General features: G+C 39.9%; 5 protein-coding genes and 4 long non-coding RNA genes across 17 annotated transcripts in view; 4 read left to right on the forward strand and 5 right to left on the reverse strand.

The window, feature by feature from the left end:
- The window catches only part of LOC145449452 (uncharacterized), a 4,933-nt gene extending 3,389 nt beyond the window's left edge, over window positions 1-1,544 (forward strand). Inside the window, exon 2 of the long non-coding RNA XR_013918263.1 lies at window positions 785-1,544. This is a non-coding gene — a long non-coding RNA (uncharacterized LOC145449452). The remainder of the gene's footprint in view (window positions 1-784) is intronic.
- Window positions 1,545-16,644: 15,100 nt separating this feature from the next.
- On the reverse strand, window positions 16,645-23,475 carry LOC145451053 (uncharacterized). Of its 2 annotated transcripts, XR_013918682.1 has the most exons (7): window positions 22,284-23,475; window positions 20,774-21,160; window positions 20,232-20,424; window positions 19,733-19,853; window positions 18,987-19,177; window positions 18,325-18,423; window positions 16,645-17,964 (listed from the first exon to the last, which is right to left on the reverse strand). It is a non-coding gene; the product is annotated as an uncharacterized LOC145451053 (long non-coding RNA). The 2 variants fall into 2 exon arrangements; XR_013918681.1 differs by lacking the exon at window positions 20,774-21,160 and having other exon boundaries at window positions 16,648-17,964; window positions 20,232-20,728; window positions 22,186-23,475.
- A 16,660-nt stretch (window positions 23,476-40,135) lies between these two features.
- On the reverse strand, window positions 40,136-57,646 carry LOC145450152 (uncharacterized). The gene is made up of 9 exons (XM_080328648.1): window positions 57,487-57,646; window positions 56,440-56,459; window positions 55,287-55,322; window positions 53,062-53,098; window positions 52,011-52,160; window positions 49,255-49,326; window positions 43,642-43,757; window positions 41,450-41,580; window positions 40,136-40,435 (listed from the first exon to the last, which is right to left on the reverse strand). Exons 1-9 carry the CDS (start codon window positions 57,543-57,545, stop codon window positions 40,256-40,258), a joined length of 801 nt encoding a protein of 266 aa, XP_080184774.1. The 5' UTR covers window positions 57,546-57,646; the 3' UTR covers window positions 40,136-40,255.
- A 4,671-nt stretch (window positions 57,647-62,317) lies between these two features.
- LOC145450153 (uncharacterized) lies at window positions 62,318-80,401 on the reverse strand. The gene is made up of 9 exons (XM_080328649.1): window positions 80,179-80,401; window positions 78,944-78,963; window positions 77,284-77,316; window positions 75,607-75,643; window positions 72,760-72,909; window positions 70,428-70,496; window positions 69,889-70,004; window positions 64,499-64,629; window positions 62,318-62,885 (listed from the first exon to the last, which is right to left on the reverse strand). The coding sequence occupies exons 1-9, from the start codon at window positions 80,235-80,237 to the stop codon at window positions 62,712-62,714; spliced, it is 789 nt and encodes a 262-aa protein (XP_080184775.1). The 5' UTR covers window positions 80,238-80,401; the 3' UTR covers window positions 62,318-62,711.
- Window positions 80,402-83,913: 3,512 nt separating this feature from the next.
- LOC145450630 (uncharacterized) lies at window positions 83,914-90,822 on the forward strand. 6 transcript variants are annotated; one of them, XR_013918551.1, is made up of 5 exons: window positions 84,643-84,856; window positions 85,380-85,507; window positions 88,037-88,153; window positions 88,689-88,795; window positions 90,587-90,822. It is a non-coding gene; the product is annotated as an uncharacterized LOC145450630 (long non-coding RNA). The 6 variants fall into 6 exon arrangements; XR_013918547.1 differs by lacking the exon at window positions 88,689-88,795 and having other exon boundaries at window positions 83,914-84,856; XR_013918550.1 differs by lacking the exon at window positions 90,587-90,822 and having other exon boundaries at window positions 88,689-89,137.
- Window positions 90,823-110,852: 20,030 nt separating this feature from the next.
- On the forward strand, window positions 110,853-114,103 carry LOC145449551 (prolyl 3-hydroxylase 2-like). Its single transcript, XM_080327937.1, has one exon. The coding sequence runs from the start codon at window positions 110,914-110,916 to the stop codon at window positions 113,113-113,115; it is 2,202 nt and encodes a 733-aa protein (XP_080184063.1). The 5' UTR covers window positions 110,853-110,913; the 3' UTR covers window positions 113,116-114,103.
- A 15-nt stretch (window positions 114,104-114,118) lies between these two features.
- On the forward strand, window positions 114,119-130,812 carry LOC145449552 (dihydrolipoyllysine-residue succinyltransferase component of 2-oxoglutarate dehydrogenase complex, mitochondrial-like). The gene is made up of 12 exons (XM_080327938.1): window positions 114,119-114,261; window positions 115,350-115,387; window positions 116,145-116,224; window positions 116,978-117,049; window positions 117,705-117,760; window positions 117,836-117,941; window positions 119,637-119,884; window positions 120,153-120,250; window positions 127,179-127,309; window positions 129,447-129,604; window positions 130,113-130,280; window positions 130,474-130,812. Exons 1-12 carry the CDS (start codon window positions 114,169-114,171, stop codon window positions 130,606-130,608), a joined length of 1,383 nt encoding a protein of 460 aa, XP_080184064.1. The 5' UTR covers window positions 114,119-114,168; the 3' UTR covers window positions 130,609-130,812.
- On the reverse strand, window positions 128,263-129,538 carry LOC145449553 (uncharacterized). Its single transcript, XR_013918286.1, has 2 exons — window positions 129,416-129,538; window positions 128,263-128,351 (listed from the first exon to the last, which is right to left on the reverse strand). It is a non-coding gene; the product is annotated as an uncharacterized LOC145449553 (long non-coding RNA).
- Window positions 130,813-139,127: 8,315 nt separating the features above from the next.
- The window catches only part of LOC145450588 (uncharacterized), a 5,934-nt gene continuing 882 nt past the window's right edge, over window positions 139,128-144,179 (reverse strand). Inside the window, exons 2-10 of one of the 3 annotated variants that reach the window (XM_080329106.1) lie at window positions 143,808-143,911; window positions 143,615-143,722; window positions 143,473-143,553; window positions 143,140-143,406; window positions 142,990-143,080; window positions 142,848-142,924; window positions 141,793-141,906; window positions 140,709-140,816; window positions 139,128-140,300 (exon numbers count right to left, since the gene is read on the reverse strand). In XM_080329106.1, the coding sequence (XP_080185232.1) occupies window positions 140,214-140,300; window positions 140,709-140,816; window positions 141,793-141,906; window positions 142,848-142,924; window positions 142,990-143,080; window positions 143,140-143,406; window positions 143,473-143,553; window positions 143,615-143,722; window positions 143,808-143,855 (981 nt within the window). In that variant the 5' untranslated portion in view covers window positions 143,856-143,911 and the 3' untranslated portion in view covers window positions 139,128-140,213. Of the gene's footprint in view, window positions 140,301-140,708; window positions 140,817-141,792; window positions 141,907-142,730; window positions 142,925-142,989; window positions 143,081-143,139; window positions 143,407-143,472; window positions 143,554-143,614; window positions 143,723-143,807; window positions 143,912-144,179 lie in introns of all 3 variants that reach the window. The other 2 variants (XM_080329104.1, XM_080329105.1) reach the window with 2 other exon arrangements.

Raw genomic sequence — 144,179 nt, forward strand, 5'->3', positions numbered from 1 at the left:
TGAAAAATGGCATGCTGTTACTCTTTTATATTACTCCACTTTAACAAAGTCTCGTTAGTGGGTTTTAAAGCAATTCCTTCCCCAAGAGCTAAAAACAGAGTGCGTTCAATGTACTATTTTAAGATGGTACACGAACTCCTTCTGTAGAAAAAGCTTGAGCTGATGTATTTTGATAAAATTCGACAGCAGCAGTTCATGTACCATCTTAAAATACTACATTGAACGCTCTCTTATTTGATATTTCATTCCATGCTGGTGACGTGACATTTTGTGATAAGATTGTTGATGTACCATGTTCCTTAAAATTCTCTACTATAGTTCTTGACGATTACACCTGACGAGTGTCAGCCGAAAATATTCGGGCTCATTTCAATACGAATATACTAATAAATGAACACGTATGGTTGAATACACTTCAACATTTGAGCATAGATCATCTTCTCCATTTTGCTCAAACGACCTCACCAGATGCGTTGCGGCCAATTAAATTAGCCTCTAAATCGAGCAATTAAACCAGATATAGTATACATTCATCCCCAATGGACTATCATCAGACGTAGACAACTAGAATTATCTAGTTGTCTAATTAAACACATTAGCATGAGATTCCGTTAATATAATTCTACTTTAATTTATAAAATGTTCACATGCTTAAATATTATTTATAATATAATTTATGGTGATCGAAAAATTCTATGAGAACTGTATAGTGCGAATCGAGCCAAGCTTGGTTTAGTTTGGACCAAACGTCTCTGTCGTAATCAAGCACGCAATTTCCGTCTAGAATGCCGTCGAGCTAAACCAAAATTGAAGATGGAATTCGGAGCCAACAATATCATCGATTTGACGAGAGATTTCAATGCAGATACTCTCTACTGGCCAAGCATGCCATCAGGATTCAAGTTGACAAATCTTTTCAGGGGTATGCTACAGCCTTTGTCTGTTTCTAATGTATGACTCAAACGGTCATTTTAGCGTTAGGATCAGGGTTCGGCATGTCGCTGTAGCATTAACTATTAGGAATGGGCAAAGACGATTCGATTCTGAATCGAGTATTAGGCGTTAAGTTCAAACACGTATTATGACTAGAGCCCGACCGATTATCGATTCGATATTGTAGTGGTCTTTTGTCTATGCTAGTTGTGGCGTTTTAGGTTTAATCCAACCAACCAACCTTACAGACAAAAATTTTTTTTCTCTAACTTACAATTTTTTCATTAGTGCGTGTTGTTTCGTGTGTGTAACTGTTTATTTACAAATTGCGCTGCTACTATAGTATAGGCTTACCATACGTCCTCTTTTAAGAGGATTTGTCCTCTTTTTTGGCTTTTTTGAAAGTGTCCTCGGAGGACGCCCTTTTGTCGTCTTTTTTGAGATTTTGTCCTCTTTTTTGAAAATTTAGGCAGATTTAGAGCAAATTGCGAGTGATATGCCGCATATTAGCACAGAAGTTAAGCTCCGGCGGGTGTTTCGGAGTCAAAAACGGTGATTTTAGCTCTGAGCGAAAAGATGACCTTTTTTTTTTTTTTTTTTAGTCATCCACCTGGCAATGTGGAGTAAAAAACGTTATTTTGAGCTCTGAGCAGACGTGATGACCTTTTTTTTTTTAGTCAACCGATCACAAAGTGGGAAAAATTAACCGGTTTTTGAAAATTTTACTCCGGTTTTGCAAGTTGAAAATTTCTGAAAAAGTGTCCTCTTTTTTGATTTCCAAAATATGGTAAGCCTACTATAGTACCGTATGTCCGTATACTTCAAAGTTTGTTGTTGTTGTCATTGTTACAATGCGAATATCATGGTTTGTGATTTTGATTGTTGCGTCATACTTTGCCGTTTTGATTTTGCTTCTAAATCTATTTGAATCCCTTAGGTGTGCAGTTAACTCTTGAAGAGAGGCACCCAAAAATTATCCGAGTTCAATAAATATTATATTACAATGGCTGTTGTATTGAAAGCTATATTCTTACAGATCATGGAACTAGCCCTTCACAGGTGATACCAGTACTGATGTGTTCCTGTGGTATTACTGGTGTTGTACCACATTGCCGCACATTTTGCTTTTATGCCTTATCATGCAACAAAATCTTCTTTGTAGCAAAAAGATAGGCCCAATCCAGCACCTGGCTGAAACCTTGACGTGGTGTGCTGGCTTATTACTAATGTCAGCCGACAGCTTTCTGGATTTATGTGGTATATTTGGCGCGCAGTTGCCTTGTTTAACTATTATGTCATGCTACATCCCATAATTCTTCCACATAGGTGGGTCTGGACACGCACTGTAGTTCACTTGACTCACTTGTTTTCGAATATGCCAAGTCGTTTATTGTACTGTGGCATGACATTATAATTATTTTATATGCTGAAAGTTTCAGTTTCAACATGATGTACAGACAAAGCACTACCGGAACAGTGTATACGTGGTGTAGAACAATAAAAGGTATCGTTAAGCGCTAGTGAGGGGGGTCTGGGGGCGTAGCCCCCCAGAAGTTGCGATAATATAGATAAGGAGCCCCCCCCGGAAGTTTCGCCTAGGGCCCCCCAATCGTAAGGCCACCACTGCGCCCACCGTACAGGTTATTATATACTCGGATTGCCGTATATATTGATTTGAGTGGCTCGTGCTAGCAGGCATGTACTGTACAGTATACAATGATAAAGTTATGTGAAATGTGGGGTTTATCTAACAACGCAGTAGCACATGTCTACATCGAATTCTCGGAACACTTACACTGCCACTGCTACACGGACAGGGGTCGTATTATTATCTTCCCTACCAGCTTAGTGGGTTACCCACATCGTACCCCATAAAATACCTCCGTAATATAGGGCCAAAAAGGTACGGGACCCGATTGGTTTCTCCACTTGGTTACCACATTTCATCCCGCGGTACCCAAGTAGTCGTGCTACCTGGGAATTAATCAGAGAGAAGCAGACGCGGTGGGGCCTGTATGATAATGCTGTTCTCAAATCCTCATTGTTTTAGTCATTATAAATAAATAAATAAATAAATAAATAAATAAACCAATGATGATGATTATCGGCGAGAAATAGCATTGAAGTAACATTGCTGTCGTTAAAATACATTCATTAAAAACGATTTATTCACTGTATACGTGGATAAATGGGCGAATAACGTATCGATTCAGCAATCCGGCCCGCCAAGTACTAAATTTTCCTATATCCGGCCCGTCGACTGCAGAAGTTGCCCGCCCCTGCTCTATATATTGCAATCGACATCAGTTATCAAAATACTGCAATGGTTACCAACTGCCACTACACTACAACTATGGTATAGTATACTATCCACACCTAACTTAAAGCTGCAATAAATATCAAGCAGTCGATCACGTGCAATGTCGAATTTTGTGTCATAAAATCATAATTGACTACCAACTAACAGCTACAAAATTGATCATTTTGACGCAAGGAGTTTACATAGTTCTTGAAGCAAAGATATCCAACACATTTGAAGCCTTGCGATTTTCCTTGACACTATTATGGAACGTTTACAACCCTAAAACGATATTATACAATATTAGAAATACTGCTACCCAGGAATTTCTGCGTTATATTGACGAAATCATTCTAAATCTACTCTGGAGGAGTGACATCTATCACAGGTAAATCTCCGATCACTTTGACGACAAATTTCCGAAACGTTTACAACCAGAAATCAGCAGTACACTATACGATATTTCGCACTGAAGCAGGTGGGCGAGAAAGTAGCTTGCTAAGGAATTTGTAGTTGCTATGCGCTACAGGTCACGTGATCCGTGTCCTGCAAAAGGCCAGGGATATCCCTGCAAAAGGCCTATTACGCATTATTGCACGAGGTTGCTCCCTCGTTCGAAAGACTGCAAAACTATCGCGTCCGTCTCGAATAAATTCAGATCATCTTATGCTTCCTACGAAAGCAACTACGAATAAATCTTGTATTGAGCAATCCCTTGGTTCAAGGACTTACAAGAAGAGTTGACGTTCAAGATAAGTATAGCACAGCATTGCCTACAATCTACCAGGTTACGCTACTTCGCTACTTCAGAACTCAATCAACTGCAATGCGATAGCTCTTTAAACGTCTTTGTACACAAGTTTGCGGGTAAAGTAGTCGAGGAGTAATATTGGACTTCTTGCGATTTGTGCTTGGGTGTTATCAGTTATGTTGATGTTACTGAAATTATATGGGCATGTGATCTTCTCGCACAAAAGTAATGTCGAAAGATCTATCACGCGATGTACGCCCTTCATGAGTTTGACGGTTGTCTGCAGGAATTCTCTCTTCGGTTTTTAGAAGCGGCATAGAGCGGCTCAGACATAACTAATACCCGTAATATTTGCATTTATATACAAAAATTGACAAAAGTATTTATATAGAAGCAAACAAAAATGTCTATATTTTAGCGGAATTTTCTGGGGTCGATGAGATCTAGCCACATGAATGCTAGTATGGAGCAGCGATTGGGAATCACTGTCGTGCATCGCACTCTGCTCTAATTGTTTTGATCAGGTAGATTTTCTACCCGACATATGCATGTGTGTTTAATGCATGCAACCAATCCACAGGATTTCGTTTGGGGTTATCCTCGCAACCTTTATACAGCGCACGAAGCAACAAAGTTGACTGTCACTATCATTATTTTGCAGCAAATTTTGTGAAACGTTTCAAAACTAGAATCTCGTAGAGACTGTAACCATCTTATCTCTATTGTTATTGAACGAACCCACAACGGTTATCATATTCACCGTCTCTGCATAATCTTTTCCGATCAGGTTCCAGGTATGGTGGGAGATGACAAAGATATCCGAAATACTTCTCTTTGCCTCTGCACAGTGTAGCATTATCATCATCCAGCATCACGTATTGCGGCTCGTCAGACCCGTCCCTGTAAAAATAGCCTGCGCGTTATACTAAATTGAAGTAGGGAAGGAAATATATATATATATATCAAAATTTGTCAAATATATAATCATAATTATTTAACTCGATGTCAAACTTCACTAACTACATCAGAACACACCAACAGGCTACTCTAGTGCCGTGAAATGGCTGAGATTGGGAGCACTTGAAATACGCTGGGGTTGGAACTGTAGTCACACAGCGAGGCCTAGTGGGCAGGATAACAAAGTGTTTAAAAGCTGATTGAACCGTGTAGGGACATTTTAATAGCGAGCTAAATTATAGTGGAATATTGTATCTATGTGATGATTGAACTAAATAAACCTTGAGACGTTCACAGTGGTTGCATGATGTAAGCCTAACCAAATGAAAGAGCGTCTCTGGTTAATAACTGTTAGCACACCGTCCCCTTGGAGTCCAATTCTGTACTTCTACTCGAGTAGAAGTAGAACTAAAGGCCGTTAATTTCTATTCAATTCTACTAGCAGAAGTATAGTGATATCTAACACGTGTCAAAATTACTCCGAGGGAGTGTAGAACAGGGCTGGCCCACCTTTTCAGCCAAAGGGTCACATTCGATTGACAAAATACTGTGCGGACCACTAGCAGCGCGAAGTGCGAAAAATTTTCGAAGTTCAAAGCTCAATAATATTGTCACTTAAGTATATTGCGGGTCTACAGTATATCGCTGGCCTCAGTTTGAAAGGACCGGACTATTCAGCGCCTGGACGTGTCAATTTCGAAAGCTACGACCAACATGCGTCAATCATTTTGTGCCTAGGTTTCATAGTCGGCGGTCTTTCTGCGAGCGCAAACGCAATGCCGCGTATGTTGAACGACACTTTGTCTCGTAATAGAGAATATAGTTAGACTCAATCGGATATATTAGGCGTTCTTTCATTTTCATAAAGGAGTAAGAATATCAAAAGCAAGAAATCGAGCGACAACATGTTGCGCGAAGCGTGTAGAAGATATTTACTTTTGATAAATTTATCGCAAATTATTCTGCTTTATCGCAGTGTACCAACGTGTGACTAGCTCCTGGAAATGCCAATGCGTCGGAACTGATATTTTATTCATTACATCTCAAGTGTTGCTTCCAGACTAATCAAATTTTTGGTTGGCCTTCCCAGTTCACAATCTGTGCAATTCAATTTTGATAACATTATCAATTTGGGAAATTATCCCCCCCCCCGGCCCACTCAAAATCTTCTCGCGGGCCATATGTTGCCCGCGGGCCACGGGGTGGCCGGCCCTAGTTTAGAATATGAAAGGTCATCATAGTAGTCAATTTATCAATGGGAACAAGTCATTACTCGCGAGTCACAAGTCATCTCGAGTCATTGCATATTTTGACTCGAGTCATGTTAAATTATTCGATTTCCGAATGTGACTCTAGGCAAGTCAACTCAAGTCAAGTCATGAGTCAGGTCACGTTTATTCGACATCTCGATTAGGTGATGACTTAAAATTGACTCTTAAATTTCGCTCTACGTCCCGAGTCAATCCACATTTATGAAACTTCGCGTCAAGTCAAGTCATACAACTCGAGTCATCTCCACACTGCAACCAAATAGTTTCCTAAAGTAGATTTGTCGAGGGGTCGCATAAGTTTGGCAGTTGATCGGTGGTGCCATACCTACAACAGTAACACTTGCTGCCACGTTACTCACCACCGGATAGTATGAGCAGCAATTAGATCGAAAGCAAACACTTCCACGTAAATTCTCTACTGCAGCACATTCACATTTCTATTGATTTGCGTTTCGTGGAGAAACCAACGATTACCGGAATTCGAAAAACGTTTTCACATAGAAAAACTACGGTAGGTCAAAAATCACTCGAAAAGTAGAACGACACAGATTACTTAATTTGTATGCGAGACGTTTTAATTCGTAACTGACAATAACAAGTAACGAGTATAGCCGCTTTATGATGTCATCTCTAGGGCTGGGCATAATGATTCGAGTACTCAAAATCAGAATCGAGTATTAATTGTAATGATTCGAGTCGCGTAGTAGAAGAAGATTTTTTCGAGTACTGGAATTAGACGCTCCTCGCAACCGGAAGTTAATTTATCAACGAGAAGTATAGTTTCGACAGTAATTTTCATTGTTGAAGCCTTAAAACAGTGGTTCCTAACCTTGCCACCAGCAAGGCGATTTTGAAGGGAGCGGTAACGCTCAGGGGGCGATATGGGGGGCGCTGGGCTCAGGGGGGCGATATGGGGGGGGGGCTGAAGAAAAACGGTTTCGCAGTAGATGATATGGTAGTAGGACATACCCTTAATGAGTATTCAGAGCAAATTACCATTCCACAGAACATGTCAAATTCCGAAATTTTTAGTCGCACTACGCGCCGATGCTTGCTACATATGTTTTCATAAATGCAGTTGGTTATTATCATTCATGTAAAACGAATTGCGCGTACTTTAGATCGCCAATTTCCCGTTGAAACACTGCCGTCACGCTTGCTAGGGTTATTTTCAACAAAATGTTTCGAATTAGGTATTATATCCCGCAGCGCACAGCGTGTGAAAATCGAAGAAGGAGGCACTGTATATCAGTTTTGAGAGTGGAAGCCCCCTTGTACATAAAATAAGTTTTGAAGCTTTGTGCACGAAGTGAATAACTAAATACATATGTATTTGAGAGATACAAAATTAAATCGTCAGAATATTTCTTCATCGTATCATAAAGGATGACACTATCTAGTGTTGTGGTTCACAACCTCACGTGAACGTTACAATATATAATATGAGTGCTTTGTTAGGAATACATTCATGTTAAAATTAATAACTGGGTACAGTACTAAATTCAATGTGAGCAGATATATGCATCCGACTTGACTTGACTTGACTTAGTGCTTCAGAAATGTGCATTGACTCGTGACTCGGAGCCAATGTTTCGAGTCAATTTCAAGTCATTAAGTAAACGGTGTCGATTAAATCACTGTACCTTGTACATGTTCGGATTGTTCACGATACGCCGGTGTCGCTTGTGAGAGCAACCAATCATTCACTGATTGTACGGTACACAGATCCTCCATTGCTATATTACAAATAAATTGACCGCAAACGAAACGATCTCAGTTTACGTGGTCGTAGTAGTAGTAGTAGTAGTAGTAGTAGTAGTTGAAGTAGTAGATGGATCTAATCGTAATGTGTCTCTGTTTCTTAGGTGGCTCAATGCTTACGTTACGCAGTGCTCGCCTTTACCAACCCTCAGGTATGACTTAAATCGAACAAATATAGTTTGTGCGGTGATATTCTCACGGATGTGTGTGAGTAGTGCAAGCTATTGTACCTTATAAATTTGTTTCAACTTGTCGAGGCTTCGTATTCGGTTCTATATTTTGGCCTATAATAACTGACTGTAGCATGTAACTGTAAAGCTACTCACGTATTTGACTTGCAGTTCTACGCGTGCATGAGTGATACAACATCTTTTTGCATGCATATTTAACTTTATATTCGTAATTTGATTCAAGAGAAATGGCCAAATTATCTGTTTTTCATACCGCTGGAAAAATGTAATGACTTTGAATCATCACTCATACTTCAAAAATTCAATATGACTTGAATTGTGACTTGACTCGTGACTAGGGCTGGGCACAATGATTCGAGTACTCAAATCTGAATCGAGTTTTAATTTTAATGATTCGAGTCGAGTAGTAAAAGACGATTTTTTCGAGTACTGAAATAATACGCTTTTCGCAAGTGAAAGTTAATTTACTAACCTGAATTATAGTTTTGATACTATTTTCCACTGAGGAAACCTTGATTAATCGTGTCGCAGCATACGAGACATACTACAAAGCTACGAAGGTCACTGGAAACAACACATTTCCGAAATCATGATCCTTCCACAACATTGTCAAGAAGCGCAGTGAAATCGGTATGGTCAAAAAAATACCAATGTATCTTTAATGTGACGGAGACCAGGCATTTTGTTCTTTGTGGTGGCATAAAAGGTACATATTTGAACTTTGACATAGTACATTCTGTTGTGACGTCATAATGAGTGATACTCGAATACTCGACTCGACTCGAAGCATAATACGTGATTCAGAATCGAATCACTCAGGTACTCGATTTTGCCCAGCCCTACTCGTGACTTGACTCGACTTGACTTGACTCAAGTCACCTTTAAAAAAACGAGTGACTTGACTTGATTCGAGTCACCTTCGAAAATCGATTGACTTGACTTGACTCGAGTCAAAACGTGCAATGACTCGAAATGACTCGTGACTCGAAGGTAGTGACTTGATCCCAACACGGAATCATGACACTGATGAACGCAACTTTGTTGACTTTCAACAGACAATTGATATTGACTAACTTTCGGATGCTGAATTGAAAAATGACTTCTATTTATCTTCATATTGAAATAAACCCGAATATTTTCGGCTGACACCCGTCTGGGGTAATCGTCAGCAACTAGTAGAGAATTGGAAAGAACATGGTATATCAACAATTGTATCATAAAAAATGACGTCACCAGCATGAAGTTTCGAATGAGAGAGCGTTCAATGTACTTTGTTTAGTTTTTTTCAGTACATTGAACGCTCTCTCATTGCTGGTGACGTCATATTTTGTGATGCGATTGTTGATATACAATGTTCTTTCGAATTCTCTGTTAGTTGCTGACGATTACCCCTGACGAGTGTCAGCAGAAAGTATTCGGGTTCATTTCAATATGAATATACTATTCAATTGTATATTGAAGTTCTGTACCTCCAAGAAGCTCTGCCATTTATCTCTATCACGTAAAGTTTTTGGGTTAGGCACCCACCACATTGTCTCATAGCCCACATAAAAGTACCACTTTATTATTTTGTTTTAATGATATATAACGCTTCAAAAACTACAAGCAGTCGAAAGTAAATCAATAGAATTCAAATCAACAATTGCACTGCTTTATTTCGTTGATTTAAAGGGCTAGTTTCAGGGTCCAAATTTACGCCAATAACTCATAATTCTGGGGGTTGTCTCGTTTGATACTCGAGAAATAGTCAGCTAACATATGTAAACTCCAATCTAATCTGGTATATTACCCCCATCCTCTTCAGATGTCGGTGGACACTTTCTCCATGCTCATCGCTGACTATACGCCAAGGTTTTCCGGGAAATTATTTAGATATTTTAGCTTTTATGATGTTTGCTGTCCGACATAAACATATGGTAATGGCAAATGTGTATCGGGGTTACATGAGCATACTCATTGTCTGACCACTAAAAAAATACAATATTTCCAAGCTGATACATATGATCCAATCGTGCTTTTGATATTGCAACAATTCAATGTTTTGGCATTATTCTCAAAGTTTCTGTATTATTCACGAAGACCAACTGAGTGTGCAATTGTTACTGCACCTAATACGTTGCCATTTGGAGCATGCCACACTTTAGAATCCTTTTTTGAGCTACTACCGTAATTTTCCATGTATAGTGCGCAAAATTTTACCGATATTTCGTCCTAAAATCGGGGGGGGGAGGGTGCGTATTACGCATGGGTACAACAAGCCTTGAAAAAAATCTGCCACGAAATATAACTTGAAACCTCACCTTTTTTCTTGTTTGTTTTCAATCGTGCATCACATTCAGTCATCATGCCCAGTAATTCGTATTATCAGTGTTACGGGCTGCCAAATAGCGTGAAGCGTGTTGCCAATTAGCGTCTGCGCTGCACGTGCACAAAAGCAAGCGATCTCCTGCTGAGTTGGTTTGCCGTTTGTACGAGAGCGAAATTTGGTCATTGATTGCTGCACGCGCGCGCGGCAATCCTCGTCAATCAATCAGTTTAATTAATGTTTTCATCGTTTCAAAACCTCGCAAGACTGCGATACAATGAAAAGACAGAAAGGTATCGAAACAACTTGGAGTAGCCTTGAAGAGCAGACACCCACCTCAGCCTAGCCCTAGACGAAGTAAAGAAGAGGCATGCTCACTGAATGAAAAGTAATGCAGAGAATATAAGACGCAAGCGACAAAATGAGATGGCATGTGGCGAAGGGCGGGGTCGATGTTCGGTCGTTGTCCGGTAATCCTGAAGGCTGGCTAGTATTCATTTAGAAGAAATTGCTTGTATTTCGACTTGAATGCGGACATGCTCGACGACTGCCGGATAGCCGGCGAGATGCCGTTTCACAATTGGGGTCCGGCATACTTGATAGAGCAGTGCGTTTTCTTGTATTCAGTCCTGATCATATGGTAGTTGTTCTTCGTTGACGTTGACGGTAGTAGGTGCGTGAGAAAGGAGGTGAGTATATCGTCAGCGAACAGTGTGGTATTCAATGATGAGGTTTCAAAGATATCATTGACATATAAAGTAAAAAGGACCGGCCCAAGAACAGAGCCTTGCGCAACACCACAGGTAACAAGATGGGGGGAGGACGAAGTGTTGGATATCGAACCATTTGATATCTCCCAGTCAGGTAGCTTTTCATGAGCTCTAGTTGTGGACCCTCGCTATTTCATCGCGTCAACAACAGGCCTGAGCAATCGCACATACAACAGAGCATGTGCGCAAGATATTATTTCATGATAGTTCAGGAGTGACATCGCAAAACAGAATGACATCGAATACTAAAACATTACTATTCATGTACTGCAAATGCAGGGTGCGTAGGCTACTATACATAAGTACATGCTTTTTCCCAGAATTTACACGCCAATTTAAGGGTGCTTATGCTACATGGGGGCGTACTATATTTGATAAGGGCGTACTTTATTTGGTAAAATTACGGTAAGAAACATTCGCCATTTACTTGAGTTGTAAATCGAGATTCCCAGCTCCTCCTCCAGCAACCCATGGTAACAGTATCATGCCAATGCCAGTATCACGGCAATAGACAAAGCTACCGATCGAACGTGAGATATCTTCTCTCTTTCGCCAAATAATCTTTTGTCAATTCGCAAGGATGCTAGAAGTTCCGAATATTTCTATTCCAAGTCCTAAAGCTTATATCTGTTCATTCATTTCAAAATATTCATCATTAGGCCTGTCATCCCTACGATATTCATCTTCATCCAAATTATCGATCGCATAGGAGTTTCAAGGTACACTGGATAAGCTGAATGCGACATTGGGCCTATAGCTGACAGTAAATGTAATGTTTGATTTTCTTGCTATATCCTGCAGTTTGCATCAAATATGTGTCCGAAATATCCTCGGAATGATCGCATCCTCTCTAACCAAAAATGGGTGAAAGCATAGGTCCAGATCGATACCAGTACCCTTTTTCTAAATATTTCAATTGAGCCCTTGGCTATATAACTTATTATATGATAAAAGTGTGGATTTCTATATGGTATGGAAAAGTAATATGGCTAAATTCATGAAAATTGGCATATTTTGGACATAGCTCATAGAGCAAAAACTTGACGTGATATAAGGAAACCAGCGGCATTTTTGTCATCAGCACGTCAAAATTAGACTAAATCAAGTGCAAAATCAAAGTCAACAAATTTTTCGTTCAAAATTGTTGCCCAGTGTAATATAGTAATTAAAAATTTTCTGGCCATATTTTCAAATATCAGGACTGACAGACGAAATACCAATAATGTGGTAGCTATACTATTCTTCGAAGGTACAATGAAATGTCTGTCTTGGGAGTTCTATTCTCGAGTCCTATGACTTGGTTCTAATCATGCACAATAGGGTTGTTCAAAAAAACTCTGAATCTTGCTGGCTATACGTGTTTAATTCGTTCGCCTACCTTAAAAAGCAACACACACCAAATTTGAATTCATTTCAACTAATATTCACGGATTTCGTACAGTTTGAAAATTTTGAATTTACCCAAGAATACAAAAATTGTTTTTTTCACATTTTTCTGCCAACCCCATGAAACTGTTGCGCTGTCTTCAAAAATCGTAGTTATTTGAGTTTTTCTTTAATAATTCGGAGATTATCCTTGATCGGTGGATAATCCAAGAATTATCATCGAAAAAGTCAGATAACTCCGCTTCTACGGGTTGGAATTGAGTCAAATTTGTTTTGCATCGTTTTTGAAGACAGCGCACCAATTTCATGGGGTTGGCTGAAAAATTTGAAAAAAAAATATTTGCATTCTTGGGTAAATTCAAAATTTTCAAACTGTACAAAATCCGCGATTATTCCTTGGAATGAATTCAAATTTTGTGTGCGTCGTTTTTTAAGGCAACCTAACGATTTAATCACGTAGCCAGCAAGATTCAGGAAATTTTTTTTTTTGAACAGTTTTAATGCACAATCAATCGAGTACAAGTCGATTCAATACAAAAAGTACAAGTCGAGTCGAGTCATTTTACGCAGTTGAAAGAATGACTCGATTCAAGTCAAGTCACCAACAACTGGCGACTCGAGTCGGACTCGAGACAAGTCGTGACTCTATTCATTACGACCCTGGTTCTAGTCCAAGTCATAGTGGGCCTCTTCAGTGTTCAGTCACTTTTTTGCAACTCTTTGGTGGCATCGAATGCCTCGAATTCAAAATTTGTCATTTTCTCAATCCAAACATGTTTATTCAAACGGATAAAGGACAGCTCCTGGCTCCTGGGTATATTAGTCAAGACTAAATAATAGACAAGACTTGAATAAACTCATATAAAATGTTTCGAGTCATATGAATGAGACGAGTCTTCGCAATAATTCAAGTAAAGCCAAGTCAATATGCGAAGTGACTCAAGTCGAGTCGAGCCATTTTTCATGTTTATGAAAATGACTCGATTCTGTACCACCTGTTGGATAACTCAGTAGCACTTGTAACCAGTGTCGTAGCAGCCACTTGGCGCTTATGACTCAGCGCCATGGGCGGCAAAATGTCAAGTGATTACCTTTTTTTAGTCAACACTGCAGAAGTACTGAAAAAGGTAGGTAATGCGGGAGTCGAGTCAACACAACAAAATTTCCAGTAAACATAATTGAAAAGATTGAAACTATTTCAAAATTTGGACAGCATTTTCAACGAAATCGATGGGCTCCTCCATATGCTCCTACGCCACTGCTTGTAACGAATATTATGGTGTTGAGAAGGATATATTAACAGTGATTTATTCGTCCATTTATCAGTTGAAGAAAGTGAACTCAATGATGTGTGTGATATTTAGCAATATAGGTCTGGCTTGCAGTAGTAATACCTGCATTCCGTCGATCCGTCGCAGAATCTCATAAGAGATATACATTGTCTCCCGTCGCGGCATTGAAATTCGTTTTTGCGGCATTCTTTTCCTGGCAAAATGTTATGCATACGATTCACACGATTCGTATTTTGTTTAAATCGATCGGGGACGAGCTTTTGTACGGTTACCATATTTTTGTGGAGCTAATTTCCGACACTGACTTCTTCTCATATCACTGAGAACTCAAAGTGATAATGACCTCTGTAACGAAAACGTCACCGTAATTTTATACTTGCTCGCTCACGCATTGAAACAGAGAGTTCGATTCTCTGGTGGAACGGTTTGAAGGGCACATATAGCCTACCTACATGGCTGCGAATGGAATGTACGCGCCATGAAGGGATTTACTTGCGCCACTTGAAGATGAATATTCTCACAAAAAAACAGCAACTGTAAACTTACGAACGCTCTCCATTAATGCTTTAGAATGCATAAAAATGTACTAAATGCCCGTATAAGACTGGTGAATAGGCTACAGTAGCTTAAATTTGATAGTAGCCCACAAATATACATGGTGATAATGTTCTGCGGCCCGTTATACGAGGGAAGCTGAGAACCCCTGCACTACACCAAGGGTGTCCAACCTGCGTCCGTAGAAGGAAATTTGTGCGGTCGTGGACACGTATTTCAATTAGTGTGTGTTAGTGGCCGTTGATATGAAAACTGACTCCCAAATTTTTAGGAGATTTTGATTAGCCTAGAAATTTTATTCGCGCTGGCCGCGATTCAAAACGACTTCAATTTTCGATTCCAGTGCAGTAGCTTCGTTTGCAATCTGAGCACCACAGTGCAGATGTGAACAGCAACGAAAAATGATGAGCCCCATATAGAAATACCAACTTGGAATCGTGTCTTCTTCACGAATGAAATTTGCGTCTATGGTGCGTTTTGGTGATTTCGATATCTTTACAATATACCGCAAATCCTGATGGTGGGTCAAGAAATAACATTATGCAACAAAGTGACTTATTACAATTGGTCCATCCGAAGATACATCATCATTTATTACTTGCCCTGAATTTTCGAAAACACAACCTCCATCAACGCTGCCTGAGAATCTGATCACATTGGCCGAGAAAGGATAAATATTTGGTAGTAATATGTGAAACTACAAATATTAATGACAAAGTTCATTCGTGAATCCAAAAAATTTTCGCGCGTGGCGCCACCATGACGTAATCAAAAATCTATTCACCACCTGACCACTCGCGATTTCGGTGCGTTTCGTAAGCCGATGTGAATAAATACGTTACTCTGGAGCCCACTGAAAATGGACATGGTCAGTTGAAAATGGGTATTTAGGGTCCTGTTTGTTCATTACTAACTATGTTCTAGAATGGGGCCGTAGGCTAGGCCTACATGACTACTCGAAATGCGGTCGTGAATAGCAAAAAGGTTGGCTACTCCTGCTCCACAAAAATCATATACTGCGCCTTATTTTCTGTTTCGCTGCCTTCGGCAGCTCAACTCGATGGCAACATTTTTGTCCGCCTTCGGCTCGCGTAACTTTATGTAGGTGGTACGCGAGCACCGCATAAAACCTCAAAATCAATGAATGAGCCGTGCTACAAGTCGGCAAATACGGAATCGGAAATAAAGAGTATTGCATCGGCCTGGTGTAAAATAACTAGTGTAGTCGAAACACCGTGAATATAAAACAAACAAACAGGTCGGGTCTATACACAAAATGTTCTCATGTTGAGTTGAATAATTATCTGAAATATCGTCAAGTCACCAAAAAAATCGAAATGGTCGACACCGGCCTCGCAATCTGAGCAGACAGTAGTGCAAATGCGGTACAAATGCGACCCGCAGGGGAAAATAAAGCGCCGCGGTTTTCCATTGGTAAGCATCTGTTGGCTTGCGCGAAAAAATATCGAGACGACAGATTTCGCGTCGTCAGAAGGGGCCGTTCACACTTTCATTTGTATGCCTTGGAGTCGGCTTTTATCAAAATACACCAGCCAATGCTTTGTAAACAAAAGGAGTTCGTGTACCATCTAAAATAGTACGTTGAACGCTCTCTTATTCGAAATTCCCTGCTGGTGACGTCATATTTTGTGATATGATGTTTATATCCAATTGATATACAACATTGCAATGTTCTTTCCAATTCTCTACTATTTGCTGACGATTACCCTTGACGAGTGTCCGCCGAATATATTCGGGCTCGTTTCAATATGAATATACATTTCAATTGTATATTGAAGTTCTGTACCTCCAAGAAGCTTTTCAATTTGAAATAACGCGCAACAGAAATGTGCAGCTGTCGTCTGCGCGTTATCTATGTCATACATGCCCATAATACGTATAGTGTACTATTATTAAAATGAATTTTTGATGTGTGAGGCTTTGGTCGCGAAAGGCCACTAAACTCAGATTTGGGTCGCGCCCTGAAAGTTTGACAACCACTGCTACAGAGCTACATTGCCCTTTATAATATCAGTCACTACATTAGATTTACAGCCTTAAAATGTATTTTGCGGCGCTCACCGCAGGTCACAAGCGAAACTGCTGACCTCTTTACTCATGAGGTAGTATTTCTAGGCAACAGCTAAGCCGGATGGAAATATGGGGCCTTGATAAGCACTGCACTCTAAGTTTTGAAGTGTTGCTCAACCCGGAAAATTGAACACGAAACGTGATCCAAAAATTGAACACCTAGAAGTGTTGCGAAGTGTTTAAATTAAAAGTGTTTACCTAAAAAGTGTTCAGTCTCAAAGTGACTGGTTGACTAGTCACCGGAACGCAGGGCTCAAAATAAAATCAGATTTTATTGATTCATGAATAAATGACGCTTATAATACCCAACATGGGTGATTAAATACGTGCAAACATTGAAATTTCCAATAGCTGCTGTGACAGGGTTTCATAAATTCAGATCAGCAGTTAAAACCGTTTCCGGAATAGTCCATGAAATCACGAACATCACAAATGATTAAGAGCAAACTCACTACAAATATCATGCAACTCGCTCAATCATGAAAATGAATGCATACGGATAGTGATAACAAAATATAATTTAGTATCTTAAACTTTCGTGACAGGGGCATGGAATCAAATTCATTGGTTACGTCCGTTAGCGGAGATCATGATCAACATAACTCATTACAACTCATTTAAAACTGATCAAATTATGGCTTGTAAATTTCTAATTTTATTATAAACAAACAAACAATGAATGTATCAGTATCGCTACCACGATAAACAACCATAAGTATTTTTTTACTCTATATGAAATTGGGCCTGCTAACCAGGCATCAAAAATATTCTTGGGCTTGCATTACAAGTATTTATATCAGGTCAATGCCAATCACTTTTGTTTAAATAACAAAGAAATCATTTCTTTGAGTCCATATAAATTTTGCAGATTTACAGAAAAGATTTTGTTGTTATTTACCAGTCTGCTGCAAAATATTAAATCTGGAAGTCATTAGGGCAGTGTTTCTTAAACATTTTTGGACACGCCTTATAATAGCAAACAATTTCACACACCCCTTATCGTCGTATCATAAAATTGAAAAAAGCAACCATAACGCTAGAAATCCCAACGGATAGTTGGATGGCAGTGACGGTAATGGTTGTTGATGAGAGAATATTCAAATATTAAATTCTGACCATACACAGAGAAATAACTACAAGCTGCCATGTGCGAAAAAGATTTTAGTTGACAGCGGCTTCAAACCCCTTCAAATGCTTTCTCCTGTTTGAGAACCACTCCTTTAGGGTATGACAATCCAATGCATAGCAGCTCAAAACGTCAACAATGTTTCTGAATACTCCATTTTCACTGAAGCAGTTTTATATTCTTGCCATCAGCTGCAATCCAGGCTCGGTCAATCTCTGATTCGTGGCGTGCCATGGTGTTTGCTTCTTTTCTACTGGTTGACTCCAAGTTGCGCTCCTTGAAAATGTGATTAAATTCCAAAGTTTTGAATATGTCAATTAAAATTCTAAATTTTATGCAGAAATAAATATAAATATTTCACACATGCAGGTTACACAAGCGCAGGAAAGGTGCTCGGATTCATTTGAAATCCTATCACTGAGAAGGACTAAAATTAGCATAATGACTAATAAAAATATCTTGAATCAGGTCTGCGTTTTTTTCAATTCGGCCATTTTGACATTGACATTTACATTGACATTCAGACGCACAGGCAACAGTGAGAATGGAGAACTGCAACTCAGAATGAAATTTATAGCAGAACGTCGCAGGTCTATGTAAATTTGTATGGTCCACAAAACAGAAAGATTACAGTACCTGTTTCAATAAGACATGCGCTTGGGTCTTGGATTATATTCGTTTGTCTCTCAATTTGGCTTGAAGAAGAAGACAGTTGACTTCATCAACCTCGTTTTGCTGAAAATGTAATTGATTGCAAACAAGATCCGACAATAAATATAGTACAATCGTTATTCCTACGGGTTCGGATTTCCATTATAATAATTGACATACGGTAGGCTTTACATATAATTTTGATTCTAAGATTTTATAGCTGCTTTGAATTGACACGAGAAAATATATCAAAGGACACATTGATTGTCTTTAGTACAAAAACTTTGTGACATCTTATCGAAGGTGTGGAATACTTTTCCTTCATTGCAGTAATTGTAACTGTTCTCAATCTTTCAAAATCCTTCCTTCCTGATTAAATTTAGTTAACGAAATTAATTGGAATTAGCACGACATGAGAAATGATCTCAATTTGATGTTCACCTAGTCCAAGTATAGTTCAGTAAGCAATAGTTTGAATGCAAGTTACACCAGCTCTTTACATTCAACAACAACTCTGTTCAATGTATACACATCAAGCCTTTCTTCAGCTCATATCGCATATATAGATAGTTTGAGAAAATTAGGACTGCAAAAACCAGCACATTACATTATCAATGGTGATATATGAAATGAATAAATAGACTTACATAATCACATGTTTCCATAGGTTCTTGAGGCAAAAGTATGTATCGCAAAAGATTACTGCACCGGCACAAAATCCGTTCAGATGACTCCTCGCGTCACTATCAACATTGTCTGTTGGCGCAGGCACGGTAGAACCAGGGGGTCTTTCTAAAGAGTCGACATCAGTTGGATGAATTTGAGGATCAATCCAAGACTGTTGAAAAGAAAATACTTGTTTTAAAAATTTGAAATACAAGGGAACTATTCAATATTCGAACAGCTTCTTCGAGGTACAAAACTTCAATATAAAATTGAATAGTATATGGATATTGAAATATGCCCGAATATTTTCGGCTGAGACTCGTCAGGGGTAATCGTCAGCAACTAGTACAGAACTGAAAAGAACGTTGTACATCAACATCGTATCACAAAATATGACGTCACCAGCATTCAGTATTCATACAGATATCAGACTGGATACAATTGTATGTGACAAAAGGGTGTCTTTCATAGAACAATTATTATTGTAATGGAAAGTAGCATGTTACCTTACCACCAATTTTACTCCAGCACGAGTAGCATACTTTCCTGGATTGTTAATCATTTTAGTGAAATTTTACCAGCAAACATTCATAAAAATAACCGAATGCAGCAGAATCGAATTCATTATCTGAGGATATACCAGTTTACTTACGAAACACTGCGATGCTTACCAGTATTTTAAACAACTAATGCTTTTCAAAAAGGTGCCAGTTGCAGTACATACTACCTGTACATTAGGGCATTTTTCATATTCTTTCCATCAGCCGCAACCCAGGCTTGATCAGTCCCTGATTCGTGGCGTGCCATGGCGGCTCTTTTTTTCTACAGGTCAAATCCAAATGCTGCTCCTAGAAAATACAATAAATACCAAAGGAAACTTGTAAATTTTATGCAGAAGTAAATATAAATATTTCACACAGGTAGGTTACAGAAGCGCAGGAGAGGTGCTCAGCCCCCCAGGTTGAGAACCACTGACCTAGCCCATTATAGTTCAGTAAGCAATAGTTAAAGTACAGGTTACACGAGTTCATTACGTTCAACTACATCTCTGTTCAGTGTACACAGTTGAGTGTACACTGTACAATGTACACAGATGAAGCCTTTTTCAGCTCATATCGAATAGTCCGTAAGCTACTCTGCGAGATAGTTCGTGAGAAAAGTAGGACTGCAAAAACCAGCAAATTACATATTCAATGGTGATATATAAAATGAATAAATAGGCTTACATAATCACATGCATCCATGGGTTCTTGAGACAAAGGTCTGTATCGCTTAAGATGACTGTGCCGGCACAAAACCCGTTACGAACGACTCCTCACGTCACTGTCAACATTGTCTGATAGCGCTGGCACGATAGACCCAGGGGGCTCTTTTCAAAGAGTCGACATCAGTTGGACGAATTTGAGGATCAATCCAAGGCTATTGAAAAGAAAATATTTGTTGCAAAAATTAGCAATACAAATGAACTACTCAGTAATCACGCAAATATCATACTGGATACAGTTGTTGTTTTCTGCAATAAGTTGTACATGACAGAAGGGTGTCTTTCATAGAATAATTAGGTAATGGAATGGAAAGTTGCACATGACGTTACCACCAATTTTACTCTGGCACAGGTAGTATACTTCCTGGATTGTTACCAATTTTAGTGAAATTTTATCAGCAAACATTCATAAAAATCTTTATCACGAAGATAACCGAATGCAACAGAATCAAATTCATTCTCTATGGAGATACCAGTTCCCTTACAAAACTCCGTGATGCTTACCAGTATTCCATACAGCAAATGCATTTCAAAAAGGTGTCAATTTCAATGCATACTACCTGCAAAAGAAAGTTTAGTTCAGTTACCGTATCATAATAAACTCAGAAAATTCAAATTTGGGGATTGGGCAAAACAAATACTACCCCTTGTGATCCATGGTTTGTTGAAAAAATTGTTTGTTTGGCTGTGCTATTATTAGGGCGACTTTTTGGACCTAAAAAGGGAAGATTTTGACTAAAAAGCCAAATTCACACATATTTTGACGATGAAAAACTTAATTTTGACCCCATGTACTTAAATTAGGTGTTTCTCACATAATCTTAGAATTGTACTACCGGTACTTATCTTTATTTCTGGCTGGAGTTGTCTGTTCTTCCGAAGTAGTTTGACCTGAAAAAATCTTTTAGCATAAAAACTGACAAATTTGTACATGAAAGAACCTTATTTTATCGAAATCTGGACCCGTGAAGAATTCCAGTATTAGTCACATCTCGTATTATGGTAGAAATAATTAAAACTTTGTTGTAGTACAACGAAAGATACTTTCCTACATTTTCGGGTAGAAAGTGTCTGTCCTAACTAAGTAGCTTGGCAAGAATGAAGAAAGGACGTTCACCAGCAGCAGTTGTTGGCCGGCAACACTGAAGTTGTGCATACACTGCACTCTCTCTCTCATTATGACAAAATTGTCTACATCGCAATTTTTCATCATACGGTTTCTAATAGAAGAACCAATGCCCACGCAGTCTTGCTTCAGTTAGGATAGTGCAGTAAGCTACGTTGAGTATTTGTTTCATTTGACAGTTTATGATTCACAATGAGCAGACGATGGTCCGTCTACAACGGTAGGACTGTAAAGTAGGCTACAAGATGTAAATTGTAAAATGATAAGTTCACCGACAGTGCAATCATCTATGATACAAACGAAATGCAAGTTGCCAAAAATTTTTTTGATTTTGTAAACAATTTTGGCAATTTTGACCTAACGGTACAATTTTGACAAAATTTTGACCTATTTTGACATGTCAAAAAATCGCTTTAGTTAACACCTTACCACTTGGAACAAACAGTACAGTGTAAAATGTGTTGCAGTTGAAAAACAATCAAAACCGTTGCATGACTGTCATACCGGCATTCAATTGCTGACATTGAAGTACTTGTCCACAATGGACCACAATATCGCCTACATAGGGATATTTCAGTGTGAATAGAGAGAACATCCCTTTATCTATATGTCAAAAAACCTAGTTCGATAGCAGCTTCCCATCAGTACCGTAGTACTGGAACTGGTCGCAGCCTGGTATATTATTAGATTCGAAGCTCGATCATCCAGCAATAAGATCAGACGAACCATATACTACAAAACATCTAAAGAACATTCATATGAATAAGGGATATCAATAGCCTACTAACACATCTAAAACAAACGACCTTACTGCAATGTCAAAACGAGCTCATTTTATGACTACTCTCACATTACATATATTCAATAACATTTACCGCATTTCCATACCTTACAGTACATGGATGTTATGATCCTTTACGCCATCAGGTAGCAGAAACTGCTTCAATATATCCATTCCGCCAAGTCTTTTAGTGTTCCCTACTCTCTGCCTGAAGCCTGACGAACCACCAATTCAAATTCCAAACTGAAATCGAGCGCGCTGTTCCGTAACGAAGGTGGTGACCCCTCTGCGTCACAGGGAAATATGTATATTTTATTGAAATATTACCCTTAAACTTAGTGTTTGGTCAGTTGAGTAATATTATTTTACATATACCATGGTTTTATGTGATCTCCAAACGTACCGATGGTTTATGAATGCGAAATTGATGATAAATTACCAAGTATAAATTTTCTTGAAAATAAGCCGCAGTGGCGAAGTGTTACATGTAAACGGAGAGATACGCAGAAGCGTTGCGACGATAATGGCCCAATGCGTTTATATGCCCAAAAAGTGTGTCTGTACGCAGAAAAAAGTGTTATGAAGTGTTCAATACGACCTTGCGGATTTAGAGTGTGAGTGGAAGCGATCAACTTTTTCTAGTTTAGGAATGATTCTTGCGTTTCACCTAAATGTTCACAGAATAAAATCTGGTAAGGTTGGCTTGCTAACGAGATCCTCTGAATAATTAACTGCGCATACAGAATGCGTAAGTGACGTGCTCATTAACCACTAACAACATCGCGCTTCTGCTGTTTAGGAAATAAAAATAACCATTCAGCATAGCACAAACCAAATCACCTTCAATGCTTGCGACCGCCGCAAATAATCCGATGGCCAAAGAGTGTGTCAATGACATCGCGCACAGGAACAAGAGCACAATATCCGGAATTAGAAATCTCTTGCAATTATATTCGGTATGTCTGCCTACACATCGTCCTGTAAACGAATATCGAATACATTGATTAAATTAGTCGTATGCAAAGCGAGAAATGTTTGAACAATAACAACATACAAGTATTTATTCTAAAATTGAGCGTAAACCAATCTTCGTTATCCAAAATTCAGAAGGGTTCCCTTCTATTTCTGGACTGGTAATTGTGACAATACGTACTTAAAATGCGCCCTATGCGAATGTGACCCGGCTACTCATATCCGACCCTTATCATACCGAAATGTCAAATCCAGTCGTTGCTTTCGAAAAACCTTCCCTTATGCCACTCCCGTATACCAAATCCTTGGAATAACTGAATGCTAATCGCCCATATACCACACTCTTAGCGAAAAGAGTTTGTTTTGTGTATTCATACTATAAAGGTGTTATACGAAAGCAAAACCCACTTAAGAATTATACAACCGTGCATCATGAAACAGATCTTCATCCAATTGATTCTTGAAAAACTAGAATATACATTCAGGCAATACGAAGGTAGCGTGGTGATGACAATAAGCGCCTGCCGCCCGGGCGGCCCGGGTCGATTCCGCGACGGAAGTTATTCTGAGCTCTTCTTCCCCGCGTCGCTGTTCTTACGGTGACATAAAAAGCTCAGGAAGATACCCGACGCAATAGCGCACTTACAAGGAATGGAAAGAGCAACAAAGAGCCGCGGATTAGAGACAAACATCGAACAAAGAACTGCGACATTGGGCACTAGGCCGATGTGGATGCCAGTTTAAGAGACATCAACTGCAACGCTGTTCCTCCAATCTGTTCATTACATCGCATTGTGTCTTATCGCATTGTACATTGTGTGTGTCTTGTTCAGATAAAAATATAATATGACGTTTTATAACATACAACACACAACACAACATACAACACACCAGTGCTTCCCAACCTTTCTCGACTCATCGCCCCCTTATCAAGCTCGACACGAATTTTGGCCACCCATATTTACGGATCCGAAAATGAGGACATGTAAACAGATAATTTATTCACTTCACTCTGATCGCTGGTGAATTAAATAAACAAAAGGTCATTTTTTCTGGTGCGTGCCCGGAAAACCAGTTTCCGCGTCTATTTTTCGTTGAGTTGACCTTCGTTATAGTCAACTTTCGCTTCGTATGCAGAATAATCCGTCTTCACGTGCATTTTTCGCCATGGTAATTAAGTATATCTCACTGGACGTTTCAACATTTTCGTCCCCCTATCGCCTCCGTTTACTATTTTGTCCCTTTGTCTCTCAAAATCGACCACTGGGAGGCGATATCACCCACGTTGGGACTTAAGAACCACTGCTTTACACCATGCTTCTGTGATGTACGAAGATAACTAAACCAGCGATTGAATACACAGAGGAAGGAAGACGCCTATTAATAACGTTGACTGGTTCAAATAAGCTCTAAATTGTAACATACAAATAAGGAAATGCTGTTCATTCATGTACAAGTACGGTGACATATTCTCCACCATGAGAGGGCGGCTCCTGAACTCTCAGGTAGGCTGTGTTTTCGTGTACCATCACCTTACGGGTGCCGTGAATTGCTCGATATCCCTCGAAATCTTCGGATGATGCGGTATCAGTCCTGGTGTAATACGAATGGCGAAATGTTTGACACTTACGGGTCCTTTACATTTTGACATGTTCAACCCTGCATACGAAAGATGGCCGAAGCCTGATCCATGAGAACCACAGTCGTATCTCACAGTATTACCGATGAAAAGAATAATCTATGAGTCCCTTGGAGTTCGAGCAATTATACGGCATTTCCCTCGCAATGATGCAAACAAACCACGAGTCAAGATAGTCCGTATCTGGTACAGTCAAGCAAACACTGTTCACTCTCCAGCATATCTATGCTTCAAACATTTGTCGAAAAATATCTTGCACCACATCAACATAGTTGGAATTAAAATAGTCTTACCTGTTTCCGGTAGCGCAACCTGAGCGCTATTGACCAAGTATATCACGTCACAAGCGCGCGTGCGTTCTTGGAAATTTACGTGGAAGCAGTTATGATTATGCAGTGACGACTCGTTATAAAATCGGTTGGGCTGCATAGGCAAAATCGAACACCTGATTGATTCGGTTCTGATTCGAGTATATCCGAGTTTCTGAATATCACTCACGTGACTTTTATGAAACAACATAGAATAAAATGTCAACATCACATTAGAAATAATTTAGTATTTATCGATCATGTCTATTCCATTGCACTTTGCGACAATGCTGTGGGTTGATCGCGACTTCACATATATTTCATCTCCACAAACGTGCGGACAGACGGGTATGTGCAACAAACTACACGCCGCAGGGTACCCGACATTATTCCGATCTTAAGGCCTTACAAAGTCGTACTCTTACATTAAAATGTAATATCATCTGGCCACACGATTCCTCTGTAGCGGTGCTTTTCAATCGGTTTTCCGTGAGAGGTGTCTTTGAGGATACCCTGCTCTATTGTCGCGTCGTCAGGATGGAACGAAGCATTCCAAATGCCAAAGAAAACTTAAGAGGGCTTTGGTTGGTAGAAATGCGAAGATGCGTTAACTAGTTCCGCAATTGGCATTGCCCGACCGAAGCTCGAAGAATAGAGAGATGAAATATAGACGAAGAAAATATATAAGCGGCGATTACAGGCCAAGGATATCGAGAACTTCTAGCCATCCCTGGTCTAAACCATTGATTACCCAATCAAATCATATATAACCGGACTATTAGAACTGTCGATTAGAAATCGACTTATTAATAAATGACAGTTGAATTGTAAACTGATTCCCCAAAAACATGACTCGTCAGAACAACCTCACCTTGACCGATTGTCGGTCTACAGATTCTTTTCATCAACTGCGAAGCTACATGCTATCCAAATGCCAAAGACGAACGAGAACTAGCCACGGAAATAATCGTGATCTACTTTGAAACCAATAATTTTTGCTTGAAAGGTGAACCTGACTACCGCAGACTAAACGGATATACTTCAAAACCACCAAGAGTTGAGTAGGCCTTATATTCCATTACAATTTTGCTTTTTATGTTTTATGCATTCTATGCATGTGTTCCGTCAGCAATTCGGTAAGATCGATTTTTTTTAGATTAGAGAGAATACAGTATACAGGTAGGGGGATGTGGTACCGATGGAATACTGGGACCGAAAATACTGGAAAAATTCTCCACGATAATTCCATGATTACACTCCGTGAGTTTGGCTACAATTACACGCTGATAGAATCTTTCCTCTCATGCAAAAAAATTCGACCTGCGTGAGTTATGGGGTCTGTGACGAATGATTTACGTTTTAGGGGGTGTAAAGTAAATTTGGATTGACATTTGCATTTTTCTATATCACCTTTCAGACTAACAAACCCGCCATAATTTTTGATGTGAAGTATAGGGCTTGTATCTGGGTATATAATGGCACATAATTTTTGAATCAATACCATCCTCGAGTGGACTATTTTTAAGCCATTCTGACAAGTGGAATACTGCCTGCAGAACCGGCTATTCAACGACTGAAACAACTTTCCATCCCCCATGGTGTGAAACACACCCCTTTAATGTTGACTTCGTTTTAACCGCGGTTGTACCTCCGATAGGTCATCCCATAGGCGCCGACTTTTATTTTTGCATGGGGTGACGGCATGCGCGTAGCCAGGGGGTGCCGAAACCCCCTCCTTTTGAAGCGCAAAACCCTGTCCTTTTGAAATTACCATTCTGATGCTAATATTCAGTTACAATTCAACATGTCGTATTATCAGTGTTACGCGAGGCCGCGATCAATTAGCCAGATTCGTCTATATGCACGCGACGCGATCTCCCGCTGAGATCATTGCGAAATTAGGTTATTGATTGCCGAACGCTCGGCATTCATCGATGGACTAAGCAGTAACATATAGCGCAGTGGTTCCCAACGTGGGCGATATCGCCACACAGGGGGCGATTTGGCGGTCCAGGGGGGCGAAAATGACGAAGGGGGCGACAGGGGGGCGAAAATGGACAAAGGGGGCGACGGGGGGCGACGGGGGGCGAAAATAGCGAAGGGGGCGATAGGGGGCGATGACGCGTCAAAACGACTGACCTTTTTTTTTTTTTTTTCTAGTCAACCCACGGAAATTTAGTTACAAAAGTGTGTCAAATTAGACATCGAGCCGAAAATTTGACCTTTTTTTTAGTCAACCCGCCGGTGATTACAGTTTGTATGCCCAATTTTCGGTACACAAAATTTGGGGGGCGATGATCGGTGTTGACCTTGAAAAGGGGGCGATGGGTAGAAAAAGGTTGGGAACCACTGATATAGCGCAACAATTCTGGAACACGAAAGACCGACAAGAAGTATGATTACAAACGCGTGCGGTCAATCAGCAGGCCTGTTTATTTTTGGATTTCTCCAAAAATAACAAAAATAGCTTAGTTTTGAATGTTTTCAAATTTTATTTTTGGAGAATCTCCAAAAATAAGAAATGAAGATGTTTTTATCCCTAATACCACTAGAAAACTTCACCGGAAGTATGCTATTATAATGTATTCATGTCATCCAACATATCGACATCATCAGTGATCTTGATCTAACTTCCCAACACTTTCATCACAAAGTCTTTGATCTGGAGAATGCCCTCCAAAATCAGTGATAGACGCCTTTCAGAGACCCTTCTCTCACTTGATTTTCGAGAAATCAGCTTCGACCGTCGCAGTTGTGGGAAACATCGAGCCGATAGAGGCCCAAAGAACTGTCGGATGGCTTCAAACTCTTCAATCTTTCAGGCCTTTGCTCCTGACGAGCGCTGATCAATAATGCGCTTGGACGTGACGTCCATTTTGTATCGGAAAGACGTGGATTGGAATTGGTCTTCGATATTCTGTAGTTACTCGGATGTCCACTTGATCGACAGCCGACCTCGGTGTTTGTGGATCAATTCACGGAGCCGCAAATAAAGTAGCCTACATATCATTGTTGTTTATATTATTAGAATCAAAAAGAGTAAGAAGTGCTTGTTGTGTCCTCTCTCCTACGGCCCACGAGGTTGCCCCACTTGGTGTTATAGACAGGGCAGGACTCTTTCATTGTCGGCAACTTCAATTTTCTTTTTGCCATCGATGAACCCTGCAATAAGGCTCACGGCTGTATCGAACGTGGGCTGTGTCTCTTTTTCGTCGAGGACTGGTCGCCTGGTCGAACGCCTTCGAGGTCGAGGACTGCACACTCCTGATCCTCCACGAAGTTGCGTGCCTCAGTGAGCCCAGCACCCTCCGACCAGAAAATCGTCCTTGCTGTGGGTGTCATTGTCCCAGTCCTCAGCTGAGCACCGAGCTCGAAGGCGTTCGACCAGGCGATGTAGCTCCTCCTGCTCCTTCACGATCAGAAACCCAAGTCCCTGAAGCTTCGCGACGGTGGTGCGTAACTCTATGGCCATGCGATTGAGGATGATCAGTTTGATCTACCACTGCGACGAAGGTGCACAGGCCGGACTTTTCTCGTTGATAACCTCGAGTAGTTTGGTACCGTGTCCAGTCAAGCAAGGTGCTCACGTTCCTAATTGACAATCAACTGGTGTCAACAAAGTTGTGGCAGGTACTTTTCATCTCCTGAATCAAGTTCAGTTGCCGTCCTAGGTAGCCATTCAGTCCCATTGTCGTGTGGACGAAGTGATTCTTGTAGAGCTGGCGGTATTCGGCGTGCGCCACAAGGTCCAGTGATGCAGCCCGCACCGCACTAGCATACTTTCATACCCTGCCGCCTGTTCAACCCTTGTCGCCACGCCTCTGATCAATCCAGCAAGTGGAAGTACTTTTAGCGCTTCGGAGACCCCCTTTAACACACACATGCTGTTTCTTGTGTTTTTGTGAGTTCCCTGGTTGTTTCAACAGTATTTACGCTGCTCTGACTCATTTATTTCACTAAAAATCTTGAAAAAACACCATCCAAAAAAAGCTTATTTTTGGATGTTTTCAAATCTTATTTTTGGAGAATTTCCAAAAATAAAATCCAATATCGAAAAATAAACAGGCCTGCCAATCAGTAATTATCCCTTGCCGCCAACACAATGGGTTTTTACTTAGTATTGAGTAGCTCGCATCGCGACAATTGGTTGCTGATCAAAACATCGATATTGACTGCTTTGCTGCATTTCCCGATTTACGTGCGCCAATCATAATTGGAATGATATTATGGACACTGAAATATATTCCAACTACCAGGCACACACAATAAAACACTGTTAAACTTTGCGCTCCTAGAATATTTATCACAAGAATGGTTAACAAAATACTTTAAACGCGGCTTGCGGCCCTCATCGATGCCAATATCGCACTTTAATTTGTAAAAGGTGAAAGTATATCTGGTCGTCCAATCGCGATCGGTGTTTCTCAGAGCGCGCAATGAAATCTTAAGTTTCTAGCAACGAGGTCGACAATTTACATCTCACGACGATCGTTAGTTTGCTGAAATCAGTATCAGTACGCTGTGCGAAATACTTAGTAGTGAACAATTTTATCGGACTGTACAATCGGCCGGCAAGGCTGCGCTGATACCGAAATTGCAGACATGCCGCAAACCCGCAATAATTTCAATTACAAGGTGCGCGAGTCATACCTAAATACCCAGACTTGGCAATGGCAACGAGCATTATTTGTTTCGACGCGGGCATAAGTTTTAATCAAAAAGATACATAACACAAACAATATTACACTCAGAGATTGTTACTGTTTGGCGAAAGTGTTTCTGCGGACGGTAGCAGGCCTGCGTGCGGACGCGCTAAATCATATCACCGACGATAGATGACATGAGATATAGACGACCCATTTCGCATACAAATGATTCTCGCTAATTTGCAGTACGCAGCATCGATCATACGAATTGTGAATTGACATTTCCAAAGTACGGGATTTTAAGTTTTAATTGAGAAGCTCACTGGCTACGCACGTAGTGCTTTAATACCGACAACGCGTTGGTTAATATCAGCCCGGGGCCTACGGCCTACGTATGTCCCGATCAGTCAGTCCAATTTGATCGTGAAATGGTGTGATTTTAATTGTCAAGGTGTTATTGCAACAAGAGCAATATGGGCGCATGCCGCAACCTTATTAATTGGAATACAAATCCCGATGGTTTGAGATCGATCCGCGATATGGTTGCGCCCGATAGAGTCCGTCCAGCAATGAAGTTTATTGGAACATAGAAGCTAGGTTTAGGTTCACACTTAAACTAATCAAATAAATTCAGAATTTGCGCCACAGAGAATCTCTTGTTGCATCAATATTTGACAACGTAATTTAACGCCATGTACTGCACAATGCGCAGTGTTAATAAAAAATCTAACACTGACAAGTGACATCGAGGTAATACGAATGTATAAAGCAAATAAGAATTAGTTGTCTACAGATGATAGCAAACGAGAAAGTGCGTATCTAATCAGTAATTACTCAACTTGCGTACAGCACAACGAGATTCCGAGTCTGACATCGCGACAATTGTTTGCTCATTAAAATGACGTTTGAGCTGCATTGCTGCATTTCCCGATGAAAATTAGCAAAGCCTTGTTAGAGTAATGAATATGCGCACTTTGCGCAGGAATGACTTTCTCTTCACAGGCATACACAAACACACTTTCCTATTTCGCGATCGCGCTCCAATTAAAAAGACTATTACGAAACTAACTCAAGAGTTATTTTTTAAACGAATATGCGCGGAAATACAACTTAATTGAGAGAAATAGAACGTGAATTCGTTTGTCTGGCCTAGAAATGAGATGGTGTTTCTCAGCGCAAGCGTGTCGAAATCGACGCCGTCAGCGAGGTCGCTTCGATTGTATGATTAGTGATTGATTACTAATCACGGATTACACTTTATTGGGGCGTTTTAAGCAAGTATTCAGTTATTCACGCGCGTATCGGTTAATGGTAAATAGTTGGCATTTACGCGATAACACGTACTCGTTAATTGACAGCGCAGACGGCGGGCGTTTACGCATTTTGCATGGGGTGGCCACCACCCCGTAACTCGGCGCCTAATCCTATGGCTATTTCGCAGCAGTGCAATCGTCACGTATCGTACAACTACCAGGGGCTCATAACAATATTCACTGATTGCTCAAAAATAATCGTCGCTTTGTTTCTGGGTTTTATGTTTACGACTACAATTTCTCATTTATACTTTATAGCATATATGTCTTGATTGTCTACTGTTCGTTTTCCCTACAGAGCTAATCCCGATCAACAAAAGTCTCGCTTGGGCGTACCAAACCTGCTATCCTACATGTAAGATGTCATTACCGATAATCTAGGTGCAGTGCAGGCAATGTTCCCTCTAACTTTTCTGGAGTCTGCGCAACCACGCCAAACTCACTGCGCAGGCCCTTGACAACAGTGCGCAACCAGCCCCCCCCCCACCCATAGGGTGATAAACCAAACTCCCTCGGCCTCTAAGTTTTTTTCTCGCTACTTATCATCTACATTGGGATTGCGTTAAGAGTGTTTATTGTCGCCTAAACGCGCCAAGCGCGAAAATTTTCGAAAATTCATGATTGAACCGGTATATTGCTATCAATTTTTATGCTATCAATCTTTATTCTCTCTCTGCTCACGTAATCAGATTTACTGGTAGAGCTGATCGAGTGACGTGTGTTGGAAAAGTTAGTTCCCCTAAACAATAATTAAACATCTTCGGGCGTAGTCGTTGGTATATTGACTTCGTTACGGGATGCTTTTCGTGACCTCCATGCTGTCCACATTTTACCATCCGAAAATCCGTTTGCTATTTTGGCTTCACGACATATTTTCGAGAGTAGACCTTTCCCGCTCGAAAAAGAATAATCCAACCTAATTTTATAGTTTTGTCTTGCGTTTTCACATGCTCCGACAACCCGATGTTAAACGAATCGCACTTCTTTGTTAATTTGGCTATGTGAATGGATAAGAAACTACCTTTTCGTTTTGCCATTATTAAAAGCGGTCAGTATAAACAGTGCTAAGCAGAATTAGCGAGTATTCACTCAACGTTGGCCACACAGGCAAGCAGCTAGCCAATACACTTGCAGCGACACAAATGGACAGTGGACACCTGTAACCGCAAGTACTATAGACGGTGAATCGTAATTTTGTGCGATCATATGTGACGTCATAATGAATCCGTTTAGTGTACAATGTACATGATGACATACAAGCACGAGAACGCACTTCAAGTCAATGCGTGCGATCGATGTGGGCCTACCGCGTTAAAACACTGATGTCGCGTATTAATACCGGCAATGCACTCATTACTATCAAGACATATAGTCAGATATAACGATACGAATATTGAAGTCTGACTGAAGCAAAAACAATATCAGCGTATGACCTTATTGACAGAAGATTCCCGTTCAAACGAATCGTATAAAATCAAAATTTGTGCTGCTGAGAAGCTGATGTAATTTAAAGCCCTATAGTGCACAGTTGCAGCATTTCCGATCAACGTTTGCAGGGGGATGGATTTTTTCAACAATATTGATGCTTGTACTTGCATATTCTTCGTATTATCCTATCTTACCATACGTGATCAGATTTGCCTGATGGAAGTGGTGACTACGGAAATTCACGGCATGTAATTGTACAGTAAGTCTTACGCAATGTTCAACCAACGCGGAGAAGACTATACGTTAGTTTCTCGCAGATTAACTTCGAGCTCCAGAGGTCATTTTCGGGTTTGAAAATGTTCTGTGGCCCGCACTGCTTATCCAGGAGTCATAGTCATGTTCAATGTGTGGTAATCGGTGCAACCGCTATGGCTATTTCTCTCAAATATACACATCTACTAATCATATTTAAATACAGTCGCGACGAAAATTTTCAGGTTCAATAAATATCCGCCAACAAACAACCATCGAAATAATCTTTGGGGCATTCGAGCGCCCCAGATTGGGGGTTCGGGGTGCGACAGTTACGACCCTCAAAGCTCGTATGACGCTTGTGTAGGCCTACTTCCGATGTTCCACTCACGTCGTGAAACCCAATGATCCAATACCCGCATCCACTGTGTGATTGAGGTTTTAGTTCCACTCTGGTGGGGAATATTATCATAATTCTGGGCACGCTTCAAACAGTTCTTCGGTGAATGGGATACAGCAGAGAAGTGGAAAAGAATTGTCATATGCTAACTAGAATGTACAATGTACAATGTACATAGTATGACTTGTAGGCCCACCTATTGAAGTTGCGATGTCAGAACATTAAATTCAATCATACAATCAATTCATGTGACTCTTTCATCATGTGTAATGACTTCAAGGCCAGACATTTTTATACCGACTTCAAAGATCAATGTGCTGTACTAAATCCTCAATCCATTGCGATTCGTTGTGGTGGTAGCCTACCGTATACTTCCACAAGAAGTTTGTAATTAATAACAATAATACGACCTGCCGAAGTGGGCCTACAATAAATCTACATGGAGTGCATTTCAGTCCGAGTAGCCTACCAGTTTCAAGGGCATACGACGTATGATTATGACATTGTGGGAGTCATTGGTTACTTCAGAATTAACTTCCAGTTATATATAATCGAAATTATTGCCATTGCTGTTGGCCGTAAGTTGTCATAGCCGTGGGACAAAAGCCGCCGTTTCCCTTCCCATTTTCGAACATACGAACATAAAAAATATATCTAAACTTTCACTAATTCTTCAGTTTTACAAATAGCTCTGTGGCCCACCTCAAATTACTCCTGTGGCCCACCCTTTGAGAACCCCTGAGCTATATCCCATTGTTATTTATAACTTTGTTAAACCATGTTATTTCGCCATTCCAAGAAAAGTTTGCGCTATTGAAATGACATCAGTATCGCTCACGCGTATACGAGGCCATACTAAAACAAAAATCTATTTCGTGAGGCGCACGTCATTGCAAAATATCATTTCTTCACAGAGCGCAATATTTAACTCTACGACCGCACAAGTACCTCGGTTTCAGACTTCAGCGACAACACTATTTGTCCCTGGCAATGTTACCTCTAATTTTTCACGGGTATGCGCGCTTGCGCGGTCCCTTGGAGAACAGTGCACCACGACTAAAAAAAGTCATCACTTCAGATTTTTTGTGCGCAGCTTAGATTTTCTGTGCGCAGAGACCGTTTCAGCACTGCGCTTTTGCGCACGTGCGCATCTTAGAGGGAACATTGATTGCATAGAAAATAAAAGTGTATGCAACAATGTGGTCGCTAATATTATGACTTTCTGCAGAGATCTATCACAAAGAAACATCGCATCACACCTATAGTCTGGATATCAAGGCATCACGAGGCCGGATACAACGAACAGGCTGACAAATTGGTAAAGCATGCCAGTGTTGGGATTACTCGAATCAGACTTGAGTCACCTTTTTCGTATGACTTGACTTGACTCGAGTCACTTTACTAAAATTAAATGACTTGACTTGACTCGCCCTATCAGAAATGTGGATTGACTCGCGACTCGGAGCAAAGTTCACGAGTCAATTTCAATTCATCAAGTAATCGGTATCGATCAAAATAACGGAATCTTGCATATGTTCGGATTGTTCGCGACGCGCTGGTGTAACCCGTGATAGCGACCAATCATTTAATGATCGTGCGTTTTACTGATCCTCCATTGTTCTCTCACAAATAAATTGACCGCAAACGAAGTGATAGAAGCTTACAGCTTACGTTGTCGTAAATTAGTATAGTAAAGTAATTTCTGTTCTCTGTTCTCTGTTCTCTGTTCTCTGTTCTCTGTTCTCTGTTCTCTGTTCTCTGTTCTCTGTTCTATGTTCGCTGTTCTCTGTTCTCTGTTCTCTGTTCTCTGTTCTCTGTTCTCTGTTCTCTGTTCTCTGTTCTCTGTTCTCTGTTCTCTGTTCTCTGTTCTCTGTTCTCTGTTCTCTGTTCTCTGTTCTCTGTTCTCTGTTCTCTGTTCTCTGTTCTCTGTTCTCTGTTCTCTGTTCTCTGTTCTCTGTTCTCTGTTCTCTGTTCTCTGTTCTCTGTTCTCTGTTCTCTGTTCTCTGTTCTCTGTTCTCTGTTCTCTGTTCTCTGTTCTCTGTTCTCTTGCTTTATTGAAACTGAATTGGAATATAGGTTATATAATCCTCAACCTTTGGCGCAGGCTCGGATTGTATCATATCGATTTGGAAATGCGTAATGTATTGCATCTTATCAATTCGTATCTATTCATGGCTGGTTAAACTGAGGTTTAGCAGTTATCAGGGTTGTAACCAAGTCACAATGCTCCGAGTCACAAGTCAAATTCACTTTTATTGTTTTGACTCGAGTCAAGTCGAGTCATTTTCAATTCACCACCGAGTCAAGTCCGAGTCCAAGTCATCTAACAGAGGGTCAAGTCCGAGTCATGGTATTATGACTCGAGTCCGAGTCCACGTCATTATGTTGACTGCTCAGTTTCCAGTTTAGGTCTTGTTAAACTCACTTTATAAAACTGTAATTGGTGATATCGAATGTTTTGCATTCATAATATACTAATTTTCCTCACTTTTAGCAGTTTCTGATCGCATTTTCAAGTACCAGTACCAATCATACAAAATCCCAGAAGGGTGGGTACCTCACAATTCTTTGAAATTACAATGAAATGTCGGTCTTGGCCGTCTGAGTCTCGAGTCAATGACTTGGTTCGAGTCATGCGCAATGACTCGAGTCCAAGTCGAGTCAATACACAGATTGACTCGAGTCGAGTCGAGTGATTTTCGTATTTTGAAAAAATGACTCGAGTCAAGTCGAGTCATCAGAAAATCGTGACTCGAGTCGGACTCGAGTCGAGACATGACTCGAGTCATTACAACCCTGGCAGTTATACGTATATGTGAGTGATACAGCGCCTTTTTGCGTGTATATTTAACTCTATATTGGTTCATCTGCTCAAAATCAATGACCACTCAATCTGTATTTCAGACAGCTAGCAAAATGCAATGAAGGTATCATGCTTCATACTTCGAAAAGGCAACTGAATGGTGACTTGACTCGTGACTTGACTTGACTTGACTTGACTTGACTCGACTTGACTCGAGTCACTTCCAAAAATCGAGTGACTTGACTTGACTCTATAGTCACTTATGAAAATCGATTGACTTGACTTGACTCGAGTAAGAATGAGCAATGACTCGAAATGACTAGTGACTTGAAGGTAGTGACTTGATCCAAACACTGAAGCATGCTGCAAGTTCCCCCGACGCCGCTAACATCTCTATTCCTTTGTCGCTGAAGGAAGCCAAAGTTCGAGTCTCCAAATACTGTCGTGAAAAATGGATTGCCAAGTTCAGTGAGCATGCGGAAGATTCCCAATGCAGGCGTATTTTCTTGCAGGACAACATAATTCTTGTTTTTTTCTCTATCTTCACTGTATTAATCTGACTTCTCCGTGTATTAATCTGACTTCTCCGCGTATTAATCTGACTTCTCCGTGTATTGCATAGGAATAACAATTTGAATGTATTACTGAAATTTTAAAAATTTACTCCAATCTCGCCATTTTCCTTTGGGGGCAGGTTGCTCCCGGATTATGTGTGTATCTACCAGTTTTACTGTGAATAAAGAATATAATAATAACCAAAATGAAACTGTAGCACATCTCATGTCCGGCTGTGGTGCACTTGCAGCTACCGAATACACATGAAGACACAATAGGATTGGTCACTACATTCATCTTGAATTATGCAAACATTTTAACATCACCACTTCGACAAAAAATTGGTACGATTACAGCCCAGCACCAGTGACAGAAAACGAACAAGTAAAAATTCTGTGGGATGTACCAGTGATAACTGACCGCGAAATCAGAAGCAACCGCCCGGATATAATCGTCAAACTAAAAAAGAAAAGAGAATGCTTATTCATTGAACTGGCTGTCCCAGCTGATCACAACCTATTGCAAAAAGAATCAGAAAAATACTCCAAATACGCAGACCTCAAAATGGAATGTGAGAAAATGTGGCGATGCAAAATAAACATTGTACCGATAGTCATTGGCGCTACAGGGGTCGTGAGCAAAAAACTCATGAGACATATCCAACAAATTCCTGGTAACGTTCGATTCGACATGATCCAAAAGATCACATTATTGGGCACTGTGCACATTCTTCGGAAGGCCTTGAATGCACCACTGGACTAAAATTACACTTGTGAATCACAGCATAATTTCTGTAATTTCGATTCTTCATCTTCAATCATCTCTACCTCTGCTCTGTAACCCTTGCCAATTCTTCATCTGCTGCAATTCTGTAATCTGACTTCTCCGTGTATTGCATAGGAATAACAATTTGAATGTATTACTGAAATTTTAAAAATTTACTCCAATCTCGCCATTTTCCTTTGGGGGCAGGTTGCTCCCCGGATTATGTGTGTATCTACCAGTTTCACTGTGAATAAAGAATATAATATAATAATTTATAGAGCGCCGAATATAACAATATGTCATTACTACACTAGGGCGCTGTACATAATACATACATTCGTCAATGTTCGTATGTTTACAGACTGCGCACTGCCTACTTTCCCACCACGTACACCGAATTGGAAGCCACAAAGACGGACTATGTCATTCTTGCCAGCAAAGAAATTGTTGAGCATTTCCTCATCCATTACCCCAGATATTCAGGCGAGCGGGAGCACCTGGAATGTGCAGCTAGGCAACAAGGCGTGTCATTCTCCAAAATAAAATGTCCTGACACTTCCAGTCATGATCTCTCCCGCAATCGATTTTTTTTTCGGACCGGAAGAGACATGTAATTTAATATTGCAAATAGAATCGATCTGGTGCATAAGGCCATTGCTGCCGAGCACTATAATGCAATACAACAACAACAACAGCTACAACAATATTGACCAATCTTCGGCCCGAACACAATCTGCTAGAAATGTTCCCTTTGGTGTTAATCACTGCTCTCGTAAGATGGTATACCGATTTAATGTGAAATTTTACTTCCGCCAGATTTGATACGAAAAACGTTGTATTCAAAGTGTTTTCAAATGGGTGACTTTGCACGCTTTTACGACCGGGGCATTGATATGGGCGTAAGCCGCTGGATCAGGGTTGTCAGACAGCTTTTGAGAAAAAGAGTCAAACTGTGTCGAAAAATAGCCAGATTGCTCAATAACGTTGTTTATAATACATAGCATAATGTTAACAACGTCAATAACGCTGCAACGTTATTCATGAAATATTTGTCAAACACCGAATATTCCAGATTTTTATTGTTGATACTGTTGTAGGACACCGAATCCAACTACAATAACTGCTATTATTTGAAGGCTTTTCCAACTGAATATAAAATCGTAAAATAAAACTTTGTGTTATAGTATGAGTCAGTATTCAGAATTCCAACACAGTCTACATTCTAAACTGTAGTGGAACACTGTAAAACGATGGTTCTCAAATATAATAATTTACATGATAACTATAGTGACGACTCGGGCCACATTATGCCAAAATGCTGAAGTACATGCTGACTTCCCAAACGTCACCTAGAATATTTCCACCGGAACAATCAAATGCCATAATAATACGACAAAATCAATTTCTTCTGTTGCTTTGCCAACAACTTCAACGAGGACATGACTACCCTGGACAGATGTAGGCTATACGTAGAGTGAAACAACGATTTCTGTACTTGCGCCAGATATTATCTCAAAAAACAAGTTATAGTGTCTAATATAAAATATCTAGAATGCGTATGGGATCCATATTGATTCAATATGTTTATTGTATAACAAAAACCAAATCCGTGCGATTGGGGTGTTGGCTACTGTATAGCTTGTTTATGAGATAATATCGGCAGCAAGTATGGTAACCCCTTTTACAATGATCCTCGTCATTTCAGCAGCGTAAGCGGTGTTTCAAGAAAGCCTAGAAGGCTACAAGTCGGCAGCTACGGAATCGAAAATATGGTATATCGGCCTGGTGTATATGACCGTTGTAGTCGACAAACACCATAGATACCACAAACAATTGGCCGATTGTGCGGCTCAAAATATAATGATCGCTATGCAATTTAGTCCGATGCGAGCTACTTGATCCGATGTTCCAACCCATGATATTGAAAACAAGAGAGAAATTATAGTGATTGGATACCTGCTTTACAATTTGTAAATATATGTTTTGTGCATTCATTCAAGTTTGCTGGATAAAATCGACGGTGATACCGAATGGTCGCGCAATCTCACTTGTGATCATGTAATTCGTTACTGGCGCGGGGCATTGAATTAAGTTGTCAAATATTGACGTAACGCCAGCTGCTTAGTGGCAATATTTCTGAATTTATTCGATTCGTTTGAACGGGAACCTTCTCTATTCAAGTAAACTTGATCGACGCTATGGACGGACGGATTTCGAACCATTGGGTAATTGTTAGAAAGCGGATTTCTACTGATAAGATTTACGAAGGCTTCAAATCACTGCTTTTAACGATAAAATATCCCAAGTAAGAATGATTCAAAAATCTTCCTACCTTAAAGGCCACTATATTGCTGTATATATTAGTTGGTTAAACTAGTTTACTCGTTTCGTTATCTTATATCATTGGTTGCTACCTTATAATATTTTATTATTGGACTGTAAAGTCCAGTCAGTGATATTGAATTCAAAAATTATCCTCCCTCAAATAGCATGTTCCGAATGATTGTCAGTTTCTTATTCGGGTTGAAGGTTGCAGACCAACATATATACCTCGACCCAAATTACTTCCCACACAGAAAAGAAGAAAATCTCTGTCCTCCGAATCGACCTATATAACACGTCCAAGTCGGAATTGATTGTATGTCAGGAAAGCTTCAGCGAGCATGCGATTATAAATAAATACACATAGTGGAACGATTGTCATCGGAGCCTCATCATCCCTACTTTTTCGTCATAATCCAATCTCTACGTGAGCTGTACCAAATATCGTGCCCTAGCCTTGTGTTGCAGCAAACTCGTATCGAGATAACCAGACCAGTAAGACTGGGCAATAGCATCACTCTCTTTATGCCTCACCTGTTCACAACCATAACAACAATTTGAGCGTGTGGAGTTTATTATATATTACGCATGGTGGAGGAAAATGTCAACCGTGTACAACAAATGTTGAAACATAACATATTTTTTCAAGATGTGATTGATGAGAAATCGCAGTCTCTTATGGATAAAAACTAGGGCAATTACACGTAGTATCCGTAAGAACACTCCTGTCTATCATAGAGGCCATCGCATAGTCATGGTGGCCAACTTTCCTGAACGATATAATCCCGCGAATTAGCCATTTATCTTCGCGAGGCCTGCTCTCATCTTTGCATACGATAGGCGAGCCTCGCAACAGCTGAAAAAACATAAGCACATATACTCTCGCCGTAGTTTTCATAACTTCTAGTTTATGGAATGAGAAGAAAGCACTATGTAAGTCTGAAGATTGGAACTGATTATAAACCATTTTTCGAATTGGTTATCGAAAAGGAAGTGATGTTTCTGCTATATAGCCAATGTATGTTGCCAGGACTAACTGCCGAACCCGAAACTCCCGAATGGGGGGGGGGGGCGAGTTCGAAGGGGGCCAAAAATTTTTTCGTGAATTAACATAAATCATAGTTTATTTAGGGGGAAATTTATGCAACTTTTTCAATTTTAGTTCTAATGTTTCAATGTTATCAAATATCTTGATTATTGGGCACCTTTTATCAAAACGCATGATTTGTAGAAATGGACACTTAGGCGCCGGCCATTACCGCGCCACGATGTACCAAGAGGTATGAAGTTATACGCCATGTAACAAGCGACTCCGAGAAGTGTGCCAGAACGATCAGCAGCGAAAAGACCTTAACTGAAAAGGACTGCCAGTTAGGGTTGTTCACAAAAAACTTTTTTTCCAAATCTCACTCGCCTAGTGACTAAATCGTCAGGTTGGCTAAGAAAACGATGCACACCAAATTTGACTCAATTCCAACCAGTAGAGGCCGTGCAATCTTGAATTGAAATTTTTAATTTATTATTGAAAATTAAAAAAAAAAATTTCAAATTTTTTTGTTGACCCCATGAAATTGTTGAGCTGTCTTCCAAGACGATGCAAAACAAATTTGAGTCAATTCCGACTTGTAGAAGCGGAGTTATTCGAGTTTTTCGTTGATAATTCTCGGATTATCCTTGATTTATCACCCCATGCCCAAGACCAACGTTTTTTGGGGGTCTGACAAAGTGCTGTTACGGTCCTGTCTGTTGCACCATATACGTCCTCTTAAACAGGAAGACGTATATGGTAAGTGGCAACCCTATTTAAAGAGCATGACATAGATTATTATCATTTTAAAAGGATCGTTAACAAAGAAGTAGAGCAACTAACCTGGGGAATAGCTTCGCTGTTGAGTCGTTTTACACACATTGTGTGACAATAATTTGGATTTGTTCTGCTAGCATCTATGTCAGAGCCAGGGTGATATTCCGATGAGCAATAAGCGAGAGATACATCAAGCGCTGAAAGAGATGTTTCGCAGACTACAAAATCGATCATCAAAACATATCATTCAAAGTAATTTTTGGATAAAAAATTGTGCAATATTCTTCCGAACAGATGCTGATTGTGATAGGTAGACAAAGGAATATGACGCTGTTTATTTTTCTCCTTAATGCTTTTGCGACATATACACCGACTCATGAATTGATATATTGACTACATACACACGATCTGTGCATATGCATACCACGAGTGCATGATCTGCTGTGCACTCATGGTATTCATTGTCGAGCTATGATCGATCTTCTGTGGTTGCATTGGTCGGTTCCAAGTAGACTGTGTTCGGTACCATAGCCAATAAGTGACAGGCCCATCAATGTTGTTACGATGATATGGCCTTATGATGAAAAATCTGCCCACCCCTGTATCATACGAGTCTGTTTGATGTCACATTAAGTTTAAGTCTGACCCTAGATTTGTCTGCAAATCTCTAAAGGTCGCAATAAAAAGTTGAAGGTTGTCGTTGCTCCAGAAATATTGGAATCGCTTTCACGTTCCAGACGAAACTAGAAGAATATCTTTTTTTCCGTGAGGCAAACACGATTCCAAATTCGCATTTCGACATGGGATCATTATTTTACTCTGCCAGTCTCATTGGATACGTGCTGCTCAAGCTGTGGGCGCTGGATATTGTACAATGTACATGTATATTAGGACTGTTCAAAAAAAGCTTTTTTTCTGGATTCCAGCCATTCAGTCACTAAATTGTCAGGTTACCCTAAAAAACGCTACACACCAAATTTGGTTCAATTCTAACAAGTATAGGGCTCCGCAGATCCAATTAAAATTTTTAATTTAAACAGCAAAATAAATAAATAAATTAATTTCAAATTTTTCTGTCAACCCCATGAAATTGTTGAGCTGTCTTTAGAGAAGATGCAAAACAAATTTGACTCAATTCCAACTAGTAGAAGCGGAGTTATTGGAGTTTTTCGTTGACAATTCTCGGATTATCCTTGATTGGTGGATCAAAATACACCAGCCAAGGCTGTGTAAACAAAAAGAGTTCGTGTACCATCTAAAAATAGTACATTAAACGCTCTCGTATTCGACATTCCGTGCTGGTGACGTCATACCTTGTGTTACGATTGTTGATATAGATAGGCCTACGCTGTTCTTATGAATTTTCAACTAGTTGCTGACGATTACCCCTGACGAGTGTCAGCCGAAAATATTCGGGTTCATCTCGATATGAACATACTATTCAAAAGAGGAAATATAATTCATTAATACGCGACATTTGGAAATTTCACTGCTAATATTGATGGGTTTACTAAAAAAGTTCATTTATCCCATTCGACTCTATAAAGACACGCACCGCCATAATCGGATAAATTTGACCTTTTTTTGCAGTCGAAATCCAGATTTCCACGTCTAATATGGTATTTTTTAGTTGTCTCTGTACGATCGCCCGAGTCTCAACGCGATAAAGGAGAACAAATTGCAAGAAAGAAGGACATTTTAAATTTCTTAAAAGAGGAGGATAAACCCTACTGATGAGTACCATTTTCGAAAATATATTCCTTTGCGGTGATAAAGAGGCAATTTTCCTGTTCTTCTTTCTCGTCAAGATATTCTCACTCATAAAAGTAATGCAAACTTTTCCCAAAACTATTTGTACTCCTCTACGCGAAAATAAAGCGAGAACAGAAGTAGTTGTGCCTACAGCGTAGAAGTGAAATTAGTCGAAATGCAAAACCAGTTGAATAAATAATGATGGCGTAGCGGTCACTCAAGCATATAAAGTATCATACCGAAGGAATGAATTCGATATGAATGGTAATATTTTTCGATAATGGTCAGCGTATATCTGACCCGCCTATACCTTTCGATTTTTTTCTTTCTGCTCGCGAATGGAAAACGTTACCGACGAATGGCTGACGTGAATAATAGAGGATATGGCATGTTGTCGATTGGATTCACATTCTCAAGTAATTTTCAAGAATAGTCTCTTGCCGTTTCACTTCCCCGCAATAAAAATAAGCGACATTCCATACAAAATATGAATCATATCAACGCACTCGTGCCGTCTTCTCTAATGATCTTGCACATCGTCGACACTTTACAGCTGTTCTTCACGCAATTCAGATCGCGGTTTACCGTTGCATTTCTCTTGTTAAAAATTGCAATGTCATGTCTGAAAGATGATACATAAAACAGCATGTCCCGAGATTTATTAAAACACGAACATCACTCTCAAGAGAAGAATTCGTCATAGATTCTGAATTCATGAATTTCTACCACTTCCAAACATCAAGTGGATAATTCCATTTGTGCGAAAAGTGATCGTTCAAACAGATTTGGCGTCGTTAAACGAGGGGAGGGGCGTTCATTGTTTCAATTGTGTGCCTTGGAGTCTATAATTATATGAAATGACGCCATTACGGTTTGTAACAACAGCACGAGTTCGGGTCATCTGAATGTAGTAGATTGTCCTCAAGCCATCTGTCCATCTCTATTATATTATAATTGACATGCCGGTGACGTCGTATTTAGTGATACTATTGTTGGTAACATAAAATGTTCTTATCAACTTGGTGACGATCGCCCATGACGAGTGTTAGCCGAAAATATTTGTTTGACCAGTCAAAATTCCCAACTTAGCGGCAACTATATCAGTTCCACTGCGGCCACTGCCCCGAAAACTTCAATGACTCCTTTACAGCGGTATCAAAAGTGCATAAATACGACACACGCGCGTACACGTCGACCAACTATCATATGGTTGACAAAAAAGATCATCGCTCTATCAAATATGCCGGACCTGAAGTGTGGAACAGTATCTCACCGGCTATCCGACAGTCGTCGAGCATGTCCACTAGGGCTGTTCAAAAATAACCTTTTTTCCTGAATCTTGCTGGTTACTTGATTAACTCGTTAGGTTGCCTTAAAAAATGACGCACACCAAATTTGAATTCATTCCAACCAATATTCGCGGGTTTCGTAGAGTTTGAACATTTTGAATTTGCCTAAAAATGCAAAAAAAAAATTTTTTCAAATTTTTCTGCCAACCCCATGAAATTGTTGCTGTCTTCAAAAACAATGCAAAACAAATTTGACTCAATTCGAAGCCGTAGAAGTGGAGTTATTTCAGTTTTTCTTTGATAATTCTGGGATGATCCTTGATTGGTGGATCATCCCAGAATAATCATCAAAAAACTTGAATAACTCGGCTTCTGTAGCTTGGAATCGAGTCAAATTGGTTTTGCATCGTTTTTGAAGACAGAGCAACAATTTCATAAGGTTGGAAGGAAAATTGGAAAAAAAATTTTTTTTGCATTTCTAGGCAAATTCAAAATTTTCAAACTCTACGAAATCCGCGAATATTGGTTGGAATGAATTCAAATTTGGTGTGCGTCATTTTTTAAGGCAACCTAACGATTTAATCAAGTAACCCGCAAGATTCAGGAAAAAAGGTTATTTTTGAACAGCCCTAATGTCCACATTCAAGTCGAAATACAAGCAATTTCTGCTGAGTAAATACTAGTCAGCCCTCGCCATTTATCGGACCACGACCTGACACATATCGATCTCGCCTTCCGTCACTTGTCACTTTATATTAGCTTCTTTTACTTTCATTCAGTGTGCATGCCTCCTCTTTACATCGCGTAGGCCCGGGTGGGTGTCTGATCTTAAGACTACTCCTATTCGTTTCGGCATCTTCCTATCATTCATTGTATTGCTGTCTTGCGATGTTTTGAAGTGATGAAATTTTATGAATAAACTTGAACTTGAACTTGAACTACGCAGCTGCGGCCACTGCTAAATTTTTGTTCAGTGCCAGTGCCGTTGGTCCGTGGCAAAGAAGACTCTACAGCGGATATGAAACTTTTCAATATGTTGTCCCATTGGCTGAATACCTGCAAAGCGTCCTATCGATAAATAATTCTAAAATCGGCATGCAAAATCGAAACCCATTCTTCCAGAACCGCCAATTTTGTCTTCCATATTTATAAGCTGAATTATAATTAAGTATAATTAGAGTCATGCTTGCATTACGAACGATCAATACGATGACAATTTATAAGGTGTGAAGCCTCCGATTTCTGAACTGGTATCTGAATGGGGAACGGTAGATAGGCCTATGCAATGAATATTCATTTTAATGCATTCGTTTTGTCAAGAACTCATATTTTAATGGTTTTGTTCCTTTAACATTCTGCTGAGGCTCAGGTCATTTTGTGCACCAGCAATCTATAGTAAAGTATTAAATGTGTAGTTACACGCAATGTTCCCTCTAAGCTGTGCACGTGCGCAATTTCGCAGTGCTGACACGGACTCCGCACACAGAAAATCTACGCTCCGCACAAAAAATCCGAAGTGATGACCTTTTCTTTAGTCGTTACGTACTGTTGTCCAAGACACCACCAGTTTGTTGGTGAGTGCACTCAGACTCGTGAAAAATTTGAGGAAACATTGGTTACACGGGTGCTGTGATATATTTTTGTTTTTACGATTTCGCAGAAAAGTGGCGTTGTGCGAAAGCGGCGGCTTAATGAAGGTTGAGGGCCATTTAAGTAGATCGTAGGTAGTCAGGGAACCGCGCTTACTCAATCAATCAATTGACAATTTAACGAAATTGATGAAAAGAATGCTCCGTTGTCTATGGCAAAATGTTGTTCTTGTACACATATATAGCATAAACCATGAAGATATCAGTGTTGGGATGACTCGAGTCATGACTTGACTCGAGTCAGACTCGAGTCACCTTTTTCGTATGACTTGACTTGACTCGAGTCACTTTGCTAAAATGATTTGACTTGACATGACTTGACTCGGCGTATCAGAAATGTGGATTGACTCGTGACTCGGAGCAAAATTCACGAGTCAATTTCAAGTCATCAAGTAAAAATCACCTTATTTTGCATCTTGCATCTTGTTCAGATTGTTCGCCAAACTTTTGTGTAACCCATATGAGAGCGACCGATCATTAAATGATCGTGCGTTTTACTGAGCCCTCAATATTCTGTCACAAATATACTGACCACAAATGAAGTGATCGAAGCTACAGCTTACGTTGTCGTAAACTAGTAGTAAAGTAATTTAATAGCAAAATATATATTTGTGTTCTCTGATCTTACCTTAACCGAACCTCTTGTTTTATTGAAATTGTAGTCGAATATAGTTTATATACTCCTCAACCATTGGCGTAGACTCGAATTGTATCATATCAATATGTATGAATGGGTAATGTATTGCATCTTCACAATTCGTTTCTCGATTCTCTATCTTGGCTGGTAACTTTAAAATGAGGCTATGCAATTACTTACGTAGTTCAACAGTTCTCCGTTTATGTGAGCGATTCAGCATTTGCATTGTATATTCAACTCTATTTTCTTCCATCGGTTCAGAATCAATGAACCATCAATCTGTTATTCAGAGACCTAGCGAAAAGCAATGACGTAATCATGCTTCATACTTCTAAAAGGCAACTTGACTTGAATTTCGACTTGACTCGTGACTTGACTTGACTTGACTCGACTTGACTCGAGTCACCTCCAAAAATCGACTGACTTGACTTGACTCGAGTCACCTTCGAAAATCGATTGACTTGACTTGACTCGAGTCAAAATGTGCAATGACTCGAAATGACTCGTGACTCGAAGGTAGTGACTTGATCCCAACACTGGAAGATATATGACGGCTTCAATATCCTTCGGACTGAGGCAAAAGGCGCTTCACAATACTACTAATTTCTAAAATGACGATTAAAACTTCAACAAGTGGGTTCAAGAAATGCCGGTCAATATCCGTCAATCCTAATAACTATACAAATAGTGTATACATATGTTTCTACAATGTAGGCCTACTTGTACATGTACGGACACACGTCTATGTAGTCACCGGAGAGTTGATGACCTCAAGCGTGACTGTCCAGATTTGATATTTTCGTTCGGCTCAGTGGCAATCTGCTAATATTGCGTTGTCAAACTAATGTATTTGGTCCCGCAGGTGTTGCATACAATGTATATACACAATTATATCCATATAAAAAGATCACGTCTGAAATTAAAACGGTGACATCACCTGACGATAAAGCAGGCGTCGGCAAATCCCGGCACGCGTGTCATTTGTGGCACTCGAGATGATTTTTCATGGCACGCCAAATAATTTGACGAAAACGACAACCGTTTTGTTGCACAAGGTTTCCTTACTTGAGTTAATACAATAGAGGGTGTATTTTCTGGACGTCAAATCAGAACACTCACCAAAACCCCCTCTTTCTTAATGGGGAGGCGGATTTGGAAAAAATACATGAACCTTTTTCATTGAAGTTGTATCTAAATTTCTTGGAAATAATAAGGATTCTGATTATCTGGACGGTTTTAGTTCAAGATCATTAAACCTCAAATCCAATAAAGTAAGCTGAGAGCTTTGCAGGATGTGTTTCGTGTCATATACGGACCTAAACGGGCATAAACGCCCTTAATACAGCCGTATTTGACTAAAATTTTCATTCGCTTTTTGAGAAAAATTGTGACGTGATGAGTGAATTCTGACGGCAAATTCGGAATTAGCATCGTCAAATTACGTAAACTCAATTAAGCGTTCTAAAAAACAAAAACAAAAGTTGAAAAATGTCAACCAGTGTAATGAGTCCCGTGTCGAAATGTGAATTTAGAATTGAGTTCATCTCACGAAAAGATATGTTATTTTAGTTTCGTCTAATACAGTGGTTAACAACCGGTGGGGAATTACCCACTGGCGGGGAATTCAGGAATTTCCGGTGGTTGTCTGTGGGTCTCAACTTTCCCATTGTCAAGTCCTTAATAAATAAAGTCAGACCAAAGTTTATTGGCGGAAGCATTTGTTCGGGGTGGAGATTAGGTTGTGGAGAATGAAGACTCGGAATACATCAGAGGTGGGGAATTAGGGAAAAGGGTTGGGAACCACTGGTCTAATACGTGTAAGCGATTCTAATATATTTGGAGCAACGGCAATAACCTTTACCGCTATGCCGCGATCTTTGGAGCTTTGAGACAAATCTAGTGTCAGACCAATTGGTGACATCAAACCGACTTGCATGACACAGGGATTGGCACATTTTTATCATCAAGCCATCTCATCATAACATGTTTGACGGCCCTGTCACTTATTGGCTATGCTACCGAACACAGGAGACTTGGGAACGATGAAGGCAACCACAGAAGATCGATCACTACACGACTAAATTTAAATTATGCGGTAGCTCTAGTGCGGTAGCGATCAAAATTTATACGCATCGCGACCAAAATTTATACGCTTCGCGACCAATACTGTAAGAATAACTGACGTAACCGATGTCGTTGCAAGCTGCAGATAGGTGGTTGGTGTGCTTCGTAGCTAGAAACGTTAAAAATGACAAAATTGAATATGATTGGCACGCCAGTTGGTAATATTTTACAATTATTTGATATTTTGGCACGCTGCATACGAAAGGTTGCCGGCCTCTGCGTTAGAGGTTCGTGTTCATGTTCGCGTTCACAGCGAACCTTTACACAGACGTACTGACAGATTTTTTTATTTTGTACAATTCGAGTACCCACAAATAGTCACAAGACAATTACAGCGACATGAAAAGATACAAACGAACCAGAACCTTTCAGGGGTTCACACCATCTCTAGAAAATACCATGCGATAAATCCAAACTTACTTCATTAAACCATTGTGAGAAGACCGATAATATTGGAGATGTCTGATAACTTGGAAGTCGCCACCCGTGTCACTGTAAACAATTCTATGTTGAATGATTTGTTCGATACCCAAACGATATACTGAGATTATTGTTCCGCTTCACATTCATTACGATTCGGTCTGTATAATGATGTTATATCGGATATTGAGTTGCCCATAAAAGCAATATACGTTCTTACAATACTCAGTCTAAACATATTCACGCTGTGTAGCCTACACTGTACAGTTCCGGCATGCAAATGATAACATTCAGTCAGCAACTCAATACTCAGTACTCTAATCTGAATCGAGTATTAATTCTAAGAATTCGATTCGAGTATTGAGAGATGATTTCTCGAGTTCTGAATTATAATTCTGATACTATTACAATGTGTCTGTAAGCCTTGAAACCCCGATTGGTGGTATCTCGACATACGAATCATGCGGTACAAAGCTGCACAGTGCACATGTGCACGTTAGTGGAAATGACATATATGAAAACTCGTGATTAACCCATAGCATTGTCACAGAGAACAACGTACTATATATGATCGAAAATACCTAATGATCTTTGATGTGGTGTAGATGTGACATTTTATCATTTGTGATTGCATAACGGGTACATTAGGGTTATGACTTAAAAAAAAATTTTGCCTGTAGCAGGAATTGATGAACATTTTGGTATAAATTAATAAAATCATATTCATTTTGTTCAAATCGAAAAAAATGTCCCGAACAAACTAACATCAATTTTCGACACTGGTCCAAATATGGAAAAAATTTAAAATTCAAAGATATTCTTTGCTACAAATTTAATCTTCAAGTATATGTCCTTTTACACTTATTGTAAAGTTCAGTCATCAATTTGACCTCCCTTTCTGTTATTATGTTAGTGCCAGGGACATCTATGACGGACATATCCGACCTCCAATGGGGTTTTGGGGCACTTTATCGTTGCAGGACATTCTACCGCAAACATAGCAGCAAATGATCTTTGGTATATTCTAGAGCCCGACCGATATTGGCTTTTTGGGTCGATACCGATAAAAGCAATATCTTACACCTTAGCCGATTACCCAAATACATTCAGCCGATATTCAAAAGAAGTTGGATGTATACATAAGCACATTTTCAAATCTTCAGAAGGCATTTATTTGAACATCTTTAGAGCCATTGTTATACTTGAACATGAAATGAACTAGAAAGGCTGCATCTGGACACCTGTAAAGTGTAAGCTATATGAAACATATCAATATTCTCAATCTAGCGATCAAAGATTATAGTTTTCTGACTTCCTTCCGCCATGTTGTGACGTCACACGCAAATTACCGTTAATTTTTCAACTCCAATGGCCGATACCGATAATTCTTTCAAAGTGTGATATCGTCTCGATATTATCGACGAACCGATAATCGGTCGGGCTCTAGTATATTCCATCCTTAGACATCTGGTTAGAATACCAGTCTTCCTGACACGCATTTGCGATAAATAAGCATCTCCAGAGTTATTCTAAATCTGGGGAAGTTGAAGTACGCAACGCAACCCTTGAGCACCCTCTCGCATTGCGTAGAGATGGAAGTTTATGCCATTTGATCAGTGGTAATCTATACTATTTTCTTTGAAAGAACGGCATGTTCTGCACATGTCATAGATAAACTTAAAATCATCCCTACATCCTCGGTTTTTTAATATTTTCATCTGAAATTCGTGCTTGGTGGATTGCACCTAGTTTTCGTAGTGTTTTTCCACATCACCTCCAAATTTGTTGCTGAGAGTTGGATTTCTTGAAGACGTTGGATCGAAGAACTCTAATATATGCTTAAGAATCGATAATATGATGTTGGCAAGGGATATGAAAACCCATGCTCATCCTTGCAATTCGCAGCTTCGAAACAACGCCATTCTGCCGTCCAGTATCAACAGATGCTACGGTGTCACATATGATATTTGAGATTTTCAAATTTTCCTGTACATCATATTCTTCTAAGCGGTTTTCTAGACCGCTGAAAATACCTATAGTTGTTCCACTTCCGCCTTTTCGAACACCCAGTTTGATTTGTGCCAGACAAATTGAAATTATACGATATATACAGTCTACATCTAAAATCGGAATTAATAATTATTTATTTATTATTTAATATTGACTGTAAACAAGAACACGATAGGAATAATTCAATCTGGGCGATCAAAATGTACAAAAATACTATTTTAAATCTTCGCAATTGGAATTGGGTCAGTTAAATTCAAATCAGTCGATAAATAAATTATATAGTCTGTATCTACAAAAGAAAGCCTATCCTCCATACAGTGAAAACTGGAAAATTTTTGTGCGGGAGGTTTCTGTTCAAACAGTCTTAACTTTTGTGAGTTTTGAAATCAGGACACAAAAGCTCATCATTTGTGACTACAGGACACACAAAATTTTGAAATTTTTTTTTAGTCATAACCCTAGGGTACATATTTGAACTTTACACTACTCATAATTTATAATGGTTCGACGTCACAATGAGCGGTCATTATAATTACTCGACTCTATTCGAAGCCTAATGCTAGATCCAGCATCGAAACACCCAAGTACTCGATTTTCCCGAGATCTATTCACGACTATTTTTTAAACCCGGTCATAACATGAAATTCCTAGAGCTGTATGAGTATCTGCTAAACAATCTACACTGGGGACAATTTTTACATCGGCCTACAACCCATAATTATTCACGTGAAGCTCTGGCAACCTACCATGTGCGTTTACGATTCCTCTCAATAACACAAGTCGTAGCCGTCAAACCAATGCGATCTGATAGCATGATGCCAATGCAACGGCCTCTTTTCACGGGAACGATGGCATTCCGTATATCCTCCAGATGACAACTTTCCCCATAGTTTGATCTAGAAGAGATAAAATATTTCACATAGTTATTTGGCATTTAATAGACTTGCGTATAATTCGCGGTAACGTATAAAAGATATGTACATTATGGTTTGTTAAAACCATAACTTGGAGTATCACCAGAAGTAGTACATCGCTGTATACTTAACAGTAACATACATTGAATAGGATGAATTGATACCAATTGAAATTGGTGCTACGTATTTGAAATATCAATATTAAATATAAAAACATTTTCAACTCATCTGCTACCGAAATGTAAATAGTGGAATCATTTCAGCCTTCGAAACTGCGGAGCAGTGGAAAACCAATTCAATTTGATCATTATTACTGACATAGAGACGACCTATAGAGCCACGTGCGTGCTCAGCAAATGTGTCACTTTCCTACGAGCCTTCTCCGAGGCTTCGGGGCGTTTCAAAACACTTCTATGAAAGAATGAAATGTTGCCGTTTTGTAATGACGAATTCGAAGATGAAATTCTTAAAAATGATTGTTAAGGATCAATGTTCCCTCTCATTTTTGACGAGTCTGCGCACACTACCACTCACTGCGCACGACAGTGCGCAACGACTAAAAAAGGTCATCACTTCGGATGTTTTGTGCGCAAGGTAGATTTCTGTCGGCAGAGACCTGTCAACACTGTGCATTTGCGCACGTGCGCAGCTGAGAGGGAACATTGCTCAGGATGCGAATGCTTGATTTTGTAAGCTTCCGTCGCGAAATGTTCATAATCGCCTGGCATAATTTGCTTCACTTGGTCCGACACAAAGTGTTCCATTGTGTTCATATGTGTTCCATTCACCATTATTGGGACGCATCATATCCCAATGCCATTTTGGTGATTAGTCCGCAAGGAATGTATTTTATCATATATAAAGTCGATAATAAAATGCTCACCTCCTATGCAGATCCTGCCACGCGGATCTAACAGGATCTAAAGCAATAATTTATGATTAAAATATTCCATTATCTCAATACAAGGTAGGCAATTGATGCGGTTAGTCTCTCATCCCAGAATCCTTGCTCAGCGAAAAAGTGTGCATTCACAGCCATGTATCACCCGTGATATACGAGTGTGAACATACACCCGTGGTGCACGTAATTAGAATGCACCCCACGCAGTCTTACACCAATCAAACACAACATTTTAATCGAAATAATACTTGTACGTAAAGATGTATGACCTTATGCACATAGGATTTATAACAGCTATGTAATTCTGAGCTAAGGCAGAGCGGCCAGCTTTTTCGTCAGTAGGTTGGGGGTTCAATCCCGGTCGGGTCAGAACAAAGACGTGACCAGTAAACCTGGTGCCTGTGGCTTCCCCGCTCGGCGTTAAGCATATCCGGTGTAGCATGTGTTACAATAACAGAATGAAAGTCGAATTATTCAATGACAATCAAACAGTTTTATGTAACTAAAATATATATATTTTTTAAAAGATCCGTAGTGAGACAACGAATGCAAACGCAAGTAAATGAGGATTGATATTGCCTTCAGCAAGGGCTTGTCGAAATTAGTACCATAGATAGAAAGTTTCCGCATTGTGAACATTCATGTTGATTCATCTCACTCGATATTTGAAAGGACGGGTTTGATTCGAGAGATCTGGATCGAATCGGAAAGGGCTTCGAATCTATTCGGAATCTTAAATCTTTGTTACGAAACTAATACTATAGGTTAGAATTGGAATAACTGGATTCACACAAACTTGGAGATTGAATTTCAGTTCAGATCATATCAAATCAAAGTCGAGTCTCGTGAGAATGACCAATGTCTGTACAGAAAGCTTCACCCGTTTCGCATGATACAGATATTCTGTAGCATTTTCAGGAAAAACTGTTATTAGATTAAAATTAAAATGTGGGCATAGAAGCATTCCACAAATAAGATTAGAATTAGAAATAAAGCGAAAGGTAGGCACATAATAGATTTTAATTATATTATCGACTTGTCCCTCTAATTAGTCTAACTACACAACTAGAATTATTTATTTTTTCGAATCTGTATCGTGGCACACAAACCCTGGATAAAAATGTCGGAACATATTTCCGAATTAGCTATTCGCGGGTTGACTATTGCACCCTCAAGAATTAAAACTCAGGACCTCTACGCATTAGTTGACACGTAAGCTATGTTGTATTAGGGAAGGTGTGAACCTCTGAAAGGTTCAGGCTCGTGTAAACGCAAACCTTTTTGAAAGGTTCTGTGCGAACGCGAATGTGAACTTCATGACGTCACGACGTCAGACTGCTAATTCTAACCCTTCATTTCAGTGAAGTGATAGCTTCATGTACAGTACACGATACCTAGCGACCACTCGGGCCACATAATGCCACAATGCTGAAGTACATATTGACGTTTTAAACGTCGCAAAATCTATCAACTGTGACAATCAAATTATATAATAATCCCACAAAATCAATATCTTTCGTCGCTTTGCCAATAATTTCGAGGAAGACGTGCAAGGGAATATAAGCTTATGTCTCAGCGGTCCAGGCCAGACAGGACGTATTCGGCGTCAGAGTATTGCTACGTTCAAATTGAGCAGAGTGTAAAACGAGTTTCTATATACTTGCTATACTTGCTCCGATATTACCCCATTAACAAGTTATACAGCAGTAGCCAACACATCAATCGAACAAAGTTGGTTTTTATGATACAATAAACGCATCAAATCAAGATTGAACCCGGACGCCTGCTAGATTTCTTACATCAGACAACGATATCAATTTCATTATTTAGTTGAATAAGCATAATTCGTTCACTACCTACATGTAGTTTATTTCGCTCTTGATGTTGTGTGATTGCGGGTCAAGCTCACAGCAGAGAGTCACGAAATATTGGATCAAACTTTCGTAACAAAGAAAATAAAATTGTTGAGATTGTCAAGGTACCATGCATATAGTGGCTTGCTCTTGAAATGCACTAAATTTTAGCCAAAGATGTTATAATGAAGTGACAATTGTAATATATGAAAAAGGTTCACAGTGCAGAACCTACCAAGGTTCGTTTGAGAAAGCGAACCTGTAAATTCCTGAGGTTCACACACACAACGCGAACGTGAACCTCACGTTCACACCATCCCGGATACATATTAATATATTATGAATTATACTTACGGCTACTTGCTACTATTTCACAGCCATAAGTTCCGCCTGCATAAAAACGAATAAACATGTTAGGTTGGATCAGTCGTTTCTAAGCTGATTCCGATCGAACCCCATGGGCTCGTTAAGTCACTGACCAGTGACCAGATTTAATCATTTGGATTTATTGCTTGTATGTTGCACTAAACTCTGTCCGTTCAGTCGTCGGTCGCTGACCGTATTGATCGTGAAAGTCAATGCTCTTCAACATGTATGGGATGGTACGCACTTGTGCGAATGAAAAATTGCAGAACGGATGACAAGCGTGGTGCGGATGACAACTGTGGATATCGTTCACTTCTTTTGGAGTTAAGTGGCCTAATTCAAAAAAATTTCATATGATATTCAGTACAGTTACACTTCAACTTTTGACCTTGAGATGTATTTGTTAAAACTTGTGGGACTTACGACGAAACGTAAATCGTAGATCGAAACCCTGCAGTGAACATGAGTTTCCAGCTCCGGGACCTTTCTGTCATGCTCGTCGATACAGTTTCTGCCAGCAGTCATTTTTTCAATCGCGGAGAGCACGTTACATTTTGACAAGGAGTTCTAGATAGTTCTTATAAGATCTGGCCTTCTAAGTACCGGAAGTTCGTGTACAAAACTCCACCAGTTATCCACTGCACCAAGTGGCATCAAAAAGAGGAAAATGAATTGTCTTCTTGATGAGACACTTGATGACCAAATACGTGGGGCTGTGCTGAAGAAGATATGCTTAACCGTTCTGAAATTGTTATAAATATTCAGCGAAAACCGTATCACTGATGAACCGATAGCCTATTTGTTGAACATTTGAATAAAAAAGTGTGAAGTCTCTTCATTTTCTTTTTGTGCAGCAATTTTCGGTTGGTTTGAGCTGATGAAATTTTAGCAGCAATAAATGTGGGGATGATTTTTGAAACAAGTGTGTACGGTGCAAATTAAGGGAAGCAAAAAGCATTGGTGCAAGTCATTTGTGAATTCGGTTTCAATAGTACAATTCCTAGTTTCGAATTTAAGCCCCGGAGACACTCACACTTGGGCCATCAGCTATTTCGGGATTAGTCTATATATGCAGACCCACATAAATGATGAAAGGAAACGTATATAGTCAGCCGCGAAAACGATAAGAAGTTGGACTTACCAATGCGTCGTCGAGCATTTCTGAAATTGTGGTAAGCAACAACTGTAAGCGACAACATCAAAGTTGGAGAGACATTGATAGCAACAAAATTGTCAAAACGCACAATTGATTTAAATTCGGGATCAGCTACACCAGCTAGTTCATGGGTTGTAACCTTAGCTAAGCTAGCGAACAATTGCTCTAATGTACCAGCCTTTAAGGAACCCCAGGTGGGTCACAAAATCAAAAGTTGAACTGTACATCAAAAACTGCGATAAAACATGAAAACCATTGAAACGTGATTTACACGCAAAACAAAATCATTATAACGAATATTTACTGCAAGCTGCATCTCAGTATCATTTCTTTTGTATGAGTCGGGTGTCTGTCATGGAGACTTGTACAAACTGGATTTTCAAAATGCGCAACTGGAACTAGAACTAGAACTACTTTCTTTTCAAGATTCAAAACTAGAACTGGAATTACACAAAAATCGTTAAGCCCCAACTAACAAAATTGGTAGTCTTGTCAAGAACCAATAAACTGGTTTCTGTGAATGGTAGGCTACATTTGGGAACGTTTCTATAACCTCCGATCAAACACATTACGAGATGTTGGTATGCATCTGCATGTGCAGAGCAGTGCAGACACAGTGCGATATCATTCTTACGACTACTAACATTCTCCGTGATCAACCTACATTATCGTCACAAAGTGCCATGAAAAACATGGTCAAAAAGTACCAAATTATCTTTCATATGATGTAGAACTGGCCGTATTTTTTTGTTGCTAGCATAAAAGTGATATATTGGAACTTTCGAAGTCTTTCATACTGTTCTGGCGTCATCATGCCTGATACTTGAACAATGAACATACGACTCGAAGCCTTATAATACTCTATTCAAAATCGGATCATTCGGAACTCGGTTTTGCCCAACCTTTCTTATAGCACGGCCTATTTTCGGTCTGGGCTCTTGTTAGACACAGCTTATGCAGATGCGGATTCGATGGAGATTTATGGACAAAAGGTAATGTGGAGCCAGAAAGAAATTATCAAAATTTACTTACGTAGCGTTGCAGAATGTAATCACCACGAACAAGATCGACAGAAACACCGATGCCTTCATTTTGAATATCTTCAGACTGCGCCTTCTCTGTCAACAGCAACTTTGAATGAATGGGGCTGTCCAAACCATCATCATATATATATATAGGCCTCCCCGATAATAGATAAATAATATCCTTGTATATGCCGACGAGATGTTGTAGACAGGGCCGTGAGCCAGACTGCGCATGCGAAATAAACAGAATGTGTTGCTCCAAGCTATTGAGGGGTTCACGGTTCATCACCGATACGAACTACTCGCTTATTAAACCTCCGAAAAGGAAGCGGTTCGTTGAAATTCACGGCGATTGATTAGTACATCGGACATGTGCGACGCAGGAACGCGAATTTGAGTACGATCCAGAAATACTTGTAAAGTTTCCCAAATTACGTCAGCAAAACATCGGAGATTGATGATAGCTTTTTTAAAACTTTGAGTGAATCATTTTCGTCAAATATTTCATACATAATTTACGGTGGGGCGATACAATGAAATTTGATCACGGGAAAAAACACTATCGACTAACCGACAAGATAGCGTAATGGTGCATCGTCCGGCTTCTTGATCGGTAGGTCGTGGGCTCGCTCCCGGGCCAGGTCAGACCAAAGATCTTATTAGTAACACTGACAGTATCCATGACTGCCTTGCTTAGCGCTCATGTATTACTGGGATGGAATGAAGGGGTGGTGCGAAACTTGGAAAGCCGTAAAAGGCTATATCTATGCACCTTCCTTGTCCAGCGGCATATGCACATCACGTACTCATGGTATGCATATGCATTATGCACAGATGGTGTGTATGTACAATATGGTGGGAGTAGCCTATATGTTGCAAAAACATCAAGAACAAAAATAAAGACGTCTTTTCCTCCCTTTCCACTATCAATTTTTTCGCAGTAAAAGAAAGAAAAACAATAACTGTATGCCCAGTAAAATTGACATTTTGCAAATTTTACTTATTTATTAATAAAATAAGGACATGACGTGAGCAGATCAATTTCTCATTTTCTTCAGGAATATTTCCGGATTTCTTGACGATTGCACGGGTGTACCTGTATTTATTAAACGCGGGCACAAAACCAACGCAAGCAACTATAGACCCATTTCGATATTTTCGCCAGTTGCCACTACTCTGCTTAAGAAAATATTATTTCAGAGACTTGACATTGACAGTTATCTTAATAAAATGATTCTCTTAAACTTAAATCATTATGGTTTTAGAAGTAACCAAACAACCTCTCAAGCTATATTACAGGCTACCTCAAGAATATATGAGTTCATTGACTCTAAAAATATTGCCACTGGCGTGCTTTAGTTCTGACAAAGGCATTCGACTGTGTCAATCATTCAAAACTAGTTGTTAAGCTTGAATTTTATGGTATACGTGGGCTTGCTAAAATTTATTTCGAATCTTACTTAATATCAATTACTGAATATTAAAAGTGGGAGACATTTTGAAATTTGAGGTAACGAAATTTATGCTTTAGGGTTGTCCATAATTTTGAAAATCTCAGAAATAATGCGTAGCCATGGATCATTCCATGCATCGATTATAATATTTATCAATAATAACAATAAAACGACAATAGGCCTGCAATAATCTCACAGGAAAGTCGTTAAGATTCGCCTAAAAGCGTTTGAAAGTAGCTGCTGTAGAGTAGGCTTATCATACGTCCTCTTTAAGAGGATTTGTCCTCTTTTTTGACTTATTTGAAAGTGTCCTCGGAGGACGCCCTTTCGTCCTCTTTTTTGAGATTTTGTCCTCTTTTTTGAAAATTTAGGTCAGATTTAGAGCAAATTGCGAGCGATATGCCGCAAATTAGTATAGAAGTGACGCTCCGGCGGGTATTTCGGAGTGAAAACGGTGATTTTAGCTCTGAGCGAAAAGAGGACCTTTTTTTTAGTCTTCCACCTGGCAGTGTGGGAAAAATTGACCAGTTTTTGAGAATTCTTCGCCGGTTTTGCAAGTCTGAAGTTTCTGAAAAAGTGTCCTCTTTTCAGATTTCCAAAATATGGTATGCCTACTGTAGAGTAGGCGTACCAGCACCATAGAACGGCAAGAACACTAGTTACCACGACATCACGGTTCTTGATTGGGTAATCGTAATCAGCTATGCTTGAATGATCACGACCGCAGGGGCTTGATGATTATGTGCTTCTACTCGTTCAAGAAGTTTACTAACGGCGATGATTTTGTAAAACTAAGAATATATCCGAGAAATAAATAGTCTGATACGCTTGCGAGTATTCCGAGTTCTCATGCTTTTCCGGGTGCAGGTAGTGAAGTATTAGTAATTGCCAAACTGATACAGCACTCGATGTGAGATGGATGCTGGACATAAGTCTGTATGCTCAGAAGATGATATGTGGGCAGACCAGGTAGTACATTGGAACTCTGAAGAAGTGTAACTACCGCATCGCTTCAGTGCATTGTTAGATGTTTTTTAGATTCATGGCTCGATTGATTCAAGCATTAGTCGTGATGCATCTGGTAATGATCTAAAATTCATTTGAGACATGCTAAGCTATACAAGCAAACTGTGGTTTTGCTGGTTCTACCAGCATAGTCTGTGCATACCTTCAGACCTCTACGGTACCATTGCGGATTTAGACCGCACTTACGGGTAGATTCACTGAGCTTATGCTGTAAGAATCTCATAAGTGTCAATCATAAAAGGCTGATTCAGGCATCCTTAGAGCATTCAAGACTTCAATTATATACGACGACAAGCGGTTAATAAGATCAGACAAAGTAGTATCATTGTCAATTAAAACTTTATATTTTTATTCAATGATGGTGCATCCTTTCTAAAACTAGAAATTCGTACGCCACTTACATGAGATTATTTGCAATATTTCTTCGCGTGTTTGGTCAGGGATATCTCGAGCTAGTTGTAGATATTCATGCTTTCTGTGATTTCCTCGATTGAAACAAGGCATGGTGCCTACAATGGTTACCTTCGCAATAGGCCAGTTATGTTTTAAACGTTTTTGTGAAGCTGATATCCTTTATTCATCGGGTCTTTCGTAACTCAACATGTCGTGAATCAGTCTTAAAGTTTCATATGCGGACCAACCTACAATGCACTTACAGATTCACAGCCGTTAGCAGACTCTTTGAACAGCTGATCAGCAAGCCGCCACCGTAGTGATCATTCAAGCATAGCCGATGACCAATCAAACACCGTGGCTTTGTGATTACTGGTTCTCTAGCTGTTCCATGGTTGGTGGCATACCAACTCTACAGCAGCTACTTCCAAACGCTTTTAGACAAATGTTAACGACTTTTTCGTGAGCATATTGCAGGTTCATTGATTTTTTTATCAATAATCTATAGAATGAGACAATTAAACGCATAATTTTTGAGATCTTCCAAATTATGGACAACCTTGCATAGCCAAGCTATCATTAGGTTGAGCTGCCACTACATTTTGATAATCTGTTCAACTTATCTGCAGATACCCACCAACAACATACCAGATTTTTCTAACTTGTCTCTGTCTGTGTAACACCACTCTAACAATCTAGTGCAAAATTCAATCAATTTTATTGGTGTCAATATGTGGAATAAGCTATCACCTAATCTCCGAAATTTAGAGTCTTGTGCATTTAGAAAACAATTTTTTCATTCTCTTATATCTATGACTACCGCTGAAATGCATTGTATTTTGAATTGTTCCGTGATACTGTGTGTAGCTTTTCATTCAGTTTTTTTTTATTATTTAGTTATCAATCGTTCCTGTCCTGGGGGGCTCGATTCTGAAGACTTTGTAATATCGAGCCTCACGTCTACCTTGCATGTCGCATTTGACTGTGCTACATTTTTGTTGTCTGATGTTGATATGTGATGTAGACGAAAAAAGCTTCTCTCTCTCTCTCTCTCTCTCTCATCTGTTTGGTGTATTCTGTCAGCTTTATACATTCGTATTCCTGAATTGTCGCGCAATGTCACTCGTGAGCATGTAATTCGGTAATGACACAGTGCATTGAATTAAGTTGTCAAGTATTGATGCAACTCCAGATTTTAGGTGGCAATAGCTCTCAATTTATTCGATTCGTTTGAGCTGGAACCTTCTCTATTCCAGCAAACTTGGTCGACACCGGACGGAGAGAGGAAAGAGGACACTCTTTTTCAAGTATCAATAACAGACATAAAACGTGGAATTTAAACAGATAGTTTTGAAATTTGAATCTAGGTGAGTTGCCGAGTGCGGTGCAGTGCATGAGTCGGAGCGGTGGTATTAATGATACCTGGAGCCTTAGGTACGTTCTGTATTTACGCCTGCTCCAGAGCCCAGGTTATAACAATAAAATATCTCATGTAGACAAAAATCTCCCTGACAAATGGCAACTCTATTGTTTTATATATTAGTTCGCAGGACTAGTTTGCTAGATTTGATTCTTTTAAATTATTGGTTAGTACCTTATAAAAATATTAGCTGGAAAGTAAATTCTAGTCAGTGATGGCATATCGAATTAAAAAGATGTTCCCCCTCAAATAGCATGTTACCAAAATTTTTATGTCGGTCGATCCAAATTTAATTCTCACACAAAAAAGAAGAAAATCACTATCATGGAATCGACCTATATAACACGCGCAAGCCAGAATTGATTGTATGTCAGGAAAGAGAATGCTAATATAATTCAATAAACAAAGTGGAACGATGGTAACGTAGCCACATCCCCCTACTTTTTCTCTATAATCCTATCGCAGCGTGAGCCATACCAAATATCGTGCCGTAGCCCACCAATTCCTCGTTTTGTAGCAAATTCGCATCGAGAAAACCAGACCAGTAAGAGCAGTCAATACCATCACTCTTTTTATTCCACACCTGTTCATAACCACTACCGCTAAAATTTGAGCGTGTGGAGTTTATGACCTCACTCACCATGGGGAAAATGTCAATGGTGTACTATAAACGTGAAGTGATAACATATAAAACACATTTTCTTATAGCATATGAAACAATGAATAAAGCATCCTTGTCATCAACAATAAACATCAATATCGTGCTGCGCATGAAGTACCGAAACTAATAATAATAGTTAGCCAATCATAGACGGGAGAGTACCAACGCTGTAGGTTGACCGCCGTTCATCCTAATTAATGGATATCCCAAAAACTATATTTTGAGACATAACATCATTTTTCAAGATATGATTGAGGAGATATCGCAGTGTCGTATGGCTAAGAACTGGGGCAACTACATGCAGTATCCTTGAGCACACTAGTGTCTATCATAGCGGCCATCGCATAGTCGTTGCGGTCAACTCTCTTGAAGGATAAAATCCCGCGAATATACCATTTATCTTCGTGAGGGCTGCTCCCATCTATGCATACGAGGGGCGAGCCTCCCAAAAGCTGAAAAAGCACAGGCACATATAGGCTACTCTCGTCGTACTTTTCATAACTTCTAGTCAACGGAATGAAAGAGCAAGTGTGCGAGTGTGAAGATTGGTCCAGCCGCACAAAACCACGATATTTCAAATTGGTTATCGATTGGTGAGTGACGTTTTTTGTCGCTATATGGCGAATGTCTGTTACGCCATATACTCTAAGAGTGTTTTATAATCTGAAGTCAACGACACGAGAAGTTCGCCAGACACCCGGCAGGGAAATTCAACAAGGCCTAATTTCAGTCAAGGATAAAACTAGCTTTGTCGATGGTGTTTCTGTTATATGATGTTTCGACAACGTCTGGTCATTTGTCAAGTCAGACTTCGGTAATTCTCATCTCATGACTTCATTGTGGTGTCTGTTTCCCGCGTGCTATTTTGCAACATTTTTTAAGCAAGTTATAGACTGGATCGCCACCGTCGAAAAAATTATCCGGAAAAGGGGAACATTTTAGGAGTTACAAAAGACAGACATAGTAGCGGACGAGAAATCGGGTAAATATAAAAACTAACGTGAAATCGCGTCATTGATAGCGTTTTTTGCTGTCCGTGTATAATCACAGAAGCTACAAAGTCGGACGAACTGCCCAAAAGGACGACAAATCCACCTAAAGGAAGGCGTATATGGCTATGGCAGTGTTGGGATGACTTGAGTCACCTTTTTCGTATGATTTGAGTTGACTCGAGTCACTTTGCGAAAATTGATTTGACTTGACTTGACTCGGCGTTTCAGAAATACGAATTGGCTCGTGACTCGGAGCAAAATTTAAGAGTCAATTTCAAGTCATCAAGTAATTGGTGCCGATAAAAATCGTTGTATACTTTACAAATGTTAGGATAGTTCACGATACGCTGGTGTGACTTGTGAGTGATATTAACAAGGTTTCTATATCTGATCTATAGACTAGTCAAGTGGTCAGTGGTGCTAGAAGGTCACTATAGTCACCTTAACCAAATGTATTGCATGATCTTAATCGAATTTGAATACAGTGTACAAGTTTATATTACTAGTCAAGCATTGGAGCAGGTTTAAAATGGTTCACTGGAATATGTAGTTGGGTAATGCATCATATCAATTTGTTTCCCCGATTTGAGGTTTCGTTTTCTATTTTATATTTTCGCCGGATAATTAAGGACTGAGGGTAGACAACAGTTACGTAGTTTAGCAGTATACTACGCATTCGTGAGCTGCGCGACGACTTTTTGCATGTATAATTTAACTCCGTATTCATCCCCGATTTAAAATAAATTGCGACTCTATCCGAACTTCAAACAGCTAGCAAAATGTAATGACCTAATCATACTTCGTACTTCGAAAAGACAACTTGACTTGAATTATGACTTGACTCGCGACTTGACTTGAATTGACTTGACTTGGGTCACTTGCAAAAATCGATTGACTTGACTCAAGTCAAAATGTGCAATGACTCGCGATTACTTGTGACTCAATGGTACTGACTGCATCCCAACACTGGTATATGGTAAGTGGTAACCCTATTTATTCAACGAGCATGACATGATGATTAAAGATTAATATCATTTGAAAAGGATCGTCAACAAAGGAGTAGAGCAACTAACCTCGGGAATAGTTTCGTTGTTGGGTCGTTTTACACACATTGTGTGACAATAATTTGGATTCATTCTGCTAACAGCTATGTTAGAGTCAGGGTGATCTTCATGCGAGCAATAAGCGAGAGATACATCCAACGCTGAAAGAGAGGCAGTCAATAATACAATTACAGTTACAGTTACAATTACAATTACTGTTAAACATGGAATTGATTCGGTAGAGAAGTGTTCTTTGACAGTCGTAGCGACGTAATTAGCAACAATCTCAAGCTCCTTTCATTTAAAAAAAACTCAAACGTTAGGCTTACCATATTTCGGAAATGAAAAAAGAGGACACTTTTTCAGAAATTTCAGACAAGCAAAACTGGAGAAGAATTCTCAAAATCCGGTAAATTTTTCCCACTTCATGATCGGTTGACTAAAATAATAATAAAAAAAAAGGTCTTCTTTTCGCTCAGAGCTGAAATCACCGCTTTTCCCTCCGAAATACCCGCCGGAGCTTCACTTCTGCGCTAATTTGCGACATATCACTCGCAATTTCCTCTAAATCTGACCTAAATTTTCAGAAAAGAGGACAAAATCTCAAAAAAGAGGACAAAAGGGCGTCCTCCGAGGACACTTTCAAAAAAGTCAAAAAAGAGGACAAATCCTCTTAAAAGAGGACGTATGGTAAGCCTATCAAACGTATTCGACCTAATCATTTCAAGCGACCGTTAAAAACCAAAAGTTTGAGCGACTAACATCCAATAGGCTACAGGAGAGTCAATGAAATGTAATCAAACGATTAGGCTACTCAGAGCTGAGTGAGTATAATGAAATGTAATTGGTAAGGCGTCAGCGATAAGGATGATAACGATAAGATGTGTAAAATTAAAATAGATGCAAAAGGAAAAAAACCTCCTGATAACTACGAATTACATCATTTTGACTCGCATTTTTATTTTCACTTGCTCGGAAACTGTTAGATTGCATTTGATGAACATTAGGGTGCGAAAATTTCTGGCCCCCGTAAATTTGGCCGGGATTGGAGGTATGATTGGGATAACATCTCAACAAGTACGTGATCAAGTTTGATGAACCCTTGGTTGGAAACTTGAATTTCTATTTTCAATTGTTGCAGCAAGCCTCGGTACTGGTCAGAGATATAAAAATAAAACTCTGACCGTGGTGTAGGAAATGGCTCAGCACAGGTTTCAGAAGAGTTTATTCGTTGTTCATTCATTTTTCAAATATTAAGATTTCGTTTAGCCCACTGATTCTCTAACTTTTCTAGACACGCCCCCTTTATGACAGTGAAATATTTCGTGCCCCACTTATCGTCATATCACACAATGAAACCAGAATGTTAACAATCCTAACAGATTTTTTGATGGTATGGAAGGTTATGACTGTTGATGAGAGAATTCTCCAATATGAAATTCGGACTATACACAGAGCAATAGCTATGAATTAGAGGCGAATCGCGCCAAGCGCGGAAAAAAAATTCAGTCAACCGGATCTTCGCGCCCCCCCCCCCCCCAGATGCTTTCGCGCCTCCCAAGGGGGGCACGCCCCCCAGTTTGAGAACCACTGCTCTAGCCTATAATGTAATTCACAAAGTTTTCTGTTGCCACTGAAGTATGGGAAACAGTTTAGCATGGCTGAATCTACTTATGACGCGGCACGCATATAACACCGATGTAAATAGGCTAATTATTACAGGTGGCGACTGAGTACTAAGGCCTTGCGGCCCCTCGTCGTCATCATGGTCCGTGCCGGATTTTTACTGGTGTGACGAATAAATGATTGATTGATTGATTATTTAATGATGTGATTGTCAGGTTTTCATAACAAAGTAACTGAAATTGTAATTGAGCAAAATTTTCATCAAATTAAAATTACAATTACACGAAATAGAAATGCTTTAATTACAATTACAATTAGAATTACAATTACATGAGAAAATGTAATTATATACATTTAACTCAATTACAAATTACAATTGATCCAACTCTGGCAGTATCACATATTATTATCAAATATCTATCCGTTCTCATCTCATGTGATCAGATTCATAGGTAGAGTTTCTGGAGGTAGTGCCTTCGAAAATTTAGAGCAAGTTATAAATGATAGGCCTAATGTGTCTTCGGGTGGGCCAATTGTTATTAGTCACTTTGTTGCATGCTGTTATTTCTTGACCCCCCATCAGGATTCTCGATTGTATCGGTAGTGTAAATAGTGGAAATATATTGAAATCGCCCAAATGTACCATAGACAAATTTCTTTCGTGAGGAGCACACGATTACGATTCCGACGATTCCGGCTCAGAATGAGAAGGGTGCTACTATGAAAAACGAAGTAATGTTGAACTGCGCGGAGCGCGAAGAAAATTTCAGACTAATTAAAATCCCTCTAACATTCGGTAGTGAGTTCGTAATTTCAATTTGCATGTCGACGGCCGCCAACACACACTAATTGAATTAGGTGTCGACTGCCGTACAAATTCCCCTCTACGGGCGCAGGTTGCCCATCCCTGATCTAGTAGTATACATATGGTATGTCTTTCGCCAAATTTGAATGCGCATTACAGTTGTTGAGTCTAACATTTCTGACGAATTTCCCCAAACTTGTTTGAAAATAGCAAAAAAACATTGAACATAACATCAATTTATTTCAAGGTAGGTTGCACCGAGACTAATCCTTATGCCGGTAGTAGTGGTAGTGACTACAGAGAGCACGGCATCGTTCTGTACTGCCATGCAAAATTTGAGCAGTTTTGGAATTGAATTAAATTGTGTTGATTTAGGGTTGCCCAATTGAGGGCGAAACCGAGCAACCTCTATTGCATCTAAGTCTATCTTAGGCAGTGCAGTTTGCCAGCTCTATTAACAACAGCTACCCAGCGCACCGAGCCTTAGGCTACTGCCAAAGCTATGAAGTAATGAATGGCTGACACGTGAAAATTGCTCTAAATCTTCAAAGAATATCAAAATTTTGCTCAAATGAATTTGACATCTGCCTATACTCCGTTGTTCGCGACTGCTAGAGTTTGAAATTGGCGAGCTTTCTTGACTACGAAATAAGTTTCATCTTCAACAATGCTCTTCTCATAATGGTTGTAATTGTGAAACACATGTTTAGTCAGAATTAATAGAGACTTTGTCAATTCCCCCCCCCCCCCCCATCCAGTTCGAGAACCACTCACCTATATGGTATCCACATAGATGGCATGGCCCTTCTTTAGTAACTCCTAGACGTGCTACCACACTAGCATTAACAAGCAATTTTTGGTACATGACTTCAGAATAACGCGAAACAATATCTTAATATTGTTAATTTATTTGCTAAAAGCTTTTCGACTGACTCTCATCAGTAGCGAGCGTCACTGATACTGATAGGGTTAATCAATTCGAAATGTAGAAACGATTTTGTCTGTATGACGTAATATTAACAAAAACAAACAACTAGTAGACAGGCAAGATACGGTAGTAACGATTACGGCTGGGCACAATGATTCGAGTATTCGAATCTGAATCGAATATCAATTTTAATGATTCGAGTCGAGTAGTAAAGGACGATTATTTCGTGTACTGAAATCCTACGCCCCTCGCAACTGAAAGTTAATTTACTAACCAGGATTATAGTTTTGATACTATCACTGAGGAATAGGGCTCTTCAAAAATGACTTTTTTTCTCAAATCGTACTGGCTACTTGATAAAATTGTTAGGTTACCTAATTTAAGCCTACATACAAAATTTGGTTCAATTCCAGCCCGTAACCGCTTTGCTACAGGAGAAGAAAGTTTCTATTTAATATATAAAAATAAATAAGAAAAAATTTAAAATTTTTCTGTTCACCCCATGAAAGTGTTAGGCTGTCTATAGAAACGATCCTCACCAAATTTGGTTCAATTCCAACCAGTGGAAACGGAGTTATTGCCGTCGAAAAATTTGGATTTGAATAAAATAGTATTTACGGTGACCGATTCTTTGTTTATTTATTATAGTTGTGCTCACCGTAAATACTATTTTATTGAAATGCAAATTTTTCGACGGCAACAACTCCTCTTCCACTGGTTGGAATTGAACCAAATTTTGTGACGATCGTTTCTATAGAAAGCCTAACACTTTCATGGGGTGAACAGAAAATTTTCAATTTTTTTAGTATTCATTTTTATATATTAAATAGAAACTTTCTTCTCCTGTAGCAAAGCGGTTACTGGCTGGAATTGAACCAAATTTTGTATGTAGGCTTCAATTAGGTAACCTAACAATTTTATCAAGTAGCCAGTACGATTTGAGAAAAAAAGTAATTTTTGAAGAGCCCTACTGAGGAAGCCTTGGAACTTTGATTTGTCGTGTAGCAGCACACGAGACATAGTATAAAGCTACGAACGCTACAGGTCGGGCCTAATCGCCTGCAGCAAATGATGACTAGGACATGCATGTCACTGAGCGTCCCGTCCTCCAGACAGCCCCCGAGACAGACCGTTGGGGTTAATCGAAATCAATCCTCTCATGAGTTACGAGAGTTGCGGCCAAAGGGGGTAGAGTGTAGTCAGCATTCAAGTAGATGTAAGACGCAGTTTATGTCTTCGGAAGTAGTGATTTCTAAGGCATGTCAAAACTATTTCAAGTGGAACCGTTAATGTGATTAGTAATCAAGTGGTAAGTCCGGTCGAGAAATCGCAAGTATTTAGCTGTTGATCGGTCGTAAAGTTACGTTTGAAATTGCAACATTAACCATTGCTGCTAACGGATAATGATGCAATAGCACAATAGCACAGAACATATCAAGGCTCATTTCTGAACGTGAACCTCTAAATTTCCGAGTTTCACACACAGAACGCGAACGTGAACCTCACGTTCACACCATCCCTAAGGCATATTTCGAGATCCGAAGAAGAGGACACTTTCTATACTAGTCACAAAAGATGACACGCAAAATTTGGAAATTTTACTGCTAATATTGATGGGTTGACTAGAAAAAAAAACTCAATTTTTGTAATTTGTACTCCTCTACACGAAAATGTAGAGAGAAGTAGTGGTGCCTACAGAGTAGAAGAGGAATTAGTCGAATAACATAACCAGCCATTTGAGTAAATATTGATAGCATATCGGTCACTCAAGCATATAAAGTAGCATACCGAAGGAATGTATTCGACATGACTAATACAAATAATTTTCGATAATGGACAGCGTATATCCGATCCACCTATACCTTTCAATTTCTTTCGTCCTGTCCACGAGTGGAAAAGGTTGCCGATCCCTGGCTTACTTGAATAATAGTAGACATATCATGTTGTCGATTGGGTTATTCACATTCTCAAGTAATTTATAACATTACTGTCGTGCCGTTTAACGTACCATTAATAAAAATAAGCGACGTCTCATGCAAAATATGAATCAGATCAACACACCTATGGAGTCATTGCGAATGATCTTGCACATCGTCGACTCTGTACAGCTACTCTGCACGCAACTCAGATCGCTGCCTACCGTTGCCTTGTTCTTGTGAAAAACGGCAATGTCGTGTCTGAACGATGATACATAAAACATCATGTCCCTAGATTTGTGCGAGAAATTATCGCTAAACAAATTTCGCCTGGTCTGGGGGGACGGGGGGAACAATCTGCTACTGTTGCGTTTTCAAACTTATCTATTTGATCCCACAGATGATGTAGCCTACATTGTACACGTGCACATTTATCCATTTGCAAATATCGTCATTGAAATTAGAATTGTGTAGTCACGTGACGTTACAGGTTCGTGTTCATGTTCATGTTCGCGTTCATAGCGAACCTTGACACAGAGTGCCATATTATTTATTACGTACAGTTCGAGAAGCCAGAAATACCCAAAAGAGAATTACATCGATATGACAACAAATACACGAACCAGAACCTTTCGGGGGATAACACCATCTCTAGAAAATACTGTGCGATAAATCCAAACTTACTTCAGTAGACCAGTATTAGTAGCCCAATATAAAGGATGTCTGATAACTTGGAAGTCGCCACCGATGTCACTGTAAACAATTCCATGTTGAATGATAGGTCAAATACCGAAACGATCTAGGCTATAGCAATATTTTTTCGCGTCGCATTCAATACGTTTTGGTTTGCTTGTATATCGAATAATAAGTTCCCAGTAAAGACAATAGCCGTTTTAAAAATAAAAAATCTTCACTTTGTGTACTTTTCTGACTAAAAAATGACTACATTCAGTCGGCAAAAAATCTTTACATGCATAATTTCGTAGCATATTGTTCCTGACAGAAGCATCACGTCACGGCAACACTTATAGTACGTTATACTTCCGACAAAACATGTGATATGGGCCTACGGACGATATGCACCGATTATAGTCGGCGTATACGACGGAATGATTCAAAGATATTTTTTGGTCTGTTTAAGACAGGAGTCGGAAGCCTTTTCCGTCAAAGAGTCAGTTTTACTTTTTCAAATTTAACTGGCAATTTGCTAAAAATTTTAGGTTACCTGAAAAAACGCTGCACATCAATTCTGGCTCAATTCCTACCAGTAGGGGTGAAGTTCTTCTGATAGAAAATTTTGGATTTATTATAAATGAATATAAATATTTTCAAATTTCACTGGCTACTCAATGAAATTGATATGTTGTCTGATAAAACGATGCATAAGAAATTTTACTCAATTCCAAGCAGTAAAAGCGAAGTTACTGATGTTAAAATTTTAGGATTTAAATTATAGTATATACGGTGGGTAGATCTCTAAAAAATAATGAAAGAATTTGCCACCATAAATGCTATATTTCTCAGATCAAAAATTTTGTGCTCCGATAACATCGCTTATACTGGTTGGAATTGATAAAAATTTCTTCTACTGTTGTACGTCGTTTCTTCAGACAACCCAACAATGTCATTGGCGGGTCATTGATATTTGAAAAATATTTATATTCGTGTTTGAATAGTGTATTCATATTGAAATCAACCCGAATATTTTCGGCTGACACTCGTCAGGAGTAATCGTCAGCCACTAGTAGAGAATTCAAAAGAGCATCGTGTGTCAACAATGGTATCACAAAATATGACGTCACGAGCATGAAATGTCGAACAAGAGAGCGTTCAATGTACTATTTTTAGATGGTACACGAACTCTTTTTGTTGACATAGCCTTGGCTGATGTATTTTGATAAAAGTCGACTCCAAAACACACAGATCAACGTGTGAGTGGCCCCTTCCTACGACAAGAAATCTGTCGTCTCGATAATTTTCACACAGGCGAGATTATCCAACAAGTGTTTGCCAATTGCAGAATTTATGGCCTTTGATTGTTCCGCATCAATCCTGAGTGGATGAGTCAGGGGTGAGCCTTTGATCGATCGGCATCAATCTTAAGCAGATGAGTTAAGGGTGAGCTTTTCATCGAGCGTGATGCGCGTGTTCTAAGAAAACTAGGGGCATGCTGATTTATGCGTTCCTGCAAACGCTTTGACGTTCTTCCCACGTAGCTACAATCACAGTGGCACTTCAATTCGAAAACTTTACATTACTTTGCTGAAGTGCAGGAAGCACGTCTTTACGTGTTGCACGAAGCGTTCTGGTGACGTCCTAATTTGTGATACAATTGTTTATACACGATGTTCTTTCCAGTTCTCTACTAGTTGCTGACGATTACCCCTGACGAATGTCAGCCGAAAATATTCGGGTTCATTTCAATATCAATATACTATTCAATTGTATATTGAAGTTCTGTACCTCAAAGAAGCTGTTCAAATATTTATTTTTATAAATTGAAAATTTTCTACCGCATGAACTGCACCTCCACTGTTCAAAATTGAGCCAGAATTGGTTTGCAGCGGTATGTTAGGTAACTTAATAATATTATCAAGTAGCCAGTAAAATTTGACAAGACAAGTCATTTCTGAACAGCCTCAGCATTTGTACTATGTAAGGTCGAACAATGACCAAACGATCTTTGGTGTAGTGTAGAACTGGCATTTTACCATTTGTGGTATCGTACCATGTACATATTTCTTTACATTACACATCATTTTTAATGATACGAAGTCACAACGAGTAATACTAGAATTCTCGACTCGACCTAAAGCCTAATATTCAACCCAGGATCGAGTCACCCCGGTGCTCGATTTTGCCGAGATCTATTCATGAATACTTTTCCAACCCGGTCGTAATATGAAATTCCTATAGTGGTATTAGTATGCTAAGACCAGCTATACTAGGGATAATTTTGACATCGGCCTACAACTCACGATCACTGAATCAGTAACAATGATCTCTGGCAACCAACCATGTGCCTTTCCGATTCCCTCGCATAACGCAAGTAGTAGCTGTCAAACCAATGCGATCTGATAGCATGATGCCAATGCAGCGGCCTTCTACTACATGGACGATGCCATCCTTGATATGCTGCAGACGGCAACTTTCCCCATAGTTTGATCTAGAAGGAATTCAATATTTCACATAGTTAATTTACATTTGATCAACTTGCGTATAATTCACGCTAACGTATGTAATGTATGTACGCGGGACCGTAAGAGCACTTTGCCAGCCCCTACCCAAAAAAACGCTAGTCTAGGGCCCAACCCACTAGCGTTGGGACCCCGGGAAATCCCGATCCCGGGATCCCGGGATTTGAAGCAACCCCGATCCATCCCGGGATTGGCCCCGATGAAATCCCGGGATTTGTGAACAGCATCTACCAAGGCTTATGTAGCGCCATATCTCATATTTTGGTAATAAAGCAGTGTCACAAACTTGGCTGATTGTCTAGAACAGTGGCCTCAAACACGCGGCCCGCCAGAACTGTTTTTGCGGCCCACGTCGGCGTTTTGACTTTTCAAGCATTCGACAATATTAAACTCGAAAATTTCAGATTTCGGATTTGAGAACTTGAAATTTCATTCTGAAACCACTCCAAAAACTTGAATCGCAATCACACATCAAACGTCCACTAGCTGCTAAATTATAATGCGACAGCTTTTACAATGACACGATGCATTTGTCGTCTCGCATGGTTTCCAACTGTCTATATTACTCCTTATGTCACCAAATTATGCCAAGCACAACAATATTTTTAAATGATATTGAAAAATATGACTTTTTCGTGGCAACCGTGAATATTACAATAGTGTATTACATTTTCACAATGTGTATGGAATGCCAATCTGCAAGGTCCGACAAAAAAGGCGTAATGGGAAATAGATATTATACCCCTATTTGATGCTGCTGCCCGCCGCGTCATCAAAAACTACGAAATTGGCCCGCGATAAAATTGGAGTTTGGGACCCCTGATCTAATCGATGATACTCTTGATGTTTGGCGCCAATTCAATATCCCAAGGACTAAATGTTATTTGTGTAACTTGTTTGTCTATTTTACTACTTTTCTAATCACGGGGAATCCCGGGATTGAGGAGCGAAAATCCCGGGAAATCCCGATCCCGGGATTTCAAATTTGATCCCGAAGTCCCAACCCCACACCCCACCAAACCACCTTCCCCTCCACCTCCGCGTCGCACCTTATCACTACGATGGTATTCTTGTTATCGGCCTTGAAAATTCAGGGCCCGTAATTAATGCCAATACATCTGCGGGCAGGCCAGTTGTTATCAATTATTTTGTTGTGTGTTGGTATTTCGTGACATTCCGTCTGATATACAGTCAAAAGATTTCGGAATCGCTGAAACGCACTAGACCTAAAGAATCTTCCGTGCGATGCACATGACTCAAAGTGGCATTTCGTCACGAAGCTCATAATTTTTCTCTACGGATGGCATTTGTAATTTAGGATTCAGATTGGCAGGACAGGAATATTGAGCACCATTTATTTAGGTGCCTATAGACATGTGAAAATTCGATAGATCGATTTCAGCCATAATAAGGCGTATTTTTTAGGTCACGGTTTCCTCGCCGTCGGGATATTTGACTTCGCAGAGTCGCAGGTTAGCCAAAACGTCATGGTGTGTCGTGACTGGGTAATGCTGAAATGCTTGTGTCTGTGAATTCTGCGTTTTTTTTTTCCAGGGGGATGGTTACCAATATCAATATCGTGACAGCTGGCAACAATAAATCGTGCTAAGCGCGAAGACAATGAAAATAAATTCTCTTAATATCCCAAAAATATTCTTTGATTTATGTTAATTTACGATATAATTTTGGCCTCCCTCCGTGCTCTCGCCCCTGGATTAGGGGTCCATCGGTTACTGCCATGTATGTACATAGCGATATGTTAGAACCAGATTTGAAGTATCATTAGGAATAGTGTTTTATATTTAATAAAATCGAAGGTAGATTACAACAACTTTATTAAACGGCCGCGGGTTCACCTACTTTTATGTTTCTGGTTTACGTTGAAAACTTTTATTTGCAGCTCCAACTCTCACCGCCCAAATTAAAAATATAAAAATGCTTTTGTGTGCCATTGCATTGTAGTAAATATTTGCAACGCCTATGTAGGCCTGGATAGGATTCTTCTAGTACGTCGCAGTACTTAAGAGTAACAGACATTGAATAGGATACATTGATACCGATTGAAATTGGTGCTATGTATTATAAATATCATAATTAAATATAAAGATATATTTTCAACTCATAACACCGTGCAAATTTGAACAAATCTACTTTCTCCTAGTCAAAATGGAAAGGGTAGAAACTGTTTTAGCCTTCGAAATTGTGGAGCAATGGAAGACTAATTCTAATAGTAATTAGTACTGATATAGAGAAGACGTGAGCCACGTGAGCGCTCAGCAAAGGTAACACTTTGTTACGGGTCATCGCCGAGGCTTCCTGGTACTCCAAAACGCTTCTATTAAAGAAGGAAATGTCGCCATTTTGTAATGACAACTTCGAATATGAAATTATTTCAAAATGATTGCTCAGGATGCAAATGCTTGATTTTGTGAGCTTACGTAGCAATACAATATCGACCGGGTAAATCGCGAAAGAATGGAAAATCGCATGGTTGATTTAAAAGTTGAAGCCGCCTTATACAAATAATTTCCTTCACTTGATCAGATACAAAGTGAGATGTGTTCCATTTACCATCATCGTCATGCATCATATCCTAACGCCCTTTTGGCAATAAGTCCGCTGGAAAAGTATATTATTATGTAAAGAGTCGATAATAAAATGCTGACCTCCTTTGCAAATCCTCCCATGCGGCTCTAACAGGATCTAAAGCAATCATTCATGATAAAGATTTTCCATTGCCAAAGTACATAAAGTAATTGATGCGGATAGTCTCTTATCCTAGAATCCTTGCACTGTCAGCGAAAAAAGTGGGTATGCACACCGGTGTACCACCCGTGATATCGGAGTGAGAATAAACATCCGTGGTGCACGAAATCAGAATACAGCCCTGATTTACAACAATCAAACACAATTTTTTTCATCAAAATGATACTTGTACAATGTACATAGAGACGTGCGCCGTTATGCACGAAGGTACGTATGATTTGTAACAGCGATATCAGCACGAGAATGGCAAATGTCTGTATAGCAAGCTTGGCTCGGTTTGCACGACCCAGTTCTCTTGTAGCGATTTCACAAAAAGCAGTACTTAGACTATAGAATTGGAATTAGAACATACAAGCATTTCACAAATTAGATTAGAATCAGAGCAAAGAATCACTGTACAAATTGGTTTAAATTAGATTGTCGGTGTTTCGCTCTAGTTACACCGATTTTATGCAGCTAGAATCCTCTAGCTGTCAAAGTATGTCACATAGCACACCATCCGTGAAAATAATGTGGTAATATATTTCTGAATTAGGTGTTTGCGAGTAGGGATGGTGTGAACGTGAGGTTCACGTTCGCGTTCTGTGTGTGAACCTCGGAAATTTAGAGGTTCGCGTTCACAACAGAACCTTGGCAGGTTCTGCACTGTGAACCTTTTCCATATATTGCAATTTTCACTTCATTATAACATCAATGGTTCACATTTATTGCATTTCAACTGCGGGCCACTTCATGCATGGCGCTGGCAGCATTCAAAATCAACACTAAACGAGCATGCACCTTGATAATCTCAAATGTTTTACTTGCTTTGTTACAAAGTTTGCTCGAATTATCCAGTTTTCCGTTTGTGAATATTTAGTGACTCTCTGCTCTGAGCTTGACCCGCAATCACACAACATCACGAGCGAAATACGTAGTCAGCGAAGGATGCTTGTTCAACCAATCAATAAGATTGATATCGTTTTCTGATGTAAAAATTCGAGAAGGCGTATGGGGTCACTCTGGATTTCATATCTTTACTGCATCATTAAAACCAAATCTGTGCGATTGAGGAGTTGGCTACTGTTGTATAACTTCTTAATGAGGTAATATCGGTAGGAAATATAGAAACCAATTTTACACTCTGATCAATATCAATGTAGCAATACTCAGACACCGAATACATTGTCCGGTCTGGCCTAGACCGATAAGGGAGTCCTCGTCGAAATTGTTGGGAAAGCGACGAAAGATATTGATTTTATGGTAGTATTATATCCTTTGATTGCCTCAGTTGATACATTTAGCGACGTTTAAAACGCCAATATGTAATTCAGAATTGTTGCATTATGTGGCCCAAGTCGTCGCTAGGTATCGTGTACATTAATATAGGCTATCACTTCATTGAAAGATAGGGTTGGAATTAGCAATATGACGTCACGTGACGTCATGAGGTTCACGTTCGTGTTCACACAGAACCTTTTAAAAAGGTTCGCGTTCACACGAACCTGAACCTTTCAGGGGTTCCCACCATCCCTATTTGCGAGATGATTGATAATTAATTAATACGTACATATCAATAAACTTGGAATTTTACTTACGTTCACTTCCGACTATTTCGCAGCCATGCGTTCCTGAATAAAAACGAATAAACACGTTAGGTTGGATCAGTCGGTTCTAACCCGAGTCCGATCGAACCCCGTGAATTCGTTGAGTCAGTTTCGAGGTTCGTTGATATTTATCTAGCAACCCATATCATTTGTGACACCATGCTCTGTTCGGCCATTTGCTGTAACTGACCTGTGACCAGTGAGGCAGTGACCATATTAAATCGTTTTGAATTATTACATGCTGCACGGAACTCTGTCCCTTCAGTCGTCGAAAGCTGACTGTATTGGTCGTGAAGTCTATGTTTTTGAACCTGTGAGATGGTAGGGGAAGGTAGGGCATAATGGGTTAACTCATTTTTAGTCACAAATATATTTCGAGTCCAGAAATATCAATGAACTTCAGAAAAACAATGTATGAACATAAAGCGCATATTTTCAAAGAAAAATGAATTGGAAAGACGAAAACATAACGTGAGTACAGTCATTTAAAAAGGTACCATAGTCGGATATATGCTTACTTCATGAATAGGAAAACTTTATAGCTCGCGGGTCACATTCCACATCTGTCATCATTGGCGGGCCGCATTATAGAATGGTCGCAATTATAAGCTAAGACGCAAGCTTTTATCGATTAATTGTGCCTCTAATCAGGATGCTCAGATTCAAGTGGTGTTTCAAATTTTTAGCAGCGAATTTATTATAACAATGTCATATTACGACTCGTACTGCATATTACGTTACCTCCGACGCCGAAACAGAAGCATCCGTCAGTTGGTTTTTATTGCTTCCGAAGCAGTCATCTGCAACTTTTCGCTTTTTGTATTAATTTGGACGCGACCGAAGTTATGAATAATTGACTGCGCATATAAAGGATGAATCTACCAACACACGCGCGAGCTGACAGTTGCAGTTCTAATCTATAATCACCATTGTCTTCCGAACTAATTCATTTCCGTTTTGAATTTCTTAAATGTCGAGCAACCGAAACGTTTCAAAATGCGTGGGGCCCGAGGTCGGGCTATTGCACCAACAAATAAAAAATACAATATTAAGATTTAGCTGGATCAATATCATGATGAAATATCTTAGAAGGTTTTTTAAATCAAGACGCTCTAGTAATTAAATTTTTGCGGCGAATTAATCAACAATTTTATTACGATTGTCGATGTCTTCGCGGGCCGCACAATATGTTGTCACGTGCCGCATGCGGCTCGCGCGCCGTATAGTCTGCCCACCCCCTGACCTAACTGGTCTGAAATTGCCGGAAATACTCAGCAGTAAACGCCTCATTGATGGACCGGTAGCCCATACTTATAGGACATTTGAATAGAGAGTGTGAAGTCTCTTTATTTTCGTTTTCTGTACTAATTTTCGGTCGGTTTGTGCAAATGAACTTTTTGCAATAATAAAAGTGCATATGAAAATAAAATAAAGTGTCTATGGTGCTCGAAAAAGTGGGAGACGCATTGGTGTAAGTCATACCTGGATTAGGTTTCAATGGTATACAAATCAATAGCACAAGTCCTAGATTAGAATGAAAGCCCTGGAGACACTCACACTTTGGCCACCAGCTATTTCGAGATTACAGGTAATACACAAATGACGAAAAGTAACGTAGTCGGCCGCGAAAACCATAAGAACTGGCACTTACCAACGCGGGGCCGAGCATTTCTGAAATGAGGATAAGCAACAAATAAGCGACAGCATAGAAATTGATGTTTATAGAGACATTGATAGCAACAAAATCGTCAATACACAATTTGTTTAAATCCGAGATCCGCCGCAGTGGTTCTTAACTTTAGCTAGCTATGACGCACCCCTACGCTAATCTACAAGCATTTGGGGAACTACAAATTTTAGGTGTGTCGCAAAAACCCTAATCTCCCCCATTACACACGTAATACATTATGATAGAACACCAGTAGGCCTACACAAAGGAACTGTACATCAAAAACAGTGATAAAACAACAAAAGCAATAGAATATGATTTTCACGCAAATCAAAACATTATAATAACGAAGTTTTACTGCAAAGTGCAAATCCGTGTACTTTTTCCGTATGAGTAGGGTGTGTGTCTTGCAGACTTGTACATATTTCTGGATTTTCATAATCCGCAACTAAAACTAGAACTTCACTTTTCAAATTCCGCAATTAGGATTGGAATTAGTATACTATTCATGTTTCAAAATCTGCAACAAGAACTAAAACTATACAAAAACCGTCAACAAACTATATAGGTGTAGTCTGGTGAAGAACTTATGAAGTAGTAGGCTACATTGCAAGCGTTTCCATAACCTCTGATCAAACACATGAAATGATGTTGGTATGCACGTGCAGTGCATTGCAGTTTAGTGCAGACGTTGTGAGAGATCGTTCTTCCGCTTGTTGACATTCTGCGTGATCATGATCATTGATCAGCCAGCCGCATTGTCACAAGTGCCAGAAAAACATGGAGAGAGAGAGAATTCTTTTATTCGTCAACCATGAAATATATGGGCAGTATCCACAAACATTCATGTTCAATAGTATACATTTTTTAAATATTTTCCTAACTATATTTTACACGGTATAGACTGGGAGACCCGATATGACCGAAGTCTTCTAGGCCGGAGTCACCCAAGTCGAAAAGTACTGGCAGTGTTTTCTTTGTGGTAGCATAAAAGCCACATATTTAAACTTGAATGCGCGACTCGAAGTCTTATGCTCGATTCAAAAACGAATCACTCGGGAGCTCGATTTTGTCAAGTCCTGTTTACAACACAGCCCATACATTCGTGCCAGGCTTTTGTTAGTTACAGCTTACCCTTACGCGGATTCGATGGAGATTTATAGAACGAGGGCAATGCGATGGAGTAGGCCAGAAAGAATTTATCAGAATTTACTTACGTAGCGTTGCAAACTGTAATCACCACGAACAAAATCGACAGAAACGCGGATGCCTTCATTTTGAATATCTTCCGCCTGCCTCTTTTCAGTCAAAAGCACATTTGAATGAATGTGTTTTCCAAGACCATCATATATATAATTGACACCTCCCCCATAATAGGGAAATATTATCCTTATGCCGACGTGATGTTAGGCATTGCCGCAAGCTAAATAGCTTATCGGAAATAAACAGAAGGTGTTGCTGCAAGCTATCGATGGTTTCATTACCGATACGAACTACTCGCTTATCAAACAGGAAACAGTTCGTGGAAATTCACGGTGATTGGCTCGTCCTTCTGGCAGTGCGATGTAGGAGCTCGTATTTGAACGCGATCCGGACTCCCAGAAATATTTGCAAATTTGCACAAATCCCGTCATTAATTTTGTCTCGTCGTGTATGTTGTTGGTAAACACCTACTAAAGACATACAAGGAATAAGCTGATACTAATTTTCCTATATTTTTGTTTTGCGTGTAAAAATACACAGCTGAAAAGTAATTTACACGATTATCAGCATTTGCACCATTATTTTGCATTTAAGACCAAGGGTTTATTCTTGGACTTCTGATTATCGTCATTCCTTCGTGGCAAACGTCACATTGAAGAGATGAGAAAAGCATTGATAACTTTTCGGCTCGAACACAATCTGCTAGAAGTTTTTCCCTTTGACGTCAATCACTGCGCTCGTAAACACGGTACCCCAATTTAATGTGAAACTTTAGTTCCACCAGATTTGATAACTTCAAAAAACATTGAATCCTAACTGTTTTCGAATGGGGACTTTGCACGCTTTCCTGACTGAGATATTGATATGGGCGTATCCAGAATGAATACTTGAGAACGCGTTTGAAAATAATCAAGGTCGAATTAATGAAAATCGATGTCCGGTCACTAGTGCATTTGTACCATGGTGTAAATTAGGGTTACCATACGTCCTTTTTTAAGAGGATTTGTCCTCTTTTTTGACTTTTTTGAAAGTGTCCTCGGAGGACGCCCTTTTGTCCTCTTTTTTAAGATTTTGTCCTCTTTTTGGAAAATTTAGGTCATATTTAGAGCAAAATGCGAGTGATATGTCGTAAATTAGCACAGAAGTGACGTTCCGGCTGGGCGAAAAGTTGACCTTTTTTATTTTATTTTTTATTTTTTTAGTCAACTACCTAGCAATGTGGACAGAAAAACGGTATTTTGAGCTCTGAGCGGAAAGTTGACCTTTTTTTTAGTCAACCGATCACAAAGTGGGAAAAATTCACCGATTTTTGAGACTTCTTCTCCGGTTTTGCAAGTCTCAAATTTCTGAAAAAGTTTTTTTTTTAAGATTTCCAAAATATGGTAAGCCTATGTAAATAAATTACGGCACGATGCCCAATTCAAGAATTGGTGGATGCAAAGGCAGCTTTCGACTCCATGTTTCACTTCTGAAAGGGTGTCTGTCTATACAACTGTTTAGGGCGATAGGTTGGCTACCAAAATAACTAGACGGAGGGAAAATGTCGTACGGTCAATCATTAATCAAAATCTGTGCTGGACCGCGACAATATTCAAGTGGGGCGGCATTACAAAACAATGCGGTAAATCAGAATCTCCGCCAGCGGAAACGAGCTCTCCCGAATGCGATTGCCTCATGGCGCATAGTGTCATAATTGGTATTTCAAAACATATAGCTGTCAGCTCACGCACGGGCGCTTTGAACTCACGACAACTCACTTAATTCTAGCTAGACGCAACACAACTAGGGCTGGGCACAATTATTCGAGTACTCGAATCTGAATCGAGTATTAATTTTAATGATTCGAGTCGAGTAGTGAAAGACGATTTTTTCGAGTAGGCCTACTGAAATTATACGCTCCTCGCAACTGAAAGTTAATTTCTTAACGATAAATATAGTTTTGATACTATTTTCCACTGCGGAAGCCTTGAAACCTTGATTGGCCGTGTCGCAGAATACCAGACATAGTACAAAGCAACGAACGTTACTGGAAATAACACATTTCCGAAATCATGATCACCACACAACATTGTCTAGAAGTGCAATCAAATCGGTATGGTCAAAAAATACCAAAGTATACTTACTTGTGACGGATAACAGGCATTATGTTCCTTGTGGTAGTATAAAAGGTACATATTTGAACTTTGACAAAGTACATTCTGTTGCGACGTCATATTCGATTGCTCGACTCGACTCGAAGCGTTAAACGTGATTCAGAATCGAATCACTCGAGTACTCGATTTTGCCCAGCCCTAAACACAACGTTTTGCAATCAGCGCGCTAGTTTGTGATTTCACCAAATCGGAAATCTCAGAAAAAGATGACTTTGAATGAGGGATTATAATGCTGTGTGGTCAGCAAAGATTTGCAATTTAGCTGCAATAATAATCTTTTAAAAAAGGGAAATCGAAATACTCCAATTGTTGGTGGTTTTGTTCTGAAGAGAACAAAATTACAGGCGTACGGTATATTATAGTTTGTCTGCTTCAAGGCCTCATCGTCTAGTATCCCGCATACATTGATCTTTAAGTTCGTATGAGAATACAGTTGAGGCATTATAGCATTCTGGAAACGTGGCGCGGATCTTAATTCGCAACAACTCGATAGCCCTACCGAACCGGACTGAATGCTACCGTTCGGCATTACTTATTGACAAGGCGATCACACGATGTGCAAGCTAAAGATATTATATATATATAATATATTTACCTATTAGGCTACTTTGGGAGACAATCGTACTTATTTTTGTAGCAGTTGGAGGACGAAAAAAATTGGGAGACAATTTTGTGTCCCCCTAATTCTTGGCGACATTTTCCCTCAGTTGCTATCGTCTGTTAAGCAAGTCAAGTCATTTTTGCAAAGTGACTCGAGTCAAGTCAAGTCATACGAAAAAGTTGACTCGAGTCTGACTCGAGTCAAGCCATGACTCGAGTCATCCCAACACTGATTCATTCATATTTTGGAATTTCCTCGCGGACGAAGCTTGAACAGTAAAATTCCGGACATGTCTGTGAAATTATGAACGTATGGCAACCCTAAAATGGATTCATTACAGAAATCATATACTGCACGGTAAACGAAAATGGTGTGTTTTCGCAATTCACACCCTAGCGTAGGGTGTGTTTTGGGTCATCACACCTATTGGGTACTGAATTTGTCATTTACACCTAAGCTATTGGTGGAAATGAGCCGAACACACCCCTACACACATATACCATAAGATATACACCCAAAGCATTGGCATTTGGGGTGAATTGTTAAAGATTACACCTTTTGTCAGACAAATATGAAGTTTGGGATTCAATCCGCGCTAGCCGCTTCCACAAAACTTGACTGTTGAAGTTTTAAGTCTGTGTCGGTCAGATGCCTGGCTAAGCAGGCAGGGGTGCGGCAAGTCTGCATTCTTGTTAAAAATTCAGTCGAATCACTGTATACTGATCATTGTATGGGCACTTGAGAACTTCTCTGCTGTGTCTAACTGTAGGTCGTGTCGGACATATTCTCTTTGGGGTTGAATTATCCACCGATAATGCGTGTTTTCGCCCACTTTATTGTTGTCCATGTATTTAAGGCTTCTTGGGTAGGCTTCGGCAATGTTCCATTGTTCAGTTTTTATGGATTTAACCCGGTTCGATCAAGTAAATTCGCCTACGCATATAGTTTCAGCTTCAGTGACAAATAAGAATTCGTTGTATAACATTCGTGTGCTACATTGACGTGAATGAATAATAGCTAAGTCTGCAATATCATATTGTAATTCACATTTATCGTGCACTGCGGTACTCTTACTTTGGCTGAAATTTCACCCTGTCTACTATAGTGTGACCGATGTATCTCAAGTGTGTCGCAAAAATACGACACATTATGAAGTTGTCACGATACTGGTTTATAATTTCTTTCATGTCACGTCAAATGCACAATTGTACTTTGTACGTAGCCTATATGTACAAAATATATCGGGCCTATTCCGCACAGCATTAGTGTATAACCACAATATAATGCAGGTTAAGGGTATTTAGAGCTGGGAATACTAGAAGGAGTTAAATTTCAGCCACAAACGTATATGAGCAGTACGCAATATGGGCGTAGCAAGAATTCAAATTAGAATGGAACACCGGGTTACGTCACGGAACAATCATTGAATTGGGCGAAAGATGGACTAAATTGGGCAAAGTTTCCTGGTTATTTTCATATCTATATTGATGTGTTATTCACTATTTGGTAGCTTTATGAATTGCACACTAAGCCTAACCGACAATTCGCATACAGCTTTCGCATCGTATCAATGGTTCGATCTATGAAGATAAATCTAGTACTGCAAGACTTTTTGAAGCTTATTATGATGCAATCTGCAGCTTCACAGCTATCAAATCCATATTTCCGATAAATCAATTATAGTATGCATACAAATATTCCGGAGATCCTTAACTTCAATATAGTTATTAAATCAGTGAGTCAATTGTCACATCATAATGGAATATACAAACCGTCGTCACCAGAACAGCTGCTGCTATGTTTGGCTACAGCTATGTAAAATGTTTCGTTATATACCGTATTTCCGCGCTTAAGAGACCAGACTGGCTATCGGCTGACCGTATTAGTCGTCGTGAATCTGTGAAGAAAGCCTCTTTCGAGATTGAAAATATCTGGATGGTGAGTTACATTTCGTATCTGTACTATTGTAGTATAGAACAATTGTTCCGTTGCGTTTCCAGTACAGATCCGATTCCTGTTACTCAGTGTCGCAGCTGTACTGAACAGAATTATATGTAGCAAGTTGGAATTTTAAACGTACCGGTAGTGACGATACATTGAATTCACATAAATTGTTGTATCACCAGTACCGATACCAATCTCCAAGACACAGTAGCTCAATGTCTCTAATGGAGATACTGTTGACAGGTCCAGCATTAGCTATCATTATAAACTACGGTAATTTGGGTTTGTGCGACATCGTTTGTAAGTGCATTGAGAAAAAAATCGACTCGATTGTCGTTATATTGATTACCAAAGCACATCACGACGACCTGTTTAAGTGTAAAGGGTAGCCTACCACTGACTATGCAGAGCTATGTTTATAGGCCTATCACCCTGTCATTATCACTGAGCTATATACACATTATATATTATGTTATGTTATGGTAGGAAGGTAAACATATTATCTATTCTACTTCAGACTTGCATGGGCAAAGATCGCAAATTTGGGGCTCTTGAAGAATGAAATTATCGATTTCTCCTCATGAGAAAACAAGTGTAACATACAAACAGCAAAGGGCTGAAGCATATGAAGCAATGGTATCTGAGGTGAGCAATGGACATTTGATGAAAGCTTTCGATCCCCGTAAATAGGGGCCAGTAAATGTTAATGATATTATGACATGGGTGAAAATATGACGATGCTATATTGCCATCACTATGAATATGAGAGACTTGACTAGGAACAGGCTTACCTCATTGAACATATTTTGCAGTGGCCAACTCAGACTATCTGTTAAGAGTATGTGACCCATCAACCAGACTACTTCTTTTGAAACTACTTCTCTGAGTTCTGTTCACATATTTATTTTAATTTGAAGCAGCTTGACATGGATTTGACATAGCCACTTCTATATGCTTGTCATTGAGTAGAAATTGACATCTATTGCTTGAGTAGTAATGCGCACTACTGCGGTCAACTCGGTGGGCAACAATGCACGGATTAGCTGGGTCTTCAATGTTTTGACCAATATGAAGAGGCAAACATAGCCTTGCCAAAGTTTATCAAACTATCCTTTCGATCAATATAAACAAATCATAATATATGCACTTCTTGACTCATGATATGACATACACACGATCTGTGCATATGCACAAATCTGCTTTTTGTTAGATTCAAGGACTGATTGCTATTAGTAGCAGACATAGGCGCTGAACTCAGGTATGCTAGGTATGCCGCGCATACCTAGGAATTTTTTTGGGTATGCGGCATACCCAGAATTCGGTTTGGTCTGTTACTGACTGGCTGGTTAATTGATCGATTTAGAAATAAGCGTTTCGTAGTGCTGCTGAACGCGTAAGTAAACCGGCAGCAATACGTTCAGGCGCTTAACAAAACTCCGTCCTTCAGTTACAATTCAGTTGTCCGTATTTTATCAGTGTTGCGCGCGGCCACGGCCAATTAGCCGGAAGCGCGTTTCCAATTTTCGAGAATCGTTTGTGCACAATGTAATGCAACGCGATCTCGACGCTGAGATGATTGCGAAATTAGGTCATTGATTACCGCGCGCAATCGTCGCAGGCCTGATTTATCGCGTCTCCGTCAGGTCTAGTTCCGCTGGATTGATGAATCGCATCTGCAATAGGCCCGGTGCGCACTATACCTTCTCTAGCCTGTGCACGATAACATCGTTGGCCTACACAATTGCGTCTGCGTGGTTCGAAGTATATCATTGCCGGCCTAACTATCGCGTCTCCGGCCTAGCATGCTTTGGCTTCTATCTATCGGTTGTGATTAAAGATTGATATCACGAAACTTACTGACATCGAATGTCCGCAAAAATGTGTGACTTGTGCGTACATGCGTACTTGATTTCCGCTAATACTTGAACATAACCAATAACCATCAGAAGATGCGAGTCAAGGCTTGAGTTTTGACAAAGGTTTGAACCACCTGAAATCGATGCGGATTCCATTATAGAACACCCTCCATAACAATTCGGCTATGCGCCTGAATATTAGATCAAACGCGAGTGGTCAGAAGACGCAACGCGAGGCAACAAGACCGAGAACTCGATACTAAAGATTTCAATTTCTATATGCGCGAAATGTTGCGATTGTCATCTCCTGCTGTGAAGGAATATGATATCTTATGCGCCGGCCGGAACTATCGCTTCATCTGTGATTGTGATGTCAGACTGGCTCAGACATTGAACAATGAACAATTGAACATGGACGGAATTGATTGAAATACATACTAATCGTGAACAGACAGCGGCGTAATTGATTTTGACTAACGCTAATGCTAAAACAGAACGATCAGAAAATGTCTTGCAGGCTCTTGATATTGAAACTTCTAACTCCTATGAAATCAAAGTCACTAATGAATAGAGTCCAGAACAGACGATCTATTTGGAAAAATAATTCCTGCAACCTTATTAGCCGTCGCCGAAGATGCGTATTCGTTTGTTCTCGAGGCGGAGTGATTGAAATCTCCCGATTGTCGGCGCGTGTGTTGGCGAATATGTTGCGGAGATCGCGAGCTCGCTAATTGACTACACAGTCGCACGCGTTGGTAATCTTATGGTAGCGTGATGTGTCGAGTTTATTACACAAGGATGCCGATCCGATCGATGTATTATCGGCATTGGTGCATGTTCTTAACCATAATAAACTGATGCTACCTTGGTAAATTTGAAATGGATTCAATCAATTCAGCAAGCGGCCGGCTGGCTACGCGGCCTGCTTAATCATATCGTAATTTTGTCACCATATACAAGTGCCAGGTGATATTGAACGCTTGCGAGTCGGCTAATTTGCCAATTCTGGCGCACTATGACGTCATCCCTTTGTGACGTCATCGATCTCGCATACCTAGAGAAAATTAGAGTTCAGCGCCTATGGTAGCAGACTCTTACTCTGTGAATGTGAAATCAAATATGTTGTTGGTGAGTTTGAGTAATATACTATGCGTAGGATAGTTACAAAATTGTACTTTAACTCGCTTATTTACAAGCATAAAGCAAGTCAAGGCTACAACATCAGTACACATTTCGGATGTCGTGGGCCTTTCGAATCCAATCCAAATTGTCAACTAAACGTTTACCGTATGCCTCATGGTTATTTTTTCAATTTTAGGATGCTGCTATACAAGCTAATATCATGGAATTTCAACCAAATCGACGTCACATTTAACGGTAGAAGCGTATGCTGCGAAACAGTAAAGGATCGTTATCAAACAGCTTATATTCCAAGGTAATCATTATCATTCAGCTAATTTGCAAATTTCCATGTATAGGCTAAGGCAGTGGTTCCCAACGTGGGCGATATCGCCCCCCAGGGGGCGGTCTAGGGGAGCGAAAATGACGAAGGGGGCGAAAATAGGAAGGGGCGATAGGGGGGCGATGACGCGTCAAAACGGCTGACCTTTTTTTTAGTCAACCCACGGAAATTAAGTTAAATTAGACATCGAGCCGAAAATTTGACCTTTTTTTTAGTCAACCTGCCGGTGATTACAGTTTGTATGCCCAATTTTCGGTACACAAAATTTTGGGGGCGATGATCGGTGTTGACCTTGAAAAGGGGGCGATGGGTCGAAAAAGGTTGGGAACCACTGGGCTAAGGCAAGTCAAGGTTTCCTAATCAGACCTGTATCTGCGGTCGCTTTGAATCCATTCTGAAAGTCAATATTGCCCAACTAGAAAACGTTTCGTGTTTTGGATTAATACCAAGTAGTCAAATTTAAATCAAGTCCATGCATCTCTTTCTCTGATTATTTTTTAAATTTTAGGATGCTGCTTAAAGACTGCATGCTCCAAGAGCAAGATTATATCACTGGAACTAACCGAGTTTAGGAGTATGCTGCGACAACTGAAAGACTCGTTATCAAGCCAGCAGGTATGACAACTTTGTTAACGACACCTGATGTCAACTTTCGTAGTCGCATATATGAAGTAAACCAAAGCAGAGATGGTCAAAGTTACTAGCGTTGCTACTCAAGTCTATGTAAAAATACCCCGTCAATTTATACTCGATTACAAGTAGATGCAACAGTTCCCAATACAATTCAAAACTACGCCAAGTGGAAGTAGAATACGAAATGTTGGAAAAATAGTCAAGTATGGTACGCAGATTTTCAGAGGATTCTACCTTGAAAATTGCGATATGAATCTTCGCGACTAATATAAAATTACTAATGGCATATGACACTACTAACAGCAAGAATCTTCAAAAAAATATTCAGTTATTTCTGATATAGGCGGTGTTGCTAGTATTCTAGTTGTCTAATTAACCTAATTGAAGCTATTCTAATTTGTGAAACGTTTCTATGCTCTAATTCCAATTCTAATCGAATATATGAAATCTTTCTATGGTCTATTTTTAAGTCTAATCTAATGCCCGGATTTCCTGGGTACGTTACAGAAGAACTGTCTAGTGCGAAACAAGCCAAGCTTGCTGTGCAGCAGGGGTGTTAAAAATGAATCTTTATTCTCAAATTCTTCTGGCTACTTGGTAAAATTGTTGGATTACGGAATTGAAGCCTAAACACCAAATTTGGTTCAATTCCAACCAGTAGCCACATTGCTACAGGAGAAGAAAGTGATTTTATTTATTATTTAAAAATTAGTAAAAAAATTCAAAATTTTCTGTTCACCCATGAAATTGTAAGGTTGTCTATAGAAACGATGCCCACAAAATTTGCCTCAAATCAAACCAGCCGAAGCGGAGTTATTGATTTTGAAAAATTTGGATTTGAATAAAATAGTATTTACGGTGGGCACAACAGTCATAAATGATTAAAGAATCGTTCACCGTAAATACTATTTTATTCAAATCCAAAATTTTGTGACGGCAATAACTCCGCTTCCACTGGTTGGAATTGAGCCAAATCGGTTGAGCATTGTTGCTATAGACAACCTAACAATTTAATGGGGTGAACAGAAAATTTTAAATCTTTTTTCGTTCATTTTCATATAATAAATAAAAAACTTTCTTCTCCTGTAGCAATGCGGCTACTGGTTGGATTCAAACCAAATTTGGTGTGCAGGCTTCAATTAGGTAACCTAACAATTTTATCGAGTAGCCAGTAGATTTGAAAGAAAAATTCATTTTTGAACACCCCTACTGTACAGTAGACATTTGCTATTCTCATGCTCATAAGATGAACTATGATTTGATGATAACGGAGTTTGATTCAACTTTTGGCGATTTAGTAATTCTAATTCTAATCTAATTTGAAAAAAACTGTTAGCTAGAATTATAATTTTAATCTAATTTCCAACTGTGTAGCTCAAATTTTAATTCTACTCTAATTCGAAAAAAAAACTTGTAGTTGTAATATAATTCCAATCCAATTTGGAAAAAGGGAACGTTTTCTAGATGTCCAAGTCTGCCTGTTACATGCGGTTTGCATGAAAACTATCCATCAATTTCCATCTTGTCGATGCCTAATTGCCCACACATACAGTGATCGTGTGTGAACATGTTTCCTATAGCGGTAAGTTCACCCTATCGGACCACAGTCTGTGCTGCAATGCCTTAGCAAGTGTGACATCTGATTTTTAGTGAGTACTTTGTGAAAATATATATCACTTGGTAACGGCTTCTATTTTTGTGGTCTTTCATTAAGTTATGCATGTTAGCATATGTGCCTGTTAATTGGGTTGTGAATATGCATTTTGATTTCAGGATGATGCCACAAGTTCTTGCTGAAGATAGTGACTCAGCCTTCGCCGTACAAGAGTGTTTTGCGGAAACCTGGAGGAGGCGACTTCCCAATATTACAGGGGCAATGTTCTTCGAGCAGTATTTTCAGTGATTTTTTTCTCCGTCGCCGGGATCTCTGTTTTTGTTATTTCACGAAATATGTTTCCATTTTATGTTATTATGGTACAATTGATATCGAATATATGCAATCAAGAAAGTTTTTTGCAATAGCGTGCCATTTGGAAGAAGATGCAGGATTTCAAGTAGGGTGTATATATTGAAATTACGCCCCAATCAATTCTAATGGCTAGGGTGAAATATCCGATATACACCGCAAGGAATGGGGTGGATTCTGGTCATACACACCGGCAGGGTTACGTAAGTTCTGTTTTCGTGTACCACCTTTTGGGGTGTGTATAACCACTCTTTTCGCTAAGAGTGTGTGCGCTAAAATTCGCAATTTACACAAGTTGCTGAGAAAAGACACGAGTCGCGTATGTTTTTTTTTCACAATCTGTTTCGAAACTTCATCTCTGAGAAGCGCAGGAGGTTGGAACTATAATACCACCAAATCCCATTCCCGTCGTCGCCTGCTGCGCTGAAGTTTCCATTGAGATTGCTGGTGGCGCACTGGCCATACCACCAGCCTCCTCCGTATGTAGAAGCGCAATTCCATGAAAAATCATCGTAATCCGCGTCTTTCGTTGAGAATTGGGCATTATTGCTGTAGTCGAAACCATCTCCGGTTCCATTTCCGAAGAATCCAGATACGTTCAGTCTGTAGTTGTCGGATCCGGGTCCTAAGTTGCTGGAAAAATGTCGTGTCATAGTGTGGATACTCTTTAGCGACCACTAGCGATTTTCAAGTGGGTCCAACGAATCGTTTGTCAGTATGATGTCACACTCGTTTTTGCTACATCTGATTTTACGCCGATGGTCTGCTCTGTATGGTTTGCTCTGGACTGATTCATATCTCTATTACTGATATTATTACATGTTTTAAGCTGTTTTATTTTCACGTAGCTGTTATATCTGGATACAAAGTCATTGAAAGAAACTGATCTATACAATATCGATGTCGAGATGCACAAGGCCTAGAAAAGGCTAAAAGCGTCACTGAAATGCCTTGAATTATTATTAACAATAATAATTTTGAAAAATAAAAGTCAAATTCCGCACACCATGATGTCATTTTCAAGAAAAGCGCTTTTGCTACATTCGCTAGCCTGCTGTCCATATTTGCGTTGAAGACGGTTGCAGGATAATTGAGCTAAATTCGAACACAAGTTTGAAGGGTTTGAGAAACACCGGTATTAAGCATGTTTTCAAAACAGATATTGGGTCACGAGAACCGTTACTTAAAACTTGCCTGTATTTTGCCACCGAATGAATTTCTGTATCTTTCGTGATCATGTTGATTTCCAATTCTATATTTCCTTCCTTTGTCCTTTCGTGCAGTTCCTCGAGCCCTGGAGACAAGCGTTACGGAATTACGATATGCTTTAGTTTTGCATCGAGCTACACTTTGAGAGTATCAGCTTAATTACCAATGTGATAACCAAAATAAGATCGACGAAATCCTAAAACTTGAAGGAGTCAAATCAAATCCTTCCTACCGAGCCACAAATCTCCATCACAATTCCCAAACCCTCTTTTGTAATCATCCCAACCTCGGTAGAAATCCACGTCTCCGTTTATTCGTCGCTGGAAAACCAGTAAATAATGGAAGTTTCAGAAATGCCACGAGTGAGTGCTTTTAAGATGGTCGTTCAAGCCTTTATTTGAAGTTTTGTTCATCATAAAGCAAATTGGCTCATGACGTTACAAAAGAATGACTTGAAATTCTACTCACGGTCCATTCCTTGCCTGCAATGCATTTCTTCTTCTCATCTTTAAATTTGAGTTGAAGTTCGTTCTGCATCTCCGAGATCCTTCTCGGACCCTTCATGTAAAGTACACAGAATAAAACGAAAACCTTTAGGGGTGACGTTAAGCTACTCGTACACCAACCCCACAGTCCCCCTTCGAGATCCATTTACCGTTGACGTATATCTTCTCACACAGAATTTTGCTGGAAACGACTAAATAGATTATTTCGATTCAAATGGGAACACAAATTCTTCGTATCTACCTGACGAACGAACGACAATGGCGAATCCGAACATGAAAAGAATCCAAGTCTTGAGCGACATTTCAGAACCAATCTGATATTCAATATCAGCTGTCGTGAAGACGCGTATCCTCCTGAACATAATAAAATTGATGGTGGTGGGCGGATGAATTTATAGGTTTACAAATTATGCGACAGTCTTCAGCCGAGTCATGCAGGCTTTCTGAATACCGTATTTTCTGATTTCGCACGGATCTCAAGTAATGTTGGTTCATTGAGTCGGTATTGCCGACTGTTTATTAGATACATGGAAAAGATTTACATTTTTCAAAATAGCATAGTTCCATAAAACTAGGAAATGAGAATGATGATTTGAATAAACTTAGAAAATTGAAATTACGTGACAAGGTATGAACAATGAGTAAAACATTGTGAAAACAAATCTTTGAATGCCACGCTATTATTGTAGTGCTGCGCGGTTGTTATCTTAGCCTACTCATTCGGTATGATAATGAAAGCGATTTGTTTCGAGGTTACGCGAATAAAATATATGTCAGGTGGGGCCTGGGTATGTACGTATCGTATGTATAGTGGCGGGAAGCGGTTGTTTGTTTGAGGTATTCGCGGTGTTTGTCGACCACTATGGTCATTCACACCATGCTTCATTTCTATTCCGTAACTGACAACTTGTAGCACGGCCCACTTTTAGGCTTTTTATAAGACACCGCTCACAAGGATGATATGGCGAGGAGGATCCAAAATTAACCTCCAACGCCTAGGTAGGAATTCCGAAGTCGACCGCAACCCGCAACCAATTGATGCTGTAGCTGTGGATTATACCACTACGCTTGCTCGCCACGTGGCGGGGAGTGTTCTTTTCATAAATAAATAGACATAGTGCAAAAGGCCTTCTAGTTGACGGAAAGGCGGTCTGGGTGCTTTTCGTCAACTATAAGGCCTTTTGCACCATGTCTATTTTTTATGAAACTATGTTCCTATTGGAGAACGTAATAAAGTCCTGAATCCGGTATAGTCCTGTAGAATTTTCGGTCAACCTAGAAAAAATTGTTATAAAGACGTATTATATACTGTTGGAAAGATAATTTTATCAGCTTTTCAATGATGGGTTTTGTCATTTTTTTCTACTTATGGGATTAAAGTTGACCAAAAACGTGCCAAGGGGTAAAACACTATTTTGCCTAATATTAAAATACAATTATAAGCTAAAATACGATACCTTCGTAACAGAAGACCCCCCCCCCCGAAGTTTCAGTTCAAATTTAGTTCAATCATCGTAAAATCGTCATCTGTCTCGTGCAAATGATAACTGTGGGCTAGTGATAAACAGCAACAAAATTACTTTTCTTGAAAATAACAGCATTCTATTTATGTAGAAATTGGGTTGACTTTTATTATTTCAAAGCTGTAACTGCATTTTTTGAAATACGTGGTCGTGTCTTTAAATTTTGCGCCTTCGATTTCATATCAACGAGAGCTGAAAATCCATTTAGACAATGAAAGGTGGTGGCGAATGTAATAATAAGGCAAAACGCTTCCGGTGACACATTTTGGTATGGTCGCAACAATGATGACGCCAAAATTGACATACAATTTTTTTTTATTGAACATATAACTTCAAGCCTGTTTATTTATATCTAGCAGCTCATCTTGAAGTTATTAGGGAAAATGGTTATAGGCCTATATCACAGGAGAAAATGGATTTTTGCGAACATTTCGAAGTCTGCGTGATTGACTTTACTAATCCAACCATTTCAACACCTCTATACAGAAAATATTCGTATCAGTGGGCTATTGGCAATTTAGCAACTAAAATGAGTCCACACAGCAGGATATTCCATCTCAGACGGCCATCCTGTTGATGTGAGTTCTACGGTAATGAAGCAAATCTGCCACGTGATTTTTCTAATTTGAAAAACATAAATTAGGTTATCAGCTACTTTGTAAATGTAGAGGCTTCGCGGATCCCGACCCCCGGTTGAGAACCACTGAACTAGATTTTGTAGAAGTAATTGGCGTTGCTACTCAAGTAGTACAAGTAAGTTCCTACATTTTCAACTCAATTAACAGTATAAGTAGTAATTTCTTAGACACGTGAAAACTACTTCAAGTGGCAGAAATAACTACTTTCATACATACATACATACTTTCGACAGTTAGTCGGAGGTGGCTACATACGAAATAGCAACATGTATCTTGTCGGCGAACGCAAAATGTTTATAATGACACAATATCCACCGGTAGAATATTCGAAAATATATTCAGTTACCGTGCTTTAGGGGCTGTTAAGGCTACTACATTTATGAAATCATATACAATCAACATCGTCTCGGAGCGGACCTTTGTTTGGATTACACTCGTGTTAAAATTAATAACTGAGTGCAGTACCAAATTCAAGGTGGGCAAATATCTCCATGACATTCCCAGTTGATTTACTAGTCACAAAAAGCACTAAAACAAAACCCAATACAACTAATTTCCCGTATTGCCAATCACAGATGATAATTCGGATTGCGTACATCTGACTCGAAGCACATGGTATGAACCCTACCCCGATGGCTGTTATAACAACCTTGATTTGACCCCGAATATACGACATGCAATTAATATATATATATATATATATATATTTGACAATAGAATACTAACCTACGGAGCAATGTTCCCTCTAAGCTGCGCACTTGCGCAAATGCGCAGTGCTGAAACGGTCTCTGCGCACAGAAAATCTAGGCTGCGCACAAAAAATCAGAAGTGATGACTTTTTTTTTAGTCGTTGCGCACTGCTCTCCAAGGGACCGCGCAAGCGCTCACACCCGTGAAAAATTAGAGGGAACATTGCCAGGGGTAAATAGTGTTGTCGCTGAAGTTTGAAACCGAGGTACTTGTGCAGCCCGTAAAGTTAAATATTGCGCTCTGTGAAGAAATGATATTTTGCAATGACGTGCGCCTCACGAAAGAGATTTTTGTTTTAGTGTGGTCTCGTATACGCGTGAGCGATACTGATGTCATTTCAATAGCGCAAACTTTTCTTGGAGTGGCGAAATAACATGGTTTAACAAAGTTATAAATAACAATGGGCTATAGCTCAGGGGTTCTCAAAGGGTGGGCCACAGGAGTAATTTGAGGTGGGCCACAGAGCCATTTGGAAAACTGAAGAATTAGTGAAAGTTTATATATATTTTTTATGTTCGTGTATTCGAAAATGGGAAGGGAAACGGCGGCTTTTGTCCCCCGGCTATGACAACTTACGCCTAACAGCAACGGCAATAATTTCGATTATATATATTTGGAAGTTAATTCTGAAATAACCGATGATTCCCACAGTATCATAATCATACGTCGGATGCCCTTGAAACTGGTAGGCTAGTCGGACTGAAATGCACTTCATGTAGTTAGATTTATGGTAGGCCCACTTCGGCAGGTCGTATTATTGTTATGAATTATAAACTTCCTGTGGAAGTATACGGTAGGCTACCACAACAACGAATCGCAATGGATTGAGGATTTAGTACAGCACATTGATCTTTGAAGTCTGTCTAAAAATGTCTGGCCTTGAAGTCATTGCACATAATAAAAGAGTGACATGAATTGATTGTATGATTGAATTTAATGTTCTGACATCGCAACTTCAATATGTAGGCCTACAAGCCATACTAATTCTGCTTAGCACTGTTTATACTGACCGCTTTTAATAATGGCAAAACGTAAAGGTAGTTTCTCATCCCCTCAGCAAGCCAAATTAACAAAGAAATGCGATTCGTGTAACATCGAATGGTTGTCGGAGCATGTGAAAACGCAGGACAAAACTATAAAATTAGGTTGGATTTTTATTTTTCGAACGAGAAAGGTCTACTCTCCGAAATATGTGGTGAAGTCAAAATAGCAAACGAATTTTCGGATGGTAAAATGTGGACAGCATGGAGGTCACGAAAAGCATCCTGTAACGAAGTCATTATTTCAACGATTACGTTCGTTCGTTATGTTCAATTATTGTTTAGGGGTCCGACCGTTTCCAACACACATCACTCGATCAGCTCTACCCGGTAAATCTGATTACGTGAGCAGAGAGAGCATAAAAATTGATAGCAATATACAGGTTCAATCATGAATTTTCGAAAATTCCCGCGCTTTGCGCGTTCAGGCGACAAATACTCTAAACGTAGTCCCAACGTAGATGATAAGTAGCGGCAATAAATGTTAGAGGCCGAGGGTGGTCTGGGGGGCGAAGCCCCCCAGAAGTTTGGTTTATCACCCTATGGGGGTGCTGGTTGCGCACTTTTGTCCAAGGGCCTGCGCAGTGAGTTGGTGTGTTTGCGCAGACTCGTGAAAAATATAGAGGGAACATTGCTACGGAGGTTAGTAATATATAATTTAACACTATAATAGCATGCTTCCGACATAGAGCTCATTCCCAGGTCATATTCATACAGGCCTTTCAGTGGCGTAAGGTACTCAGTCCCTGCGCTATGGTCCGTCTGTGCACTCAATTCATATGCGTTATACATCGCCGGTGTCTCATTTCGCTTGATTTTACCAGCAATTAGGCATACTAAATATAACTCAATTGGGTAGCTTACATGACATGCCATCTCAGATCGATTACTGTCTCACTTCTTTACCATATTGTAGTAGAATATTGAGAATTTGCAGTGCGAAAAGCTGCAATATGCAGAGCGGATTCAACCCCGCCAGCTAGAAGCTAGGCGGTAAGCTAACGTGATAAATCTGCGGTAATTTCAGTTTTGTATTACCGAACTTCGCGGATATATACGGGTGTGAATATACACCCGTGGCCCTCGAAACCTGAACCGATACTTCAGAGTTATACCGCGGCGTACGTCGAGTGCAACATTTTAATCCAAATTATGCATGCGTGCATTGCGCAGTACGGCTCTTCAAAAATTTTTTTTTCGAAATCAGGGATTCAGTGATTAAATTGTTTGGTTGCCTAAACGATGCACACCACATTTGGCTCCATTTCAACCAGTAAAGGCCGACACTGAGCCAATTGAAATTTTTAATTTTAATATTACTGTTAACTACGGATGGTCTGAACGTGAGGTTCACGTTCGCGTTCTGTATGTGAACCTCAGAAATTTTGAGGTTGCCAGCGTCATGCATACAGTGGCCCGCAGTTCAAATGCAATCCATTTCAACCAACGATGTTATAATGAAGTGAAATTGTAATATATGAAAAAGTTTCACAGTGCAGAAACTATCAAGGTTTCGTTTGTGAACGTGAACCTCGAAATGTATGAGGCTCACACACAGGACGCGACCGTGAACCTCGATCACGTTCACACCATCCCTACCTCTGAGACCGTTAAGGCGTAAGCTTATATTCCCTTGCAAGTCCTCGTCGAAATTGTTGGCAAAGCGACGGGATGATATTGTTTTTATGGGATAATTATATCATTTGATTGCCCCGAAGTTGATACATTTGGCGAAGCTTAAAACGTCAATATGTATATCAGCATTGTGGCATCACGTGGCCCGAGTCGTCGCTAGGTATCGTAAAAATGAATATAATCTATCATTTCACTTAAATGAAGGGTTGGAATTACCAATATGACGTCACGTGTCGTCATGAGTTTCACGTTCGCGTTCACACAGAACCTTTCAAAAAGGTTGACGTTCACACGAACCTGAACCTTTCAGAGGTTCACACCATCCCTACTGTTAACCCCATCAAATTGTTAAGTTGCCTATAAGGACGACGCTGAACAATTTCTGCTCAATTCCAACCGGTAGAAACGAAGTTATTGCATTTAAACGTTTTGAACTTGTAAAAAAGCATTTGCGGTGAGAAAATTCAGAACTAATGAAAAACTCAAATAACTTCGCTTTTGCGGGTTGGAATTGCGTCAAATTTGTTTTTCATCGTTTTCGCAGACAACTCAACAAGTTCCGGGTTTCCATTAAATTACAGTAAAACATAAATTTCATAATAAATATTAAATTTCAAATGGCTCTGCGTCGGCTTCTACTGGTTGGTGTGCAGCGTTTATGCAACCTAACAATTTAATCAGTGAATCCCGGGATCCGGAATAAAAGTTATTTTTGAACAACCCTAATGCGCAGGACACGTACGGATTTATGACGGCAATATAATTGTAACATTCTGAGTTGGGTTCTGTTTCCGTCTACCACCCTTTGGGTGTGAATACACACTCTTTTTGCCAAGAGTGTAGGTTTTAAATAAGGTGAATGACAGAATGATCTACTAAATCAGTGGTTCTTAACCTTGCCTCCAGCGCCCCCCAAGGGGCGCTGGCGAATTTGAAGGGAGCGGAAACGCTCAGGGGGCGAAATGGGGGGCGCTGGGCTCAGGGGGGCGGTATGGGGGGCGCTGGAGAAAAATGGCTTCGCAGTAGATGATGTGGTGGTAGGACATATCCTTAATGAGTATTCAGAGCAAATTAACACCGAAAACTTCGTTATATATAGCCTACAAAAGACGTATAGGTTTAATTATCCATGGGCGCCTAAATGACTGGCACCGAATGTTCCTGTCTTGGCAATCTGAACCCCAGAAGAGGAATTCCATCTGGCGGGGAAAAATTATATGCCAGTGAAGAAATACCAATTTGAAATCGTGTGCGTCTTTTAGTTTAGTACGATTGGGCGACAGGGATATCTAAAACTAGATATTCCTGTTGGGCGATATCCTTGTTGGGCGATTCTATATTTTTTGATATAGCAGACAGGAGGTCACGAAATAACATCATGCAACGAAGTCATACCAACGGGTTCGCCCGCCCGAATATGTTTGATTATCAGTTACGGACCCTACAGTATCCAAGACACCTCAAAATGTTCGCTCTACGTTTTGATGAGTCTGCGCACACTCAACAACTCACTGCGCAGACCCTTGGACAACAGTGCGTAACGACTAAAAAAAAGTCATAACTTCGGATTTGTTGTGCGCAACGTAGATTTTCTGTGCGCAGAGACCGTGTCAGCACTGCGCACGTGCGCAGCGTAGAGGGAACATTGCACCTCACTCAGCTCTACCGGTAAATCTGGTAACGTGAGCAGAGAGGACAAGAAATTGCTAGCAATATATATGAAATTCCCGATCTTACTGACCGATTTTATTGTGAATTATCGAAAGTTTTCGCGCTTCGCCCTGGCTCGCTAAACAGTACAGCTGATTTCGTGGCAAAACGAACAACGTGATGGGGGGCGGTCGGTTTATCACCCTATGGGAGCCCAAGACCCAAGTTTTGTCGGGGGGCCTGGCGAAGTGCCGTTTCGTTCCTGCCAACGGGTATAGGCTCGAAGATGTATAATTATTATTGAAGGGTCCTACCTTTTCAATCACACATCACTCAGCTCTACCGGTAAATCTGTTTACGTAAGCAGAGAGAGGATAAAAATTGATATCAATATATATGCAATTCCCGGTCATTTTGACCAATTCAATCATTAATTATTCAAATTTTTCGCGCTTCGCGCGTCTAGGCGAGAATAGCTGGGTCAGTAAATGGACACCCAATGTAGATGACTAGTATCAGCAAATAGCGGATAGCCGAGGGGAAACCCGAAAGTTTGGTTTATCACCCGATGGGGGCCTAAGACCAACGTTTTTTTTTTTGGGGGGGGGGGGCACTCCCGAATATGTTTAATTATTAATTACGTGCCCTTTATTTTCCCATACTACAGCTCGCTCAGCGCTACTGGTAAATCTGATTACGTGGGCTGAGAAGATAAAAAGTTTATAGCGACTTATATATGTAATTATCACCTATTCATTCATGCGTTATGGAAAATTTTGGTACCTAGGGCGACCAGGCCACACAAACTTTGCTGACCATCGAAATCACGCTACAGGGTTCTTGGGGGCGAAGCCATCAGAAGTTTGGTTTATCACGCTATGGGTGCGCAAGGCAAGCGTTTTTAGGGGGGTTGACGAAGTGCTGTTACGGCCCTCCCTCCTACTCATTGTCTTTATTACATTCCTTACAATATGCGGTTGGGGGGCGCTGGAGCACGGTAATTTTATAAAGGGGGCGCTGGAGGAAAAAAGGTTAAGAACCACTGTACTAAATTGTTATTTCGCACCCTTTCAGTAGGGGAAAAAGAGTGAAATACACCGTGTTTATCATAGGGGTGTGGATGGCCCAGTTTTCTTGTACTACCTCAAGTAACGCCAAAAAGGCGGTGCACATAAACATAACCCACATATACACCCCTGGTATATATCTGAGTAAAGATTGGTGTTTTTGACTTATTTTCACCATTGGAAACGGTGTGAAAGCACAATTTGCTGCCAGAAAGTGCTCTTTACATAATTTATACCATGTGCTACATCGTTGCAATCTGATAAATGAACCTATTTCCACACACGGATTTACAGGGTTGTCCTGTGGTACTTAGCCTTTTCTACCACGCGACACACCAGCGCTGGATCCGTTATATCATGTATCAGTATTTCAAAAAACGGTATACTTACTTTCAGGTTATGCTTCCCTTTATCCAGAGACCATGCCTCTCATTTACATGATATAGGCTAAACTGGGTGTCTGATTAAAAGAGTAGTTAAGAAAATTAATTCAGTTCCATCAATGATATGTATACATCGGTTCCGTGAAAATGCATGGCTACACGAATACCAAGCAAAATATAATTCAAATCAGAACCAGGCTGTAGCGGGGGAATCGGGAGATCATCTTGCCAGCTTCAGCCTGTACTACAAGTCACTCCAGCACCCTCCTATCTTTTCATTATATCGCAATCGTCAGTGTTGCCAACTATTGATGGAAGAAAATCGCTAAAACTGTACTAAAAAATCGCTAGATGTCGCTAAATATTGAGAAAAAAGCGCTAAAAAATAGCGCTAAATCTGCAATAATTGCTGAAGGTGTTAAATTGAACCATAATATCAATACATTCTTCTCAGCTATATTTTACTCGTCTGGGGCCAAACTCACTTATCATATTTCTAGTTCATAATACGTAATAGTCGTCTCTAAGCGGGCCAAAACGTTGTGTGCATTTCGATAAAGCAGATCGCTTTGCGCAATGATCGCTATACGTGACCATGACCACTGACCAGGTTTGCAGGCATAACCGCTCACTATATAAGCGTGCCTTGCTCGATGCGTCCGTGAATACTTGATGCGATGTACGGTGGAAATGCGCTTGACTTCTATAAAATGCGTTGGAGTAATTGAACACGACTATGGCGCGCTATGGCACGCTAACTGGGTATGGACTATACGCCGCGTTCCCTCTAGGGTCCGCAACAGAGAGTCGGTAAATACGTTGGCCAGCACTTTATTGTACAACATAGACTCGAACAGACTAAGGATAAAACATCGGATAACATGAACAGCGTTGGTCGTACAGCATCGGTCGATCGTCAGATAAAAAGCCGGCGTGCATCTAACGAAGGTCTTCTTTAAATAGTCGGAATGCATACACCGTCGCGCACAATGATCAGCAATGATTGTTAATCGTTCGTCCGACGTCGAGAGGGTATGTGCGGTACACCAATCCGCCATAAGGGTCCCCCCGCTTGGAAAAGCTTTAGGTGCCGGATGAGAGCGATTCAGATCGAGGAAAAAAATCATTAGAACGAAGTGAAATAGCATAGCAACCAAGCATGTATAATACACACATCGAATAACAATACATGTTCAGTACATACCGAAGGGTTATAAACAGTGAGACACAACAGAGCGGTAAAAAAAAAATTCAAATCTGCATTTCAAACACTGGTGCGAGTACGAAATTTTGCAAGTGACTGGGTGTTCTGACAACACGACCACTATTCGTAATCGGTGTAGTTTGAGATTCGGGAAGGGTTGCGTTTTGAGCGGTATCATTAGATTGGCAGTTTTCAAAACATTGCAAGGGCAACCGACCCGGAATCAAACGATCAGTTGAGGCGTCATAAGAACCTTTACTAGTCTCGATAGTAAAACACTTCGGAGTGCGCTTCAACACTTTGTGCGGACCAGTATAAACGGGGTCAAGTGATCGGCGTGAGCCGTCGATCCTTAGAAAAACGTGGGTGCAAGTGGTTAAATTATTCGGAACGTGTGACTTTGGGTTACAGTGGAAATTAGTGGAGGTTTGACCAATGGTCGAAAAGAATCGTCTCATATTGCTCACGAAGGTGGGATTGTCGGTGCTATTCCTACACGGAACGGGATCAACTAATTGACCAGGCAAGCGTAATGAAGTACCATAAGTCAATTCGGAAGACGAGTACCCTAAATCCTCTTTTATTGCACAACGCAACCCCAAGAGTACTAAGCCTAAATTATGATACCAATCGGACGGGCTCTCCTTTGTACGCAACGCGTCTTTTAACGTGCGATTAAATCTTTCGACCATTGAATTTTGCTCAGGTTTACGGGCTAGGGTAGTAATATGATGAATTCCAAGCAATTGCATAAGTTGGGACCATTCGCTAGACGTAAATTGGCTACCTCGATCAGTTATAAGTTTCCTGGGTGCGCCGAATCTAGATATATAGCCGAGGTTAAAAGCGTCAATGACTGTCTGGGTGCGCATATCACACATAGGGATACACTCCGGCCAACGAGAAAATCTATCAATGCACATCAATAAATATGAAAAACCGCAACTGTTAGGCAAAGAAAGGATATCAACATTTACGGTATGAAAACGTTCAGAGGGCACTGGAAGGTTGGTTATTGGCGTTCGAATATGTCGGGTTATCTTCGAGCGTTGACACGGGAGACACTGTCGAACAAACTCGGTTATGTGCCGCTTCATATGAGGCCATACGTACCGGTCCGTTATCAGCTTCGTAGTCGCTCTAATGCTAGGATGAGAAATGTTGTGAAGTCCGTTGAGCACTGCGTCGCGCAAAGAATGCGGTACGAACGGGCGATGTTTGCCAGGCAGCGACCTGTCGAAAAGAACGGGGCCATGCAACCCTTCAACTGTTACCTCCACAAGATCCAAAGAATGTTCGTCGGAGTTAGACAGTAGATCTCGCAATTCGTCGTCGTCTTTCTGGGCGTCAAACAGCATCTGTGGAGAAATCGGTACGGTATCCGGGAAAACCACATTGACTTCTAATCTTGAAAGAGTGTCGGCGGCAGTGTTCAGCGACCCCTTGATGTGGCGGACGTCGCTCGTAAACTCCGTGATGAACCTTAATTGTCTTGATTGGCGCGCAATGAGTCTTTCAGTAGGGTTCTGCAACGCTTTGACAAGACCATCATTATCTGTGACTAGTTGAAATTTCCTGCCCTTCAATTGAACGTGAAAATGTTTAATAGCAGAATACGCTCCCAAGAGCTCGCGATCGAATGCTGAATACGTTCGTTGGGTACGATTAAGGGTCTTCGAATAAAACCCAAGAGGTGACCATATACCTTCGTGTTGCTGTTGCAGAACTGCACCCATTCCTACTTCACTTGCATCCACGACTAGAGAGAGGTCCGAGTCATGAATAGGATGGACAAGTAATGCATTACCCGATAGATCAGATTTGATGCGGTCGAATGCTGACAATGCGGAGTCCGACCATACAATACGTCTGCGTTTGTTGGATGATTGATTTGCTATATCGTAGAGCGGCTTCAATATAGTTGCGCAGTCTTTCACAAATCGATGATAGTAACACACAAGTCCAAGAAAGGATCGTAGTTGCTTTACGTTATCTGGGCGATGGTAATTTGTTATCACATCAACCTTTGCAGGCAGGGGACGGATTCCTTCGAGACCAACTAAATGTCCAAGGAATTCTATCTCCTTTTTACCAAATTCGCACTTGTCAACGTTAATAACGAGACCAAACTCACGTAGCTTCGAAAACAGTGTTCTGAGCGTCGTCAAATGTTCCTGTTCAGTGCGGGTGGCGATTAAAATGTCATCTAAAAACACGAAAATATGTTCGATTCCGGATGTAACCTCGGAGATAAAACGGCTAAAAGTGCTGCATGCATTCGTCAATCCGAACGGCATGGTAGTTGGTTGAAACAGTCCTTCGGGGCAGATAAAAGCGGCCTTCTCTTGGTCCTGGGGATGGAGAGGAATCTGACGGTACGCTTTCTGTAAATCAATCTTGCTGAATATGCTGCAACCGTGCAATTCGTTAGTGAAGTCTCGTAAAAAGGGGACTGGCCATCGATCTTTGATTGTTTGATTGTTTAACTTACGATAATCGACGCAAATCCTAATGTCGTCTTCACCTTTAGGAACAACGATAATAGGTGACGCATACGGCGATTTTGAACGGACAATGTCTCCGGACGCTAAAAGCTCGTCCAATCGATCCCTTACCTTGCGTCTCAAATACGGCTGTAATGGGCGACAACGTGAACGCACAGGACCGCCAGTAGTCAATATCCGATGTACAGTGTCATGCTTACCACGTAGGGACGCAATCTTCGGTGTGGTCAAATCTTCGAATTCCTTCAAGATATCGGCATATGGTTGCTTATGGTGGGGTGAGACCAGGGCTTTGGAGCCGGAGCCGGAGCCCGGAGCCGGAGCCCCGGAGCCGTGCATTTTCACCGGAGCTGGAGCCGGAGTCGGAGCTCTACATAAAATTTAGCCGGAGCCGGAGCCGGAGCTGGAGCCCGTTATTTGAGGAGTAGCTCCGGCTCCGACCTATTTCATAAGATGCTATTATATATGCAACAACCACATCTGCTGATTAATCATAATTGAACTGAATTTTAATGCTGTGCACAGCAATGGCATGGAGTAAATTGCGTTCTAGTGCAACTATGATGTTGTCGACAATTGACAAGTATTCAGTATGAAGTCACAAGCCGGCACGGCGGCACCTATATGTCTTTGTTGCTACATCGGATATTACTGGCGGCGGACGGACTCTAGATTACTATAGATAACTAACCTATTAGTAGATTAGTAATCCATAGAGACCAGGAATGACCAACCTTTTCGGCTAAAGGGGCACATGCAATTGACGAAAGAGTGCGCGGTCCACTAGCCACGCCAAGCGGGTAAAATTTTCTAAGTTTATAAATAAACTAGGTGAGTATTGCGGGTCTATTGTATACCACCCGCTAGGCTCAGTTTGCAAGGACACGACACGACTATTCAGCGTCTGGACACATCGATATCGAAGGTCTCCGATAATATGCGACAATCATTTTGTGCCTACATTTCACCGTCAACGATTTTTATGCGAGCGCAAACGCGAAAAGACTTTCTTCCGTAACTGCGAATACAGTTAGACTCAATCGGGTAAATTATAGGCGTTTTTGTTTTCATTTTCAGTAGGGGGTAGGCTATCAAGCAAGAAATCGTGTGACAATTAAACACGCGAAGCGTGAAGAAAAATTTCGCTACTATTTTAGTCTATTGTAATGTACGACGATTTACTAAAAATGTGACTGGAACCTGGATCTGACAATGCGTCGGAACTGATATTTATAGTCATCAACATCCCAAGTGTCGCAGCCAGAATTGTAATTTTTGGTTGGCATTGCAAGTTCACAATCTGAGCAATTCATTTTCGTTAATTTATTAGGACATTACCTCGCGGGCCGCGCAAAACCCTCTCGCGGGCCACATTTGCGGGCCACCCCTGGTATAGACAGGACCATTCGATAATTTCAGAGCCGGAGCCGGAGCTGGAGCCGGAGCCGTGGTTATAATGCGGCTCCGGAGCTGGAGCCGGAGCTAATGTATGATAGAAGAGAGCTCCGGAGCCGGAGCTGGAGCAGTTTAAATTTACGGCTGCTCCAAAGCCCTGGGTGAGACTAAGTTGAGGCCGAAAACGGACGCAGGTTTCTTCCTACCTCTCACGAGAGTGTTCGAATTTGGGTCCAACATTACGTTATTTCTAATATCGACTACAAAAGAGAACTCCTCCAGGAAATCAGCTCCTATTATCGCAATTTTTGTATCAGCTACGTAGAATACAAAATCATACGTGTGCCCGTTTGAGAGTCGGATCTTGCGAGATTTCGTACCACGAGTCGAAATAGCGGTGCCGTTCGTTGCATACAGGTTTGGTCCACGGTCTTTGTTACGACGATCTTGCCATGTGCTGGGCATGAGTGAAACGGATGCGCCTGTATCTACTAAAAAATGAGTTCCAGAAATTTCGTCCTGTACATGTAATAGAGACACATTATGAGAGTTGTGCGAAACAACCAATGGATCTGTACGACGTGGACGAAATCCTACGCCGTACCTCTGTCTAAAAAAGGACGAGCAGATTCGTAGCGTACACAACCAGGGCGACAATTTCGCGCACGGCGTACACAACCAGGGCGACAATTTCGCGCACGATCACCAAACCGTTCGTGATAGTAGCAGAGACCGCATTCCTGACTTCGCGGAGGGCCGTCAGTACGCCAGCCATTACGAGAAACGGGATTTCGATGCCTAGAGTCAGTAAGAACATCTTCAAATCGAGGGTGGTGACGAGTCGTCGCACCAGCGGCAGAGGTCGGTCGTGGAGGCACATGGACAGGAAGTGTATCACGTACAGGCGGTCGAGATCGAAGCTGTCCAACTTCATGGGTCAGGCTTGAAATCTCTCTTCGCATCTGATAAAAGTCGACGTTAGCGGGCGCATTGGTGCTTAGTATGATGAGACCCACGGGCGTAGATATTGTCAGCTCGTACAGCCAATTCATCCGCGGTATCAGTTACGTGTGACGATAAAATATTGGCTAAGGAATCGGGCAAGTGGTGCAGGAAGGCCTCCCGGAGGTAGCAGTCGACACCAGGCCCTCCATGGGACATTCCCGTCGCACTCCTCAGCTTCTTGAGTATCTCTGACGGTTTCAAACCACGCCAGCGTCCACTATATAGCTCTTGAACACGATCTCGTAGCGGGACAGTGTATTCATCTAGCAAGATTTGACGTAAAATTATAAAGCAATCGGGGTTCTCGATGCCAGGAAGCCGTATTCGGATAGATTCAAGTTGATTTCCATCAAGGCAGCGCAAAACGTAGTTGTACCGGGCAACATCACCGTCGACACCATAAGACTGGAATCCAGCTTCTGCAGACACAAACCAGGACTCCGGTGCATGCGACCAGAATTGCACCACAGGCATAGCTCCACGCAGATGCGCGTTGAAAGGTTGGGCAGCAAGCTCCTCTCGTTCATCTTGCACGGCTCGTCGTCGGCGACTTCTTGTAGACATCACGTTGAGCTAAAATCGCGTCGTCTTCAAGAATGCGTTTGGATCACGTAAGGCGTTAGATCACGTCAGGCTTTGATCACGTCGGGGTCACCAAAAGTATGGCGCGCTATGGCACGCTAACTGGGTATGGACTATACGCCGCGTTCCCTCTAGGGTCCGCAACAGAGAGTCGGTAAATACGTTGGCCAGCACTTTATTGTACAACATAGACTCGAACAGACTAAGGATAAAACATCGGATAACATGAACAGCGTTGGTCGTACAGCATCGGTCGATCGTCAGATAAAAAGCCGGCGTGCATGTAACGAAGGTCTTCTTTAAATAGTCGGAATGCATACACCGTCGCGCACAATGATCAGCAATGATTGTTAATCGTTCGTCCGACGTCGAGAGGGTATGTGCGGTACACCAATCCGCCATACGACATGCGACTTAACCCGACACGACTTGAACCGGGTTTGCCAGCCACTATAACTAGATACCTTAAGAATATAATCTGAGGACCACCCAGGGTATGAAAATTAATGAATCTGATCTTAAACGAAAGCTAGTGTCACACTGATTCCGACAATATGAATTACATTCTTGTCAAGACAGGGGAACGACCTCAAAACAGCCCCCAAAGTCTTAAAATCGGCATTGATCAGAACAATCACTGGACGAAATTGGTCATTGTTATGTTCATTGTGTTGCGGCGGTGCCATTGTTGGAGCAATGCCAGTTTTCAGACTTTGAGGGCTGTTTCGGGGTGTCCTGATAAGATTTTATTTTGTATTTTCGAAATCACTGCGACACTAATAGCTTTCGATCAAGGCCAATTATGTTAAATTTCCGCGCTCAAGTCGTCAGATGAGGCCTTGCCAATTATGCTCCTTTGAGTCCGCACTCTGGTGGCCGGTATAGCCAATGCAGTCGTCAGCCTGAACTGATCTTCAGTGGCTTTTTTCGGTAAAAAAGCGCTAAATAATCGCTAAGTACTTTTTCAAAAATCGCTAGATTTATCGCTAGGCGCTAGATCCATATTTTTTGGCGCTAAACCGGATGAAAAATCGCTAGATCTAGCGCGAAAATCGCTAAATTGGCTACATTCGTGTGTTGTATTGATTTGATACAAATTTTAATAAAATGAAGATGAAATGATGATGACCTCTACCGGTGTTCATTTGACCATTGACCATTTTTCTCGTCTGCTTCTCGACCTTTCGTGCTGCCTCAACCGTGACAGATAACCTGCGAATGAAGTTAGCAATTGATGAACCAAGCAGTGCACGTATTAGCTATTCCGTAGGCAAACCAGCTAATGGTGCGATATCGTCCCTTTATTTGTGGATATTTGAATTAGTTCGTAACACCAAAATTTTATCTATGGCTTAGCATTTACTGTGTATGTGTTTATGTGCTCTGTGCGCTTAGCAGAGCTTACACGGCTTCACTCCCGTCAGAGTTTCAGTTCCTTGTTAGATTTATTGGTTTGACGTTTTGTTCAATATCCGTTGACATGTATTACCATTTATTGTTTTCTGTCACGACAAAGAAACTGCTTCTGTATGTCGAATTTGTTCAACCGCATTTACCGGCGTTTGCGTGGTTTGAAAGGAATGTAGCAGAATAAATTTGCAAATTTGAACCTACGTTTCCTTTTTCAATCACCATCACAAACCTCCAACTTTGTACGATAGCTATATCAAGGTCCAATTTTATAGACCTACGCTTCTTCGATATTTCCCAATTTCTTTCATTTGTTGACCAATTAATAAGCCTTCACGGGAATTAGTTCATCTATGTGTTATATGTTATGTGCTTTGAAGTTTTGCTGATTTGATTGAAGTGCGCCGTAGCATCTAGTTTAGGGCGGTTTTCTGCCTCTGCAATAGAACTAACCAAAAAGAAGCTAACCTAGCTAGGTAGCTAAGCTGTAACCTGTGATCGCCTAGAAATACCTGGAAAGTGGTAACATAAACAACCGGAGAAATGCCAAATCTTATTGTAATCTCTTTTAATCACTATCACTATTTGTGCCCATTTCAGGGTTAATTAATTTTGTCTAGCTCATGGACACTATCACTGAGCTCACGAAGTTTTATCTTAGGACACGCTATTAGAAAATGCACAAGGGAGTTGTATATTAGTATTAGACCTATTATACAACATTGACCTATGCCAATTTTCTGTATATCGATTGATAATATAAAGCTGCAGTTTCTGTGTCCCAGACGTTTCCTTTCCTGCATAACCAGTCCTTGATATACCGTACGGCAAATCTCTTTCAATTCCGTAAATGCAAAACCTAGGTCTTCAGACAATATGTAGGCCTATGCAGCTATGCTCGTACTTGCTTTTATAAATAGCTTATCTCCAACTGGTTATACACATTTATTTTGTTTACCCATGACTATTTTATCCATATACTGGTATTTCAATATGATTGGGCATGAGCTACAAACCCAATAACCATCACTTGAGTCTTCACCAATTCTGCTGTAGTCCAAATTTTGTCACATTAGAATCAGAGCTCAGTACAGTTCATATTCATTTCAAATATCTTGGTATTTCAAATCATGATATTCCCAAAATTCAAAATGGACATGAACTTAGGGTTACCAACTTACCATATGTCCTTCGAGGGCGCCTAAATGCCCTCCTTTTTGGCAATTCGTCCTTCTTTACAGCTTTGACAGCTGAAAATCAAAAATTGGCATAAATGACTCGAGTCAGATTGATGATCTTTTAATTTTAGTGTCAACAGCACAAAAGTAGTAAAAAAGTGGGTAATTCGGAAGTCGAAATGATAACCTTTTTCTAGTCAACACAACAAGATTTTCGGTCAATATTTCAAAATCACCTCAATTCAATTTCGGTAAACTAATTGTTATGATTTGATAAAAGTGTACTCCTTACCCGATTCTAAAATATGGTAACCCTACGAGAACTTATCCGATTCCACTGCTACAATACAGGTATTTCTCTCTTCTTGTACCTTCTCTCTTGTTCCCACTGCCTACAATATCAGACACAAATTAAATGCAAATCACTTTATCTCATTGTTCAGAATATTCGACCAATGGCTCCTCTCTATTGCACAATAGTGTTATTATGTTGTGCCTTTATAAAAGGTGAATATGTCTCGTTCGACAAGTTGTATGAAGATGGGATGATCGCGTACACCAAGAACGATTGGAAAAAGTCAATTGACTACATTGAACAATCTCTCAAAGCCTATAAGGAATATAACCATGGTATATCGTATTGCTCGATACAATGTCGAAATATTTCAAAGAAGTCTGACGTTGAAGAGATTGGATATTTGACGATATTGGCTCGCAAAGGGCTGTGCGTTAAAAACTGTCTTGTTGAAAGATTCGGTGACTTCAAAGGTTTGCGTGTCTCAAAGGAAATTGTGAACGATTTCAAAAATTTGATGCCATATCAATACTTACAATTTGCGTATTACCAAGATGACTCTATCTCTGAATCGGTATCTTCAGCATACACATACAGCTTGCGTTTTCCTGACGATGAATTAATGGGTGAAAACATGAAGTATTTTCGGCAAAGTGAAGACGTAACTGATGATATGTTTATCAATCGTGAAACTATGCCACATTTGGAACTGTACGGCCAAGCGGTGGAGGCATACTTGAAAGAAGATTATACGTCTTCTGCGTCATTATTCGAAGAAGCGCTGAGCGAATATATCAAAGCTGTGGATGTCTGTTATGGAGTTTGTGAAAGCAGCGATGCAGCTGATGATGAACATTGGACGGTTGATTTTTATCGACAGAATGCGTACCACTACGTTGATGTGCTAGAATGCAGTTTGAAATGCATCAGAGATTTGTCCAGCGAAGTAAGCAATCATTATTATCCAAATTATTTACCTGTGATGCTACACTATTTACAATACTGCCACTATCAGCTTGACAACCCCGCCAAATCAGCCGAGTATATGATGTCATATTTGCTATTCCATCCTGACGACAGTGAAATGAAGGAAAATCTCAATTTTTTAGCCGAAGATTTTGACATTTCCAATGTAAAGGCTTTGGTTCAGATGGAGGATTACTACCGCAAGTCAAATCTTGAGGCGGGCATGCTGGAATACTCTTGGAACTACTTTGGCATGAAAGACAAAGATAGGAGCTTGATTAGTTACTTTCGCTATGAGAAAAGTGAAAAAATATCTGTTACAAAAGACGATGATATTCATGATGGTAACACCCCGAATAAAATATCAGATACAAAAAATGATCATGTCGATGATAGTAACATCCCAGATGAGGAGGAACATAAAGTTGATGGTTATGAGTCTATGAAAGAGAAAACAGATGATATCATGTCAAAACAAGCTGCGGAGTTGGAGCATAGAATTCACGCCCAAAAATCTGACGATGTAGACATATCTCGTCTCGTTGGCGCCAGCAGAATTGGATACAGAGTTGTCGATTCAAAACACATTGTCAAGATCGCTGAAAAAGGAGAAATAGATCCTCAAAGCGAAGGCCCATTGCTTTACGAAGGCTCGTATCTTTTAGCAAATTCATCCATGTTAAAAGGAGATAATCGGTTCGCGGTAGATGGGATTTCTGACAAATTTCAGTGCCAAGAACTTATGGATTTAGCAGTAGCTCTAGGCAAAGCCGGGGATGGATATTTGGGCAAGGAATCCCCGCATACAGACCACGAAAGGTTCGAAGGTGTCACTGTTTTGGATGCAGCGTTAGCGGTTAAGTCTGGAAATCTTCCGCTATCTGTGGCTAAATTGTACTATGATATAAGCGAAAAAGTACGTGCTCAGACCCAAGCTTACTTTAAATTACCAAATCTTTACTTCGATTACACGCATCTAGTTTGTCGTACTGCGAAAGCCGACGCGCCAGCAGAAAGACACGATTTAAGCCACCCGGTTCATGCTGATAATTGTCTTTTGAATGATAACGCCGAATGTGTGAAGGAACCGCCTGCTTATATCTGGAGAGATTACAGCGCTATAGTGTATCTCAACGGAGATTTCGATGGTGGGGAATTCATATTCGCAGATTTAACCGCTAGAAGAGTGTTGGTGGATTTAAAGCCGAAGTGTGGACGCATGGTTAGTTTTAGTGCCGGGAAAGACGCTTTCCACGGGGTGAAGCCTGTGTTGCGTGGACGAAGGTGTGCCATAGCGTTGTGGTTTACTTTATCGGAAAAGCGTAGGGAAATCCGACGGGATAAAGCTAAAGAGATTATAGACGAGCTGCTGGTTTCATCAAAAGACGAATTGTGAGGTTGCTTATTGGTACTGATAGTTGAAGGGGCAAGAACAAATGCGTACCGGAAATTTCGTGAAGGTTTGAAAAGGATGACTAGGGGATGGTCACAATGATTTGCGTACTCGAATCTGAATCGTGTAGTTAGAGATGATATTTTTAAGTACTTAAATGATATGCTCTTTCCCTACTAAGAGTTAATTTATCAACGAGAGGTATAGTTTCGTTACCGGTACTATTTTCTACTGGATAGGCTGTAAACCTCGATTAGTTGTATCACAGCATATGAAACACTACAAATCAACATATTTTAGTGGAAATTACATGCATGTGAATTTGTGATCAACCCACAGCATCGTCACAAAGTGTAATGAAATACGTGCATTTAAAAAAAAATACGGTGACTATTAAGGATAATGGCTGCTGTTAAAATGTATTTCACCCTATCAACTTTAATATGACTACATCGTATTTAAATCGCAGTGCCCCTTTAATGCCCCATCAGTGTTTTTTTATTTTTGATATAAGTATATGCTACTGTGTACAGTGTAAGTTGCATTGCAAATGGTACTGCAGTATTAACTCGCAGCGATCTGCTGGTAATTCCTCTTGTTTTTCTGACTAATCATCTAATCACAACCTATATTCATCAAGCCTTACTCTTTTCACCAATTTATCTGCACTCATTTCAGATATGTTGCTTGCTCCGTGATCTTTTTAAAACTGATATCAAAACGTATTCGGATCATTATGGTTGTGAGCAAGAATAATTATTATTATGATGAATAACTGTTCCGACGACTGATGAGTTTTGGTGGCTACCATTGGACAGTCTGCTTGCTCCCTCCCCGTCTTTGTATTACTTGTTCTCTACTTCCATCCTTTGAACAGTGATTCTATGTGTGCAGTAAAATGAAATTTTTATAGATTTTTGATACTTTCTGAAAGACTTCATATCAGCATAAAAGAGCTATTGCCAAATTTTTTATTGTCCTTTTTGCAGAACTGTTCGTTTTTTCCAATCTCGGTCCATGTTTCAATAGTTTTAGCAGATTCCAATCGGCGTGGTGATGAATTTTACACGGCTGGCGAGATGTTCTAATCCTGCCAGAGTACTTCAAGCTGGTGCCCACTATTTCTCCAGAAGTGGACGTGCTACCTCTGTGAGTAAAATATTTGTATTTGTTAATATTTAATGTTGATTTTAGTCAACCTGGTGACTAGCAATTGCAACCAATTTTATTAATAATATCTGTGATTGTTCAATGCAGGGTGTGATTAGACCAGTTGACCCAACCAAGATTCATATCGATCACACCTTATCCTACACCGTTAATTTTCCTGGTATTATTTCATCCGCCAATCTTAATTTGTTACATGTTGGACGAATCAATAAATATTTTTGTCTCTAGGATTGTTAAATATTAACTTTTTGGTTTGCTCCATTCCAAACAGTAGAAGCGAAGATATTTTTGTACAAATTTCTATATTAATAATTATCTAACTGAACATGTGCAGTACATACTATTATCTTGAATCCAAAATTTTCTACTCCAATAGGCCTATTGTTGCTTCTACCGGTTGGCATTTAGAGAAATTTGTTATGTCGTTTTTCATACAACCTAATAATTTCAAGGGATGGTAAAGTTGAATAAAAAATTATACATTGAATAGCTTCACTTCTGCAAGTTGAAATTGAGCCAAATTTGGTGTAGGCCTACAATGTTTTTTAACCAACCTAACAATTTTTTCAACGAGCCAGTAAATTTTTAATAAAAAGGTTATTTTCGAACAACCCTAGTGGGCTTACTCATACGAGTCTATATTTTGGTTTAACTTTTAATGATTGGTGTGTGATTGATTTAATTATCAGAATTTTCAAGTTGATGCCAATATGCTGCATGGTTTCATGGCTAACAGCAGAATTAGGCGATTTATGATATCCTTGCCTTGCATATCACGATTAGCATTTTATGACCTCAGATCAAATCGCACAGATTGCCTTTCGGATCTGATGCTTGAAAAAGATACGTAACATGTTTTTAATTGATTAGAAGCTCAGAAGATAAGTGGTGCGAATTTCTGATACAAAGAATAATACGGTATGCTAATAGTGTGCGGCTACCAAAACCCTAAATCGAGATCGCAATCAATTGAGTGGATACTGGATGTTTGTTGGGCAGGTGTTATTGATATTATTCTGATATTGACACCTACTTGGCACCTATTATGACATCTCTATTTTTCACAGACCCTCGTAACAGCTTCAAGGTGCTATCCGTCCTGCAAGTAAGCAAACGAATGATACTTTTTGCAGACGCTTTGCTATGACTCCTGCATTATTATAAGGCTTTGTGCCTCCCATTTGTGAAAATTTTGCTTTCTGTAGTGGATTGGTATGTATCGTCGCAGTGTTAATAAAGTGACTTACGTCCATTTTTATAAATTTCAAGATCCTATTTTAAAATTGATAAAAAATCAAGTTTTCATTTAATTTTCATATTTTTTGGCCATATCCTGATCATGTTTATGTCTGTATCACTGTTTCAAAGACATGGTCTCATGCTATGTCCGACGAGAATGTAAACTTTACATGAGTTCATTTCCTGAAAATTTGTAAAATGGACACAAGTCACTTTAATACCACTTCAACGACATATCACATCATATTTCTTATTATATGTGTTATGTATGCTTACCAGAATGAAATATGATCCGTTATAAGCTGAACTTGATTTTTGTTGCATTTCTTGTGCGAATTTAGTACTTGTAATTCAATTCAGATTTGGAAAACATTCTGTAGCTGTAATGGTAATTCTAATTTAATTTGAGGAAAAACTGTTTAGCTATAATTCTTGTTGTAATCTAATTTAGAGAAAAACTGAGTATAATTCTAATTCTAATCTTATTTGGAAAAGCTGATTTTTTTCTATTCTCATCTTGGCATGGAAATGGGTGTGTCAATCCTAAAATTTGCTATCATAGCAAAACAGTTTTTATAAGCCCCAGCATATTCGAGTTGACTGATGTTATTTCTTGTTTACAGCGGAAGTATCCAGCAAAATATCTGGAAATTCGGTGCGAAAACACAATATTGGAGGACCTTTCATTCTAGCAGTGTATCGTGTGAGTAATAATTGTTTTCATTTTGATAAGATGAGATCGAAATCAAAGTTCACGTCATGCAAAACTGTCTGAAAAATCAGAATTATTAGATGTCCATGTATTCTGCTTTGTAAATAGTGAAAATTGATTTTGAGAGATCACCAAATTTTCATGCAACTTGCAAGATTCTCATGTGAACCTTGAGTATGCAGCACCATCGATTTTATCTTCCTGGATGTAAAGCGATATTAAGACAAATCCCGCTCCATATTGCCTCATTGGTCAACGCCATCAATAATTCACATAAACTACGCTATGATGATTTTTAAACTGACCATTTGACACTTCGAGCGCTTATTGTGTTGGACGCCTGCCGTGAATAGCCTGGTAATTTAGATGTTGGAAATCATTTTCACACAAAGTTACATCCCGTTGTAGTTGCCAGACTTGTACAAACTAACAATCTAGTTATTTGACGGTCAACTAACTATGGTAGGCCCTACTGGTTTTTCGAGTAGTTTCAGTTCTGGTTCTAGTAGCGGATTGTTAGCTGTGAATTTTTAAAGGTACTTAGTTCTAGTTCGAGTTGCAAGATTTGTAAAGTGAGTAGCTCTTGTTGCGCATTTGAAAATCCAGCTGTCTGTGCAAGTCTGATAGCCTAGTTACGCAACCCGCTGAGATGAACTTGAAATTACACTTTTCACGAGTGACCCTTTCTTTTTGATGCCCGCTTTTGCGATCTAACTTAACTTTGTGTCTTAAATTTTGTTTCAGTCGAATCGATTACCGTAAATTGTCCTGCTTTTGCCGAGTCAATATCAGAAGGTGATGTCCGTTTGGAAAAAGGTGAGTGCTGAATTTTTTCTTGTTCTAGATGAGATATGTGACTTTGAGTGAACGATTCTTAGTGGCCCTAAAATGATTTGAGCTTTATCTTGCTCTGATCACATAAGCCTTGGAGCTATTTCTGATTGCATTGTAAGAACATTTGCTGTCGCGAGCTTATGAAATTAAACTCTCGTCACGAGTCATTTTATGTGAGCTGAACTCGAATATTGTTGTATTTCTTTCGAGTTCGAAATTTCATTCCAGTTCCCCAAGCGTTTGCGAATTCAGTAATTTTTATTCACGATCGCAATCCATTGATGTTTCTAAATGCTGGTTTTCAAGACTTACAAACTTCTGAGTTGGAGTTTTGACACATCTTCTGGGATGAAAATTTTGAAAATATATTTGTAGAATCTGTTTTAAGAAGGGTTGGCATAGTCAAAATGACATCAATATGGTTGAAATAATAACGCAATTGCCAACCATGCCAGCAACTGACTGAAATTATAGTGATCAAGTCAATTATGATTATGCATGACAATATGCCTGACAATTTGTTGAAGGTTATTTTAATCAAATGTTAGTGTCATCTCAAAGTCTGCCAATGACTGACATATCATTGCTTGTATAGTGGAGCCTTTTAGAATTCTAAATAACTTTACTCTGTTATCAGGTGTGGGAGATGCAGTTGAAGAAGATGAAACTGTGGCTGAAATTGAGACAGACAAGGTGAATTTGTGTTCATGACGTATATTATGATCCGTGAGTTTTTTAACGCCTAAAAATGGTCATTTTGATTTTTAGACAGCCATACCAATTCCGTCTCCAACTAATGGAGTAATTGAAGAGCTCTTGGTAGAAGATGGCGATACTGTAACACCTGGAACCCCTTTGTTTAAAATCAATTCAGGTTAGTAATTATATTTTTTTCGCGTACAACTTTTGCTTCTCTTGAAAGCCAATTTTGGGAGATATGTGTTTCGGTGTCATTAGAGCTGGACCGGCTTTGCCGATAATATTGTGTCTATACCACACTGTGAAAGAAACATCAGTATGGGCCAAGAGAGGTAGAAAATTTAGGCAAATTTCTTAATGTCACTACATGGTAGTTGTGAGTCATGAAACTAAAATTCGCAAGTGCTGGACTGAAAATGTTGATATGTTTCATATAGCTTACAGGTGTTCGGATGAAGCTGTACTAGTTCAATTCCTGTTCAACCATGAAGCATAGCAATCACTGTCATTGGATGGGAAAGTTGTATCATTGAATCATTCTTATGATGAAGTGCTCATGAAACGCATTTAGTCGTACGATAACTCTCAAATTCCATTTCCTGAGACATGGAACTGCGTTTCCGATGCCTGATCTCAATGTACACAGAAAGGGCACACGCTGCTAGAATAATTTCAAGGGGAAAAATGAGAATGTCCTCTTAAGACGTCATAGCATTACGTGGTTCCTGTCGACCAATCAACACTGGTTGTCGTACACATTTGTGCTTATGCTCACTGCTCATTGTATATCTACTCCTATTCCATACGCATTTTGATGTAACACGCGAACTATGCTGTCTTATCTTCGATCAAAAATGTACAATTAACATTCAGATGGCCATGTGATGTTCGTCTGATAAATGTTTGCATGTGAATGGACATCCGCCATCCAAGTGAACATATTCCATATAGATTTCATTCAATGGATATCGGGTTACTGTTGTAATAAGAATAGAAATTTAATTGGTTCCGCAGCACGAATAATAAGAAGCAGAAGTGTAAAATAAGCACAGCTGAAGCCTGAAGGGAACTGTTACGTCGATGGTTTAAGAGAGATCACACACGCTTCAAGAGCAGTTATTAGCATGATACGACAGTTCTCTACCGCTACAGCTCGTGTCGTGAATTCAGAACCGATAATTGGTGACAAAGTTTGGCAGGCCATGTCTCAAGAAACGTAATGATCATTTCCATTTGGCTTGATGTTATGGTGAACTAAACTAGCTCCATGCATACTAAGCGAAATTAGCATTTAGGAAAGTCAAACTGTTGTGTAGAAATTTTTGTGGAAGCCTTGAAACTTCGATATGTTGTATCGCAGCATGCGAAACATGTAGGAAAAAGCTACACACGTTAGTGGAAAAAATACATCTGTGAAGTCATGATAAACCCACAGCGCCGTCGCAAAGAGCAATGCAATAAGTAAGGTCGAAAAAATACCAAATTATCTTTAATGTGATATAGAACTGGCGTTATATTATTTGTGGTCGCATTTTTGAACTTTCTGCATATTTCATACAAAGTCATTGGTGATACGCAACTCCAAGAACCTAATCACTCGGGTACTCGATTTCGCCCAGCGTAACCCATTTAATTCGAAACTTACACAACGTTTTATGTGTTGAGGCGAGAACCCTTGGAAACCGAAGCAGAAATCAACGCATGTCGGCTTATCAATCGAGCGAGCTTCCCTAATTTTTTGCAGTGTTTCACGAAACGTTGATATTTTTGTATGGTACATCACTGCCTTCACCAGTGATAAACTTATGGTTTCTCATGATTTTATTAAAAATCGACGTGTGATAATCCTAAAAATCGATATACTTCGCAGAAGGCACCGGTACTTCATCAGCACCAAAATCCGAGCCAGCGTCACCCGCCCCAGACACTCCCACCCCCGCTCCTGTCCCAGCACCCCAAGCCGCACCTGCTGATATCCCATCGTCGCTACCCCCTGCTCCGCCTGTCCCGACAAAACCAATGTCTTCAAAGCCGATTTCCAGTGTTCCGGTGACACCTGTGATGTCGCATGCGCCCGCGGATTCCTCGACCACTGTCGGAGCACGGACTGAAAGCAGGGTGAGATATCTACAATCGGATTTACTTTTGTTAATGTGTTTTGCCAATGTGTTCTCGGGGAAAAAGCAATATTTTTTTAGAAACCCGATTCTGAGTTTACACAATTTTCCGTACTTTGAGGTTGGGCCATTTGTTATATTGATGTTTTTTGCAATGTATTGCTGAATTTCTTCATAAGAGCATAAAAACATCTGCTACGTGTGCTAAAATTACACAGGAAATTCGATGTTAACTTGAAGCAGTAAATAATTGCTCCATCCGCTTGTAGGTGAAAATGAACCGCATGAGGCAGAGGATATCGCAACGATTGAAAGACTCGCAGAACACGGCCGCCATGCTCACAACCTTCAATGAAATTGATATGACGTAAGTCGGAAATCTTTCAACTCAATGTAAACGTCTCGCGCCTTTGAATTCGCAGACCTTTGTCTATTTCTTAGAAGACTAATGTTTGCATTAGTCCAGTTCAGACATGGGGTAATCGCGATTAGTAATCGTAATCGATTACGACGATTACAGCATTTTGAAGTAATCGTAATCGACTACTTCCCATATCTAATCAATTTCTTTGATAAAGAACAATTACTTTTTATTTGTACAAGGACTATGACATAAACTGAACATTCGTGAAAAAGGAAGAGATATTATACCAGGTTAGTGATAGCACAAACGTCTGATTTTCAAACGCCACTTCTAATTATTACGTCAGAAGTAATATAGCTTTGCTCGGCATTGCGTAAGAAGTATCTCTACACATGGCAAATAGATATTCGATGTACAACGAACATTGTAGTGTTATTTTAAGAACGCCACTTCCTCGCAGCAGGGTAATAATTACCACTCTGCCTAGTTTCAAATAGTGTTTTACGTATTGATGTTTGTTTGTGCTTAGTTAAACGCAGTTTGACCGTTGCTGCTTTGCGACCAGTAGGCCTATGTGGTGCGTACGTACACCAGACAAAGATTTGAAATTTTGTACTCGTCAAATAAAACATTACGGCTTCCTCAACGAAGAATTCAAAATCAACAACTGCTGGTATTTATCATAACCGAGCCATTCTTTGCCGTTTCTCGTAACGGCCGCTTGCAGTACATATACATCAGCATTAAGTTGACGGCAGAATTTATGCTCGCTTCATCTTATTCTCATATGTCTTCATGAAACCGGCTCCAATCGTTATTTCACAATTCTTTACTCAACATTTGGACCCGCCGTCGTAGCAATCCGCTTATACACCATGTCAGTGTGAGTTGTAGCTAGAATCAGAACGTAAACATAATTTTGTCCCCCACTCCAAACGTTGTTCTTGACCCTATTAAGGTCAATTTTCAAGTTGAAGACTGAATTTCGTCAATATAATGGTAATTGCCTTATTTCAATATTCATTCCTAATACTCTCTCATCCCGCGATGGTCAGATTTACCTGTTGAGCTGGGGCACGTAATTTATAATTATAACATCTGGTATGTTATTATAATTACTTCATTGTATGTTGTTAATTCGTGACCTCTGGTCTGTTCTGAAATTAATCAAAAGATATTGTAGTCGCCCAAACGTAGCAGACTAGAAGAAAAACTTTCGTGAGACGCACACATAAATCGTCATGCTTTTATTCGTCTGTGGGTGCCTCCGGGTGGCATTTGCAGTGGGTGCTTGGATTGGAAAGACAGGACTATTCCTATTATTCACGTTCACCCAGCGCAATGGACAAATACCCTAAGCTTCGGCCAAGCTTTTTTCTTTAGTAGCACATTCCGTGGAGTCACATGTTGGCTGTTGACTAGGGTGGAGTGAAAAATGGAAAATTTTGAATTTCAAAACGGACACTTGATATGTGGTGCCAAATTAAAAAAAAATAATTTCTATAATAATTTTGGGCTCGTGCACCCTCTAGTGGTCGTGCAATTGCACCGAACGAGCCAAAAATAGCTAATTTCGCTATATATTGATTACCGCTTATGCTAGAAAGCTGGTTTTGGGCTTAAAAGATGCGGAAGCAACAAGTGTCTATCTCACTTCCATAGAACTTTTATCTTGAAAATGAACAGAAAAAAAGTTGATTTTTAGGCTGTTTTTAGGTAAAATTAGGCACTGAAGCAGTGTCTATGATGCCAAAAGCTTGTAGTGATTGATCTTATGACTGACAACTCCATATTAAAAGCACATAAATTGCAAATCCATATTGAAAACACAAAAACATCAATTCTATATTGAAAAAAGATATATTTCGAATATGAATTCACTACCAGAGTATTAGTATGCACAAACTTTAAAAGCTTGTTTCGTAATAAAGGATTTCATCTGCTTTCCAGATTTCAGTCTTTGTGTGATGAGGCCATCTCTACGTTCAGATCCCGACACATGGGCAATGGGCATATGCTTCGGTCACCACTTTAACGTCTCTTTCCACTGCCGGGTTGTGCCAAGGATGATTGATCCTTAATGGTGATGACCTTAGATTTTCCAGCTCAAGATATGAAAAGCTTTTGATTGCTGGTGGATGTTCCGCCTCTTTAGATGCATGTTGACAATTCGGTGGTATGACTTGGCCTTGATGTTTATAACTGGGATTTTGAACAATCTCATTCTAGTGGTAACACTGTTTTTAGGTTTCGGTTCATTAACATATCCTCCTTCTAAGTCGCCAATTGGAATCTGATATTCTGTTTGATCTGCTCATAGTTATAGACTTGCAAGTCTTCTGAGGCCTTCATCATCATCACCGAGCATTCCCAGATGTGCAAAACATGCCTTTTGTGGCAGCAAAGACAGTGCAAGGTTACGAATTGTGTATTAGAAAGCTTTTGTAACATGGGAAACTATGTTGCAGAAGTTTTTAGCACCATCAACAATGGAATTGTGCTTTTTTATTTCAAACCATGACGGAAAATAAACCTCAATGCAGAATTGAGCAGGATAGTTCAGATTGCTTGATGGATGACTTTGTCGCACATAGAAACTCAAAATTCGGCATGTTCTATGTGGGACTGAGTCATCCATAATTGTGCCTTTTTATTTCAAACCATGACGGAAAATAAACCTCCATGCAGAATTGAGTAAGTTAGTTCGGATTTCCAGATTTTTGGAGGTTCTATACATAGCATACATGTGGGACAGAGTCATCCATCAAGCAATCTGTACTATCTTGCTTAATTCTGTATGGAGTTTTATTTTCCGTCACAGTTTGAAATAAAAAGGCACAATTCCATTGTTGATGGTGCTAAAAACTTGTGCAACATAGTTTCCCATATTACAAAGCTTTCTAATACATGAATTCGCAACCTTGCACTACCTTTGCTACAAGAAAAAGCATATTCTGCACATCCGGATAATGTCTTTTGGGAATGCTCGGTGATGATGATGAAGCCCTCGGAAGACTTGCAAGATTACAATTATGAGCAGATCAAACAGAATACCAGATTCCAATTGGCGGCTTTGAAGGAGGGTATGTTAATGAAACGAAACATAAAAACAACGTTGACACTAGAATCAGATTGTTTAAAATCCCAATTATAAACATCAAGGCCGAATCCTAGCAATAAATTGTCAACTTGAATCTAAAAGATATGGAACAGCCACCAGCAATCAAAAACTCACCATATCTCGAGATGGAAAATCTAAGGTCATCTCCTCAAACATCCTTGGCACAACCAGGCAGTGGAAAGAGACGTATAAGTGGTGACCAAAGCATCTGCCCATGTGTCGGGATTTAAACGTAGAGATGACTTAATCAGAGAGAAACTGAAGTCTCAAAAACAGATGAAATCCTTTAATACAAAACAAGATTTCAAAGTTTGTGCAGACTAATACTCTGGTAGTGAAATCATCTTCGAAATATATCTTTTTTCAACATGGAATTGATGGTTTTGTGTTTTCAATATGAATTAGCAATTTATGTGTTTCCAATATGGAGTTGTCAGTCATAAGATCGATCACTACACGCTTTTGGCCTCGTACCCTGCTTCAGTGCCTAATTTTACCGAAAAAATGGTCAAAAAATCAATAATTTGCTCGTAACTTTTTTTCTGTTCATTTTTAAGACAAAGTTCTGTGGAAGTGAGATAGAAACTTGTTGCTTCCGCATCTTTTGAGCCCAAAATCAGCTTTCTAGCGGAAGCGGTCATCAATATATAGCGAAATTAGCTATTTTTGGCTCGTTCGGTGCAATTGCACGACCACTAGAGGGTGCACGAACCCAAAATTATTATAGAAATTATTTTTTTTCAATTTGGCACCACATATCAAGTGTCCGTTTTGAAATTCAAAATTTTCCATTTTTCACTCCACCCTACTGTTGACTGTATATGGCGCGGTAACGGTAACTGTATATAACGCGGTATGTGGCGCGGTAATGACCCGCACCTAAATGTTTATTCCCATAGACAGTGCTTTTTCTTCTTGAGGGGGAGAGCGAAAAGTATGCATTTCAAAATCAAGCTATCTAGACACATTTAAATTGCAAAGTTCGAAGAAAATTTTCAAGTCACTCTTAATTTTCCATGTATTTTCGCAAAATCGGGGGGTGCGTATTATGCATGGGTACAACAAGTCTTGAAAATGTCTCATTCGAAATAATACTTAAACTCACACCTCTTTTCATGTTTGATTTCAATCGCGCATCACATTCAGCCATCTTGCCCACTAATTCGTATTATCAGTGTTGCGCGCTACCAATTAAGCGGGAAGCGTGTAGCCACGTCTGAGCTGCACACAGCACGCGATCTCCTGCTAAGTTGGTTTGCCATTTGTACACGGGCGAATGACCGACAAGATAGCGTAATGGTATAATGGTTATGCGTCCGGCTTCTTGATCGGTAGGTCGTGGGTTCGATCCCCGGCCGGGTCAGACCAAAGACATGATTAGTAACACTGGTATCCATGGCTTCCCTGCTTGGCGCTCATGCATTACTGGGATAGCATGGAGGGGTGGTGCATGACTTGGAAAGCCGTACAAGGCTATATCTGCACCTTCCTTGTCCAGCGGCATATGCACGTCATGCACTCATGATATGCATATGCGCAGATCGTGTGTGTGTGTATCATGAGTCGGTGTATATGCCGCAAAAACATCAATGACAAAAATACACTACGTTCTGTCCTTTCTTTCTTTCCTTTCCTAAATTAGGTCATTGATTGCTGCACGCGCGCGCGACAATCCGCGCTAATTTATCGCGTCACCGACAGGCCTAAAGGAACAATCGCATATATACAACAGGCCATGTGCGCAAGATATAATCGCTGGCCTCTACAATCGCATCTCCAACAGGCCTGGTGCGCACGATATAGTCGTTGGCCTGAGCAATCGTATCCGTAATTTGCCTCGTGTGTGAGATATCCTCGCTGGCCCGAATTATCGCGCCGCGGCCCTCGCAGGCTTTGGCTGCTATTTACAATCGTTTAAAGACAATGCCGCTAACGTTAAATGTATGATGATTAGCGATGGTAATGTCATGATTGTTCAACAGTGATATCGCAAAACAGAATGGCATCGAATACTAAAACATAACCATCGCCAGTAACTTATCATACGCGCAAGTTTGTCAACACTAGAAGCCTGTGTAATCGTCATTTACGCATGTACTATTCATGTACTGCGAATGCAGGGTGCGTACTAGACACGGGTACAGCCTTTTCTCCAGAATCTACACCCCATTTTCAGGGTGCGTATTATACATGGAGGCGTACAATACATGAAAAATTACGGTAATTAAATCTCTTGAAAATGCACTGTAATTTATGTTGGTTCACGAAATACTTTTGAGTTCCCTACGAGCTCGCTCCACACCCAATTGGGAAGTTTGGAGTACGGCAGTTACGGACCTGGCAAGAATGCAAATCGTTGGGTGTGATAAATCGTCCTCTATAAAATTGGGCAATGGGTACATGATGACGTAACAAGCGAATGACGCGTCATTTATAACAAAACCTGTTATCTCACTAGGCCTTTTAATCGTAATCCTTATATTGTCTTCCAATATATCTTCGATTAGTTCGAAGAAGCAAAATAAATGTAATCGTGATTACTTTTCCAATGTAATCGTAATCGACTACTTCCTGATTTTGCTGTAATCGTAATCGTCATCGCGTGATTCAGAAGTAATCGTAATCGCAATCGATTACATCCATTAAGTAATCACCCCATGTCTGGTCCAGTTGGCAGGCCTGGCATGGATAAATAAAGTATTCGCTGGGCCTGTTCACATGCATATTTCATTTATATTGAGGCATTTGCCATATATCTTAGTTGAATTGACTCTTGGGAGCGCTGAACTTCAATATAGACTCCAGCAATCGTATGATACATCATATTGAAATATACCCGAATATTTTCGGCTGACACTTGCCATATCTCGTGATACGACTGTTGATGTACAATGTTCTGTTAAACTCTAGCTACTAGATGCTGATGATTACCCCTGATGAGTGCCAGCCAAACATGTACAAGCTACTGGATTTGCAAAATGCAAAACTAGAACTAGGACTACTCGCTTTTTAAAACTCGCAGCTAGAACTAGAACTACTGAATTTCAAAATCCGTAACTGAAACTAGAACCACTGACTTTTCAAAATTTGAAACTAGAACTAACGACCTTTGAAAATCAGCAACTAACTAAAACACAGCCAACTATATCAATAGTTCTTTGCCGGCGTTACTAGGCGCACAAGTGATACTGAGTAGTGCATTAAATATGTACTAAGATGTGTAATGAGATAGATTTTTGTTTTTGTAACTCGTCTGAACATTAGGGGTTCCCCGAAAGCTTGCAGATGTGCTAAGGTGTTCCAAGGTCATTAAAGCTTGGGAGCCATACTGAACTAGATATAATTCTTCGATACAGCACATAAATTTATATTTTGTCGTAACTATCAGATTTAGATTTCAGCATTTCAAAAAGACGGGGTTTCGACTTTGAAATGGGAGGGCAACTAATATCTTTTTTCAAATGTGCAACCAGAATTACTGACTTTTCAAAATCTGCGACTAGAACTACTCACTTTTTACCTTTAACTGGAACTACTCAAAGAACCGTTGGTTAGTTGAACGTCAACTAATGCCGAAGACATTAGTGTTTATATTTCAATATCAACCCTCTATTGAGTTGGCTCATACCTACTTGTTAATATTACCGTCGCAATTCTAGTTTCACCCTGATAGATCGAATAATTTTCGATCCTTTTTTTGTTTGGGGATAATTTCAAAAACCTTCATTTCGCAAAACACAAGTGTTTCGCACGAAAAATTTGTAGTCGGATAATTCCATGTGCTCATCGCTGCAAATTCTGAAATTTCAGGAATATAAAAGCATTGAGAAACAAGTACAAGGACGATTTCGTGAAGAAGCACGGCGTCAAGCTGAGTTTCATGTCTGCCTTCATCAAAGCGTCCTCGTACGCGCTGCAAGATCAACCGGTGGTCAACGCGGGTATATAGATATAAGACATTATAATACTATAGCATAGGCTCTGTGCTGGGGTTGTGCAAAAGTGACTTGATTTCTCAAACTTCACTAGCTAGTTGATTAAATTGTTAGGTCGCCTAAAAAACATTGCTCATTAAATTTGGTTTAATTCCAACCTGCAGAAACGAAGTTTGAAAGTTTTAAATCCATTTTTTCGCAATTTTACTTTCAGCCTCGTGTCTTAAAAAACGATACATATCATATTTGGATCAATTCCAACCGGTAGAAGCAAAGCTATCGGTGTGCAAAATTTTGGATTTGAAAAAATAGCTATTACGTAGGAAATTATTTCAATAATTATAACTAGGGCAAGTTTTTGTTGCAGTCAAATTCATGGAAAGTTGCATTTCACAAAGTTCCACTAAAAAGTTGCATTTATGGACAAGTTCCTTGAAATTATTAGGGTATGAGATACTCAACCAAGGCACTGTAGCAAAACTCAGTATTGGCGACTTTAAAAACTTCAATAGCCTGAAAAAATTGACCCAGTGAAAATTAATTTTCGGCGGTCTGGCCTGCATGTACGTCAAATCAGAAAGGACCTCAAATTTCAACGACAGTGAAATAGTCAAGCGATCTGTTTACATATAGGGCCAAATATTTCTTGTAAAAAGTTGGTTGCATGAAAAATCGAAAAAGACTTGCAAAGATTTTCATGAAAAATCGAAAAAAGTCGCGAAGTTTCATGAAAAATCAAAAAAGTTACAAAAAGTTGCATGAAAAAAATTGGGAACAGTTGCATAAAGTTGCAATGAAAGAATCCTCCAAATAGCCTAAAACACCATGCTGCTTAACTTCTGAGTATTTATGAAGCTGCCGGAAACTGTAAAAAAAAGTTGCAAAAGTTGCAAAAACCAGCACTAATTATAACTACCCACCGGAAATGCTTTTATTCGAATCCAAAGTTTTCTACTCCAGTAACTTTGTTGAGCCAAATTCGATGTGCAGCGGTGTTAGTCAACTTTACAATTTTATCAACGGGCCATTAAAATTTGAAAAAACCCCACTCGCTAATCATCTTGTTATCTTCATATTGAAATGAACCCGAATATTTTCGGCTGACACTCGTCAGGGGTAATCGTCAGCAACTAGTAGAGTACCTTCGCTGGAATTCATTTAGTCCTCGGCGCAGAAAAATTAACCTCATTGGCACACTCGTGCATAGAGCGTTGATGATATGTTCGGGTAACAAACTGAGTTTAGAACTTGACTACATCCGAAAAATCTTACTTGATAACGGTTACCCTGAACACGTCATCAGCCGCGGCATGGAGAGGAAATTAACGCAATTCAACGCAGAAAAACGAACAGAGCCGACCGCACGAACAATAAAAGATGTTTATATCCATCTACCTTGGATTGGCCCCATTTCCACCCGCTTTGAAAAACAATTGATTTCTGCTGTCGGTGTGTAAATGTTACGATACAGTCAAAACCAATGTGATTTTTACAACAACACAACTGCTCCCTTCAACACGCAAAGACGTGCTTCCTGAACTTCAACAAAGTAATGTAGTGTACGAATATAGGTGCCACTGTGATTGTGGCTACGTGGGAAGAACGTCAAGACGTCTGCAGGACCGCATAAACCAACATGTCCCCAGATTTATCAGAACACGTGCGTCACGCGATGTGAAAAGCTCACCCTTAACTCATCCACTTAAGATTGATGCTGATCGATCAAAGGCCATTAATTCTGCCATCGGCAAACATCTGTTGGATAATTCGATTTGTGCGAATAATTATCGAGACGACCGATTTCGAATCGTAGGTCGAGGCCGTTCACAATTCCATTTGTGTGCCTTGGAATCAACTTTTATCAAAATACACCAACCAAAACTCTGTCAACAAAAGGAGATCGTGTATCACCTAAAAATAGTACATTGAACGCTCTCTCATTCGAAATTTCATGCTGGTGACGTCATATTTTGTGATACGATTGTTGATATACAATGTTCTTTCCAATTCTCTACTAGTTGCTGACGATTACCCCTGACGAGTGTCAGCCGAAAATATTCGGGTTCATTTCAATATGAATATACTATTTAATTGTATATTGAAGTTCTGTACCTCCAAGAAGATCTTGTTATCTGCATTCCAGTTATTGATGACGAAACAAAAGAAATAATATATAGAGACTACGTTGACGTGAGCATTGCGGTCGCGACGCCGAGAGGATTGGTCGTTCCGGTTTTGAGGAACTGCGAAGGCATGAATTATCGACAGATTGAGATGGAAATGAACGCGCTAGCTGCAAAGGTCAGTCTCTTGTTATTTTTCGTTGATTAGTGACCTTAGCGGCCATTTGTTTAGAACTAATTTTATTGAATTCAAAGTGGAATTTGGAGGCTGTCTGATTCGTTGCTGAATACGCTCAAGTACAAGTGGAAGTAATGCTGTAAATTTGTACTCTATTGCAAATAGGAGTATCAATTTACAAGACACATTAAAGTTGCTTTCTCGATTTTCAGATTTAGACCTTCATTTTGTTCTTCCGCTAAGTTTTGACGTGTCTCATAGATCTATACTTTTACTCAACTCTAGTAAAAATTTACGAGGATACATATATATACTCAAGTAACAGATGTGACTACTTAAAAAGCCTGTTCTCTATGGCTGAGGTGTGCCTTTTCTACCTCCACTCAGAAAATGGTCAGAGGAAAGTGATGGTGGCCCATTTTTTACCATCGTAGGCTTCCAATGATGGGCGCTAGGAGTGTAGCCACAAACAATAGTTTATAATTAATTAATTCGCACCTTGTTGCAGGCAAGGAACAATGAATTGGCCGTGGAAGACATGGACGGAGGCACCTTCACCATCAGCAACGGCGGCGTATTTGGCTCCATGTTTGGCACGCCCATCATCAATCCGCCTCAGTCTGCGATACTTGGAATGCATGCTATTTTCGACCGGCCCGTGGCAATTGATGGCAAGGTTAGTATGAGCTAGTACCTCAAAGCTAGCCATCGAGCACACCGCAATCCTAAACCTAATCAACTCTCAAGTGGATCTTCAATGTTTGAATTGCACTTAGGTTTTCTTATACTGCTCTGAGGAGTAGTACTTCGTTACTGACCATTCTCTCTCAATAGTAAACGTTAATCTAACGATCGCGGCTTTCGTTCAGGTTGAAATCCGGCCCATGATGTACGTGGCTTTAACTTACGACCACAGATTGATAGACGGCCGAGAAGCGGTGACCTTCCTGCGTAAGATTAAGCAGACTGTCGAGGACCCGGCCGTTCTTCTGCTGGATCTATGAAGTGTTAATGGCCTTGTGAAGTTGTTCAACACGATATTCGCTTCGGTATAAATGCGGTTACGGCGTTACGAGTTTTCTATATATTTTGCTTGAATGTCTTGAAACCTTTGGCATATAAAGAACCGCACGTGTGGTTATCGAGTTCGTTTGTATTTATATCATATGCGTCGGTCGCATTCAATAAATTTTAAGGTGTGTCGCTTATGCCGCGTGTGTGCTGGTTCATTACGGCAGGGTGCCTAACTTGGGGGCCATTCATGGTTGTAACTGAGTCCCAAGGTTCCGCGTCAATCTACTTTTGACTATGATCAAGTCGAGTCATTTTCAAGTCCTGGTCCAAGTCAGGGAGCAAGGGGCAGGGCCCAGTCATAGTGTTCACTATTAATTGTCAGGTTCAATAACTCTTGAAACCCTTGAGTGATATCGTAGGCCTCATATTCTTATTTTCTCGTATACTTATTTTCATATATGTAACAAGTTTATTCAAACAGATAAGATAAGATTTCTGGCCCATTTTTCAAGTATCGGTCCCAGGGCTGTGGAGTCGGAGTCGGAGTCGGTGGAGTCGGAGTCGGAGTCGGGGTGATTTTCGCTTGATGGAGTCGGAGTCGGAGTCGGAGTCGTGAAAACTGTAATAGCTGGAGTCGGAGTCGGAGTCGGAGTCGGTGGGAAAATACTGACTGGAGTCGGAGTCGGAGTTTCTGAGAATGACTATGATTTCGACTCCGACTCCGACTCCAACTTCTCTATCATAAAAACATTTGCTCTCAAAGAATTTTCAATATAATTTTTATGTACCACCAATCACTGTTATTATTAAGCATACAGATCAGCTGCGGCCAGCCCATGGCACGCAGGCCAAATTTGGCACACGAGAAGGTTAGGGTGTGGCCTGCGAGGTAATTCTCGAAATTATTTATGACATCAGGTACAATTGCAAGGCCAACCAAAATTTGATTAGCATGGCCGTGAAATTTGATGATGACTAAAACAACAGTTCTGAGGCATTGACGTATCCAGGGGTCAGCCACATTGATCCCAGATCTTCGTATACGACCATGAAGTAGAATATTTCATAGCAGATTTATTTGACTTGAAATTTTTCTCGGTACTTCGCATGATTCATTGTCACTAGATTTCTTGCATTCAGTATTTGAGCCCCCTTTTGAAAATTATAAATACATATTCTTCACAGAATTGAGTCCAACTATATTCGCAATTAGGAGATACGGTTTTGCTTGTGCACTCGCAGCGAGATCGTCGACAAAACATTTGCACAAAATGATAGAGGCATGTTCACTGATACCGTCGATTTTGCTATGTTCAAACGTCGAATAATCCTGTCCTTGCCAAATGAGCCCAGTGGTATACAGATGCGACCCCCAATGTATGTTTTAGCGACATATTTATTGATATAGCTATAGCTAGCTAATTCAGTCGTTATCTTGCAAAAAAATTTCGCGCTTCGCGCGACCAGGGCCTGATTGCGCACTGCACAGTTGGATGACATAATGTTGTCAATTTTAGAGCGTAGTAATATAAGTCTTGTTTGCAATGTTTCACAATTCGATTCGCTCCTATCGACGACTAAAAAACGGTTATCAACATTCCCGTTGCCCGCGCAATGGTTCGTAAATCTCAGGTGTCCCTTTCGCCGAAAAAGTTGCCCACCCCTGATATAGATAAAAGACTTGCAAATTACAACTCAGTTGCGGAGGGGAAGAAAATCGCAAGATGCGTTTTCGCGATGCAGTCAAAATTGATGCAATTTTTGGAATTATACCATGATACTGAGACAGAGAAATGCATCGGCTGGTTTTGTAAAATTGTAAAAATATGTAAATATGACCAAGCGATGCTTCCCATTTGACAAAATTAAAAATATTTGTAGTGTAGCTTAGCTGTTTGGGTCGAACAAATGATTAAGAAAGACTGCAAGTCCCAATCCTTGAATACTTGATTAAGTACATGTAGACTAGACAGTAGACATAGGCTATGGTCTTTGACTGGGCCTACTTAACTAAATTCCATTTATGACCAATGTCTATTACTATAGTAGTAAGAGTGTTTGTGCTTGTAATCAGGATAGTGTGTAATGACAAAATTAGTAAGTTCAATTTCTTTATTAGTTGCTGAGTCATACACCAGAGCTTCACTTGGATTTTTTATCTACATTTTTATTATACAGGATTGGATATCTGCCGTATTTGAATGATTCATACATTTCAGGATATTAGAGAGTCCATGTTATAACAACTTGAATAAGGAAGGATATTTAGCAAATCTTTATTTCATGTTAATTAGATGGTGGATAATTCGAGCTGTGCAACAATGAAACAATTCAGCATGCCACAGTTAATCATATGTTTGCATATGTTTAATGGTTGTATGATAGTCATTCAACCGACAATGTGGCATATAATTTTCGAGGTAAATTGGTAATAATGCTGGAGTCGGAGTCGGAGTCGGGAGTCGGAGTCGGTACGTTTAAAGACCCAGGAGTCGGAGTCGGAGTCGGTACGTTTAAAGACTCAGGAGTCGGAGTCGGAGTCGGAGTCGGTATATTGAAAATGTGTGGAGTCGGAGTCGGAGCCGGAGTCGGTGGTAAAATTTACCGACTCCACAGCCCTGATCGGTCCACACACATCAGAATTGCATCAAATCATGTAGTATGTCGAAATAACATCGTGTATCTTCAGGACCCGCAAACAACTAATGACATTATAATTAGGTACAAATTCGACATTATATTCAGTTACCGGGATACAGGTGATATATCGTGTTAAAACAGGCGTGTCGTGCACCGTTTTGCATACTCGATGAGAAATAGCGTACACTCCTGCAGACAAGGTCGGTGTGTGGCGAAATCGATGAGACAATCTCAATACACACACTAGTATTTATCTGGTAGAAGCTGCTTGGTAGTTTTAAAAATGGTCATACATTCCGTTCTAAATGTCGCAATTCTGAGACACTTGGTACGATGTAGGCTACACTCTGGGGGTCACGCTATGATAATATTGAAGTAATGATAACAAAGTCGGGAACGTAAATATCGAACCGTAATAATTCCGCATGCTGCCCAGTGCCCATAGGGATGGGCAGGAACACTCTAACACCCAAAAGGTGATACACGAAAACAGGACCTCTCAGAAGTAGCCTATACCGCGGTAAAAATTAAACCCAAAATTTTAGTCCAACTGATGCTTGACGAGCTAGAACAGGGGTGGGCAAACTTTTGAGCTCGCGGGCCGCATTCGACATCTGAATCCATTCGCGGGCCGCACTATATAAAATTGGGATTATAAACCAAAACGCATTATTGCTATTTGATTATACAGTGAGGACATGGAGATAATATATGTGCTTATGTAAAACAAGCCAAACATTGCTTTGATGAAATCGTACACGCGTCAGAAACATATGGTGGCGAGATTTCATAGGCTGGCGGACCTCAATAACCAATTTTCAAAACTATGGAGATGAAAGTCGGTTGTCCCGATTCTTAGAACAGGATTGAAGTTTAAATATGTGAGCAGCGATCTGTACATAGATTCACTAATTTCACTTTTGGTTCAATTCCAGGACACACAATGCTGACAGCATCATAACCATGTAAGCTTCAAACACGCTTCTACTATGTGTAGATAAAATATAAATACCACAATTCTACGCATACATACAACGAAACTATGTAAGACACGCCCGAATCGTTTTTTATAAGCACTACGCTGAAATAAATATGGAATGGCCAATCTGAAATCCCACTATTTATCCAAATTATGTCAATCTCGTAACAGCTATCCCACTGTGATATTAAGTATTTACGTTAGATCAGTGGTTCTCAAACTTTTCAAGACACGCCCCCCCCCTCCTATGACAGAGAAAGATTTCGCGCCCCCTTATAGTCATATCACAAAACGCAACCAGGTTGCTAGCAAACCTGACGGGTAGTTTGAAGGCATGAAGGTTACGACTGTGGATGAGAGATTTTGAAATATGCAATTCAGACTAAACACAGAGCAATAACTTTGAATTGGAAGTAAATTGCGCGGAGCGCGAAAAATATTTTCAGTTTCGCTCAGTTTCGCGCCCCCTTCATATGCTTTCACGCCCCAAAGGCGGCGTGACCACCAGTTTGAGAGCCACTGTCTTAGAATTATCATGGTGAAATAGACCAAAAAAAAGTTATTCAAGTCCCTGTATTAATTCGATTTTTAGTACGCATTTTATCAATATTTAAAAAAAAAGTTTCTTTAGACTCTCGCGGGCCGCACAAAACGGTGTTGCGGGCCGCATGCGGCCCGCGGGCCGTAGTTTGCCCACCCCTGAGCTAGAATAACCGCAAATGGAGTACAATGAAAGTAGGCACATAGGGACCTGCACTCAACAGAAAAAGCGTTTATTTCCACCCTTCATGAACGGGTGTGAATATACACCCACTTTACATGCGAAACCAGAACCAGCCTCAGACTTATACCGCTGTATAAATCGAGTACAACATGTTAATCCAAATCATGCATGCACCTAGGAACGTAGGATTTATGACCACGATGTAATTGCGAATTGGTTAATATGCTTTCGTGTACCATCCTGTGGGTGTGGGTGTGAACTAAAACTAGCGACTGAACAGTGAACATATGCAAAGAAAGGAAAACGCCGATTTGTAATGATGATTTGGGTCAAATTGATCCTAAATTGAAACACAAAACGAGATGTGATGTTCAGCCGCTCACAAATCAGGTGAAATATTTAATCGACACCCCCACCCAGAACGGGGTTTCTGAATTTTGAGTTGGTTCCGTCTTCGTGTGCCACCTTTTGGGTGTAAATTCACATTCTTTTCGCTAAGAGTGTGAAATCACTGATACGTGGGCCTGACAAGCTAAAACTCGGCTAGACTATTAGATTACTAACCTACGGATACGTGTGACCAGGGGATTTGGCATCCTCACAGCAGCAGTCTCAAAGAACAGGTTTCTCTTGTCCAATTGAATGAAACGTAACTGGGAGCTTATTCTGAAAATACATAAGTTCCGATGAGAGATTTATTCATTCTCATCATAATGCAAGAACAGTCACCGCATCTCTCCACAATGTATTACCAGAGTTAAACACAATAACAGTCGGAGGTCCTCAAAGTAGTCACGAGCTACTAAAGTAGAAGTGGAAGTACTGACATATAATTCCACTCAGGAAGTAGTGTTCTCGAATGAGCATACCAAAACTTCTCACGTTGAATAGTACTTTTTTGGTTTTGGACATCATGAATTCATTATAGCTTACAAGTAGTCATAAGTAGTCATAAATACGCTGTCATTCACTGTCAAATCCTAGAAATGGGCATGGCACGGACGGTGCAGAGAAATGGCTTCGTGCTGCTGTATCCAAGGAGGTATAAATTTTCAACAACACGTGGTAGGAATTCGACCACATCGTGTGGAGGAAGTGATAGTTTTGCTATATTTTTTACCTTTACCCTTTGAGAAAATGTTACTTTATGAGGCCTGTAGTTAAGATTATTACTGATCAGTGATCAGCGTTGCAAAATGTTGTATCAGACAGGCCAACTGTATTAACGCGCTGTGTGTTAATTGAAAATATGGTAGATCGTAAAGATACATCTACATTTAATTTCAATTTCGGTAAGTCGAGGCACCTTGCTATTAACTTCAACTTGTAGACATGTCATCATGCAACATGCATGTCCTCAAAAAATACATAGGATATGTATTGTATCACAGAAATACGAATAAGATGGAAATTGATATTGACCGCTTTTGAAGATTAGGAAGCACTACGTCATCATACACAAGCTAGGCTACAGTTCCAAATGTTTTGTCAGCGAAAGCATGAGAATCTGCAATTTTTAAGTCCTTATCGTCGCTCTTGAGAATATGGAAAGAACATGTTGACTATGTAGGCATCAAAATACTTCTTGTCGGCACATGGCACACAAAAGACCGATGATGGTGATAGTCCAGACTCCCGACTAAGCACTAGCCAGGACATGCAAAATATTCTCGAACGCGATATGAGTATCTTGGCTCCATGTCCCCGTTTGTTAACTAAGATAATCATGTTTGCGTTGACAAGTAATCATACATGTCAGGTCTTGGTGAAACTTGACGAAACCTGTTCATACTCGACCCCAAGTAGAGTAATTAAAGTGAAGAGTATAAAGCTGACTGCTGGTGCGTTCTGATAGCCAATATGGAAGGAGTGATGTAGTCCAAGCTAACCTGCGGGATCCTGGCGACCCCGGATCTTATCTCCGGGTTAGGTTACTCAATTATCCAGCACGGTGCATAAAATAGTCATTCGAGTATAAAGAAACATTTCCTGGATAGCAGCAGCCTAGTAGACTACATCTAATTAACATTGTTCCCATTTCAAACTCGAAACTTCGTCCATTTGAAATGCCGTTCCATCTCCAATATTTCACAGCTTATTTGCAATTCAGGAATTCGTATTTTTAGTTTTTAGTTGGTTGTGTCTAATAGCCAGTCAACAGTTCTAGTTCTAGTTCTAGTTTGAAAATCCAGTAGTTTCTGCTATACATTGTACAAGTCTGATCCCATTCAATAAAGATGTGCTATAGCATGTGAACATTGCGTAGATATACGATCTATACGTTTATTGTGAGCTTCCAATTAACTTAGCTTGATAGCTTGATGCGTGGTAGCCGGTAGGCGATCATCGACTTAAACTAGGCTAGTATCCAATATCCATCCCTCGCACTTGACGCAGTTGGTTATACAATGGACCAGTGTCACGACACCAATGGTAGTGGTTCGAATCCCTTTTTGGACCTGCCTCTATGTGTCGGAGGTTTATCTGGGCTCCTCATCGCTGACTTCACTGCATATGCAGTGTCGTACTCAAAGCCCAGATGAATCAAGCTAGCTTACGAAAATCGCCTGCAACAGACACTGACGAGGACGCGCGCGAGAGGGAGTGAAAGATGTGGGTGAGATGAGAAAGCGACTGGAAGTCGTCCGAATAAATCGTGTACCACAAGCAAAGAGATCAAGTAAAGGACAATATTCATGATCGAGCGCAAATGACCTTATCGACAATAAGCGCCACAAATTGTTCAATAAAAACAAAATGAAATATGACATATTTTAATAAGGTTGTGATAGTTACGATATTTATGTAACATAGGGTGACCATACGTACTGCTTTAGGAGGATTTGTCCTCCTTTTTCAGGTTTTTGAAAATGTCCTCCTTTTTGAGATTTTGTCCTCTTTTTGAGGAATTTTGGTCAAATTCATAGCAAAATTCGACTGAGTTACCGCAAATCAGCATCGAAGTAACGTTCCGACGGGTATTTTGGTCGCTGAGCGAGAAAGATGACCTTTTTTTAATCAACCGACTGCTAAGTGGAAAAAATTTATTTGCCATTTTTTCAGTATTTTCCATCGGTATTCTAAGTTTGAAAAGTTGGAAAAAGTGTGTCCTCCTTTCCCGGTTCCAAAATATGGTAACCCTAATGTAACACAAATTCCGGACGCTTTTAGCGTCCACTAGAGAATTTCAAAATGAGGTGTGAGCACATGGTCGATCATTGTGACGTCCCACTAGCAAAGCTTTGCCTATCGACTAGAGGTGGTCACGATCCGGTTCAGGAGTAGGCTACGTGGTTGTGTAAGTTGTAACTAGGGCCGAAGCCACATTTTTTCAGCCCTTCTCCTATGCAAAATAAACACTGATCTTGGGCCCACCGTAGGGTAATCTATGGAGCTTCTGGGGGCTTACTGTATGCATCCGGTTTCTATATGCATCTGTTCGTTAAATGATTTGAGTGAATTATGTCCATAATATTGGTTCTTCCATATATTACTATATAATTTGATTCTCTTTACACTCACATAATCAGAGTTAGCGGTAGAGCTGGTGGAGGATTATGACTTCGAAAATGTAAGGAGCTTAATTGTAAATCGTTAAGTCTTGTTCATGTCACACCGATAAGATTATTTAGCAGCATAATGCCTGTGCGCACTGCACCACTGAGCTATTACGCACATCCGGTGGTTTCCAACCTTTTATGGTCGCGACTTCATTTCCAATTTGAAAATGTTCCGTGGTTCAGCTCATAATTTGATAAGCTGATTACCTACTAATTATAGGTCGGCACATTTGCCCAGACCTACCCAGGGCCTATTTTCGAAGCTGACTACGTTCAACATCTTCGCGAACCCCAGAATAAAGGCAAACTACCCCTCGGTTTAGAATCACTACATTTGAATAAAGCATCCAAACAGCCTGAACCGACTCTATGAATATACTATTTTCTTGCCATTGTGATTACAATTAGACTTTCACTCTAAATTTCATTGGCGTTTATGAGACGGAAAACAAAACGCCAAAAGTGAGTCGATTTTTACCGCCTGATTGCGTTTCGTATTGCGTGTCACGCTTTTTTGCGTTTTAGGTAACGCTGTCGTGTTGAATATTGCCACAGAGCTCGAAATGAAAACAACTAACCCTGACGTGTTCCAAAATGACGCAAAACTTGAGATAAAAACGAATTTTATTGCAAAAAGCACCAACTCATTTGAAACATGGGTGCAACGTGCAATGCCATTACAAACGTTACGCGGACATATGATGAGCAAGCGACATAATAGGAAACGACACCTGACATGAGGGATTCAAACACTTGAGCATGTAGGTTAAGGCTTGTGTTTGGTAAGTGTTAGATTTAGGATAATTTTCGAATCATTAGGACACCTGCTCAAGTGCTGCTTGCTAGGCTGTCATTCTACAATGCATCTATGCTCGAATGTTAGGCAACATTGCCATTATTACAAACCCTACAGCCAGAGTCGGACAACTAGAAAATTTTCAACTTTTTGAGATTAGTTTCGAATTATGCATACACAGCTTTTTTCAATACTAGACAACAATTAAAATTAGAACTAGTTTTTTTCAAACAGTTGGAATTATAGCTAGTATTTCTGAATAGGACTAGAATTAAAATTATATCTACTACTGTTTTTCGAAATGTTGGATTTGAAGAGGCATTATTTATAAAGACTTTTTTTCTTCAAATTAGATTATAATTATAATTACTTAATTAGTGTAAAACTTTAAAACTCAGTCAAGATCAGTACACATCAAGTCAGATTTTATTCTCCTAAGCATTAGAATGGAAAATGTCTGTCTCAGAAAGCTGGTTTCGAACTATACAGCTCTTCTCCTACAGCAATTTCAGGTAAACCAGAAATTAGTTCAAATATAATTATAATTAGAGCTGAGAAGCATTTCCAAAATTGGATTAGAATTGAAATTGGAGCAGAGAAAGATTTCACTCCGTTTAGTATAATTTCTAGAATTATATAGTTGTCCAAGTCTGTCTATACCATTGGATAATCTGAATTCTCACAAACAGGCCTCACGGTATTTTTTTTCAAATTCGACGTACGTTGCCGATTTGAAAAAGTCGTTTTTTTCGTCTCCGATAAGTGTCTTTTGAATCAATCCGAGGATCATAAATGATTTTGGATATTTAAGGTCCCAGGCATAGTAACAAGACATCAGGTCAATGACCATGCCTGGGATTCCTTGATCTTTTGTGCAGGGTATCATCCACCAACACCTATCCCTGATGAACTCCCGACTCATGGATGGCGATAAGTAGGTGCGATGGGTCCAGTTTTAGGCATTCAACTTTAACATCACGTGCCTGAAACAATAAGAATGTATGAGTCATTCAATATTGCGTTTAATATTATCTGTTGTCAAAATATCAAATCATGACCACCATTACCAAACTAGATTGCTGAGAGACTGGCTAATAAGAATAGAACTTGGAGATCTGACTTATTTACACACAGTTAACACTAATTGATGGCACGCTAAGAGTAACATCAGTAACGAAATACTTTCACTTTTTCTGTATACTCAAGAAGGTTCTGCCTTGGGCATTAGTCACAAAGATGCACCTTGCAATTGAAAAGGTCGGTGAAATTTACGGCATTTCCTCCATTCTACTGTTGTAGCATGGCTGACTACTTGGACCACCTCTGGACAGCCCTCTCACCCACAATACTCAGCAAGATGTCATGGCTCAAAATTTTTAACCTATAATTACCTGCTGTACTGCAATAGCGAGCAACTTTGATGTTGATTTTAAGCGCTTATCCGTCAATTCTTTTTGGAGAAATAGGAGACCTTTCACCTCTTTACTTTCATCTTCTTCCTGGAAAATATCATTTTAATAATGTTATGATTAGGTCACGTGCATATCTCCATGTATCTTAATGGATAACTTGGTTGATACAATTGTAATAAGTGGAAATATTAGCTACGGTTTTCTTGACTTGATCTAAATCAGAGGATCACAAACTTTTTAGACCAGCGATTCCCAACTGCGACTCTCAGAGCCGTATGCAGCTCACATTAACTTTACTTCTACTGCTGATAGACTTCTTCAGATATTTGTCGGCGACGAGCTCTTGCACATATTACTAGCGTCGAGATAAAAGCTAATGGCGAAGCGTAAATGGCAGTAAGTTTGATACTACTCCGCGTATATTACCTGGCAAACTTTTTGATGTGTAATTATGAAGAGCTACAATGTAATTCCATGGGTGGAAAAGAGGCAAATTATACCGATTCCATCCATATAGCTGGGTTTAAATCAGGTTAGTTTAACAGAGGGTTGTAATGACTCTAGTCCGATTCGAGTTACAATTTTCTGATGACTCGAGTCATTTTCTCAAAATACGGAAATGACCCGACTTGAGTCAATCTGTGTATCTTGACTTGGACTCGAGTCATTGCACATGACTCGAACCAGGTCACATGACTCGAGACTTAACCGGTCAAGACTTCATTGTAATTTCGAAGAATAGTAAAGTAACTACACTATTCGGGTTTTGTCTATTGGTACTGGTACTTGAAAATGTGACTAGAATGTGCTAAAAGTGGGGAAAATTAGTATGTTATAAATGCGAACCATTCGATATCAACAAACAGGTATAAAAATTGGGTTTAACAAGACCTCAACTGGAAACTCAGCAGTCAAAACAATGACTTGGACTCAGACTAGAGTCATAATACCATGACTCGGACTCGACCCTCTGCTCGATGACTTGAACTTGACTCGGTGGTGAATTGAAAATGACTCGACAGTAGGTAGGTGAATGATAATTGATCTAGTATACGGTACTGACCGTTTCTCCAGACATTGCACCGATCATTGTATCCACGGTGGAAAGCATAGTGCGGTAGCGCTGTATGATTTCTGCTGTCGAGCACGATGTCAAAAGCTCGAATTCTTCTCGGATCTGAACATTGAAAAAGGGCATTACAATGTTATCATCAGTTATCACTCGGGCAAGTTTTTGCAACTTTTGCAACTTTTTTACAGCTTCCGACAGTTTCGCAGATACTCATAATCTACGTACCATGGTATTTCAAGCTGTTTGGAGAGATTTTATAGTGCAACTTTTCTCTATTTTTATTGCCAATTTTTACTGAACTTTTATCAAATATTGCGTAAAAATGTAAAGGAGTGATTTAGTAACCATGCTATAAACTATTTTTAGTATTGTTCTACTCCCTTGGGTTTGCATAACGAAGAGCCATATGATAGGTTAGCTGCATCTCAGTGTTATCTATGACACAATGGAGAGAAGTTCAACTCCCCCTGCCAAGCACAACGTTGCCCAAATAATATGTAAATAGATTGCTTTATTTATTCTGTCGTTTAAATTTGAAATAGTTTTCCAATTTCACGAACGCCCAGGCGAGACCGCTGAAAATTACATTTCCACTGGGTCCACTTCTTCTGGTATTCCCGCATTGCATAATTTTCTTGCTGTGTGCCGGGATAAAATGTAATTTTGGCGGTTTCGTCAGACCGCCAAATGGCGAAATAACAAATTTGACAGCTGAGCAGGAACTAGGTTTTACAACTGACCCTTTCGAGTATCTCGTACCTTAATAATCCAACAAAAATTTTATATGCAACTTTTTACTGCAACTTTTGTCAAAATTAAATGCAACTTTCTCGCGATTTTAGTGCAACAAAAACTTGCCCTAGTTATCACGTAATCACTGAAAATGAGAGTAAATTGAGCACATTTTTTCCAAGAGTTAACATACTTACTAGTTTCACATTGAAAAGATATGGAAATTTCCTTAGTATTTCTCGCACACTTTGTGTTGTCATTTCTGCCAATACATCGCGGCGCGAGTCATGCAATTTTCGAAACAGAACGCTGACCTTTGCCCAGTCCGGAGTATGTTTTGTATACTCTTTCATCAGACTTGCTTCGTTCCCAAACTCTGTTTGGTCAACGCCTTGAGGAAATATGACCCAAGGGTTACGAAAACAAGGAACTGATTGAGACCATGATAAATGCTACCTTCGATTGTGTATAATGGTATCTTGATCGTTTTCTTTTTCCTGTGACGAATGTTTCGTATCTTTTGTGAGAGTTTTTTCGAGAAATGTGTCTGTAATTGAGAAACTCGTTGAATGATTATAGGTCGAGAAACTTGTAATATACACTTACCCAGTGATTAGGCCCAATAAATTGCAGGCATGTATACTTTTGACAAAGCAGTCTCGAGAATTCGGAATATTCTCCTTTGGATGTCATATCACCTTGTGATAAGACATGGTATGCACACTCCTCCACAACAGCATTTATACAATGGACAACTCTTCCATGTTGCAATGCGCATGCAACATGGGCACTGAATTTGGGTAATGTCATTTTCTTGCTGGTAGTTGCGATTCCGGGTTCACTACTTTCTGGATTTGTTTGAACTTCTTCCGCCTAAAATGTGATAGTACTCAATTTATGCGAGCATTCTATGGAATATAGTTCTGCAAATGTTCGCACCGAAACGCAAGTACTTGATGTAGGCAAGACAGGCGAGTCCTCCGTACTAACTTCTCTTTCCATCTGAGTGAGTTTACTTTTCTGTAAAATATACTTCCATGTAAAGGTGAATGCAATAATTACTTTAATAAGTTCTACACACATCAATAGCTTGTGATCGAGAAGTTATTGGATGTTCAAAATCACTATTTGGAGCATGAACATGAGATACTACATTGATCTCGCTGTGTTCGATAGACGTCAACCACTTCTGCAAGACAAGATTAGACGATAAATATCACTCACTTTCTACAATGGAAAACTCGTAGCTATGAATATGGAAACAATATACTCACATCTCTCAGGCTCATCAAACGACGCATGACACCCACTTTGAAATTCATTTTAATAAAATCATCATCCACCAGTAATCCAAAAGCCGAGCTACATACTTCATTTTCTGAAAGAAAATATATACTGTTTAGTCCCAAACGTATGAAATAATAATCACATCACTAGCTTTAACAGGACAAGCTTCAAAAGCACCACACCTGATCAACATTCTTGCTAATAATATACTGTGTGTCACCAATTTGGTGACTGATTTGTGGCCATGGATAGGTGAACTCAGAAAATTTGCAGAACTCAACAGCATCACTACTTTCTACGGCAAATGCATTGAATTTGGACTCGAAATGCAATACATTGAAGCGGCGGTATATGCAAAA

The sequence above is a fragment of the Botryllus schlosseri genome, chromosome 11 (genome assembly GCF_051294905.1).
Source record: "Botryllus schlosseri isolate E-star chromosome 11, Bs_hap1, whole genome shotgun sequence".
NCBI classification, from domain to species: Eukaryota; Metazoa; Chordata; class Ascidiacea; order Stolidobranchia; family Styelidae; genus Botryllus; species Botryllus schlosseri.

Coding starts and splice junctions, on each gene's coding strand:
- LOC145450152 (XM_080328648.1), bottom strand. CDS start 57,545: ATGAAGGCATCGGTGTTTCTGTCGATCTTGTTCGTGGTGATTACATTC. Junction 56,460..57,486: donor ATTACATTCTGCAACGCTAC/GTAAGTAAATTT, acceptor CCACAATTTCAG/AAATGCTCGACGACGCATTG. Junction 40,436..41,449: donor ACAGCGAAGCTATTCCCCAG/GTTAGTTGCTCT, acceptor ATGTTTTTTCAG/CTGTTGCGAGGCTCGCCTAT.
- LOC145450153 (XM_080328649.1), bottom strand. CDS start 80,237: ATGAAGGCATCCGCGTTTCTGTCGATTTTGTTCGTGGTGATTACAGTT. Junction 75,644..77,283: donor CGAAATAGTCGGAAGTGAAC/GTAAGTAAAATT, acceptor TGATTGCTTTAG/ATCCTGTTAGAGCCGCATGG. Junction 70,497..72,759: donor GGGAATCGGAAAGGCACATG/GTTGGTTGCCAG, acceptor AATTGTTTACAG/TGACATCGGTGGCGACTTCC.
- LOC145449551 (XM_080327937.1), top strand. CDS start 110,914: ATGGCTCCTCTCTATTGCACAATAGTGTTATTATGTTGTGCCTTTATA.
- LOC145449552 (XM_080327938.1), top strand. CDS start 114,169: ATGAATTTTACACGGCTGGCGAGATGTTCTAATCCTGCCAGAGTACTT. Junction 116,225..116,977: donor TCATTCTAGCAGTGTATCGT/GTGAGTAATAAT, acceptor ATTTTGTTTCAG/TCGAATCGATTACCGTAAAT. Junction 120,251..127,178: donor TTCAATGAAATTGATATGAC/GTAAGTCGGAAA, acceptor CTGAAATTTCAG/GAATATAAAAGCATTGAGAA.